The sequence below is a fragment of the Equus quagga genome, chromosome 11 (genome assembly GCF_021613505.1).
Source record: "Equus quagga isolate Etosha38 chromosome 11, UCLA_HA_Equagga_1.0, whole genome shotgun sequence".
NCBI classification, from domain to species: Eukaryota; Metazoa; Chordata; class Mammalia; order Perissodactyla; family Equidae; genus Equus; species Equus quagga.
In genome coordinates this window covers 111992950-112125349 of record NC_060277.1, presented here as the reverse complement: position 1 = coordinate 112125349, position 132400 = coordinate 111992950, and the positions used below count along the sequence as shown (strand labels likewise).

The following is a 132400-nucleotide window of genomic DNA, read 5'->3' as shown; positions in this document are numbered from 1 at the left end:
CTCCATCCATTCATCCAGCTACCCATTTATCCATCACCCATCCATCCATCCATCCATCCATCCTTCCATTCACCCATCCACCCAAGGATATTTCCTCCCTTCCTTCCATCTACCTACACGTTAATCTATCCACCCATCCACCCCACAAACATTTGCTGTGCTTGGCTCAGAGCAGGAAGGTAAATGAGCATATTCCCTGTCCTTGAGGAGCTTGCTATCTAGGGGAGAAGAGAGACCAATGAGGAGGCCAGGAAGATCCAGGAGTTATGGAGCATTGCAGGAGTCAGGCTGGCTTCTCAGGGGAAGTGGCACTTGCCCCAGAGGGGGAGATTAAATAAAAGTGGGCAGGGAAGGAACAGAGGAAGGTGTTTTGGTTATCAGAAGAGGCAGTGCAAAGGCCCTGAGGTGAGCCAGTATCTTCTCCACCCAAGTCTGGGTAGGAGGCAGCCAGCTATGTCAGTGGGGCGTGGAGCCTGACCCCTCTTCCAGCCACTCATAGCTGGTGGGCACTGTATTGGACAGGGCTGATCAGGAGTGGCCGGCGGTCCACACCAGGAGGCGGGCAGGGGCCGTGGTGGGAGGCCCATCTAGTGCTGGGAGGGCTCCTCCGTGTGGGTGGTGGGCTTTGGCTGCAGGGAGTGTCCCGTCTGTCTTCTCCCCGGCCTCTGCGCCCCTCGTCACCCGCTGCCTGGCTCTGCTCCTCCCAGCATGTCCCGCTCTTTTGGGGAGAGCTACCGGGTGGGCAGCACCTCGGGGGTCCACGCCATCACCGTTTTCTGCTCCTGGGACTACAAGGTGACTCAGAAATGGCCCTCGCGTCTGCAGCAGGACAACATCCGAACCCAGCTGAAGGTGAGCTGCGTGGGGACCTGTGGCCCTGCCACCCGCCCCGTGTCCCTGGGACACCAGCCCCAGGCTGCACACTTCCCGCAGGTGGGGCCGCCTCTCGCCTGCAAGCAAGTGTAAGCGCCCACGGCCCTGGACCCCGTGGGAGCCCACGGGAACGGAAGCCTCCGCTCACAGCGGGTTTGGGTGGGTGTGCGTGCTCTGGGCGGGCTTTGATGTCGGCCTGTCCTCCATCCTGAGGGGACTCTGGTGTCTGTCCACCCTTACCCCAGGCTGGAGGACCGGGGGCTGACGCTGTGGTGGGAGAGGGTTAGCTTTGCTCTCAGGGCCTCTCCGGGAGTCCCTGTGTCCTCTGGTCCCCAGCAGGCAGAGGGCGGTGGGGCTGTAGCTGGCACACGCTCCCGGCTCCCCACAGTAGCTACAAGTGAGGAGACTGAGGCACAGCAGTTCAGTCTTTTGCCCAAGGCCACAGGGCTCGAGGGTTGCTGACCTGGGCCATTTGGAAAGTTCTCTGCGTTTCTGGGGTTTCATGCTGCAGGATTTGCGTTGGGGAGCTCATGGCTTTGACCTGGCTAATGGGCCTTCATTGCCCTCAGGAAGCTCCCTGGGTTGACGGGGAGGCGAGGTGCTCTTTGCACCTTGAGGCTCCTGGTCAGTTGGGGGGTACCCACCTGCACTGCAGGCAGGATGGCTCAGGAGGCAGGGCTGGTGGGGGAGGGAGGAGGGGGCGGGTGGGAGAGGTGGGGGCTGGCCTTGGGAGGCAACAGGAGCCCGGGTGGGAGCGGGTGGACACAGCAGGGGGCCGGTGGGCATCAGGGGCGGGGCACAGCCTTGACGCCACGTTTTGTGTTCTCTCTGTGCTTGGAGACAGGGCCTTAGTGGAGGGAGGGACGGGTGGGGGAGTTGGGGGTGAGCAAGTGGTGACCTCTCGGTCCCTCCAAGCCTGCCTGGGTGTGCACTCCGTGTCCCTGTGTGCGTCGTGCGTGTGTCTGCACTTCTCTCTATGTGTGTCTACGCCGTGGACTGAGTGATGGGCTCGCTGTCGCCGCAGGAGCTGCTGGCTGAGTGGCAGCTGCAGCAGGGCCCACGGAGCGTGTGGGGGCGGCTGCGGCAGGTGGCTATCCTGGGGTTCGTGTGGCTGCTGTGCCTGGGGACCACGCTGGGCTGCACTTTGGCCGTCTACGCCTTCTCTGAGCTCATGATCAAGGTGCGGGGAGGGAGTGGGCAGCCCCTGGGGGCTCTGGCTGGGACTGGGAGCCCGCCCAGGGCCCTGTGTGACCTGTGGGATGTCCTGCCTGTCCCCCCATCTGTCTCGCGCTCTCCCCTCCTCGCCTTTTATTTTCTCGTTTTCTTTGGGTTTCTCTTTTCTTTTTCCGACCTGTGCCCCCTCTTCCTGTGTGGTTTGAACATGAGGCCCGGGGTGGAGGGTATCTTGGGGGAGGGAGGTGCTGCCCGCCAGTTCCCACCCCCTCCTTCCGCCCTGTGCACCCCGCCCCGGGGGGAGCCCATCAGTGGACCTGGCCCCATTGATGGGGCGTCTGTGGTGACCACTGCCCCTCCCCCTGCCCTCGCAGAACCCAGTGTCTGCTGAGCGGGAGTGGGAGCTGCTGGCCCTGCCCCTGGTGGTCTGCCTCCTCAACCTGGGGGCCCCCTACCTGTACCGTGGCCTGGCCGCCCTGGAGCGGCACGACTCCCCCATACTGGAGGTATACGTGGCCATCTGCAGGTGTGTGACCCGGTGGGGCAGGTGGGCCTTCCTGGGCCAAGGCCTCTGTCTCCCAGGTACCCCTCCCTCAACCTTCATACCTCTCGTCCTCCGCAGGAACCTCATCCTAAAGATGGTCATCCTAGGGATTCTTTGCTACCATTGGCTGGGCCGCAGGGTGGGCGCCCTGAAGGGCCAGGTGAGGGTGGGCCCGGGCGGTGCGGGGGGAGGCGTCTGGGCCCCTCAGGAGGGGCTGCCCTGGTCCCAGGGGCAGGGGTGGAGGAAGCAGCCCCTCACAGCAGCCCTGCACGCCAGCCCTCACCTGGCTTTATCTGGGCTGGTGGAGAAGCAGATTGGAGGCTCCCAGGTGGGCTGGGGGGAGCAGGGGGGTGGGGGCAGCGGGGACTAAGGCCCCGTCTGTCTCAGTGCTGGGAGAACTTCGTCGGCCAGGAGCTGTACCGGCTCATGGTGATGGACTTCGTCTTCACGCTGCTGGACACGCTTTTCGGGGAGCTGGTGTGGAGGTGAGGCCCCCCTCCCCCCACCCCTCCGTGAGCATGGGTCCCTGCCCTCGTCACCTGGGCTCCCATCCTCGGAAGGGCTCAGAGCATCCTCACCTGCATGCTGGGAGGGGTCACCTGGGAGGTCCTCAGGCCCCTGAAGTGCAGGACCTGACCTCCCAGATGGGGGTCAGAAATCTCCACCCACAGTGGGCTGGGGCTCTTTTGCAAAAGATGGTTAAACTGAGAAAAACACCTGCGAGACAGGATGTAGCCTATTTTTAGGTCGGAAAGGAAAACAGCTTTCAAAATGATGTGTATAGCCGTAGTCTTGGTCTTGTGCAGAGAAAAGAGGGTCGGAATGGAGAGGTAGAAAGTGGGGGGACATTTTCAAAACGCCACGGCAGCCACTGTGGGGGCCAGCGCTGTGGGGGGTTTTATCTCCTTCTTTTTGTGTTTTGTTCGAGAACATACAAATTTATGATAAAAAAATAAGATTTTCAAAAAGCAGTGAAACGTTTGATGCCGACTGTGTCTACACCTGGCTGTGTCTGTAGGTGCTCAGAATAAGGACCCAGATGAAGTCTAGAACCCCCCCAGGGTGGGGACCCCGGGCTGCTGTCCCCCCAGCCTTGCTGAGGGGCGGGCAGGGACGCCAGCTCCTCGTGCCGGTGCCCCAGCTGGGTGCCTGTCTTCCGGGGGCACTGGGGTTGGTCTTGGGGGGGGCCCTCCTGTGTGACCGTCAGGGCTTCCTCTGCCCCAGGTTCATCTCTGAGAAGCAGCGTAAGAAGCGGGGGAAGCCAGAGTTCGACATTGCCCGCAATGTTCTAGAACTGATTTACGGGCAGACGCTGACCTGGTGAGCGTCTTCCACTTGCCTCACGCTTTCCCCGGCCCGGCGAGGGCTGATCCCCTTTCCCCCTCGGCCCTTGGCAAGGCCCAACCCTGCGATCCTGGAGTGGCCCGGGCCCTGAGTGCTCGCCTCCCAGGAGACTCGGTCTGCGCCCGCCACTCTGCCTGTGCCCTCCCCAGGGTCCTGAACCCAGCCTGGCCCAGAGGCCTTTTAGCCGAGGGAGCAGCCCAGGGGTCGTGACTCCACCCTCTGGACTGCAGCCCCTCCTCTCGCCCCTCCCCAGGCTGGGGGTCCTCTTCTCGCCCCTCCTCCCGGCCATGCAGATCGTCAAGCTGCTGGTCCTCTTCTATGTCAAGAAGGTAAAGGTGGCGCTGGGACCCCCGGGGGCGTCGGGGCCTTGCGAGCGAGCGCGCGCAGCCATGGGGCTGTTGGGCTGGCAGACATGAGCTGGGACTTGGGACCTCTCCCCTGACCCAAGTGGTACAGGCCTGGCAGCCCGGGGCCACCCTCTGGGGTCAGTCCCACGTCCCCAGGGGACCAGCTGACCCCCTTCCCCTGGCATCACTGTCCTTGAGGTGATGCCCGGCCTGTCTGGGGCCGTGGTTGTTAGCCGGTGCCCGTGTGTGCTGGGCTGGGGCTGAGGGCTGGGAGGCTGGGAGGCGCGCTGAGCCTCAGGTCCTCCTGGCCGTGGGAAGGACCCTGGCCCTCGGTCCTCGGGTGGGGGCGAGGGGGAGCGAGCTCCGTGGTTAAGAGTCGGGTTCCCCTCCTCGCTGGCCCTCTGTTTCCTCATCTGTGCAATGGGGACAGTGCTCCTGGGGGCAGGCTCAGACGATGTTTATAAAGCACGGGGTGTGGTGTCTGGCCCGGCAGAGACCTCAGTCACTGGAGGTGGCACTGTCAGTGCCGCCCGGCCCACAGGAGCCTGGAGGTTGGCTTTCGGGCTCTTTCCAGCCCGGTGCTCAGGGTCCCAGAGTGTCCATCTCTCTGCGGGGCTGCCGTGGCTGTGGCGGGGGTGGGAGCGAGCCTTGCTGTGTCCTGGGGTCTTGGCTTGGCCGCCTGGATGCACGGCCCCCTCCCATCCCCCCGGGAGGCCCCGAGGGCCTGGGGGGCGGCAGGGCGGTGGCAGAGCGCAGCCTTTGTCCTCAGACGAGCCTGATGGCCAACTGCCGGGCGCCCCGCAGGCCCTGGCTGGCTTCCCACATGAGCACCGTCTTCGTGTCGCTGCTCTGCTTCCCCTCCTTCCTGGGCGCCGCCATCTTCCTCTGCTACGCCATCTGGCAGTGAGTGGTGCCCGCCTTTGGGGCGCGGGGGCTGGAGTCGCCCTAGGACTTGGGGAGGTGCTGTGTGGAGGAGCCTGGGGGCTGTGGTTGGGGGCCGTGGCTCAGGGTGATGTGGAGGTCACCTTTGTCCGGGCTGAGGGTTCAAGCTGCCCTCCTCCCCCAGGGTGAGGCCCTCGAGCATCTGCGGCCCCTTCCGGACCCTGGACACCATGTATGAGGCGGGCAAGGTGTGGGTGCGCCACCTGGAGAAGGCGGGCCCCAGGGTCTCCTGGCTGCCCTGGATCCACCGGTACCTGGTGGAGAACACCTTCCCCATCTACCTGGTGTCGGCTCTGCTGCTGTGAGTGGGGGACGGGGGGCGTCAGAGGACCGGCCCGGCGCACGCCCCTCCCCGCCCCTGGCTGCCGCGGGGTCGAGCCTGACCGCCGTCTCGTCTCCGCAGGGCTGTGATCTACCTCAACATCCAGGTGGTGAAGGGCCAGCGCAAGGTCATCTGCCTCCTCAAGGAGCAGATCAGCAACGTGAGTCCCCCTCCCACCTCCACCCCTTGGGGGGCCACCCGCTAGCTCCCCCGCCGCACCCCCCATGGACCTGGGCTGTTGAAAGCGTTCGTTTGCCAAACCCGTCGTCTTGATCGCTGTGCGTAGTTTGTATTAAGCGGAGATGCAGACCCGAGGCAGCTGGGGGTCCCGTCTGCAAAGCCCCGGCGGGGACGAGGGCTCCGGCGGATCTGACTGCGGCCACAGTTGAGAACAGGCGTTTTAGGGTGTGCGGCCCTGCGTGGGCGCAGACGGTCTCTGTGGGGGTCTTTGAGAAGCTGGAAATGGCTGCTGGATGTCCTGGGGGACCCGTGTTGGTGCATGGACCCTGTTCAGTGCCCTCATTTTGCAAACAAGCGGAATCGGGTTGAAAGCGGCTGGGACTGAAGCGTGTCTGTCAAGCACGTGGCGGTCTGTGGGGACCAAGCCGGGGTGATGGGGGCCTGCAGGCCCAGGGTGCTCCTGCCACCCCGGCTGCTGAGCCCAGCCTGAGAGGAGCCCGGCCTGGCCCCAGACTGTCCCTCCTTCGGGACTCGGTTACTGGGCCTCCCATCACGTTGAAAACCAGATCCTGCTCTGTCGAGCCTGGCTCACCTGGCCTGGCGTTTTCCCCTTCACCCGGTCGCGTGCTGCCCGGGGCTGGGCTGGCTGCGCAGGGGGACCTGCCACTGCAGTGCGTGGTGGGCTCTGAGCACGCCCCTGGGGCCTGCCATCATTCTCCCACCGCCATTTTCTTCTTGTTTTTTCTGGTTTCCTTTTCCTCCTGCGTTCTTCACTTGTGCACTTAATGCTTGAGCCCACTTTGGGGCCGGTGGGTGCCTGTGTCCCCAGGCGTTCACTGCAGGGCTGGGCGGCGGCTCCTCTGCGGCACTGTGCTGATGCTGTGTTACAAAGGACTCGGGGCTCGGGCGCGGGGTGTGGGCAGGCGGGCCCTGCTGCTGGCCACCTGGGGCAGGGCCGCTCCGGCTTTTACGGGGTTATCGATAACGCGGTGCAGCTGACCCAGCTGCCCTGGCTCACACGGTGCGTCTTGCAGAGCTCACAGCGGCCGGAGCTCAGGGCCGGGCGTTCTGGCAGAGCTGGCGGCCTGGCCACAGCTGGTGGAGGCGGCTTTCTGCCAGCGGCCCTCCTGGGTGGGCTGGGGTCTGGGGCACCGGGAATGCATCCTGACGAGACTGCTCTTTTCTCTTTGCGAGGACTCCCGGGGGGGGGGCTGGGCGGGGGGGGGGGGCGGGGGGGGGGAGGGAGGGGTGCTGGTGGCTGCTGAGATCCGTGCTGCGGAGGGGCCCCAGGGCCCAGGCTCAAAGCGTGGTGTGCTTTCGCATTCAGTTGTCGAAAGAGCCCTGAGTTGGCCAGTCCTGGCTCCAGACGTCAGCGTCCTAATCTCAGAACTGAACGTGCCACGTTACGTGGCACAAGGGGATAAGGGTTGCAGATGGCATTTTTGCTCATCAGCTGACCTTGAGACCGGGTGGTGATCTTGGACTGTCCAGGTGGGCACAGTGTAATCACAAGGTCCTTAGAAGTGGAAGAGAGGGGTGGGAGAGTCAGCGTCAGAGAAAGATGTGAGAAAGCCCCAACCGGCCACTGCAGGCTTTGCAGATGGGAGATGGCCCTGAGCCAAGGGACGCGGGTGAACTCCAGAGCGCGAAAAGGCAGGAAAGATTCTCCAGAAGGAACCAGCCATGCTGACACCTTGATTTTAGCCACGAGACCCATTTTGGACTTTAGACCTCCAGAACTGAAAGGTGATGAATTTGTGTTGTTTTAAGCTGCTAAGTTTGTGGTACTTGGTTAGAGCAACAATAGAAAACCCCGTGACAGACATTCTGATCCTCCTTTTATAGGTGGTGACTCTGAGGTCAGAGAGGAGGTAATTTGCCCAAGGCAGAGTTAGTGAGTGGCAGGGCCAGTTGTAAATCGAGTCAGGCTGGCTCTGTGGTCCACGCTGTGCAGCTCATCACATTTCCCTTTTTACCTTGGCCGCTAGGATGCTTCGATCTCTCTCGTGCTCTCTCTCTCTCTATGCCCCCTCCTTGGCTCTTGGTTTTTCCTCGTCCTTATTTTGGTGCCTCTTTCCCCCTTCTTTAAACTTTTTGTGCTTGTGATGTTGAATACTCCTTGTGAGCTCCCTCAAGGGCAGTCTGGAACAGATGGACGGACAACTTCGGTTCTCTCACCTTTTGCGTTCTGGCCTTTTTAGGAAGGGGAAGACAAAATCTTCTTAATCAACAAGCTTCACTCTGTCTACGAGGGGAAGGAGAGGAGCAGGTGAGGGGCCTTGGAGGGGTCGGGGCCACTCTGCGCAGGAGTGTGGAGGGGAGAGGGACCAGGCACTGGACAGGGAGGGACATGGTGTGGAGCTGGGGGGTGGGGAGGGAAGTGGCTGCGGGCTCCCTGGGTGGCCCTCCCGGAGTCCCTGGGAGCCTCTCGTGACCCCCTGCCTGCTCGCCCCTGCCTTCCTCCTCAGGTGTGTGGGGCTTTTGGGGGAGGAGGCAACCTGTTCAGTTTGGTGAGAGGAACACGGCAATGAGAGCCTGTGGGTGGGGAGGTCGAGTGGGGTCCTCATGCCCTTCCCTCCTCTTCTCTCTGCCTCTCCCATTTCTTTACAAGTCGGGGGTGCCTGCCACAAAGGTGGGGGGAACACCCCCAAATGCTGTGTCTCGGCCTTGGGTGGCCATGGGTGGGGCCGGGGTTGCTGCTGCGGCCCCACGTCTCACCCTTCATTTGTTACCTGTGGTTCAGCCCAGGGAAAGGGAGATGAGTTCAGACAGCTTCCTGCTGCCTGGACAGACAGACACACGGGAATACACAGCCCCCCCAACACTCCCCCCGGCCAGGTGGGCAGGCTGAGGTCTGCAGAGACCCCCCGCAGGCAGGAGCCCCCTTAAACAAATGCATCAGAGGGGATCCGAGCCTTTGCCCAGCCCCTCCCACTTCTCTCTAGAGCCTTCTTTACCCTCTGAGGCCGAATGCAGCCCCTGAAGAAGGCTGCTGGGTGTCTGGCCCACCAGGTTGGAGGGACCGCAGCCACCCCTGGCTGACTTCCCTTTGTGGCAGGGTTGGGAGAGCCCAGGAGGCCGAGGTGCCCCCAACATTGCCTGCAGATGAGCGGGACGCCCGGTAGGACAGCGATGTGTCTGGCAGCCCTGTGTCTGCTCACAGCTCGGCCTGCACCCTGTGTCACCCTCCGTCCCCACGGCCCTTCAGGCAGAGATGCTGGCCCGAGACTGCACTGGTCCCTCTGGCTGACCCCGCTTGGACACAGGAGGGTGACAGGACTCTGTGGCCATCTGAGGCTGGGGCTGGAGGGTGGGTGAATGGGACCCTGCCCTGCCCAGACTCTATTTATTCTGATTAAACATGTTTTGCAAAATGGGTTTGTCTCTTGGGAGCCTGGGCCTGCCCAGGTGTGCGCAGGGCCTTGCCCCTGGGCCCACAGCCTGCCTCCCGCTGCCCCGTGGGTGACCTCCCGGCCGAGGTCGTGGGAACCTCAGCCTCCTGCACAGGCAGCTCCTTCAGTTCCTCCTTCTGGCTCTTGAAGGCACCTCCCTGGAGACCACACCAGGGCCCGCAGCCTTCCTCTCAGTAGTCACAGATGCACTTTTGGATGGACGAACGTGAACTGACCACTTCCTGCGGTCACGAGAAGCCCGGGAGACGCCTCGGTGGGGCGCCCCCAGGCCCGGGCTGTTTCAGCACAGATGAAACACGCAGTGGGGCTGCGGTGCCGAGCACAGGGCGCCCTCTGCTGGCCGAGCCCCAGGTGGCAGGGAGGGACCGCGCCGCAGCCTGAGCCCAGCAGGCCAGCGCTAGGGGCGTGTCCCCGGTGCCGGTCAGCGGCGGTGAGCCTTTAGTGGTTAGTGGGGTCGGGGGGCAGGAGGGCAAATTTAGGGAGGGACCTGGGGGGGGATGACATTTCAGTTGTGACTGAGCCAATGGGAGAGGAGCCTGCCAGGCAGAGCGGGAGGGGGTCTGGTTGCTTGTGGCTGTAGGGGTGGCCCCAGGTCCCGCCAGGCTGTTTGAGGAGCCTGTGGGGTGAGGGAGCAGGGTGCAGGGAGGAGGGGACTAGGCTGTCACAGCCCCAGTGTCTCATGTCCGCAGGAGCTGGGCACAGGGCCCTGGGTGGGGAAACGAGATCAGAGAACAACGGGCCCCAGCACTCCTCATCCCAGAGGGGAGCCCGGAAGAGCGGAGCTCTGGCCTGGCTGAGGCAGTGGGCAGAGCCAGATGAGACCCACAGTGGGGATGCCACTGCCAGTAGCGGTGCCCCCAGCTGGGCCCACGCTCACCCCAAACTGTCCCTTTCCAAGGACAGTCCCTCAGTGGTGCTCCTGTGTTTGGCAGAGGTCCAGGGGCAGGTGCCCTCTGTTGACTCAGCTGCAGAGGCTCACCTGGCGCCAGCCAGACTTCTGTGGGTGGGGTATGGCGCCCTCGATGCCCCTGACAGATCAGGGTTCCTGGGCTTGTGGTGGCCGATACCAGCCAGCTGTGCTTAGGGACCTCAGCCAGTAGCTGGCGCTGATCCTGGGTGGCAACTCTTGGCTTTTATCTCTGGGCATGAGCGCCGCTGGATGAATTTGCACGCGCAGTCCAAGAAGTGCACAACTGACCTGGGGTCTCTGGGCCAAACTCACCTAGCCACTGTAGTCTAAGTTATCACGGATGCCCTTCCTGGGGGATGAGTGTAAACGTACCTCTTCCAGTTTGACCTGGTGTTACCATCAGTTCTCATTTACTACCTCACTGCCTCGCAACAACTAAAAGTCAGGACGAGCTACTCAGGAAAACAAGTGGAAGGCTGGCCCAGGGTGCGTGCACAGCATTACCGTGTGCGATGGTCAGCTCTGTGTTATTTACTGGAGCACTAAAGGTGCTGCTGCGAAGGTACTGCGTGGATGTGTCTAACACCTGCAGTCAGTTGCCTTTAAGATTATCCCCAAGGGTGCATTTGGGCCTCATCCAATCAGTTGAAAGACCTTAAGAGCAAAACAGCTTTCCCAGAGAAGAGCTCCCGCCCCCAGGCTGCAGCAGCGGCTCCGGCTCTGGCTCCGGCTCTGGCCTGCCGCAGACTCCAGACTCGCCAGCCCTGCTTTGTGCGGGCCGTTCTCTTTCCGTCCACGTCCATCTCCTGTCGGTGCTATTTCTCATACACGTGTGGCCTCAGACCCTCCAGGGGAACGTTCTGCCACGCTCCTCCGTGACGGAGCCCTTGTAAGGGCGGACTGAGCGACAGCGGTGGAGTCAGATGGGCCTGGATCCTGACCCTTACTAGCTGGTGGCCTTGGGCATGTTCTGTACCTGTCCCAGCCCCAGCTCCTCACTTCAAGGGGCTGTGGGAGCAAAGGGCATGGCTCCTCTACAGTGCTTAGCACCATGCTCGGCACATAGGAGTTTGGCTGAAAAAGAAAAGAAACAGCAACAAGCTAGCTGGAATTGCCCAATGAGACCAACTGACAAGAGTTCAAGAGAACTTGCTATTCCAGTGGACGGGAGGCTGACGGTGCTGCTTCAGCCTGATGAGAAGGCTCCTCTTGGAGGCTGGCCCCATGGTGCAGCACTTAAGTTCGCACGTTCGCCGGTTCGGCTCCCGGGTGCGGACATGGCACTGCTTGTCAAGCCACGCTGTGGCAGGCGTCCCACGTATAAAGCAGGGGAAGATGGGCACGGATCTTAGCTCAGGGCCAGTCTTCCTCAGCAAAAAGAGGAGGATTGGCAGTAGTTAGCTCAGGGCTAATCTTCCTCTAAAACAAAAACAACAAGATTCCTCTAAGCCACTGCTGCTCCACGTTGGCTGTTCAGTGGAACCACTGGGGAACTGAGTGTCTGCGGTGCCCGGGCCACCCCAGAGACTCTGGTTGAGTTGGTTTGGGATATGCCCTGGCACTGGGAGTTCTACAAATTCCGGATAATTCCCACACGGAGCCAGGGTTGGAAACCACTGCTCTGTGCTGGATCCAGCATCTGCAATGTCACTTAAGCCTGAGGCAGTGCTGCCCACTAAGGGGGCATCGTGGAAATGTGCTTCTGATTTTCACAACCACTGGGGGGCCAGGCCTGCTACAGGTGCTGCCGTTCAGGTAGCGGTCCCACACAAGCAGAGCTCGTCAACCGCGCCGCCGCTGCGAAACCCTGTTTCCATCACGATTCCTACGTAGGTTTTTCTTGATCCATCCCAGATGTATGATTCCCACTTCTTGAGACGTCTTCCTATCTCCATGTTCCCGGTTTCCAGTGCCCGTGTGCTCAGCTCCTCAGCATCTCCGAACTCGTCTTTCCTATCTCTAGGATCAGAGCTGGCTGCGACACCTCTCTTCTCTAACAGCCCTTTCTCTGCACGTTGCGCTATCACCCGCTGAGCACCCGCCTTCTCTCTTTGCCGTTGTCCCATGGTGTGGCCAGATCAATCCAAAAAAAAGTGCAGCTCTGAACTGTTTTCAGATGCCAGACAGCGGTGGGTCACAGGACCCCCAGCCTCACTCCAGCGGTGGGAGGCCGACACTCTGCATCTCTACTTGTGCTGTGTTCCCCACCTGTCCCTCACTTTCCCCAGTCTGTCAAAATTCGATCCAGCCACCAGGCCCAGGGCCAATGCCGCCTCCTCCATGAAGCCTGCTGCATCCTTTGAACATCCGGAGGCCCTGACCTTGTTCTCCCAGGAGCCGGCGCTGCTGCTTTGCTCCCTGCAGGAACTGGACACGGCCGGCGCCAAGTGGACACTCGCTGCAGACTTGGCTCGCAGCGCTGGCGAGAGGCTGCCTCCGGGCTCGGGCTAGTTTAGAGCGTCAGCTGCGTTTGCACTGCTCACTCCCTGAGTTTCGTTCTTCATCTCGTCTTTCATTTCCTTCTCCTGATTATAACCCATTCAGTGCTTTCCTTCCCAACTTTCAGAAGAGGTCACTAAGAGCCAGGAGCTCACCGCCTTGTCCGAGGGGCCAGCTGGGTCCGATCTTCTTGATGAAATGTGGAATTGACTCACAGGAGTGGAGACAGAAAGAGACACTCATTCTGCAAGTCGCCGAGCAAAGGGTCACAGAGGACATGCTGGCTTGTCTTCTAGAGGCTATCTTTAGAATCCTGATGGAAGAGCAGCACTGACGCTGAACTCACTTAACGTCATGGTAAGGGTTCCAGGGGTTGGTTTGAGAAAACAAAGCGAAGCGTTGCGATTTCTCACTGCCTCCTGCAGCACGGCGAGTTCCGCTGCTCGCACGGAGCGCTCCGTCAGCTAGCTGAGGCTCTCCTACACACACACATGAGCAAAACGTCAGAAACTCAGAGGACCTTCCCTCCTCCCTTCTCTCCAAATATTTCTGCGGCCCAAACTGGCTCACAGGGGAGAGTGATCAGCGGTCCTCGCCAGGACTCCAAGCAGACAGACCCTGGCCAGGTCCCACTGCTGTCCGAGAGAATCCTGCTTCTCCGATGTGGCAGATGCAGGCGGGCGGCTGGTGCTGGAGAGCTCAGAAGCTCCACTGCATCTCTCGATGATCATTGGTAAGATTTCAGTGTTAACTGTCAAACCACAGAACAAGTGATAAAACTACAAGTCAAACAATCGAAATTCGAAGTTTGTCTGATTATAGACGTAAACTCTAGGATATCATAAAAAGAGACAGGGAATTTGTTACACACAGCAGGACAATTCTCTCTCCTAAAACATAAAGTGAACATTCAAGATATCTGTCTTTGGAAAATAAAAACCACATTTATTTGAACAGCCAAGAAAAAAATTGCAATTTATTAAGATTCAACAAAGCGCTGTACTTTTGAAAGCAACTTTCGGTGCATGTTCTTCAACAATCACATTCTATGAGGAAAAACATTAAAAGCCACAAACTTGTTTTTTAATCTCAGAGTTACAGACATCTTTAATTCAAAATAAAAGGTCAAAAAAAACCCTCAACAAAACCCAAAAACAAACAGATTCTTGACTTCCATCCCCAATTTTAAAATATCAGGAGTTTTTCTACAACTCGATGCTAAATGGCAGCACGGGAAGCTGTATGTCTGGACGCACACACACACGCACGCACGCACGCACATATATTTGATATACATATGCAGGTATACATACATCAAATATATAGACTGCATGTAATGGCAATGAGATGCAATTACTCTGAGGAGGGTTTCTTTAGCTAAATACACTACTGAACTTGAGGAGAAAGGTCTTGAACCCAGTTTGTGCATAGTTCATGATCCTCTATAAAACCAGCTTTCGTTGATCTGCAATTTTGCAGGACCTTCTTTTTTTCTGTTTTTTTGTTTTTTGTCGTTTTTTTTTTTTTGTTTTTTTGTTTTGATAAAACCATTAAAAAGCTAATTAAAAAAAATGTAATGCACAAGTTTCCTGATCAAGCAGGCAGGGAGCACAATGTTCATATATTTTTTAAACATACTTGAGGGTATGTTACTCCATTGTCTTTCTTTCTTGCAAAACAATCAAAACATTGATCATTTTTAAAACATAAAGCAATTTTTAATATATAAAGCACTCTTCAAACATCTATTTCTTTTGAGTCCATTATTTGGTAAATATGTAACTGCTACACATTAGAGATTAGGTATTTTTTCTTCTTTGTGTTTTTTTCCTCTTTTTTCTTTTTTTCTTTATTTTTTGTTTGTTTTTTAATAACATCTTCAGTGCTAGGAGTTGGTTACAAAATACATGAAATGGGGTGGAGCTGCCCCTCGGGAACCCTGCTTCCTGAGAGCGCTTCCGCATGTGCAAGACAGTGACCACGACGCCTGTCACCTTGACGAGGGGGACGATCGACAGAGTCCACGACGATGGCCGGAGGGAACAACAACACTGTCCAATCCCAGAGCTCTGAAGTAGCGGTCTGCATTCTGAAAATAGGTTTCTTCACGACGCAAGTCTTTTTTTTTCTTTTTTTTTTAATTCCTTTTTAAAATTTTTTTACTTTAAAGTCTGAAGGAGAAAAAAAAGTCTGTAAACAGGTGGGAGCCCTAACCCAGGCTCCTCCGAAAGCAGTCACAACCCACGTCCAAGTGCTCGTTTCTGTTCCTCCCGCGGAACCATCCATTCTCTGCAAGTATCTATGGCCACAGTTCGACAACAGTCTTTTTCTCTTTAACTTTATATTCCAAATGGAAAAATGGTGCAATACTCTGGTAATAATTTTCTTGCATTAGTCCACAATAAAAAGCTGCTAAAGGTAGGTATACATATTATTTCTCCAGAGATATACACTGTAATTTTTAAACGCAATAACAGAGTCCTTGAGTAAACATTTACACATGAATTGTCGCCGGCCCTGTCCTGTGAATTCTCTTTAATGGATAGGATTAGCTAAAGGAAGGGCAGGGACACTCAGTGCAAAGTTAGAAGCTAATAACAATAATAACAAACGTTTGACCAATGCGCCAAAAAAAAAGCATATACTGAATAAAAGGGAAAACCCACAGTTAAATCCCTCACACACTTAACACACGAACACAGAAAGTGCACACGCACACACACACGCTTCTTTCAACACACACACACATAGGCTGTGAACTTAGAAATTTTTCCTAGAGCCTGTTTCTGCGTACTGACGTCAACCTGGAGGTGTAGAATTAGAAAGTGTTCACATTTCACTATTGGCCTGCTGGATTCAAGTATTTGCATGTTTGATATGTCTTTTTTTTTAACTTTTAAAAAATATTTTTTGGGATAAAAAAAATGACATGAAAAAGTAATGAAACAAGGTAATGTGCATAGGCGGCCCCATGGGGACAGAGAGCAGACGGCAGGCCAGTCCTCCCGCTCAGCACGCTGCTCTGGGCCGCCAGGGCCACCGTGCGGAGTCCCAGCGATGAACACGCCAGCCCCCTGATTACGGGTCGCCTCTGGTAATGTGCATAATCGTCACAGGCTCGTTTTCAATAGGCTTTCTCGTCTCCCTCCCTCCCCCCTTGATAAAATAACCCTTTCCAGCCCACAATCTGAAAAGTGCCCTTCATGATAGAACTATTCTAAGCAGCTTTTATACTTAAAAAATCAAAATGACAACACACCATACAAACATAAGACAACACAAAATAAAAAGCTATGAGAAACATCCTGTCATTAGCATGTGACACTGACCAAGCGCAGCCCGTACTGTCTTGGGAACAGTTCGCAAGGACTGCGGCGAAGGTTTGTCTTCAGTTCTGGACAGAGGTACTCGAAAGGGCTGCCGGGCTGCTTGGGGCAAGTGGGGTCCTCAGCAATGCCCGGACTGGAAAGGGTCAGCTTTTTCTTCCTAGTGCTGATGATTGTGGCGCCTACCGTCCTCTCGGTCCTAGATGGACTCGCCACTGAGAAGGTCGCCGGGAAGCAGAGTGTTCAGCGGGGTGGGGCTTCCTATCACCCTGCCGTCGTCGCTGCTGGGTGGGCCCCACAGGCTGCTTGAGTACTGTGGAACCCCACCCCACAGCAGGTCACTGCTCCCTTTGCCTGCCAGGCACGGGGCGTTCCAGTGGCCAGCGTCGCTCCGCACCAGGCCATGGGAGCTGCCCGAGGCGCCCAGCCGTGTCTGGCTGGTGCCAGTGCTGGACTGCCAGCTGGAGGTGGGCGGCAGCGCTTGGCCTTGGGCTAAGAAACGATTCACTTCTTCTTCGCCAGCGAACTCGGCCAAGATGGTAGTGTTTCCCAGAACACACCTAAAAGAGGAGCACAGCAACAAAACTAAGAGCTGGTTTTTTAAAAAGATAAATAGGGGGTACTGACTATGGCCGAGTGGTTAAGTTTGCGTGCTCCACTACGGCAGCCCAGGGTTTTGCTGGTTCGGATCCTGGGCGCAGACATGGCACCTCTCATCAAGCCATGCTGAGGCGGTGTCCCACATGCCACGACTAGAAGGACGTACAACTAAAAATATGCAACTATGTACCAGGGGGCATTGGGGAGAAAAAGGAAAAATAAAAATAAAATGTTAAAATAAAAAAGATAAACAAAATTGACAAACCTTTACCTAGATTAGCTAAGAAAAAAGAGAGAAGACTCAAATAAATAAAATCATAAATGAAAGAGGAGACATCACAACTGACACCACAGAAGTACACAGGATCGTAAGAGCCTGCTACAAACAGCTATATGCCAGGATACTGGATAACCTAGAAGAAACGGACAAATTCCTAGAAAAATGACTTACCAAGACTGAATCAGAAGAAAGAGAAAACCTGCACAGAGCAATAATGAGTCAGGAGGCTGAATCAGTAATCAAAACCTCCCAACACAGAAAAGCCCAGGACCAGATGGCGTCCCTGGTGAGTTCCACCAAACATTCAAAGAAGAACTAACACCAGCCCTTCTCACACTCTTCCCAAAAAAACTGAAGAGGAGGGAACACTCCCAAACTCATTTTCTGAGGCCAGTATTATCCTGATACCAAAGCCAGATAAGGACATACAGGAAAACCACACAACAATATCCCTGATGAATACAGATGCAAGAATCCTCAACAAAATATTAGCAAACTGAATCAAGAGCACATTAAAATGACCACACACCATGATTACGTGGGACTCATCCCGTGACGCAGGGATGGTTCCACATACGGAAATCAATCAATGTGATGCACCACATTGAGAGAGTGACAGATCGAAATCAAAGAGCACCTCAATAGATGCAGGAATAGCATCTGACCAAACACAACAACCTTTCATGATAAAGACCCTCAATGAATAGTGTACAGAAGGAACAGGTCTCAACATAATAAAGGCCATATTTGACAAACACAGCTAACATGATCACCAATGGTGAGAGGTTGAAAGCCTTTCCTCTGAGATCAGGAATAAGACAAGGGTGCCCACTCTTGTCATTTCTATTCAACATATGACTGGAAGTCTTAGCCAGAATGATCAGGCAAGATAAAGAAACAAAAGGCATCCAAATCAGAACGGAAGAAGTAAAACTGTCATTATCTATAGATGACATGATCTTATACAGAGAAAATCCTAAAGGCTCCGCCAAAAACTGGTGGAACTAATCAATAACTTCAGTAAAGTTGCACGATCGAAAATCAACATGCAGAAAACAGGTGTGTTTCTATACAATGATAATGAAATATCTAAAAAGAAATAAATAAAAAATCCCATTCACAGTGGCATAAAAAACAATAAAATACTCAGAAACAAATTTAACCAAGGAAGTGAAAGATCTGTATGATGAAAACCATAAAACTTTGATGAAAGAAATTGAAAATACAAATGGAAAGATACCTGTGTTCATGGATTGGAAGAATTAATATTGTTAAAATGTCCATAAAACCCAAAGCTATCTATAGATTCAATGTAATCCCTATCAACATTCCAATGGTATTCTTCACAGAAATAGTAAAAACAATCCTAAAATTTGTATGGCACCAGAAGACTCTGAACAGCCAATGCAATCCTGAGGAAGAAGAACAAAGCTGGAGGCATCACACTTCCTGATTTCAAACTACATTACAAAGCTACAGTAATTAAAGCAGTATGGTGCTGGCATAAAGACAGACACATAGACCAGTGGAACAGAATAGAGAGCCCAGAAACAGATCCCCCCACATACAAAGGCCACTATTTCACAAGGGGCCAAGAACACTCAGTGAGGAAAGGATAGCTTCTTCAATAAGTGGTACTGGGAAAACTGGATATTCACAGGCAGAAAAATGAAAGTAGACCCCTATTTCATACCACTCACAAAAAATAACTTAAAATGGATTAAAGACAAACACAAGACCTGAAACTGTAAAACTTCTAGAAGAAAACACAGGGAAAAAGCTCCTTGACCTTGGCTTTTGCAATGAACTTTTGGATACAACACCACAAGCAACAAGAGCAAAAATCAATAAGTGGGACTACATCAAACTAGAAAGCTTCTGCACAGCAAAGGAAACCATCAACAAAATGAAAACGCAACCTATGGAATATGAAAAACATTTGTAAATCATCTATCCGATAAGGGGTTAGTATCCAAAATATAGAGAGAACTCATATAAACTCAATAATGAAAAACCAAACAATCTGATTACAAAATGGGCACAAGAGCTGAATAGACATTCTTCCAAAGAAGACATACAGATGGCCAACAGGTCCATGAAAATGCTCAGTGTCACTAATTATCAGGGAAATGCAAATCAAAACCACAATGTGGTATCACCTCACACCTGTTAGAATGGCTGTCACCGAGAAGACAAGAGATGGGCCAGCGGTGGTGATGATGTGGAGAAAGGGAACCCTCGTGCACTGTGGGTGGGCCTGTAAATTAGTTCAGCCACTATGGAAAACAGTGTGGAGGTTCCTCAAAAAGTTAAAAATAGAACTACCATATGGTCCAGCAAGCCTACTTCTGGGTATTTATTCAAAGGAAATGAAAATAGGATCTCAAAAAGATGGCTGCACTCCCGTGTGTACTGCAGCATTATTCACGATAGCCAAGAGACAGAAACAACCCAAGGGTCTGTTAACAGCTGACTGTAAATAAAGAAAACGTGATGTATATATATGGAGAGAGAGGAGGGGGGATGGACACACACACACACACACACACACAGAGGAATACTTTCAGCCATGAGAGAGAAGGATCTCCTGCCATTTGTGGCGAGATGGATAAATCTTGAGGGCCTCCGGCTAAGTGAGATAAGTCAAACCGAGCAAGATAAACACTGTGTGACCTCACTTATATGTGGAACCTAAAAGCCAAGCTTGTAGAGACAGAGTAGAATGGTGGTTTCCAGGGACTTGGGGGGGAGATGGGGAGATGGCTGGCAAAGGGCACACAAACTTCTGGTGCTAAGACGAGTAAGTTGTGGGGAGCTAACGTGCACCGTGGTGACTAGAGTTAACAACACTGCATTAAATATTTCAAAGTTGCTAAGAGGAGACCTTAAATGTTTTCACCACAAAAAAGAAATGATAATTCCGTGCCCTGATGGAGGAGTTAGCTAATGCTGTGGTGGTAATCACGCTGCAATATATAAATGTATTAAATCAACATGTACACCTTAAACTGACCCAATGTTGTATGTCAATTACATCTCCAAAAAAAACCCCCTCAAAACAAACAAGAGAGCAGGACAGGGGTCATGTGAGTGGAGCAGACTGGCGTTTTCCTGTGTTGGCCTCACTAGCTCTCTGTTTTAATGGGCAAAGCGCAGCCGAAGGTTCATGCCCGGGCCACCCGGGAATAACCCTGTGGTTCTGGTTTTGCCACTGCCACATCTGAGTCTAGATGATGAACTTTTTTCTCATTTTAGATTCTAGCAGCCACACTGTGTAGGTGGAGACAGGACATTCTTAAGGAAGCGTGTGAATGCACCATTTAACTTGGGTATCATTTAGGATCACTGTAATTTACATCCTGGACTAAAACCAGGAATAACTAATTTCTAGGTCCCACATCCCAAGTGATGTCGCTGAGTAGGTCTACTCACACATCTTCTCAAAAGCATCCTTTAATCAGGGGGAAGAGCGCCTAGAAGGACCCCTGCTAGGCCCAGCAGTGGCATGAACAGGTCACATGCCCGGTGTTACCTCGTGGAGGGTCTTCTTTCCATCCCTGGGCTCTACGTGTACTCTCTTGGGGGGCCTCTCCCTGCTGGAGGGCATGGCCATGGCAACTCAGCAGCAGAAGAAACCAATGTGTCACAAGACACTTGTTATGGGGTGAACTGTGTCCCCCCCAAATCCCTATGTTGAAGCCCTAGCCCCCAATAGCTCACTTGTGCCCATGTTTGGAGAGGGACTTTAAAGACGTAACTGAGTTAAAAGGAGGTCATATGGGTGGCCCTAAGCCACTGTGACTGGTGTCCTTATGAGAAGAGGACGTTAGGACACACACACGCTTAGACTGAGAGATGACCATGTGAGGACACAGGGAGAGGGCAGCTGTCTGCAAGCCAAGGAGAGAAGCCTTGGAAGGCACCAACCCTGCTGACACCTTGGTCTCAGACTTGCAGCCTCCAGAATTGTGAGACAGTCAACGTCTGTGCCTGCAGTGCTTTGTCGCAGTAGCCCCAGGACACTCCTACAACACCCAAACCCAGCGCCGCCACAGCGCAGCCACAGGCAGCCCACCGGCAGAGAGGAGACGTACATGTGCAGGGACTTCTGGGCCTTGGCGGCTTCCTCCTTGGAGCTGTACCGGACCACAGCGTTGCCTTGAGTCAGGTTCAGGTGGAACGTGATGAGAGGGCCGTGCTGCAAACACAGCGTCCGCAGCGTCGAGCCATCGATCTGATTGAGGAAGCAGAGGGGGCGGTAACGCGCTTCCTGGGACTTCTTCCACTACGTTCTTCAAAGAAAACATCTATGAAATCCAGGCGCACCAAACACTGGGAAAACGCCCTCGAGAGGGCTTAATGCATACGACTTCATGATAGTAACTGTTCATAGCTCGTAATTTACCATGTACGTTTTAATCTTGGACACCTCTATTGTATCTCATGAATTAAGCTCCTCAGAAGGAGAACACCCCTTTTCTCTGACCCCCTCTCACCACGGCATGTCACGCAGAGCCTGTGGGTCCCGCAGCCTCGCGGCCCCTGAGCCTGGGAAAGGCAAGCACAGGCCAGACCACTCACGAGTGGCAACAGTTACAGATGAGCAGTTCTGTTTACAAAGGTCTACTTTTAAGCCTCAAAAGAGGGAAAAGTCAACAATTCACCAGGAACACAGTTAAAGGAGCCCTGGCGCTGGCTCGAGGCTGCCTGCCTTCCCTTTGGGCCCTGACTGAGGGCACCCGGCAGGGAGACCAGCGTGCACCGCGCGCGGGTGGCTGGCCCTCTGGGTCGCTGACGAGGCCCTCGAGCTCAGGGACTCTCGGGCTGTGCTGCTGCCTGTACCTGGGGCGTGAGGTTGCGGAGAACGAGCCAGCTGCTTGTTCTTCCTGAGGTGTCAGTGCTCCAAGCAGAACCTGCACGGGCCCGGGAAGAACTCAGTCAGCAAGGCCGCGCACAGCAGACAGCTAGCTCTCTTCCCACAGCTTCGCATCCGGCAGCGCAGCCAGCGGTGTGCACCGTCACCGTGCGCTCCGAGCCTTTCTCCACCTCTGAAAACCCATTTGCTCTTTTTGGTTGGATAACCCAAAACCTCACAATCCCCGCAGAGCCACTGCCAGAAGTTCTGGTCTCCTCCTCTTCCATCCCCCGACCCTGCCCCATTTAGAATCAACGCTCTAAAATTCTACTTGTTAATAAAACAAAGCAGACCCAGAGGGCTGCTATTAAAAGGCTGAAACAGCTATTTTCAAGCCACCTGCAGCTGGTTTCAGTGGCACTTTCTTAAATTCCTGGTGTGCTTCTTTCCTCCCTACAGTTCAGGACAGGGCAGTGACAGAAGCCCATGCGCTGCAGCATCACGGCGGCAGTGCTCTCAAGTGTGTGGGTTTGTTTTCTTTGGGCCTGGAAAGCCCTATGCTCCAGCAAAATGTTCTGGAGAAGCAAACAGCAAAGTAGAAATGGAGACTCTCGTGCTGACTGAATGGGCCTTCTCCAAGGACCCAGCATGGCCCCTCAATGGGGGCTGGGAGCATTGGGGACCTCCTGGCCCAAGCAAAACTGCTGTGTGCCTCATCACCTGGGGCTGATGCTGAGAACACTGGCAGCTGGAGTGCTGGGCAGCCAACGCCCTGAGACGCTAGGGCGCCTTGGCCCCCTTCTAAGCTCTCCTAGGGTCCAGGGGTCCTTACAAAGGAGCTTCAGGACAAAACGATAGGCATATTCCCTACAGGTAAGCAGAGCTGGCAGGAAGCCCCACCCCCGCCAACCCACCCCATCTGAACACGAGAACCGGTGCGTACCCGAGGAGTAAGAGCTGGTCCAGCCAAGGGGACTGGCTCCCCAGGTGGAGGAAGGCTTGGGGGTGGTTAACCCTGGAGGTGGCCTTGTGGGTGCAGCAGTGTTTCTGGGCACCTTCCACAGTTCATGAGACAGAGAGGCTTGCGTGTGGGAGGCAGGGCCAGAGGACCACGTTGATTTAATGTCCGAAAGTTTACCTGGGAAGGAAGAGAAATGGAGCACAGGCGTTCTTGAGACAAAGAAGAAAAGTCAGTGCAGTGTGGGGAACCATGCAAAGTGCTCTCGGGCTCCAGGAGACTGCATGATGAAAAGAAACACCAGGCAAAGCGCCCCCTACTGGAACCACGGGCAAGCGCCCTCTTGAATTTCTGCCCAGAGACAGTCTGACTGGGGCCAGCATACACCTTGCCAGTATTTCTGATACTTAATCAATTTGCTAAATGTGCCAGACACAAGTTTGCCACCAAGAAAACAGCATTTCTATAGTTCAACATTAAGCTAACTTATGAACATATTCTACTGGGACACATCTTACAACAAATTAATCAAGGTCAAAAGCCTAATGTGTATACGTCTTTGATGCTATTTCTTTAGGTATCGGTCCCTTTTCAAAGCAATGCCCCTTCAGACACAGCCCGCCCAGACCCATGGCTACCACCGTTCTCCTGCGCAGCTCTGAGGCCTGCCCTCCGAGCACACTCTAGACGCTGTGTGGCCCTGCCGCCCTGAGGGCTGAGTGGCTTGGCACCTGGGCACCTTGGCGCAGTGGTTGAGGGGAGCTTGTTTTAAGGCTCTTTGAGAGAAAAAACAAAACTGGTAATGACCAGCAGCCCCACGCCATCCTGTGCCCAGGGCTCGGCTTGGATGTGCAGACACCTGGAGCCAGCCATGCCCCCTCCCTGGACAGCACCACAGTGACCAGGCCAACCCAAACCCCGCCACCAAGTCCCCCTCCAGCCCTGGCCACCAGAGCCCACTATGCCTTCACAACAAACAAACGCTCGTCTGAGCCAAGGTGTCACTGATCAGAAAAACAAAAATGCCCTGAAAACTGCCTTCGATGCAGGAAAGACAATGGTGTTTTGCCCCTTCTCTTTAGCTCAATGAGTATGGAAGCATTAAAGGTCTAATTATCCCCTCTGTAAACATCAGAAAGAATAAAAATACTGCAGACGCACTCTCTCTTTTTAATAAGATGCTAAATTACATCAAAACTACTTTCTTCCCTATGTACTGGTATTCAAAGAATTCCTATAGCATTCTTACACTGGTTTAAAAAAGTCTGGATGAGAAGGTTTGATGGAATACAGGAATACATTTGAAGAAATTTGTAAACAATAAACTCTCCTTATTTAAGTTCTCTATTTACAAACCTGCTACCCATTTTGTTTGCGTTGTGTCCACATCTCTTTATATCCTTGTCTTAAAATTTTTAGATTCAAATTCCTCCGAAGTTTTTATGACAAAGAATTCTCAATTCTCCTCTAAGCCTAAAGGAAATTTCTTTTTTTTTTTTTGGAGGAAGTTTAGCCCTGAGCTAACATCTTCTGTCACTCCTCCTCTTTTTGCTGAGGAAGACTGGCCCTGAGCTAACATCCGTGCCCATCTTCCTCTACTTTATATGTGGGACGCCTGCCACAGCATGGCGTGCCAAGCAGTGCCATGTCCGTGCCCTTGATCTGAACTGGTGAACCCCAGGCTGCCAAAGCAGAATGTGTGCACTTAACTGCTGTGCCACTGGGCGGGCCCCTAAAAGAAATTTCTTACTCAAGAGAGTCACAATGTCTACGGCAATAGAGAAATAATCCAGGCACAGCATTTATCTGCGTAATGGAACGCAGTCACACGCTGGGTGCTGGGAGTTAGTTACGGGGCCTGCTGCGGTCCCCTTCATCCCTGACGGTGAACTCAAGTAGCAGCAAACTCCAAGCAGCTGCCACCTCCAGGGTTTAAGCCCTTGTATACCCTTGTCTTGTAGCCACGGCGGGAAGGGAGGAGAGAGGAAAGCAGATCCATTTAGGCAGAGCTACGTCATGTCCTGCGCCGGGCAGTTACATAATCACGTGATCTTCAGGACAACCCCACGGAAGGACAGCATTCCCACTTCACACGGGAGGAGGCAGCTGTGCCTTACGTCCTGAAGCGGTTCCGGCAGAGCTCAGGCCCACTCTCCATCAAACCCCATGGCCTCCCGATTCAGGGAGAGAACAGAGAGACCATCAAGAAAAGCCGGGCCTGTCAGTTTTGTTCGGGGAAAGAAAGAAAAGGCTACCTGCACGTCGAGAGGCCAGTTGCATACCTGCAACACTAGGAGCGGGCGCAATGCTGCTGAAAGAGCGACTGAAGCCAGAGGCACTGAGCGGCCAGGCACTCGAGGAAGGCAGTGTGGCATTCTGAGATGATGGTGGGGAGGACCCTGCAGAACCAAACAGGCACTAAGAAGGTGGGCGCGGGCGCACTGGGGCAGCCATCTAACTAGGGTGGGAGGCTTCTAACAACCAAGGACAAATCTCCTCCCACACTGCCGTGTCTGGAGCTGGCTGAAAAGGAAGGTGTGACATGATCAAGAGCACAGCGAAGGAGGGAAGAGACACGCAGCCCTCCTCCCCTGGGGAGCCACGCCACCTGGAGAGGCCTGAGGCCGAGAAGCAGAGATGAGGACATGGCATCAACTTCTCTGGGACAGGGGCTCAAGGCACGAGAGAAGAGAATCACCACCAGGATGTTCAAAACGCCACGCCAGAGTTTGAAAAGATCACAGTGAATTCCCCTTCCAAATGAGATGAAAATAAAAATACAGGGCAATCTCCATCTTTTCACACTTCAAATAATACCCACAAAATTGAAAATACAAAACAAAACGCTAAGCTTTTTGTTATAAATTTTACCATAAAAATATCCGCACTTTTTTCTGACTCACAATGTCTCAGGTATCCCATTACCTCCCGCACGCATTTCTCTCCTGCAGTGCAGGAAGGATGACAGGATCTGCCTAACAACTGTGTGAATGTGACTTCCTCCATCTCCAGAACTGCAGCTTCTGACTTTGAAAATGCCTCGGTTCCTGCACCCAGGAGGGAGGCGGAGGGAGGCGGAGGGTGTGTGGCCATCCTTAAGGCTCCCCCGCTCCTCCAGAAAGCTCAGCTCCAGCTAACTGGTGTGTTTTCGCGTCTCTCTCCCTCACAACTCTCTGAGGAAAGCAAGAGCCCGCGGAAGGAGATGATGAAGCAGTGGCGACAGTTCGGGTGAAAGCAGGATGGAATCAGAGCTCTGTGACTTGGAAAATGACTCTGCCAGGGTGTAGAAGCTGGCTGGGGGAGAGGACACAACACCTAACACTGGCTGTCAAGTTCACCACCATAAACAGAATCTCCAAAGACATGGGACCCAGCCCACATAAGGCCCCACCTGGTGAGGTGCACTGAACAACCTCAGGGGCATCCTTCACCGGGACTACCAGGTGTGTGCACCTCCCAGACTTGCGCAGTATACAACCTGCACAGCTGTTTGCAGTGCCCTGAGGACACCAGAGTTGATGAACATGAAAATTTATTTGTAATCTGGTCTTCAATTTTAAAAGCTACGAACATCTTAAGCTTTCTTCCTAAACCCTCTTCTTTCATTTACCAACAAAATGCTATCAACCTAGGATCCCAAGGCTACAGACTATTTAACTCTATGTGGATTTCTTTCATAATTAACAATAGGGTACTTAGATTTTAACAGTGTTCTAAGTTTTGGAAGTTTCAGTTTTAATACTGGAATTTATCCCCTAAAATCACGGTTGGCTTTCCTTTCCAGAGGAAGTGTTAGCATCACTAGGGATGAAAGGGCATGACTGCACTCCCCATTCTGGTTAATACTCACTTAACAAGGGTTAAAGCTATAAATAACATCAAACAAACACTGGGCTAAGGCAAATCTTTAATATCAATCAGAACTGAATACCAAAGGCAATAAATAAAAAACAAAAATGTAAATTAAAAAAACAACACCTAGTATACTCAACAAAAGAGAAAATTCCATCATGAAAATCTATAAAATATATAAGCCCAGAGGGCTACTTCTGTTTTCCTTCCAGGACACATTTTCGTAATTTTTCTCTCTCTGTATTTTAGATCAGCCTGGTCACTCAAAACGTTGAGGGCAAGCCCGGTAATGTACTGGTTACGATCGCACGCTCTGCTTTGGCGGCCCAGGGTTCATGGGTTCAGATCCCGGGTACAGGACCATACACTGCTCTTCAAGCCATGCTATGGCAGCATCTCACAGACAAAAAGCAGAGAAAGACTGGCAGAGATGTTAGCTCAGGGCCAATCTCCCTCACCAAAAAAACAAAACCCAAATCCAAACAAAACAAACAAAAAACTATGAGAGCCTTTTGTGGCTTGGTCCCTGAGGCAGGTTGACCTCCTGGGCAGGGAACAGCACAGCTCACTCTGGAGAGAGGCTCTGGCCTCTGCGGTTTACTTCTACTGCAATGTTGTAGGGTGTTTCTTTGTAAACACTTTTTACGTAAAGCCATGCTTATTATGCTCCCCCTTCTCTCAAATAACAAGCCGCACACGAGGGGCGCCAGAGTGGAGGAGCGAGGGTTTTCCCGGGGATGGGATGGAGGAGGAGCCTGGTGTGAGCAGCCTGACCTGCCCAAGACTCTCAGCGTCTACATGCCCCTCAACGCCAAGTCCCTAGATGGTATATGACGCCACGTAAAGCTTCGAGTTGCCCAGGATGGACGGCTGTTTGATTCCTTCATCCTAGAGCTGGAGCGCCCGTCTGTCTTGTCTCGTCTCGACGGCCTCCCACGCTCAGATTCTCTTGTGCCTCTAAGTCTGTCTCCTCTGCCGAGCACTCTGGCACTGGAGGACAGCCGCTTAGCTCTGCCCTGAGGACTCACCTCCTCCCCCAGCCCGCCTTTGTCACACTGGCACACTCGTGCAAGTGCAGAGGCTGCCCACAATGCCCCAGGTGCCACCCGGAGGCCAAGGGATCACTGGATAAGTCCTTGGGCACCATCAGGAAGCTCAGCTCTACAAGCAACCTGGGTTCTTCCCAATGACTTTAATACCTGGATGAGCACAGCTTATTCACACTTCTCCACAATCCTCAAAATTCACTGACTAAAGTTCCCTGCTCTGGTACAACCCTGCTGCCACACTCAAGGTGACGAGCAGCGAGCGCGGAGTCCTTCTTCTTGCTTCTGCCTCCCTGTCCCCTTGCCATCTCATAGGGGCTCCATTTCCCACAGCTTTGAGGCCCCTGTACCACTCATCTGCCCAACAGCGGGGCCACCCGCAACGCCCCCGTTCTAAGAACCATCTGCATGGAAGCACAAGGAATGCACAGCATTCAACAGGAAGGGTGATCTGCAATTACAGGGGCTTTCTACTCAAACCACAGACACACTTAGAATCCTATCACTTGAAAGAACCATTAAAAAGAAATGCATCTTTCCCACAGGTCTTATTTTAAGTAGGTAACCTAAATTAACATTTTGGGAACTACTCAAGTGACTTTATTAGTGATAAGCATCTACGGCAACCTAGCTATTCTTTCACATTATTAGAACGGTGATGATCAAACTTCATCAGTGGCAGCACTTAGAGAACTTCTTCATTTGCATAACTTAATGGGGAGCGAGTCCCCGCCCTTCTCCATATCGCATTTGAACTCTGTGCTTTCTGTAAGCTCACAGCTCAGCTTACCACTTCCTCTTACTGCGTCCTGAAGTCTGACATATGGTGTGCCAAAATTTAGCATCATGAGTTTGTGCCAGGAAAAAAGTCCTGGGGACTGATTTCAGTCTTTTTTACCAGACTTTTTGCGGAAAGGCAAAACAGACTGAGATGGATGAGTAAAGCATCAATCCATTCTTAAAGAGATTTCAAGTAGAAACTTTTTCATTAAAAAGCTTAATGGTTAATACTGAGATTTTATAACACAATGCTTATAAAAAATGATGCGTTAATAAATCCAGCAAAAAGACTTACAAATCAATCTCTGTTTTCACCATAAGCACTGCTGGACCTTTTCTTACGCTGCTCCAGATGGCTAGAGACAGCACCCTGAGTGTGTCTGACACCACACCCGCCTCACAGCCAGACTGGCACCCTGATGCCTCTGGCTGCGTGTAGAGACCTTCCACACAAACGCAGGAGGAGTGGCTCCCCTCCTCACCTCCACTCTTGAGGAGGTAGCGGTTGACATCCTGTATGGTAGTATTGATGGTAGGCCCGGTGGGGACACTTCCAGGAGTGACGTCAGGGTCATTCTCAGGATCTATATTCTGAAGTCCTTTCCACGGAACTCCAGGGTGGAATTCTGGAAAATTCCAAACAAGATGAAAATTAAAACATGAGTATTAAGAGTACCTTCACATTGCTTCATGATAATTTATGGAAATTTTTATAATCTAATTAAATTAAGAGACACATTTTAGACTTTCTTTCAGTAAATCATCAATCTTTTGGAACAAACCAGAACCAGGTGTTCCAGCTGCCACATTAAGACCATGTTCAGACAGCATGGTGAAGCCTAGAAACTACCTGCCTGGATGGCAAGAGTGCCCGCCCCCCACTCTCTTGCACTTCTTCCACTGAACAAGGCACTACAGAGAAGCGCCTGATGCCGACCTCACCCAAAACTGACCCGACAAACGGACCTCAACGAAGAAACCAAAGCTACGGGGGATGCTTCCAGGATCCCTAGCTCAGGCCCTGCTTTCTCTCGGGCCTAAGCACTCTCCTCGGGCCTGGAGCATGTTCTGATCTGCTGCTGCACAGGAGTGGTTCACGCTCTTACCTGGGGGCCAGTTGATGCTGGAGCCATTTGAGATTTTATCACTGTCAGATTTGGCACGCGACCAGCTATGGGGAACAGCTACAGGAGGACTGGCTGGTGACTCACTGTTCTGGATTAAATCGTACCGCCCATAGGAGTCGTCAATGGAGGACTTAGCTGGAGGCCCAATGCCTAGACCTCCAGGGATAGCACCTGCAGGACAGCAGGAAACAAAGAGCGAGTGAATGGGGGCACCATGAGCCCTGACTGCCAGGTGCCAGGTCTTGCCCTTTTCAAAAGAGGTGCACAAACTGTCACACCCAGTTTGTCCAGCATTCTCCAAGGTAAGTGTCTATTTCAGTTAGCCCAAACTTTATACTTGAGAGACAAACTCTTTAAGAACCATTTTGGTTTGTCAAGTTGGAAATCTTGATCAAATACATACCCATCCCACAGGAAGCTGGCACAGCGAGCCTTTCTGGGGCCAACTTAGGAGTCTGTGTGATTAGTGATGGAATTTGCTGTTGCCTGTGTCCCATCCTCCCTCTAGTCTATGAAAGGACAAACTGGGTGTGTGCACTCAGAGGCCTTAACTTCATACAGACTAACCCAACTAGCCATAGGCTACTGAGCTCTCTCCTGCCTAGGAAAGTGCCCAGAGAGCATGTGGTGATTTTCTTGCAGAATTAACCATTAGGAAGAATTGTCTTTTTCTTTTTAGAATACTTTGTATCACGAGACAATCAAATGCTCTATTAAATTTCCTTTGCAGTTTATGCTACGAGGAAATTTAGAGCTAAATTTAATGCTTAACAGTGAGATCTCCCCCTATAGTTACTAGCATTTTTGCTTCTTCTTCCTTTCTGGGAATTTGATTTTCTATTATGTTTTATCATTTTATTGAAAAAACTTCTTTTCGGTAGACTCAAATTTTTGTTGAAGAATACAGATACAATAAAAAGTATGCAGGCTATGACTGATATTCTTTCCTACTCTGTGGCATTTTCAATTGAATCTGGGTTTGCAGCTAAGATCTGGTAGTTGAGGTTTCCAGAAGTTTGATCCTGACTAGCTGGGATCTCATGTACTCTCTAATGGAATGAACTTTTTATTCAGCTTTCAGTGCTGAATTTTGAGAAAAGAAATGCAGTATGAGTGACAAATGAGCATGCTATGCAACTGGGTGAGCAGCGAGCAGACACAGCATGCTGGCGGGTGTACCATGCTTGCTGGGGTTCTGATCCAGGAGAGGAGAAGCAGCACCGGGTACGCTGTCCATCGGGCTGGGGTGTGTCCACTGAGGGAGGCGCGACTGGGACTGGGACGGGTCCTTCACTGACAAACCACCAGTCATGTCCATGCTGTTGACATTCATGTTTGGGTTCAGTCCAGCTAAAAATGAAAATACTATTAGGACATGCCTGCTCTTCCTCTAAATTACTGCTTTTCAGAGCTCTCGTAGAGAATCGATCTAAGTCTTAATTCACAGCCAAGTACTTGAACTTTTAATGCTGGTGCAAGAAAAAAACTTTCTGTCTTCTTAACAATACATATTTTAGGAATATTATTTCTGAATTAAGGTGAAAATGGTTAACAAAGTCTTTGATTAACTAAGACTAATGACTCTGCTTTATTTTACTTGTTTCAATTGCTAAACATGGTCCTGTGGCTTCTCAGATCCCACAGAATAGAACAAGTCCAAACAATTAGGAAAATCTTTTCCGATCTTAGGGTAAAACTCACCAGATGAAAACAATCCTTTCAGAGTTCTAAACAGTGTTCTCAAGTATTCCCCATAGAACGAGCTGGTGGGACAATTCAGTACTATGTTGAGTGCTGCCATTTCGCCCCAGCCAGAATGGGGCGCTGATCCTGAGGTTATTTCTTACAGCTAAGAGCAGGTCCTGGGGTATCTGACAAGAACCATTGCTGTGCCAGTTTAATGAAGAGAGGTATGGGGACGATGGAAAGACTTCCTCATGGGGACACCAGTTAGGAGCTGGACAGACTGCTTGAGTGGAGAGCAGAATCAATGAGAGTGCAACCTGATATTGACAGATCATGTTCTAACAGTGCAGTTCCCACACCACATATCCTGGTACACAAGCAAGAGGAAATCTCTACCCTTAAGTAAGGTATTGAACATCTGTGTTCTTAACTTTAAATTGGGGGCTGCAAACTTAAATGCTTGTATGGGTCAAGCGAGCGATGTAAAGAAGGTGAAGTGGGCCTGGTGGGGATTGTAGCAAACGGGACAGTGCTTGCCCTGTGTAAACAAGCAGGTGCTACTGGTGCCAGCCAATGACTGCTGTATGGAACGTAGAGTCAACGCAGCCATTTTTAAGAGAAGCCAGACGCCACCTTTATTTGAACATTTCCAGTTTTTAAATGTTGGCAATTAACACACACACACACTTTGCAGACCTCACAAAATACCCCTGCAAGTCAGATACCGTCAAGGGGCTGCCTGTTTGCTTTCACGGCCATCTTCATTCCACCTGCACAGATCTAGTCAGGCGAGTGGACAACGAGGTCGGGCCGCAGCCCGGCCTTCAAAGCACTCCAAATCCCACCCCTGGGCCTCAACCATCTCTCCCCACTTCACTGTCTGGTTTCTGTACTCCCTCCACAGGTGAGCTGGACTGGTGGGGCCCCCGTCAACAGGACTGCCCCTGCAACCTGCCCTTTCTTCTGTGCAAGCCTTCCCCCTTATTTACTGAAATCCGACTCCTTTGAGGTCCAAGCTTAGACCCTGCTCTGATGTTTCTTTCACCACTGGAGGTGAATATGAACTCTCCCTTCTCTATAGCTCTGTAATCACACTGCATCACACTGGTTATGAAGGTTATTTTTTTGTTTTTATAAGCATGATCTTCCTGTAGAGACGACCAATTCCAGAAGACAAGGAAAGACTGTGTGAGAAGGAAGGTGGATGGAGTTACAGCTGCTGAAGAAATGCTGAGAACCAACCAGGCAGGCAAATTTAGAGGTGAAGTTTCTGATACTTTATTAGCTATTTATTTTGAATAGATCTATCTTATAATTTTAGTGTGAAGGTTATAAAATTTTATCAAAATTATTTTTCATCCAATTTTGAAGATTCACTGCACTAATTCTTTCATTTGTATTAAGAAAATGAATTTTTGTTTTGGCAGGGAAAGATTCGCCCTGAGCTAACATCAATTGCCAAGCTTGCTCCTTTTGTGCTCCTCCTCCACAAAGCCCCAGCGCATGGTTGTGGACCCTACTTGGAAGTCCTTCCAGTTCTTCCATGTGAGATGCTGCCACAGCATGGCAACTGACAGATCAGTGGTGTGGTTCTGTGACAGGGAAGCGAACCCAGGCCGCCGAAGCAGTGAGGGTGCCAAACTTTAACCACTAGACCATTAAGGCTGGCTCAAGAAAACTAACCTTTAAGAGTAAAGATTAGTGTATTTTACTCTCCCACAACAGATTAAGAGGACAGATGGACATGAGGAAGCCAAAGCTACAGCACTTTAGAACAGGAGATGGAACTGAATTTGTTTCTACAACAACTATTCCTAAGAAAGAAGTGCTTACATAAATAGCTATCATTTTACAAAGTGTCTGTATGCTAGACACTGTCCTAAGAACTTCGCATATTAACTCACTTAATCTTTAAAAGAACCTATAAAGTAAGTATTCCCACCTTCAGATGGGGAAAATGGAGTCAAAGAACAGTTCGGCAAGTTGTGCAAGTAAGCAATGAACGAGTCGGTGGTGGAGTTGAGACTAACGTAGGCAGTCTAATTTCCAAGTCAGGTCTTAACTACTAGCCTATGCCACTTCTTAAACACAAAGGGCAGTAACGGGTGGGACAATAATAAAGGGACGGAATAATCATAGTTTAGCACATAGACATACTACTGCCACAACTAGAAGGACCCACAACTAAAATATACAACTATGCACTGGCGGGATTTGGGGAGAAAAAGGAAAACAAAAAGATTGGCAACAGTTGTTAGCTCAGGTGCCAATCTTAAAAATAAATAAGTAAATAAATAAATAAATACCGACATATCACATTGGTAGCATGTCAAATAGAAAGTGCTCCGATGATCAGAATATGCCACACTTTTCAGAGACATATGGTAGTGTTGTAGACAGAGCCATCACTCACCTGGCCTTTGCCCCTCTGGATATGTATTTCCGGGTTACTGATTCCCTTTGTCCTGTAGCTTCAGACTCTAACAGCCAACTGACAGACAAGACTGAAGAACTTGTGCTTGTCTGGATTCTTACAGCAAATTATTCTGCACAACCACTGACATGCCATGCTCCCCCTCTGACGCTCCTGCTCTGCTGTCTCCAGTTCTCCCTCCCGGCTACCCTGGAGGACCTCGCCAGTGGCTCCGTGTCTTCCACCGACCTGCGGGTTTAAGTGCTGACCGTGCTCCCTCCAGGTTAGGGGCCAGTACATGCGTGTTGATGTGGTTGATTATACAAACCACATTCTATACTACAAGAGTTGTATGGACAACGATTGCTTTTTAAGAAGTGCCTGATTTATATAAATCTGAATACCTTTACTGGCAAAACCATTACGAATTCTTCCCTGCAGTTCAGGCTGGTGGACAGTGGCTGCTAAAGAGCAGTAAGGAATAAACCAGGAATGGAACAGACTGCAGACTTAACCATGGAAAGGAGAGAATTTGGGAGCATTCACTCGCTATTTCAAAAAATTTTCTACTGAAAATATTTACGGCTGCAGCAAAACTCTGGGTCTGGAGGAGACAGCTACTGTTGCTCCCTTACTAAGAAGCCCGGGGATAGCTGCTGTCTGAGTTTGTCTGGAGCATTTCTGACATGCTGCCTCAGCACCGGCCAGTCATTCCGACCACGGCAGTGCAGCCCCGGCTGTAGCCCGTGGACCCCAGGCAGCCCCCCCAGCTGGTGTGGTCACTCAGCCCAGAGGCTCACCGAGAGGGTGCGGAGCAAAGGTGCTGGGCGAAGGCTGCTGCTCTTTGGTCTGCAGGTCAGGCAGGCCAGGGGCCTGGGGGTGGGGGGGGAAGCTGTCCACGGCCGATTTGCCTGCAGAAGGGTGCAGAGACAGGTGTGGCGGGGGCGGCGGCGGCTTCACGAGCAGGGCCTGGGCCAGCTGGCGCTGGTGCTGCTGGATCTGCTGCTGCAGGTTAGTGATTGTGCGCGCAACCTGGCGGTGGAGACACACACTTCAGCAGGTAGAAGTGACACCCATCACTTGTCTGCAGACGAAGTGCATTCAGTCTCCACTATTTTCACCCCTGGGCCACCAGTGGTTGGGCCAACCTTTTCCCAAACCTAGGTGACCCCAAGACTGTTAAAAGGGGAGGGTGGGTGAGAGGAAAATCAAGGACATCAGAGTTCATCGATCAGCATCTCTTAGATCAGGGAAGATTGTAGCTAATGAATCCAGCTAAAAACCCAACTGGGTGACACCTACTTGCTGCTCCTGTTGTCTCATGGGTCCGGAAACATTACGCTGGGCCTGTAACATCTGCTGCTGGATTTGTAAACGTTGGTATGCCTAATGACAGAAGGAAAACAATTGAAATATTACAAGAAAGCCATCAACAAATGGTTCAACTTCTGAACATTAGTTAAAAAGTAAAAAGAGAAAATGGCAAGACTCTTGGTACCCTTACCATACTGTGGTTTCAGCATACTGTGAGGCAAGAAGCATTTTTAAAAAGAGAAATGTCTTTCCCAAACCCTTCTAGTGCATAGATTTTTACAAGTAACTCAGTCAGTACCCCTGTTTAGTACTGGTAATGAGTTTTGTCAGCAAATATTTTTCAAAATTCTTCTGCTCGATTCATACAAACTAAAAATAAAAAGAAATGAGGGTAAAATGAAAAAAAATTATTCTTAAAATGATATAGATGAAAGTTGTCTAGAATGGCTCAAGAAGGTGGCAGAAAAGTGGTGATCGGCTGCCCCAGATGATCACAGAACCATACATATTAAAGGCTCATAAGCACCAGGAGCCACGTGCTCATCCCAGTCAACATGGAGCCTCACATCCAGCTTGTGGCACTATTGTCACACAGACCCCCGTCTACGAAGCCAGCTAAAAGGATCGTGAGTCTTCAGCACATAGATGCAGAAGGTTTGGTCATCTGATTGTTTCAAAATGTTGATTGAATATTCTAAATTGTTTTCTTACAACATGGATTCTCTGGGACATCTTTGGCAAGAGGATATATTCAAATAGAATCCAAATAAAGGTAGAAATTATACTATTAGAAATGCCTCATTAGGGAAACAATAGAAAGAATAAACAAATGGGACTTCATCAGACTAAATAGCTTCTTCAAGGCAAGGGAAAACAGGAATGAAACAAAAAAACAACCCACTAGTTGGGAAAAAATATTTACAAGTTATTTATCCGACAAAGGGTTAATCTCCATAATATATAAAGAACTCACATAGCTCAACAAAAAAAATCAAACAATCCGATTAAAAAATGGGCAGGGGACATGAACAGACATTTCTCTAAAGAAGATATACGGATGGCCAATAGACACATGAAAAGATGCTCATCGTCACTAATCATCAGGGAAATGCAAATCAAGACTACACTAAGATATCACCTTACACCTATTAGAATGGCAAAAACAACCAAAACAAAAAGTGACAAATGTTGGAGAGGTTGTGGAGAAAAAGGAACCCTCATACACTGTTGGTGGGAATGCAAAGTGGTGCAGCCACTATGGAAAACAGTATGGAGATGTCTCAAAAAATTAAAAATAGAAATACCTTATGACCCAGCCATCCCACTACTGGGTATCTATCCAAAGAACTTGAAATCAGCAATTCCAAAAGTCCCACGCACCCCTATGTTCATCGCAGCATTATTTACAACAGCCAAGACATGGAAGCAACCTAAGTGTCCATCAACTGATGATTGGATAAAGAAGATATGGTATACATATAGAATGGAATACTACTCAGCCATAAAAAAGGATAAAATCGTCCCATTCACAACAACATGGATGGACCTTGAGGGTATTATGTTAAGCCAAATTAGCCAGACAGAGAAAGACGAACTCTGTATGACTCCACCCATATGAGGAATTTAAACATGTAGACAGAGAGAACTGATTAGTGGTTACCAGGGGAAAGGAGGGGTGGGGGGAGGGCACTAAGGGTGAAGGGGTTCACCTACAACACGACTGACAATAACGTACACACAAGGTTGGAAATTTCACAACGTTTTAAACGATCATAATCTTAATAAAAAGTAAAAAGAAATGCCTCATTAATCTGTTAATTCTGAAGGAGCACAGTACTTCACTTAAGTGAGTCCTCATAGGTCCGAAAACATAACGTTAGGATGCATCAAAACTTTATCAATATTTCTGGAAAAAAATGTAAAAACAGTATACCTCGTTTTTAAAATAGAACATATTAAACATAATTTAACATTTTCTTGGTGTCTTTCACACCAAGAAAGGGGTCAGTAAAAAAATTACTGTATGAATAAAAGATTCTGGAACATCAGTATGATAATCAGCTTTGTATCATGTCAGAATACAGCAATGTCCTTACCATGCTTAAGGGGGAGAAAGCTATTGTCCTCTATAAAAAGAGTGCTACATAATACGCTTTAAGGTTGTTTCCTCTCCATCTGAGACCAGCGGTCTTTGTTGGTGCTGTCGGTAGTGAGAGCAACAGTACTGTACACTTGCACCACCCCCGCAGGCCGTCAGGTCTCAGGCAGCCTTACCGCCGCACTACGAGGCGCCCCGTCTCCCTTTGCTGGGGGAAGAAACAGCCTCGAGAGTCTCGTCATGGCCCTGAGCCCACGTCCAGAGCTCATGCACTTCATTAGCACTATTACTTGTCTCCAGGCTACTTTCCTCCTCCCATCCTACCCTGCTACTTACTGGGAAACCAGACACTCAAACTGGTTCGATGAGTGCCTAACAACAGCAAAGGGGCAGGACTGAGAGTGCCCAGGACTCTCCTGGAAGGCAAGATTTGACACCAATGGTTTTGTCTATCGGAGGCCTTTTTTTCCTTCCTTCATGATTCCTGCTCATTTTCCAGGAGATGAAGCTGTTGCACGAGACTTCTAAATCAACTGTCAACACATTACAGACAGAAACAGTACACTTGGTCCTTAAGTGCACATAAATCCAGTAGGTATCCAGGGATACAACAACATGGCATTTTGGGATAAAAGCAACCAGACTGTTGAAAATTAAAAATTCAAGATACATTAAATTATAAAACTTTCAAGAATTACTAGGCTATATTAGCCTTTCTCAACAGGGATTCTGATAGAGATTTAAGTCCTAATCTCTAAGGCATCTACTGCATGTAATGAAGTAACTTTTCTCTCATGCTTCAGGAATGGTATTTGTGTATACTATCCTTGGAAGAATTTAGAAAATAGTTACTCAAATGATTTTTTGTCTTCTGTGGTTCTGCCGAGAAACTCCGGATGCAAAAGGCTGGTGGAGAGCTCAGGCTAAAAGACATGCCTGATCATAGGATCTGGAGACTTTGAACATGAAGGGGCCAAAGAATTTACAAAGCTTATGAAAAACACCCTTAAGTGAAACACTTCCTAATTCTTTTAATAGTGTAAAAACTTCATGAGAGTCTCAATGACATCCGCTGTCAGGAGGAAAAGTGTCATGTAAGCACTTTTATCAGTCAGCGTGCATGAGTGGGCCATCTAGGTGACCGGCGGGTGGGCACTGCTCCTTTGTCCCGGAAGGCGACAGATCCAAGCACTCACCAGCTGCAGCTGATAGAGCTGGTTCAACAGCGTCATATGCTGAGGATTAATTGGCGAGGTTAATAGTGCAGGGTTGAGACCAATGTTTTTTGCTGCAAACTGCAAAAGCTGTGCTTGAACCTGTTCAAGACAAACATAGACCATCAGGCACCGGATCTCGATTAAAAATATTTACTTGTCCGTGTAGTTTTGAGATGCAAAACTGATTAAATGACAATTATATGTTTCATGAGTGAACTTCAAAAGCCATTCAAACATTTGTGGACACTTTTACATTAGTAGTTAACATGCTTTTGTGAAGAATAAGGAAGGAAGGAAAGGGAAAGGAAGAAATTTCTTCCTACAAAGATTTTAGTTATGAATGAACTTTCTAGTTATGAATTAACTTAGTTATGAATTAACTCTGCAATTTCTTTTCTAGGAGTGACCTTGGGTCACTCCTGTCAGTAACTGATTCACGCTCTGTCACAGTGAAAATAAGTGGGCATAATTTCAGGACAGGGAACAGTGAAGGGGCCACAGGGAAGAAGTTATCCTCACTCGGCTCAAGCCTTCAAGGGGGCGGGTGCGTGCTCTTATGGAGGCTGCTCAGACCAGTCCTCATGGGAGCTCTGGGACAGCACCACAGCCCCCACCAGACGGTCTGGTCCCAGGGCGAGCAGTAGCTCCTCAAGCTGACATGCTTGGGAAGAGGTCACCCCTGCCCGTGGGAGCAGACGTTCCTCTTGGTGGCACGACTGCCCAGGCACCTGCAGCACAGGCACTGGCAGGGCTCTGCCAGCCCTGACCTGGACTGTCAATCCCCGTTCAGGGGTACCTCTTCAAAGGGGACCCACTGCTCTGGGCCAGCCAGCGGCCTGCCCCAGGCCTGGCTTGTTCAAGGTTTCCACTGTGTACTATGTACGTTTATCTCAGCATTTATGGAAGATGATTTCAGGTAGCACATGGATGAGCATTTTGTACTTTAACAGTTGTCTAATGTGTAATAGAAAAATGTTGATTTTTCTATTTATGGTGTATATGAAAAGTTTTCTTGAAGAATAATTTATTTACATTAAGAAGGCAAGTCAACTGAAAGAACACCTATCATGGAATGGTACAGAGAACGTGAGGGACGCACAGACGACTGGCCTTCTGGACATGCTGTTTTGCTGCGTGTGGGGAAGACTGCTGCCCGTCCCCCGGGCCCCATCTCTCCTTCTGCCCCTCAGGCTGGGGCGGCCGTGTCCCTGGGTGTGGGCAGTGGGACGTGAGGGGAAGTGGTCTGTGCAATCCCCCGGCTGCGGCAGAAGGGTTGCTGGCCAGACTCCCGCCGGCCTCTGTGTCTTTGGGAACCGGCTGTGGCAGAGCTGCGCTCTCTGCACTGTCACCCCAGAGAGGAGATGTCTGTTGTGTCTGAGTCACCGGATCTGGGGTCTCTTCGTTAAGAGCTGTCTACTCTGTATCCTAACTAATGGATTTAACTCTTAATTCACCCAGGTTTCAGCCATCTCAACTCAGTGCACAAATCTGGGTTCAAACAATTACACAGTGATAATTACTTCAAGCTAATTCTATAATTTATCATTAAAATCGATTATTGAATATTCTTTATAAGGGGTAAGGACTATAACATTGTAATTAAAAATTCAGTCCAAAGTCTAAAATTACGGCGTGTTCTAAAAGTAAACAATACTAACATGAAAAAACTGATATGCTTTAGAGCTTTCTATAGCAACAATATCCTTTTCCTTAATTTTACTTGATCTTTTTTTAAACAATCTATGGGCAAAAATAATCTAATACTAAATAATAAACTTAACTATAAAGTCTATAATATATATACTGTGACACATGATCACATTTAGTTTGACACTAAAGCATTCTTCAATCCTTCGTCACTTCTAAGCGGTTTCTGGTACACCCCAAGCAATACTTCAGCTTGTCACTTTCCTCTCCCGCCCATCTAGGACAATTCATTGGGCTCATCTGAAGATTTTCTCAAGACCAGGACAAAAATCACATCAATGGTAGTGTGTATGGTACATCTAACACTCTACCCATATAGCACACTACCCAATAGTGCTTCTGGCAGGTGGCAGCCGAGCCCTAGCTCGCTGGCTGAGGCACCCCAAGGAGCACTGAGGACACGCCCCCCCGGAGCAGGAGAGTCAGACGGACAGATTAACGCGGAGAGGCCTCCTGGTGGGTGCAGGGTAATTTGCTCTCACTTTAAAACAGTCACGTGGCTGCGGCACAAGATACCACAGAATGCCTGCCTCTGTGTCGCCTCACTCAGTGACGCGTGGACGCGGGTCTGACCTGAGGGGATAGAAACTGAGGCACTTGAGCACGGAGACTGGGCTGGGAGGAGTTCAGAGGCTGCACGGGCGGCTGCGGCGGCTGTTGCATGGTCCTGGCTTGTGCTGCTCCGCTGCTGCCAAATACACCCAGATTGCCACTCGGTATCTGAGGGTGATGGAAAGGGGACAGAGTAGTTAAGTCGGGAGCTACAGGAACACTGGAGGTAGGGGGCAATGCTATGTTTTCCTAAACATGAATGCAAGATGGTTTCTACTTCCTGTCAACTTTTACCAAAGTGAATTTTTAATATGTGCTGTTTATACTGTTTATAGATAATGGAAAATCAGCCAAGACACGCATAGCTATTTGAATAATATACATTTCTAAAAGGACATCTGTGATGAGTTAGAGAATAACAATGAGTGGGGATTACTAATCTGAGAGAATGACCAAATTTTCAAATAGGAGATACAAATATTATTTCAACAACAAAACCTGAATTGAATAAACTGACAAATTCAGGTAATTAACTTGGTGTGAAATATAATAAATGTATTTTATTTATTTATTTTTTTGAGGAAGATTAGCCTTGAGCTAACAAATGCTGCCAATCCTCCTCTTTTTGCTGAGGAAGACTGGCCCTGAGCTAAGATCCGTGCCCATCTTCCTCTACTTATATGTGGGACGCCTGCCACAGCATGGCATGCCAAGAGGGTGTCCACACCCGGGATCCCAACCGGCAAACCCCAGGCCACTAAAGCGGTGCGTGTGGATGTAACTGCTGCGCCCCTGGGCCGGCCCCTAATAAAGGTATTGTAGGTGTGCTTTCTGCTCAGCTAGATGACCTGTCTGGCAGGCAGGGTGAGTGACAGCACTGAGCAGAAACCCCTGCTGCGGGGCTCGCTCCCAGCGCTGCCTGCTGCATTAGTGGCTTTCAGAAGGCAGAACGTCTGAAATGCAGACGCTCCACTGAACTGCCACCAGCGTTAGCAATGCCACATCCCCTGGGTCATGCAGCCTAGGATGGTGCAGAGAGCGGAACAGGGGCTGCTGACAGTTCCTCCAGCACAGCAGGCACACAAGGGACTGTTGGGGCCACCCCAAATATCACAGCAAATATCGTAGCAAAGCTGTGTGTGTGTCAGCCTCATCTTTGAGAAAATCAGTGAGAAGAGAAGTTCTACAGACGGGAAAAGAGTGATTTGCTTGCATTTCATTCTACAGAATTCACAGGAGAGAAGTGACACAAAGCAGTGATCAATCAAAACTCTCAGGTCATCCCTTTAGTGATGTCTGCCAGTGACGTTCTCCTTTCCCAAGAGTGTCAGAGGCAGGGAAAGGCCAACGTGACTATGGAAACCAGTGAGAACCTTATGAGAGCTGTCACCTCTACGTCTGGGAAAAAGGGGAGGATGTGGTGTTTCATGCAGATCAGTGTATTTAAGGTTTCGATGGCCAGGACAAAGAGGCCAGCACCAACTAGACCTACGAATGGATTTGGCAACTGAAGACTACTCTGCAACATGTGTCATCTACACCAGCTATAAGGCGGCACCAAGGATGGTGAGCTCAAACATGTTTTAGCGATGTGTAAAAATCAATATAATTTTGAAGCATTTCCTACAACACGGTTAAATCTCAAGAACTAGATTCCACTCTTGACATCAGGAAATCCTTATAGTATTTCAACTACCTTCACATATTCAATCATATTTTAAAATACAGCCATGAATTAAAAACAAGAACGTTTATGTCTCAAACATATTTCTTAAAGGCAAATAAAACAGAGGCCCTGTCGGCGCTCTCCCAACAGCCTTACCTGTCTAGAGGAATTCAAGTTTTGCATGCCCAGCCCTGAGGCAATCCCACCCAGGGCCTGATTAGGGAGTGCACTGTTTGAAAGGGGGAGCTTCAGGCTTGGTGAAGGCAAAAATGGTGAAGTCGTGGGCTCTTCCACTAGGCCGCCATCCTGATTGGAGAAAGAAAGGGTGAGCTGTGTGCGGTGTCCATCCACAGACAAAGCACAAAGCAGTTTCCCAAGGTCATATCAAGGGAGATGAATGAAGAAAGAATTAAAAGATCAAAAAAGCATGGATAATAAGAGAATGGAGAACATGGGCAAAAGGAAGAGGGGGAAAAGAAAAAAGAGAAACAGGATTAAGATGCTGTTTTCATTTTAACAATTATTTTACAAACATATATATTAGCTTATAACATTCTCATCCACTATTGATCCTGCCTAGGGGTACAAGTCAGGAGAAAGAGACAGAAACATTGGCAAAAGTCTTATCTGGAAAACATTTTATGACCATTTTCAAATAAACAGGTTCCTTTCGAGAAGTTATTACAAGGCTAGAGGTATATATTAGGCTGAATTCTGCTGACATTCAACTGTTTTTGACCTACAAACATAGCAATTTCATATGGTTTAACCTAATAATAGGGTAAGTTATAAAACAGAGAGAATCCTATTAAATCTTTTTACATTTATTGAGGTCACACTATGTGCCAGGCCTTTTGCAAGTTTATCTCATCTAACTTCATAATAAGCCTGTAGCATTACCCCACATTTTAAAAATTAGAAAAGAAGTCAGGGTTCCACACTTAGCAAATAAAAATACCGGATGCGGAGCTAAACTGGAATTTCAGACGAACGACAAATAATATTTTGGAATAAGTTATTCGTAGTTATTCACGGGGCATCCTGAATCCAAAGCCTGCCCACACTGGTGCAGGGCGGGACAAGGGCGTGAGCCCCGCTCCGGGCTCCACAGCTACAGCTTCTTGCAGAGGAGCATGTTGGGGAGGACCCTGTTTATTTGAGAACAGAGATGAAAACTCATCTCTTCTCCTGTGAGATTTTCCTTTTTTTTTAACTTGTCCTTTCTTCCTTTAATTTTATTTTCAAGGTTCAACATTTGGATTGAATTTAATTCAATGCCATTTTCCCCCATGAGTTCTACCCATCTGGAGAGGGGACAGTAATACACGACAATACTCAAAGGATTGAACTGGTGATGGGACTTGTTAAACATCCAAGGGGATGTCCCCACAGACACCTGCACGTTCTCTGAAGTGGCTGATCCAAGCAAGGGCCAGCAAGACACAGGTGCCAATGCCCAACCACCTGTAATGCCTTTTTCTGAGATTAAACATATAACACATCATTTCCAATCAGAAGAACCGTGTATATAAAATGAGACAGTAATGCAGAGATTTGATGACCCTCGTCTATTGGACAAATTGAAGCAGATAACCCAGCCAAGTTCATCCAATAAAACGAAAATCAGTTTTCAATTTCAGTATATTTTACTCCTAGTCACATCATAAGAAATACAACACTACCTCTTTTATGTTAAACATTTACATATACTAGAAAAAAATGGGTAGAAGTCATTTCAGTATTACAGTCCAGCAAGTTTTAATCCGGCTTGCGCTAAGGACACAGTTAAAATGAAAAACATCTCTTATTAAACAAACAAAAAACCACCCAAATCCATACCTTGTCAAGAAAGGTGGGGCGGTCCACGGAAGACTCTTTGGAGATTGGTGGGCGGCAGCCAAGGGGTTTGGTGACCATTCCATTGTAGTCAGGCACTCCCAGTCCACGCTTGTCCATGTCCACCTTCTTTTCCAGCAGAGCGCCTGGAACACAACCACAGAAGGCACACTTAAAACGCCCGAGGAACCAGTGATGCTGCTGAGCACATGACGGGCGCCAGCTGAAGCCTCTAAGGAAGGATCCAAGACCCTCAACCCTCCAGAAAACAGGGAGGCTCTTGGTTCGGTTCTGGCTGAGCCTGGACAGATCCGGTCGCTGCTCAGGCCTCCCTCCATTCCTGCTCCTCTCTACCTGCTTCGTCCACTCCAGCCACACTGGCCACCTCTGCCCCTCAGGGGCTCGGCCATCCTGTCCCCGGGAGGCAGCCCCCTTCTTCACACAGGCCTCAGTGGTCACTTTCTCAGATGGGCCTTCCCTGATTAGTTGTCTAAAACAGCTCCTCTGTCCCACCTCCCAGCCACTGATTTCCACTTACTGAGTCCTTATTAGTTGCAAGGACTCTTCTAGACGGTGGAGATACAATACAATGCAAGGCAGACATAGCTTTTGTCCTCATGGTCTTTCAGTCTAGTGACTAGAATCTGTTTAGCTCACTTCAACTTTGTACTATTTCACAATTCTAAGAAGTCAGAATGAACTTCAACTCACAGTGACATTTTTCTCTGTCTTGGCAGCTTATACCATACATTTTGGCACGTGCACATGATTATAAAGTTGATCCTCATTACTGGCAGATTCTGTACTTGTGAATTCATCTACTAGCTAAAATTTATTTGCAGTCCCCAAAATCAATAATTGTGGCACTTTTGTGGTCATTTGTGGATGTCCACAGGGCAGTGAAAAATTCAACTCGCCCGACACGCACATGCGTAGTGCAGCTCAAACCAGATGACGCTCTGCTTCTTACTCCAGCTCTCCCAGGGCACACAAGTGTCCTTCTTGTGATCTAGTCTGTGCCATGTTTTTTGCATTTTTGTGCTTTTTATTGGTGATTACAGTGTTTAAAATGGTCCCCAAGCATGGTGCTGAAGTGCTATCTAGTGTGTTTCTGAGTGCAGGAAGGCTGGGATGTGCCCCACAGAGAGAACACACAGATAAGCTTTGTTCAGGCGCAAGTTATGGTGGTACTGGCTACGAGTTCAGTGTTAATGAATCAATAATATGGCACATCCAGAAAAAGGAAGAGAAAAGTCATTGATCTGTACGTAAGGATCCTCGCAAAGAGTAAAGTAACATCTACAGTGTGTGATGAAGTTATGGAAAAGATGGAAAAGTGGTAAATTTGTGGATTTGAGAGATGACATTAAAAAAAAAAAGGCACAGCTGACAGCATTGGTGTGAGTCTAAAAGCCAAAGAAATTTATGGTCACATTACCCCCAGTCAGGAAAATGTTAAACCCTTCTTAGCTAAAGTTTTATTACAAAGAAATATGGTACGATTATTTGCGAGAAACATTTATTAAATAAGGTGTCTTTAAACAAAAACATGCATAAAGCAAGGTTACATATTGCCTGGTTGACAAAAATGCTGTGGCCAGAGACTCACAGGAACCCCACCCGATGCCCCCGAGAGCCACGGCTCAGTGTTTGCTATCCAGTGTGTGCAGTGACCTCACAGAACCTAAGTACCACGAACAATGAGTCAGCTGTCTTTTACACGGACATATTTAATATCACTATTATTAGGAAAGCAGCTCCAGCTTGTTCTGACAGTAAATCTCATCTCTCAACGAGAGTAAAAGCTCAGCCAGTGTGTGATGCTTCTGGTGGCCCCTGAACGAGCCCATTCTAGGGCAAGGCATGAGAAACGTGCCTGGTCAGTATTGAACGAAGTCTGGCCTGTGGTCTCAGTGCCTTTCTCCAAGAGTGTCATTATCACCTCCCCTTAAAACAGATGGAAAAAATGCATCTATTTGTTGAAGTACTGGAAGAAAATGGAAAAAGCAAACATGCTTCCCTGTGGCATTTGGCTGTTTGTCCCCAGAGCCCCAGCCCCAAGAGACTCGCTACGTGGTTAGTGCACGTAGTGTGGCTCCTCCTGCTTGCGGCCTCCTGACTCCCCAGCACGTGTCCCACCATTCATCTGTGACTATGATGAAACGCTTCTGGAAATAAAAACTCCACAAACTGGTACCTTTAGAAAAAGTGTACTTCAAGTGTGTCATCTTACTTACTCATGGCCTGGTCAAGGTTCATATTATTACTCTTCAAGGCCTCTTCAGCTGGCTCTCTCTGTGTGAGGAAACAGTGTTCATTAGGATTGCATGCTAAAAAGAAAACCTTGTAAAGAGTCTTATCACTATCAACTTAGGGAAGTGATTATTATCAACCTAATATTTTTAGGTTTTGGAACTGGAAATACTTTTCTTCATTGTTGAGGTTAGAGATAAATGTCTTGTAATAAGAAAAGTATTGAATTGATTTTTAGAGTAAAGAACTTGTATTTAACATTTCAAAAAGAAAACATACAATGCCAGTAGAATCCTGTAATTGTTTCTGTACCACATTGAACAGCAATGGTTCAGCAAGGATGAAATCTCTGCCAGGAGAGCAGAGCCACAGACATGGACACATGCAGACAGTAAGGCAGGACAGACTCCTGTGCTAATGAGCCACCTCTCTGTGCGGCTCTCTCACGCCAGCAGCCGCAGCAAAGTCACTGGAAGAGTCAGAGCGCAGAGCTGCATTCTCTACTTCACGGGCTCTAAGCTCCGCTGCCAACCACTTTTCATTAAGAAATGTAAAAACAAAACAAAACATAACAAGTAGATTCCTTTTGATAATTATCCCTATGATTGGAACAGACTGATCTCATCAGAACACTGAAACCAAGCAGAGGCACCGTGTTTCAGTACCACAGTGTAACTCTGGACTCCCGGACGGGCCTCCACGTTTCCTGCCATCATTTCACACATGAAGAGGTTGGCCCACCCAGGCCAGGCGCCCTGCCCAGTGTCAGAGGACCTGCGCCCAATGGGAAATATGGTGTTCCCTCCTCTAGACTGGCAACATTTTGGACTCACTCTTTAGGGACATCCACAGTAATCAAAAGGTAAATACTCATTTGAATAAGGATTTGGAAAGAAGACATTTGAAGGGAATACATGGCAGATATAGGCAATATCCCTCACTATCGGACCTCTTGCCATTCCTTCTTAGGAACTGGACAGATGGTGATAAATTTTCAGAGGAATACCCTGTGATTTCAAACTCTCCCTAACAGATCTGATTGAAACTCAGCAAAGTTTAGCTCAGGATCTTTCTCTGGACACGAAGCTTTAGTACTTTATACCAATTTTTCTCTTGCAATCTTTGTTAATCTACTGCATAAACTAAGGAAAACTTACTTCTAATTACGAATTAAAAGAAAATATAAAACTGTATAAAACAAAGAAAATTAAAAATCACACAGCATTTTTTATTCTAGGAAAAGGCTCTCACATCTTTCCCAATAGAAATGATGTGGGTCTTTGCTGTAGTTCAAAGCAATGGTCCCTACACAGAAGTGCCCAGGTGAAAGGGGAATTTACGAGTTAGGTTATGTCAACAGTCTCATCCCTCAAAAGTCTTCCTTCCTCGTTACACATGATAACGTGGACAGGACACAACGGGGCCATGCACAGCAGGACACACGGTGGGTAGCAGTAAAACAGGACAGCAGTCACCGGGAAGCCCATGTCTGTGAGTTGTCTGATGAGCCGGTTCATGATCCAGGCCTCGTCCTGCTTGCCAGACGTTTTCACGCCCTAGAGTGAAGTGTGGGCAGGGGAAAGTCCATGAGTCACATTTTAATGCATTTCTTCTAGAAATGCGAGAGGCTTAGAATTCATGGTGACTTATAGGTCACAGAACCTTTCTGTATTAATGTGGAATAGTGCTGGACTCCAGCAAGTCCTTGACAGGGCTTGGTGCCTAGTACTACGGAACGCTTCAGGGGACATCTGTAGGTTGGCATATGCGTGTAATTTATGGACTTGAAAAAGCAAGATAATTACTTCCCTTCCCCAGAGGATGAATTTAGTTCATCACAGTATGTACTACACTTCCATTATCAAATAATCGTAGTAAGAGCTCCCTTGAACATGGTCCTATGCTAATAAGTTTGTGAAGTTTACTAAAAATTACATGGTTTTTGCCCTTTTATAAGCTTTATTCTAAAAAAATGAAAAAATACAGGGGTTCATTCCAACAGAATGAAAAGGCAACAAGAAGAAAGGAACAAAAAATCTGTTAATTTCTTAAGTATTTGTTGCTTACAGCCCTTTGGGTGAGAAAAAGTAACTGGGAAAGTGCCAGTGAGGGAGAAAGGAGAGGTCAGCTTCAGAAAGAAAGCAGCAGAGCAGAGGAGGGAGGCGGGAGTGCGGCAGCAGGGCTGGGGCAAGACGGGAGCCCTGCTCTCAGCGTTCCCTCCCGTTCTACAATTACAAAGACTAACGCTGCATTAATACAATGTAAAAACCCTCCTCTAAAAATATTCCTTATAGTGCTTTTCGAAATCGAGCCTGCCATAACGACAGAACAGAGCCTACGGGCCAATATTAAACTAACGGGCCTTCTCTCCTTGAGGAAGCAGCTCATTTGGGGACCATGTTCATCATCACTCTGCTACCAGAGCCAGATTTGCCAAGAAGATACAATATTTTACCAATTTGGTATTTCTTGTCCCATCATTAACCGGGTTATTTGCCAGCCCAATTGTAAAAAGACTTCTTTTTGAGGTCTGTAATCACTCCTACTCCTTACGAAGAGAGCCCTGGTTTTTGCTTCTGGGTTCTGCTTACCGCTATTTGAATAATTTTTTAAACTAAATATTTTTGAACAGATAATACATTCATACGATCGGAATGCAGAAAAAAGGCATACACAAAAGCATCTTCTTCCCACCATCCCCTATCCACTTAGTTCTTGTGTTTTCTAAGAGGAAAACTCTTTGGAGTTTCTTGTTTATCCTTCCCAAGAATCTTTTAACTCTACAGAAGCCATTAGGAATGACGCATTTTTTTCTTCTGTTCCCCCTGCCCCTCCAAAGTGGTGGTGTACTACACATATTTTTCTGTACCTTGCCTGTTCATTCAATCATATATTTTGGTGATCCCGTCATACAATATGTATAGAACTTCTTTTAAAAAATCTGTTTAGCTTTCCATAATACGAATGTGCCATAATTTAACTAGTTACTCCATGAATGCACATAGAAGTGATTCTCATTTTTTTACTACAAAAATGCTAAAATAGAAAACTGTGTACAAATGCCGTTTGCTATACCCATGACAAGTGGCAATGCTGTGTCACAGTGTGGATGCAGCTGTAATTTTGATAGATAACGTCACACTGCCGTTTGGTTATCCTAATTTATAGTCCTACCAGCAACGTATGAGAGTGTTGGTTTTCTCACAGCTTTGCGAACAGAGCGTGCTTATTAAACTTAATGGATTTCTGTTGCTCTGAGAGATGAAAAACGGCATCTCTTGGTATTGTTTTAAATTGAATTGTCTTTCCATAAGTCAAGTTGAATATCCTTTCATAGGTTTATGAGCTATTTGTATTCCTTTTCTATGGATCATTTTTTTGCTCATTTTTCTATTGTGTTATTGGTTAATTTTTTAAAAATACCAGTTTCTAGGACTTTTTTTAATGTATCAGGGAGATCAGCCCTCTCTATGGCACGAGTTACAAATACTTCTTCCAGTTTGTTATTTGTCTTTTGACTTTGATTATGATATTTTCTGTCATGTGTAGTTTTTATGCTTATCTACTCAAGTTTATAAGTCTTTCATTTTATGGCTTTTAGATTTTGGTCATAGTTAGAAAGCCCTCTCCCACTCCAAGATTGTTTTAAAAATTAACATTTTTATATTTTTATTTTTCACATTTAAATTTATGATCTACTTGGAGTTTGTCTTGGTGCACATGAGTTATGGATCTCGCTTAATTTTTTCCAGACGGCTGCCCATTTGTTTCAAGACTACTTAATGGTCTACCTCAGGAGTTCTCAGACTTTTTGGTCTCAGGCCCCCATTACTCTCTTTTAAAGACTGAGGATCCCAAAAAACTTTTGTTTATATTGGTTCTATCTATTGATATTTACTGTACTAGAAATTAAAACTGAGAAATTAAGAAACATTTATTAATTTCTTTGCAAATAACAATAACAAATCCATTATATGTTAACATAAATAACATTTTTTTAATGGAAAATAATTATATTTTCTTTTTTTTAAGATTGGCACCTGAGCTAACAACTATTGCCAATCTTTTTTTTTTCTTGCTTTTTTCTCCCCAAATCCCCCCAGTATATAGTTGTGTATTTTTTTTCAGTTGTGGGTCCTTCTAGTTGTGGCATGTGGGATGCTGCCTTGATGTGGCCTGACAAGTGGTGCCATGTCTGAGCCCAGGGTCCGAACCGGTGGAACCCTGGGCTGCCGAAGCAGAGCACGAGAACTTAACCACTCGGCCACGGGGCTGGCCCCTATATTTTCTAAAACAAAAATTTTTAGCAAGAGTGGCACTGTTATGCATGCTTGCAAAACTCTTTACCATCTGGCTTCACAGAAGCAGCTGATTCTCGCGTCTGTCTCTGTATTCGTTTGCTATGACATTGATTCGCGTATTCTCTGGTAAACTCTGCCTTACGCTTAGGAGAGAGCCCCCTCTGCAAGGATCCTTGGAGCACTCTGAGAACCTTGGTCTCTCACCATTACTCGGAGACACCACCGTTCAACTGGCTGGGTTTTAAGCACCAGTGACTCTTAGAGCTGCTTTTCTTTGGCATCACACACACCTTTTGGAGTCCTTTTTTGGAGGCGTTCCCCCAGGAACTGCAGGAGGAGGTGCTTTCTTGGGAAGCAGCATTGTTCCACATGCTCCCTTCTTCCTCTTCCCACTGACCAGTACCGAGGTTCATGTCATCCCCACCACTGCCCCAGCCTTCTTGCATAGATTTTGAAGCTAGAAAGAGAGTGAACATGAACCTATCAAATTCACCATTCGTAAAGTAGACAACGCTGCACTACCATGTCATTTAGGGGGAGGGAGGACAAAAGGGGTGTACTGTAATCTACCTTTCTACTACTTCATTTTCTCTCAGATCTAAGAATTGAATTTCTCCCACTAGACACATAATTATGTATGTATGTATTTTTTCTTGAAACTCCAGCTATTTGTTATAGTCGGCGCTGTTCTAAACTTCCTTAACTAACTATAGATCATTCTGAAGCATGGATATTCTAAAAATAAATCCTGGGGGCTACAGCAGAAGGTGGCACTCTCTACATGGTATGAAATGGCCAGTAAGATGCAGAGTCCTGAAAAACATCACTGTCCCCCACGTGGTTTTTAATCACCACTTGATCCCAACCTGCCACAATAAGCCATGGGGACCAGCGCTCTTCCAGCATGCCCTGGGGATCCCGAGAAACGCGGCAGGTCTGCAGTTGGGCCCAAGAGTCTGTGTTTCTGACAAGCTCCTAGGAGAGGCTCCCAGAATAACAGGATAGAGACACCTGAGGCCTTAGGCAGACAGAGCTACAAGCTGAATACTGAGTTTCAATTTCAGGATATTATTTTTTCTCCTTTCTTAAAATATAAGGTGATTTTTGGTGTAAAATTTACCCCAAATTTTCACTCCCTGGGAGAACTTGAAGAAGGCCAAAGATTAGGTGATAGTACAGTTAGCAGGAGTCTCTAAGACGATGAAGGTATGTTGCTTACAAGGTGGACAGCCATATAATTGGGCCTCCAAGGACAAATTACAAAAACAAATATATCACCTCAAAATGGCAAGTGAATCTAAATACCCAGAAGCTCCCTTATCCTTTAGATTTGTAACAAAAAGTAGTATGAATGGAATAAGTAATCCAGTAGAATGGTGGATATACAGAGCATACCATCCAGTGCTAGCAAAGTAACAAAATACAAAACCAATAAAGTTGCATTTTCAGATCTAAGACATTTAATGATGTCCAAAGAATATACGAAACTTCTGCAGCTACGTGAACGATTAACTTTAACATCAGACTAAATCAGCAACCTTACACTCACACTAAGGTCTTAAGCATCATACTGCAAAACACCCACAAATGACAGAATTCTACTTGCTAAACATGATCTGGACATTTATGAGAATATATACCTTATATGTGTACGTATTAAACTTTCAGATAATGGGAGGAAAATGCAGCACAATTTTTCTTTCATTTTTTCAAAAGAAAGAAAAAGAAAAAAACCTGGAGTATTCAAAGCAGAATTTTGTTTACAAGATGAAAGCAAGGCAAGAAGTGTCAGACGGCTGTGAAGTAATATGTTTTCAAAACCTAATCTCGAGAAGGAAAAATAGCATGCTGTATCCAGCTTGCTCCGTGAGACAGCAAGTTCAGACTGCTTCAAGTGGCAGGTAGGAGAATACTGCTGAACAAGTGGATGCTACTAATAGTGTGAAGCCGATATGCTAGATTGTTCAGGTTCTTGTATTAATTTTTTTCAAAAAAGGAGAGCATGAATTTCTATTAAAATCTCCTTTGTGTTCATGTGTCAGACATGGCAAATATTTCTTTATAGTCTTGGTTTAATGTTAGTCTTAAAGTGAAAATAAAATGAGGAAAGTGTTCTAAAAAATTAATTCTTAAAATTCAGTGAAAAGTATCCTTCTAAATAAAATACTGACACTTCTAAACTGCCAATACAGGGCACGCAGAATGCTGGCTCACCTGGTTTGCACAGGGCTGGGGCGGCAGCGGGAGCCCCGGCTCTTCCGAATGTCACCGCTGGCTCAGCAGGCTGATCCCCCCAACCGCTGCCACTGCTCGGCGGCTTGCCCCACGCTGCCGTGCCGTTGTCAACCAGGGTGGAAGGGGAGGAGGGCTCTCCCCAAGAGCTCTCAGGCTTGGAATGAACATTAGGCATTTCTCCCCAGCCTGAGGACACTGAAAAGGGTACCAAGGGAGAGACAACATCGTAAAAGCGAAACAGAGAAAGTAAAAATGGTAATTTCAAGTTCAAAATAATTTTGAGATAATGTATCTTCAGCAGGGCTTTTAGTAGAAAGTGAAAAGGAGACAACATTAAATCCAATTTGTTTAGTTTTTTTTTCCCTTCTTCTTCTCCCCAAAGCCACCCAGTACATAGTTGTATATTCTAGTTGTGAGTGCCTCTGGTTGTGGCATGTGGGACGCCATCTCATCATGGCCTGATGAGCGGTGCCATGTCCTCGCCCAGGATCCGAACCAGCAAAACCCTGGGGCACTGAAGCAGAGTGTGCGAACTTAATCGCTCAGCCACGGGGCCAGCCCGTTCAGCTTTTTAAAGTTGTAATTTTCTCATTCCTGACCCTTACTCACTTAAAACTGAAAGTCCGTTAAAGATGATTAAATTCACAGTATTTGCAACATATTAGGGTTTAAAAGATGAGTTTAAAACTAACGTTTAAGAAGTAGCTTTTTTACTTCTGGTATTACATGTAACGACCTAAAGAAATTTTATGGCACATTATTCTCTTACGAGAAAAATTTACAAGTTGCAAATATATACTGAAAAATTATTCTTATCTTTGACCAACCATCAAAGGCACAAATCTGGGCAAAGAAATGAGAAGATGGCAGATTAAACAGGTACAGATAAAGTAATAACTAGAGAACTCAGACATTTCCCAGGTACCATCTCATGAGCTGAGAAAGAGGCGAGGCATTTGCCTTAAAAGATGGGAACAGGGCTGGCCTGGTGGCGTAGTGGGTGGGTTCGTGCACTCTGCTTCGGCGGCCTGGGGTTTGAGGATTCGGATCCTGGGCATGGACCCGTGCACTGCTTATGGAGCCATGCCGTGGCAGATGTCTCACATATAAAATAGAGGAAGATGGGCATGGATGTTAGCTCAGGGCCAATCTTTCTCAGCAAAAGGAGGAGGATTGGCAACAGATGTTAGCTCAGAGCTAATCTTCCCAGAAACAAAACAAAACAGAAAAAAGCAAGGGTGGCTCCCACAGGCACACTGACTGCAAGGGTTTTTCAAAAATTCTTCCTTCTTCCTCTGCCCAGTCCTGTTGCCATAGCATCCTGATCGGGAACTGGCACCTGATAAGGGTACAAATGAAACTAAATAAGGGTACCTAATGAATCCAGAAGGTTATGGCATCCATACCTAGAAGCACAGAAGTTGTCATGGGACCATGCAACAATAAGGATCTCCCCACTCTCTTGTAAGAAAAACACTTTATGTTACATATGTAAACTTCATTTTTCCCAATCAGCCACATTCTGACCATTTTTGGTGAGAAAGACTGCGCCTAAGCTAACATCTGTTGCCAATCTTCCCTTCTTATTTTCCCCTCTCTCCCCAAAGCCCCAGTATATAGTTGTATATCCTAGTTGCAAGTCATTCTAGTTCATCTATGTGGGATGCTGCCACAGCATGGCTTGATGAGTGGTGAATAGGTCTGCACCCAGGATCCAAACTGGTGAACCCTGGGCTGCTGAAGTGGAGTGCACAAACTTAACCACTACGCCACTGGGCCAGCCCTCCACATTCCGATCATTTTGCTTCTGCCTATAAGCTCACTTGACACTTGATAGTCATATTGCTAACTCGTATCAGTTGTAATGTTCATATATATACAGTTTCTCACAGATAGAAATGAGAATGTTTTAAATACTGAAGAACAGAAGGCATAAAATGAAAATAACCATAGATTTTAAATTATTTGGTTGCAATACAGATATTATGATCTCAATTATAAAATTTATTTTCTGACTAAAAATAACATGAAATAAGTTCTTTGATGCTCTCTATTCTAACAAGATGCAATAATACTGAGGTGACAAAAGGACATGCAACTTATGAATTACTTAAATTACAAGTTCTATGCTGAGCCATCTATTATGTAAATCACAACAGGGAAGTTAGCTCCAACCAGTTATTGTCGACAACTCCTAACTGTAATATTACCTAAAATTACACAGAAAACAATAATGTATACTGGGAGAAGTACTTTCACAAACTGAAGGTATGAAATTAAATCTGGAACATTAACATAGCTGATAAAAATAATGAATGTTTTTGGAAGATAAAACAACTTGGGTGTTACCAAAGGCCCATCAGCTGTAAAAACACTGACTGATTGCAGGTAATTAAGTAATGAATTCACCTGAAATTTGTCATCCTTATATTTCCATCTCTCTGAAAGGCAATACTATAAATTATTTAACTAAGTCAAAACTAAGAATAAATATTAAGACTTTGGTAATTATAATTAATTGATTTTTATAAAGAGTTTTTAATTCCTGTTAAAGCAGCAGAAACATCTACAGAGTATTTTTATATAGAAGGCAAATGATTTGTAAGGAGCATGTTTCAAAATCTTAGAAATAAATGGACGAATAATTGCTTACTCAAAAATCAAGAAAACAATATTTCCATTTTAAGTTGATCTCTGGCAAGAAAATAATTTACTTACAATGCCGAACTAACATATACATCAGAATGTGTGTACTGCTGGACACACGGAAGGCTCTATGAGAGATGCTGAAACTCAGGCAGACTAGACATTTTTGATGCAAAGCAAATACTTTCAGTAGCCAGAAAATAATTTTAAATACATACTACTAAAATCAATAATCCTCCGTGTTTAGTGCTTATTGCTGGAGTGAATCTGGTATTGTTTTTGTAAATAATTTTATAGAGGTTCCCTTAAAGTTGGGCTTAAAGAGGCAGAACAAATTTCTGCCTTACATTTAAAACATTGATATTAAAATTCCAAAAGCAGTCCTTCAAATACTACCGCTTTTGGGAAAATCTTTCTGCACCGTGGGGTTCAGGAATCGTCATCTCCCTTCTTCAATTGAACAAATACAGTGTTGGGAATAAAACAATAATAGTAATGAAATGCCACCAGAACATGTAGTTTTCATTCAATTTTAAATATACATTCTTCATCACTCTATCAGAATGAAGAAAACAAAGTGTCTACTGGTGTACACCCAGAAGACTGGATAAAAATGAACACGAAGCAGATAGAAGGCCAGGAAACACAACCGCGGGCAGGAGAATCTTCACCCGCCGTAAGGATTCTCATCTTAAGCACCCCCGAGAGTCAAGCTGGGAGCTGGCATTGGTCCTTCCGGGAAGCAAGAAGTCAGGGCTAGCCTGTTCCACGGCTGCTACTTGGACAGTGGCCTAAGCATGACAGGCAGTTCATTTCGGGGGGGGGAAGAAAGGTTCAGTTAAAAAGTGGCCAACTATAATCAAGTGAAGGAAAGAGAAAGAGAAAGGACTAAAAATTCAGTTGACTAAGGATTTGAGTGCTTGCCATGTGTTCTGCAGTTTTAGGTACTGACTTAAATATTAATGTGATGGGACTTTGCTCACCTCAATGGCCTTTAAACATAATGTTAATTTATTATAATGCCTTCTTGGCCACTAGCTCAGAGAGGGACAGCATAATTGGTCCATAATTGGACAGCTGCAGCAACAATTAATTTTTCATATTTGAAATCAAGACAGGTACTTATAAAGTGAAGCTTATAAAGAAGAGTTTGCTCACCCAAACGGCAAAGTATCCTATCTTTCAGAATGCCTTGTCTTGTAGCATTTATTTCACACTTTGTTACAAATTCAGGGGACTCTATTTGAGGCTTACAGACAGGGGTTCTTTTCAAAAACGGGCCAGGTGACCTTGAGCTGCACGGCGACCTCTTAGAGGAATTTCTTTTTTTTTTTTTTTTAAAGATTTTATTTTTTTCCTTTTTCTCCCCAAAGCCCCCCGGTACATAGTTGTATATTCTTCGTTGTGGGTCCTTCTAGTTGTGGCATGTGGGACGCTGCCTCAGCGTGGTTTGATGAGCAGTGCCATGTCCGTGCCCAAGATTCGAACCAACGAAACACTGGACCGCCTGCAGCGGAGCGCGCGAACTTAACCACTCCGCCACGGGGCCAGCCCCTAAAGGAGCTTCTTTTGCCTGCTTTACTGGGACATTACAGAGGGCAGGTATTACAAACAGAAAAAAAAATCTTATTTAGCTTTTATTTTACTGCATTAAAACAGATTTTAAATGTGCTCTTTTTTATTGATATGTAGGGGGCCAAACCGTACTTTTACCTGTCTTATTCAGCTTGAATTGAAGGCACCTGAAGTGAAAATGTTCATGTGTGCACCCATGACTTACACTGACAGGGATCGCCTCCTCCCTCTTTAGCAGGACTTCTGATTCCCTGCTCCTCCTCCAACTCCAGACCCACTTACCAAGCCCCTCAAAACATAGGAAAGGAAAAACACCATAACCAAACCCAAACTCAAGAAAAATCCTATGTCCACAAAAAGCACAGATTGCTCAGATCGGTCCTCTCTTAGCAACTACTGCGGGCTGCTTAAATCAGACTCAGGCTGGCTGGAGAGGCCGGTGAGACTCATTTCGGAAGCAGCAGCGTGAAGAGCTGAGCTCTCACAGCGGCTTGCCGATTCACTTCATCCGCAGGTGACTCTACTTTTTGGTAATATTTTGACACGAACGGACGACAAAGGAGGAGGTGAGCTTCCAGGACAGTGAGTCCTGCAGGAAGGACCACATTCTCCAGCTTCTGCTCTTGAGGAGACTTAGGGAAACGACATACATGTTTTATCCACCTAGGCAGAGGATTCCTAATCCCAATTTTTTCCAAGTTTTAGTTCAGTGAATGGATGACATGCCACTTCCACGATTAGCGTAAGGATCTCGGCCTTTGTTATAATATTTGTGCCAGAAAACTACGACATAAATATAATGTCACTAGATTAAATGCCCAAACGCAAAGTAAAGCTTGCCTCTGGCTGAAGCCTTCTCTCCCTTGCATGAGACAACTACAGTGATTATCGGACAGCTGAAGTGCTTGGAGATGGCTAGACATTCCTGAGGAGCTGAGGAGGACAGGTAGTAAAATGGATTAAAAAAACTCTGGAATAAGGGGCTGGCACCGTGGCCGAGTGGTTGAGTTCGCGCGCTCCGCTGCAGGCGGTCCAGTGTTTCGTTGGTTCGAATCCTGGGCACGGACATGGCACTGCTCATCAAACCACGCTGAGGCAGCGTCCCACATGCCACAACTAGAAGGACCCACAACGAAGAATATACAACTATGTACTGGGGGCTTTGGGGAGAAAAAGGAAAAAAATAAAATCTTAAAAAAAAAGCAACTCTGGAATAAGATCCACATTAGTAGTATACTTCTGGTTTTCTGACTGGCAGATGGTACTATTATTTCACTTTCACCCCCTGTTGGAAGACACAACCCCAGGGAAGACTTCACGAACCCGCTACGTCACTGGTTTAGCTTGGACCAAGTCCATGGCCTTCATATCTGACTCCAAATTAACTGTACAGTGACCTCTCTGCCCCCACCCTCATCCCCTTCAAATCATCTGAACGTTTTGGTGAAACCTGACAGAGTTGGGAGATGAAAGAAGCCACCTCTGGAGGTTCTCCCTCAATCTCATCGTCAGATTCCGAGTCTACTGTGAGGCTCTGTTATTCATCTAAAGTTTTAATTAATATTCAATGTTCTCCTGTGTCCGCAAACTGATTTCTAAGTGTCCCAGAATATTCATTTCTAAGTGCACTAGATAATCAGGCTGCTAAGTATTTTTAGGATCTGCTTTTATTCACTCACAAACGTAAGTCAATGCTTTGCTTGCACTTTCTCACTTTTGGCCACATCTCCACTAGTTGTCAAAAAAACAGACTGGTTCTTCAGTGACTTAGTAGCACCTTGCTACAGCAAGGGACAGGCTAGCAGGTCTTGCACATTTGGCTCAATTCACACTAGGTCACCGGGGCAACGTCAAAGAGGAGGGACTGCCCGGGCCAGCCTACACAACTCAGCCCTCTCCGTTAACTACAACCTCATGAGTCCTTCTCAGGCAGCTTACCGTCTCTAATCAACAGACAGGCAGCTCTAGATTATCACTATGTTCCACCTCCAGAATGGGTTTGAACCAGATCCAAATAATCCAGTTTATGAAACTACACTGCATTTCCTAAATTAATATCAGTTTTCCTCAGGCTCATCAGAAAACTAATTAATATCAATACAACTAGGATGACACAAACATGATTGTCCCTTAGCTTTTACTTCTATAAAACTGGACACATGAGGGCCAGGCCGGTGGTGCAGTGGTTAGTTTGCAAGTTCTGCTTTGATGGCCCGGGGTTCGCTGGTTTGGATCCTGGGTGCAGGCATGGCACCGCTTGGCAAGCCATGCTGTGGCAGGCGTCCCACATATAAAGTAGAGGAAGATGGGCACAGATGTTAGCTCAGGGCTAATCTTCCTCAAAAACACAAACAAACAAAAAAAAACCTGGACACATGAAAAAACATGTAGTTGAGAAACCATATTTTGTAACAGAGATCAATACCCTTAAATGGTAATGATCCACAACTTAAAAAACAACTTAAAACCCAAACTCTGAGATAAGTGAAAATCTTGTAAAATCAGCATAGGTGAATAGCAAAATTGCAGAATGCTTGTAAAAGACCAACTGTGTAAATAGCAGGAACTTCAGATACTCACCAGGTGTACCACTCGGTTTGGAGCAGAGAATTCCTTTCTATTTATGAAAACCAGTCTGGGTAAGTATTCAAGCTACTAGCTCACTCACAGCCCAGCGGGTGCTGTTACTACTGCTCCCATCACTGATCAGGGCTGCCCAGCTAGCACAACGCCCACAAGGAGGGCCAAGGGCTGACATTTGTGATAACGAATGCAGAGGACCAAACGGAACCAGTGCGTTGTGACTGCTACGAAGGGAACCGGTGTGAAGGCCTGACTGTCCCTTCCACCGGCTCAAAGACTCGCTTGCGCTAAGAAGCTGGGCAAGCGATAGGCATAGAGCACCTGGGATCACTGAGGGTGATGAACTCTGCTCTCACTGCACAAGGACGCTTGGCTCAGGCCTGAGATTTGAATATCACACGTAATGTAGGGCAGGGATAATGCCTCAGTGCAGCTACTTTGTGTCATGAGAGAAAAAGAGACTAATAATGAAAAAATCACTCAGTAACCCCATCATACGTTGTGCAATACACTCGACCTAGTTTCTGCATAGGGGCTTAGTGCACAGAAAAAATCTGTCTAACTTCTTGTTTGTCTCTGTTCAGTGGTAAAACAAAATCCACCACTGCTTCTCCACTACCAGACGACTACAGAGACCACACACGTGCCTAAGGCCCAGGGGCTGGAGGGAAGAAGAGGACATGGTAACGCAGGTGATGGAGCACAGTGTCCTTCCTCTACGTTAGGTGATAACAAGTGCAATTTGCTAAAGAAAAAGTTATCTATAATATTCATATAAAAAAGAACGACGTGGGCCCTTCTAACTAAACAGGAACGCGCTTATCCAGGGACAAGTCCCAGTAAGAGCAGATTCTAAGGATAACATATCAAAGAGGAAAAAAATCACAAATGCAACGTGGTGCCAATCTCTGTGGGGTGTCATGGATGTAATATTTTAGAAACAGTACCAGGCAAGCTACACATCACTCATCTGAGACCGTGCCACCTCGTCACCACATGCGTGCCCTCAGTAAGCTACTTCATCTCCCAGGTTTCACCTGTAAAATGAGGCCCGAGGGCGAAGGATTACAGAAGACGCGTGACGAGAGGCTGCACGTGCTCACCCAGCACTGTCAGCCCACACTTAGTGCCAGGACCCCACGCAAGCAAAAGGGTACACTTTCCCAGAAGATGAGCAGGAGAAGGAGGGGACTCCAGCTGTGACCCATGAGGACAGTCGTGGGTGGGTGGCACCTGATAGCTACTTGTAACTATTAACTCTTCTCAGAGAACTTTGTGCATACGGTTACTACAATGCTAATCACACCACTAAATTTTATATTACTGGCCTCTCCCACTGGACCATACCATGTCTTATTGTCTATATCCCTTCATTTTTGGCATTAATTACCTCTTTCTTCTTGCTTCCTCTCTTTCCCTCAAGTACTTTACAAAATTTAAGTGCCTAGAAATGTCAGTCATATATTAGTAAAAAAGCAGGAATCACAAATTCAAATACCTCAGGGAACCAGCCAGTTAACGTACACAGGCCTGTAAACATGGAAGAAGAGCGAGAACACAGGCTTGGTGATCAATGGCTACTGCTCAAAAGCCTCAATGCTGGGACACAACATGGGGTGGTGGGGAGTGTGGCAAACTGGAAAGCAAAGGCCCTATCGAGGTAGCCACTCGAGTTGATTGCTGCCATGCGAATGCAATGTGTCAGACCATCCAGGTTTCCAAAAGAAGCTAGAAATCTAGAACTTTATATAAAACATTTTCATTACAAAACATTTATTCACATGAAAAATGTGGGCCAAAAGGCACATCTGTGGGACCAGGTACAGCCCAAGGACCATCAGGTTTTTACCTTTGGTTTGGTGACAGTGAAGTGTATGTAGAGGCTGAAATAGTCTTGAGCTCCTTAAAGGATTTCTGACGTGGTGGCTCTGAGATAAACGCGAACTGCTGAGGACTCTGAGAGGAGGCTGGAGGGCTGTGGGGGCTCTGGAGGGCAGCGGCGTTTGAACTGAGCGCAGCCCTCCTTGCCCCCAGCTGCTGGGCGCTCACAGTGAAAATCAGACAGCCGCCGACACGCCCAGGCTGTCCTGTGCAAGATGACAACCCCTGCACTCGCCCATGGCACTCCTGACTCCCCTCCCCGCTTCCACTCTCCACAGCACCCTCACCACTGGACACACTGCCTGCATATGTGCCAACACATGCAGCCTGGGCTCCCTTGCTGGACTGCTTGCCCCAGCAGGGCAGGGATTCTGTTTTGTTCCCTGCTGTATTTCCCAAAACCAGAGTGCTGCTGGGCACACAGCAGGCCCCAATAAACACACACCGAATAAACCAATGTATCTCCACCGTGGGACTGTGCATTCCACCTAGCAATCCTTCAGGAGCCCCTGGTCAGCTCTCTGTTCCATCTTCTACATGGACTAATGCAACTTCGCCTCTGCTCACACCTTGGCCCCTCCCCTCCCCCTCTCCACTCTAGGCTGGTGTCCTGAATGCTCTCAGAGGAAACAGAATACCAGAAGGTACCCCTTACCCTCTGACTGCAGACAGCCTGGGCCACTCTACAAGACAGATGAAGTGCCCTCTCTCTGACTGGACAAAGAGATTGCCTCCCTTTGCATCCATTCTCCCTCTCTAGATGCTTTTTTTCTATCAGCTTTTAAACATGCTCAAAACTCTACCATCTTAAACTTTCTGCTCTTGACCTTGCCCCTCTACTCATCACCACTCTCCCATGGCTGTACCTTCAGCCTTATCTCTGGCTGAGACCCAGACTTCCATACCCACCCTCTGTTGTCATCTCCATGGAACATGTGCTTCCTGCTGTCTTCCCAGATGAGGCAGTGAATGACACAGTTATCAGCCCACTTGTCCAAGCTCTGAACTCTCTTCGCTCATCTTTCTTCTTTGCTCACACATCCAAACAGTTTCCAAGTCTCGCTGCCATCTCCATCTCCAACCCCCTGCCACTATTCCAATCCAGGCTGCTACCATCACCACCAAAACATTGGCTGAGCTCAGATCCTCTTCTCCAGTTTTGCTTCCCACTGATCCATTCTTAATTTTATAGCTGGAATGACTCTATGAATAACTCTGGTCATTTACTCTGCTTAAATCTTCTCCCTGGCTTCCCAGACTTTTGGATACAATCCAGCTCCTTCATATGGCCTAAAAGACCTTGTGTGATCTTGCCCTGGCCCCTCTCTAGCTTCTTCTCTCTGTAAGGCCTTCTCGTCACTCCCACCACTCACCCCAAGTGCCAACCACTCTGCACTTCATTTTGTTCCTCAAATATGCTACCTCTTCTCCTTGCCTCTAGGCCTTACATGCTAGTCTCTCTATCTGAAACATTCTTCTGTACTGTTATCCAACATCTGTTTACCCTGACCCCTCATGATCAAAATCTTGGTTAGGTGCCACCCTATATGCCGTCCCTTCCTGGTCACAACTGGCTGGCACCATCCTCTAACTGTCTGGGTGCTTGTCTTTCTGTCCAGGTGGTGGTTCAAGGAGGGCAGAGCTCCTGTCTTCTACACTGTCATGTCCTGAGCACCTGCCTGCTATGCCCAGCACACATTCAACAACGTATTTCGAATGAGCGTATGCCAAATAAAAAGATCCAGGTACCAGTCCTAGAAGCATTACCGTAGATGGGGGTGAGACTACGAGAAACCTTACAAACTAGAGCTTTGTCGGTGATCATAAATGATGCGATTGAGGACGCTCAGAGGTGGAAGCTGGATCAGAGGCAGAAGAATGGAAGTAACCAGCCTCAATTTGGTTTCCGATGGAGTTCTGGTACAAGGTAGTGGGGGTGCACAATAGATTCTCTACTCATATCTGTTTCAACGATGTTTGATAGTGAGAATTTTTTTTTTGGGGGTGAGGAATTTTGGCTCTCACCTAACATCTGTTAACACTCCTCTTCTTTTTGTTTGAGGAAGATTGTCACTGAGCTAACATTTGTGCCAATCCTCCTCTGGGCTACGTGGGATGCTGCCAGAGCGTGGTTGGATGAGTGGTGCTGGGTCTGTGCCTGGGATCCGAATCTGCGAACCCTGGGCCGCCCAGGTCGAGTGCGTAAACTTAACCTAGGCACTTTTTTTTAACAAATCCCTGCACACAACAGAATCAACAGGCACTTGGCATCCATTCCACTGCCTTCTGTGAGCCTTCCTGTATTACACAGGCCCAAAGTTAAAAAGCTGCACTTTTCAGACTCCCTTGTAGATTGGGTTCTGGATGCAGATTCGGTTCCATATATAGATGACTGAGTGAGTGACCATGGAGAAAGGACTCTATCCTTAGTCTTGTCTTTATTGCATGTTTATAAAATTTAGGGAAGGCATAAAACTGAAAGGAATAATTAATACGCTGATTATAGAATCAGGGTTCAAAAGATCTCAACAGTCTGGGGCACTAAGTTCACAGGGAGAAAGTTCTACACTTGGGACCAAGCAGCCAATGCACCAGAATAGTCCTGAGTGACGAGGGCTTCACAGTGGTCTTAACAAAAAGACTTCAGATTTTAAGCTCAACTGAAGAAAAATAGTGTGACAAGGCTCAAGAAGGCTAAATGAAACTTAGAACGTGTTACTAGGAGTACGATTTTAGGAGTGAGGGAGGTTATAATCTCAACTAATTCTGCACTGGGTAAACCATACTTATAGTAATGACATCAGTTCTGGGCACAAGGACCCTCACAAGCTATAACTTTTCCAGATGACAACAAAAAGGATTTAAAACTATGAGGAATAGCTGTAGGAGCTAGGAATGTTTCCTGGAGAGTGGGTAGACGGGACATAATAACTATATGCACTTGGTTGAAAAACTGCAGTATGAGAAGAGAAATTAAGCCTTGCTTTGTACTGTCCCAAAATGTTATGAGCAATTAAAGAAACTGGAGGGATGCTGACTGATGCTCAGTCTAAGAAGGACATAATAGCCAGAGGCGCCAGGAAAGACGGTGCCCTGGGCAGGAGGTGGGGGGCTTCCCCGGCACTGTGTGTGTGCCTTTATGCAGAGGCTTCTAGTTGCCTGAGTATGTAGAAGAGAGAAGGCCTCTCTCTGGTCCCTTCCACACCTGGGAGCTCTGCGATTTGGTGAACCCAGCTCTCACTTGTCGCTTAGGCAGATTCCGTGTCTGGAGCCCAGTGATGCCCTGTTCCACGGACCAGCATTTTAGTTAGAAATGTGGGGCTATGGTTAGTTCTCCAGTTACAACACCCAGCCAGATTTCATCTGCATCTCTCATGGGCCATGCTGCATGTTCATTTTCTCTGTCACAACCCCCATTCCCTATGGGCAGGCTCTGGTCTGGATCATCTTACCACCTTCTTTCCCACCAGTATCTAACAGAGTGCCTTGCACACAGCAGGAACTCAAAACATGAGTTTTAGTCTAACGTCAGGAATTTTCTTTCAATGGAAATCAAAAGATGACTTGTATAATGCCGTTCACATTTTACAAAAACGGTTTTATTTCAGTGTTAGCTGCCCATCAGAAACACCTGTGAAGCTTTAAAAAACACTTCCCTCCACACCGCCAACACTAGAAATCTCTGAGTTTGACATCCCCCAGCCCCAACAGCTCCCAGGTCATTCTAACGAAAGCCGGGATTGAGAACCACTGGTTTACCTCATAAAGAAACCAAGACTTCGTAGTACACGCAAACTACCCTAACGGTTCCCTATCTTTCCTGAAGAGGATGGATTTGTTCTTTCGTCTCCTTTCTACTGAAAAGTGCTTAATATATTCTTTTCTTGGATAGAAAGCTATCAGAGAATCCTACTTTATTTATTCTCTTTGGATAATAGTTAAATACAATATTACAAGGTAAAAGGCACTTAATGTCATTCGCTATAAAAATACTAGTCAGAGTATGTATGGATATGCAATGAGGATAAAGTATTTTTCTTACTTTTAAAGTCACATAAAGTCCCTCTCATACCTGGGCCAAGCAGTGGCGATCGATTCAGCGGGGCGCTGGCCTGGTGTGAGGGCGGTGTCTCGCCCACGTTCGTGCTGTTACTCGTGGTGGTGGTGGTGGTGGTGCTGTTGGCTGTGGTACTGTTCTGGAGGCCTGGGTTGTTTCTATCCCACATGTTTACAGTTTTGTTGGTGTAACTGCTCGGGTCGCCCCAAGCTGAGGTACCATCATCAATTTCCATTTTGCGTCGAATGGATGGAGGAGAAGGTTCTTCCCAGCCCGTGGCCTCACCATTGTCCTTCTGTTTGACAGGGACCGGCCCCCCGATCCACCCTGCTCCTGTCTGTTTAACGGAAGCGGCTCCGCCCCAGTTACCCATGTTGTTGTCTTGGGGCTTGCTGGCCCAGTTCTGTTGGGGGCCAGGTTTTAAAGACTCTCCCCAGTTTGTACCTGGATTTACCTTTGCGTTTGTGCCATTGCCCCAGCCACTGGTCCCAGACCTTGCAGCATCATTCCAACCAGACCCTGACCGATTACTGTCGGCATCCCATGCAGAGCCAGCTTTTTTCCCATCCCCCAAGTGTCCAAGGACAGAAGATGAATCTGCCCAGTCTCCCGCTCCTGCACTCCAGGCTGGATTAGCTTTCTGTCCATCTCCCCAGTTCTGAGATTTGGATTTTTGAGGCTCACCCCAGGTGGGTGACTTGTCCTCCTGATTTATGGTCCCACTCCAAGCGTGGCCACTCTTGGCAGCAGCAGCATTATTAACAGCAGTAGAGCTTATCGAGTCCCCCCAAACCCCTGGGCCATTTGGCGCTTTGTTGCTGCTGTCTCCCCAACCTGTGTTTGCTGGCACAGCAGCAGGTGGTGAGCTGACCCACCCAGATACTGAAGAGGTATTTGTACTGTTCATGATGGACCCATCGTTCTTCCCCCCTGAGTTTGAAGGCTGAGTAGCTGCACAACCCCAGGCCTCTGTCCCATTGTCATTTTTTCTCTCAGACCTAGGGGATTCTTCAAATTCCCAGGCAGTGTTTTGCTTTACTGGAGTCTGTCCCCAACCAGTATTAGACAGAACTCTTGGGTCAAGATCGTTCCTTGGCAATTGGATGTGCCCTTGGTCTACAATCCCTTTATCTCGCCTTCGGCCTTCTGCTCCTTCCCTCCCAGTGCTTCCTTCATTGTGACTGCCAGAACCATCACTACTTCCTTCACTTGCTGTAGTTCCAGAAGATGCAGCTTTGGCCCAAGAGTTCACGTGCTCACTGCCGGGCTGCACGGCAGGATTCTGGCTGCTAGCACTAGGACTATCCCACCCTGCTGATCCTTTCCCATTGATGTCACTATTGGAATGCTGGTTTGGGGGCTTTCCCCACTCTCCATTCACACTGGTAGAGGTGCTTCGGCTGGGGTGGCCCCAAGCTCCCGAATGGATATTACCTACGGCATTGTTGCCACTGCCCCTTCCCCAAGCGAGGATTCCAGGACCAGCAGGAGGTCCCGAATCCCAAGCGTTTCCTCCATTCCCTTCCTTTTGCACAGCACTGCTGGATCCATTTTGTTTAGCACTTAATGCTGAGTTCACAGTGTCTCCATTCCCCTGATTGAACCCAGAATTGCTATTTCCTGTGGCAGGGTTAGCTGGGGATAGTCCCCACACAGAACTGCCAATTCCTTCACCACCGCCCCCACTGACTTGAGAAGCTGATGATCCATTAGCACCAGGAAGGCCTTGCAGGTGGGGTGGGATGATGGCGCCCATACCAACAGCCATGCCCCAGTTTGGCAGTCCATTTGCCTGCATTGCATTGCTAGGGTTTGGTGGAGGGTTCATGGGCTTAGTGTTATTTGGTCCATCAGTGTTAAGGTTCTGAGGTTGTACGCTGAAAGACACATTCTGAGAAGTGGACGTTTGTGGCTCTGTGCTCTCTTGTGGCAGCAAGTTTCCCCAAGCACCCAAAGTGCCTGCTGGGTTCCCATTGTGGTTGCCCATATTTTGGCCTACGGCACTGACTGGACTGCAAATACTGGAAGAGTTGCCTGTCGCCACAGCTCCTTCATGTCCAAGCACAGGCCAGGCAGCTGGGTTGGCATTAGGATTAAGGTTAAGATTAATGCCAGCATTGGAGTTGGAAGCACCCCAGCAATTCTGACTTCTCCCATCTCCGATCATGTTGTCCATTTTCCCATCCCCACCACTGAGAGAGCAGTGAGGCAGGCCGGAGCTGGAGCCTGCAGCTACGCCCCACACCCTGGCTGCACTTCCATTACCGTTTGCTCCCCCTGCTCCAAGGGCACTCTGATTCGAAGGGCTTTGGACGAGTGCGCCATTGGTGCCATTATTGCCATTGGTCTTCTTAGTATGTCCAGTGAAGTTGCCCTGGGCACTCCCTGTAGCCATGCTACTGTTCTCTGAGCCACAGTTGGAGGCAGAGTCAGTGTCTGTAGTACATTCTGAGGCAGATTCAGTCTCTGTTCCTGTGATGGAAGGCCACGCCTCCTTATCAGTCCTGTCTATTGTCACTTTATCCCAGCTGCGGGTGGCTTCGCTTCTGTAAGTGGGCTGCTGTCCCCAGTGGGAAGTTTCATAATGATCTGCCAATCCACTGTGACTGAGATCTGAAAAAGATGAAGCAAATTCAAAATTAGATTTTCTTTCTATTTGTCAATGAATCAGCTGTTAACTAGTCTTTGGGGGAAGCTCTTTATTTCAAATTTTCAATTCTGAATGACTAATGCTAAAAAATGACTCAAAGAAAAAAACTTTTTGTCTTCTTAATAGCTCCCATTTAAAAAAGAGTTAATGTTTCTAAAATTATATTAATTCTTACTACTACACCACCTTATTACCCCTCTTAAGAAGATTCACAATGCACATTATTAGCACACGAGCATCTCTGAAAGCATTTATAGTAAAGAAAGCTGCTGAATTGGAATGTAGCAGCTTGGAAATTTATGCGACACCTATAAATACTCAGTCTCTTTGGGAAACACTGGCAACAACAGAAAGTTCACTAGGATTCTTGAATACAATTTGCAGTTCTCTTCAAAACTTCTAACTAGAGTTAACAGCATTATATAGAGGCTACACAGCTCATTCTGTAGAAAGGAACTGTAAACGCATTGCAGAATCATATAACAGAACGATATCTTGGGGGTGGGGGATGGAGGGAGAGAGAGAGAGGAGAGTTATTAGGAAATGCTATCTTATGTCATCAAGGTACAAAGGATTAGAAATGTTTAATTACATTTATACTACCTTATCTGTTATTGCCAGCAATTCTGGTTTATCACTGTTTCCTGTGCACTAAGAAAGACTATCCTCAGTCCCACATCTGCTCTTGGATCTCTATGCATTTCTTCTACACTCACTTTCTATTTCCTTAAATTAGAGTCTTTTCTTTAGAGACCTCCCAGAAGAACTTTACATGTTCTCTTCCTATAGTATTTACATAAGTTCACTGATGGTCCTTTTAAAGAATCCAGTATTTGGTAGCTGCATTTTGTTGCCTATGGTTTCCTAATTATTTGAGTATCTCTAATGTTGCAACCAAACTCCTATTTAAATAAATTTTCCAACAGACTTTATTAAAAGTATGTATCACTCAAAAACAAGTAAAAGTAATATAAAAAAATTAACTTATACATACAACAAACTCAAACAATTTAGAAATTCCTGACAGAGTTTCTTTAAGTAGTATGATATACAGATAACCGCGATAAAATATTTTTTCTCTTTTAGAAACTTTTCATCAGTATGTTCTTTTCAAATTTATTTTAACAAGAAAAATCGTACTCGTAGACAGTAAAACTGGGTTTCCCAAAGAAAATTCCTTTTAAAGTTTGATGGAGCTAAAAGAAAAAAAGTGAAAGTTTGTAAAGAATTATCACTATCACTAGGAAGAACATACTAAAGGTAACTCCAACCTTAAAAAAACAAAGACAGGATTTTTGTTGCCTGACTTAAAAGGAATACAATGAATCCAGACTTATGCTCTAGGTGATTCTAACCTAAGTAGGTAATTCCAGGTGAATAGTACAAATGAAAAATGAAGATAGGCATCAGAAAACTTTAAGTATCTAAATTACTATAAAACAACCAAGTTTTTTAACCCCAAATATTAGGGGTTGGCTCTGCAACCATGGTTTAGTACCATTTCCCCTGTTGGTTTTGAATATACTATAAAAATTAGCTTATATAGTAACTAATTTAAAGAGATAAATGAGCCATTCATTATTTAACATGGAAAATAAGACCAAGTGAAAAAACAGAGATTATTGATTGTTATCAGCACGTCTACAATGTTCACCTTCTCAGCTGTCTGGCTTCTCCTGGGGACAGGGTGACCATGAGGCAGGCCACTCACCTCTTGACTAGGACAGCACTCACTGCAACCCACGCCCAGAAGGCAGGAGGTTAAAACCTGGCTTACCAATGCACTCCTTTCCAGGCGTGGGGTATCTTTTGAATACATATTATCTTTTCCATTCCATAATAGCTCACACTGTAAAAGGATCAGCTCCTTGTTAATGGTCTATTTTGAGGGTTTCTGTGAAATGCTTTTTGACTCTTGCTCAGCCCCCAACTGGATGGACTCACACTCAGTTATATGTCAGGTTTGAAAGACGTGTCTCTATCCTTGATGGATAAGAAGGATAGCATTACAAGCTGGTGGAGAAGGGAAGGACTAGCTAATAAACGCTGCTGGACAACTGGCTAGCCATGTGGAAAAAGTCAAAGGAGAGTCCTACCTCATATCACACACAAAAATAAATTCTAGACAGATTAAAGACCTAATTATGAAAAGCAAAACTTTTTAAAGCTTAATAAGGAAATACAGGAGACTGTCTCTATGACCTGGGACATTTATCTTCTTACAGAAGACACAAAAAGTTGATAAATTTGACTATGTTAATACTAAAAACAACTGCATGACAAAAGACATATAAAGGAAGCCACAGACAGGAAGAAGATAGGACAAAGATGGTGATCAGAAAAAGAATTCCTGGGGCCAGCCGGTAGGGCAGTGGTTAGGTGCGCATGTCCTGCTTTGGGGGTCTGTGGTTCGCCAGTTCGGATCCCAGGTGGGGACATGGCACTACTTGGCAAGCCATGCTGTGGTAGGCGTCCCACATATAAAGTAGAGGAAGATGGGCATGGATGTTAGCTCAGGGCCAGTCTTCCTCAGCAAAAAGAGGAGGATTGGTGGCAGATGTTAGCTCAGGGCTAATCTTCCTCAAAAAAAAAAAAAAAAGAAAAGAAAAGAAAAAAGAATTCCTACTAATCAATAAGAAAAAGACCAAAAACCCAACAAACATGGGAGAAGGATAGGAACAGGCAGTTTAGAGAAGAGGAAACCCAAACTGCCACTAACACATGAAACAATAATCACTCTCATCCATATGCAAGAAATGCATGTTAAAACAATGAGACATCGTTTCATACTTTGGGTGGTTATTTTCACAGTAAAACTTGAGGATGTGGTTCCTTTTGGGGAAGATGAGAATGGGATTGGGGGTGGTATCTATGACATTTCTAAAACAGAGATCTGAAGCAAATATGGCAAAATATTATGCTAAATCTGTATTGTGAATATAGTTTTATTATTATCCGTACACTTTCTTCTATTTTAAAAATATTTCAAAAAAATTAAAAAATGAAATGTGATCTCAAATGAAGTGACACAGATGGAATCCCAAAAGGTGCCTAAGGTAAGTATCCAGTGCTCTTAGATAGTAGGAATGCAATTAAAAGAAAAGAGCAAATCTTTACTGTGAGAAAAATGTGATAACTTTATGACAGCCAAGAGATTTAGTGCGATTAAAAAAGCCATCTGACCACTGAATTAGGTCCAATTTCTGAAGGTGAGTTCCTCGAGGGCACGGACAGTGTCTTTCCAGTTTTATATCCGTCATGCTTACCACATTTGGGCCACCAATAAATGTTCCCTGGACACAGAGAAGAATAACCATATAGAACCAAACCTAACAAGTTCTAGGTAAAGCCGCCGCACAACCTGGAGTCACTTCTCAACTCTCAGAAGATAACGCTCAACGACAGAGCCCTCAAATGTATGATTTCTAGAGCTCATGTATTCTACACATTAACATGAGAACCACACACAAAAAACGCCAATCTATATTTTTGGCATAGTCAATCTCAATTACAATATTTAAGCAAAGATTTTTTTTTTATTGTGGTAAAACACACAAGATATAAATTTTCCACTTTAACCCTTTTTGTGTATGAAATTCAGGGCTTTAAGTGCATTCATACTGTGCAACCATCACCCGAACTGGCGCTCTGCACCCATGAAACAGTACCTCCCCGTTTCCCTCCTCCCCCAGACTCTGGTAACCACCATCTTATTTCCTTTCTCTATGACTCTGACTATTCCATGTACCTCCTATAAATGGAATCACGCAACATTTGTCCTGTGTGACTGGCTTATTTCGCTCAGCATAATGTCTTCAAGGTTCATCCATGTTGTAGCACGTGTCAGAATTTCCTTCCTTTTTAAGGCTGAATATGTTCTATTGTATGGATAGAATACATTGTGTGTATTCATTCATCTATCCATGGACAATTCGGGTTGCTGCCATCTTTAGCTATTGTGAGTAATGCCACTATGAACACGGGTGTACAAATTTCTGTTCCAGTCCCTGCTTTCAATTCGTTTGGTATATACCCAGCAGTGGAATTGCGGGATCACACGGTAAACCTATGTTTAATTTTTTGAGGAACTGCCGTACTGTCTTCCACAGTGGCCATAGCATCTTAAACATGCCTACCAGCAATACACAAGGGTTCCACTTCTCCATATCCTTGCCAACACTTATTTTCTGTTTTTTGATTAATAGCCAATCTAATGGGTGTGAAGTGGAATTTCATTGTGGTTTTGATTTGCATTTCCTTAATGATTTGTAATGTTGAGCTTTTTTCCACATGTAAAGCAAAGATATTTTTATAATCAAACTTAATTATCCCATTTAAAATGAACAGAATCGAAGAGAAATAACTACATCGTATGGAGATAAAAAAACATAAAGCCCAAAGAGTTTTCAATCAATATTGTAAAATAATTCCAACACATGCCATTGTCCTACTCAGACGACTTTGTTTGGAATCTCCTACAAATACTTATAATCAAAACATAAAACCAGAAATAATACATATGAATACAAAAATGAACCGAAACATTTAATTTTCAACACTATGAGATAGTAAAATGTAGGGGCAAAGTCGTTGCTTATGAGAAAAATAAACAAACCTGGGTCTTTACATTTTGAGTTACATCTCCTAATATTCTACAAGAAACAGTAATTTATAAACTTCTCTATGAGGTGCTAAGAGGCTAAGGCAAGTAACAAATTTAATATAGAAACTAAACCTGAAAAGGGTAGACAGAAAATGAGGAGAAGGAAATGAGGTGGAAAATCCTGAATCAATAATGCTGATAAATGCTTCATGGATAGTCCTCTGCCCTTAGAGCTTTACAACAAAGGGCCAAGGACCAAAAGCTAACATTGGAATTAAGCGGATAACCCTGTGAGAAAAAGAATTTATTTTCATTCACATAAATTAAAAAATCTCAAATTTCAAGAAAAATGTGTCACTAGGATAAAAAAAAAATCATTGTACCAAGGTGTAGGCAGGGGACCTAGAGGTGCCCATGCAGCCTGGGCTGTTCCTAACAAGCAGGTCCATCTTTTGAAGGAATGATCACCACAATGATGAAGTCACTACCACGTCCATGCCTTCTCAGGGCATGTGATAAAGGGCTCAAGATCAGCACCCACAGGGCAGTACTGCAGGAAGAAAGCAAAGTCACTCTACACACATGCCCATATCTGAGACAACAGGGTCGGATGAAGTCATGCCTGTGCATTTACATACTGGAGATCTCTAGAACTCTTCTACTTACAAGGAGAACACTACCTCCCTTTGCCACCACCCTAGTCCAAGGTCCCTGCATTTTCTGACTGGATTATTCTAACAGCTTTCTAACAGTCTCCTCCATACCCACTGCTGTTCCTCTCCAGCGTGTTCTCAATAATGCACCAAGCGTTCTTCCCAAACGGACAGCCAACAGATCGCGAATGCCTGTTTAAGCACTTCAAAGGGTTCTCAACATGAAGACCAAAGTCTTGCAGCAGGTACAAGGCTCGGTTCTCTTTTGGAATCGCATTTCACATCATTCTTTCTCTTGCTCTGTGTTCTGGCCAATTCCTCAAGGCACCATCTGTATCTTCCCACTTCCATGACAGGGCCTTAGAAGAAGGTGTCCCCTACCTGGACTCAAAGTCTATTCATTTTTCCTACCTCAATTCAATGGACATCTCATTTAAGAAGCTTTATTTCCCCAGTTAGGACCCTTGGACACATTCATTATAATGGTCTTCTTTTCCTTTTAATTCATTTAGACCAGGAATTGGCAAACATTTTCTGTAAAGGGCCAGACAGTAAATATTTTAGGCTTCATGGGCCATATGGTCTGTGTCACAACTACTCAATTCTGTCACGGTGCAAAAGCTGCCATAGATAATACGTGAATGAACGAGTGTGGCTGTGGACCAACAAAACTTTATTTACAAAAGCAGGTGTCAGGCTAGATTTGATTAGACAGTCACTATTACAGAGTGCCTCCTATGTGCAGGCATCATGCTGGGGACACAGTGATGAACAAGATGGACAAATTTCTTCTCTCAGGGAGCACACATCCTAGTCTGAATTATCAGTGCGACTGTTTGTCTCTCCCTTGAGGTTGTAAGCTCCACAAAGGCAAGGACTGTCTGGTTTTGCCTGATTTTTTCTCCAGTGCTCAGCAGAGCATCTGACACAAAATACGTAGCGAATAAGTATCTAGTTAATGAACAAATGAATTAATAATGCTTATAAATACATGAAAACAGTCTGCCAGTAACATAAGATAATGTTGCTTAAATTTTCAGTCAATTTTGAAGGTAATATTAAGCTTCAGGTGCTATGTTGGCTAGCAACCAACTTAACTGAAATTATTTGCAAAAATATTGGGTTATCTATTCAGACAAAGTAGTAGAAAAAGAACTAATAATTCAAGATCTTTTTTATTCAGAAAAAATTACAACTGCCACTACAAATCTGCAACTAAAACACAGTCTCCTTCAAAGATAAGTCATAGAACCACAGACGTCAATTTGGAGCAACGACATTTTACTTAAAACAAAGCAAGCCAGCGAGCAGTTGTACTGTCTCTTTTCTTCCACCTGCACTGTCTTCTCAGGGGGCCTGGATAAGCTGCAGCCTCTGCGCAACCTTGTGGTCTGGCACATCCCCTGTCATGGGAACAGAGCAGGGAGAGAGGGCAACAGCCCTCCCCATGTGGTTTCAGACTACAGCTGCTGACATTTAATGTTTGGCCAGCCCTTACGAGACACACTGCTATTCTCTTTTCCTTCTTTCTTCTATTTCAGTTGTTCTTTTGTTTCTTATTTCCTGGCTCTTCAATGCCACCACAATGAACTAGGTTGGGGCCGGCCCGGTGGCGCAGCGGTTAAGTGTGCACGTACCCCCCCTTCTTGGGAGCCCGGGGTTCGCCAGTTCAGATCCCGGGTGCAGACATGGCACTGCTTGGCACGCCATGCTGTGGTAGGCATCCTACATATAAAGTAAAGGGAGATAGGTATGGATGTTAGATCAGGGCCAGGCTTCCTCAGCAAAGAGAGGACTGGTAGTAGTTAGCTCAGGGATAATCTTCCTCAAAAAAAAAAAAAAAAAAGAACTAGGTCTCCAAAAAATTGATTTTACTGAAAATTCAGTGGCAGTATATGGAGACAAAAAGTACATAAAAAGTAAATGAAGAAGTCCCCTCCATGTGGACTAATGCATCTCTGCAGGTGCTCTATCTAGCTCCCTAAAGGCCATTACTGCCGCTCTTTCTCTTCTTCACTCCACTCTATTAACCTCTTCAAGAGGCCGATCAAGTGGTGGCTGGATCAAACAAGCACCGAGTGATTGAGGTACTGTCATCCACTGAACAGTACCCTTTTTCTCCAAAGCAAGAACATGGTGCGAGAGAAAAATATTTTTAGTGTCTTAGATAGTAATAACACATAGATAAATGTATAGCAAATTAACTCGTTAGCCTCATTGTAAGCCCCTCCAGAGAGTTCCATGTATAAGGGTTGCCAGCCTTTTCAGGGTTGAGGAGGAAAGTCCTCATTTCCAGGTGGACTTGGGCATTTCGTGCCTGGGTGAGAACTGAGCCTCTCCTTTCGCCTCCTTTGGTAGCAGTGAAGCCTTACTCCTTGGTGTTCCCAGATCCAACACATTCTCAGTGCCCCAGGAGCTTTCTTTACAAATGTATCTCTTCTTACGGTTTGGAGTCCCATACTGTGTCTATCCCTACGCGACTGTAGTCATAGTGTCCTCAACTGCAAGTCCCTAAGCCACCCACATTCAGCTGAACGTGCATGGCGAACAGTCCTACCTGACGGGCTCACAGAGACCTCAGACCTGAACACGACCTGCCTCTCCTCAGAGAACGTGCCAGGCCATGGCAGGGACAGGCAGGAGACACGAAGACTCCACTCCTTGCTTTAGTTTTTCCTTATTTTCCTTCTTTCACTTTTATCTTGTTTTATCATTTTTTCTTTCTCAAGAAGTTTTAAAGTGGGTATCAACTGTGTCCTATGTACTTTAATATTTAAAAAAAATAATGGTTTAAACAAAAAAATGTATTTGAAAGCTGGAAAGGTCTTGAAAACTAGAGAGCAAAAAGTTATGACTTTAGTACAGTATTTATGGTCTTAAAATACAGACTCAAGTTGATTTCAAAATGCCACTCACCACTGTCAGAATGCAGTGGTACAAACAAAGCAAGCATCAGAACACCAAGAGCAGAACGGCTGTCTCCAGCACAGGAAGGAGGCAACCACTTTGGAGACACGCAGCTCTACCCCCTCCCTGCTGTCTCTTCCCCACTTAGACTCCTTTAAAGTCTTCCACGGGCCCCTGAGGAGCCCAGCCTGAACAGCTCTGCGCCTGGGAATCCCCACACGTGTCTCCTCACCCTCGCCACCATCACCATCATCTTCATCACCACCACCACCACATATTTTGACACTAGAATGTTTCCCCAAAATGAAAACGTAAAAAGACTATTATTCTCTGTGTTTAAAGCACACTATTCTTAGGAGAACTTTATGACTTCAACAACATTTGAATAGCATGCTTTTCATAAACCAAATTCTCTTCACTGTGCTATTAATTCACAAACCTATCTTTTAGTAGTAATCTAAAAGAACTATGTGAAATGACTGACTTCCAGGAGGAGGTATTGTGAAATGAATGAGCTCTGAAATAAACCAAGACTGAATTCTCTTGTCAGTATTCTAGCCTTTCCTGGACAGCCCAGGAGCTTTAGAAGGCTAAAATCTACCTGCGTCTGACATGCAGCAAGTCGGAGAGTTTATAAGTAAGAGTCTTCATATCCATAGGACATCACCCACTTCACAGCACTTTGAAGTTCCGAGTATTTCCATACATCTCGACTTAACTGAGCCTTGCAAGTTATGTCCACTTCCAGATGGGGAAACAGTGGCTCAGAGAGGTCAAATTAGAAAAGGCGCTGTAATTAACAAGCAGCAAGGACTGAACTAAAACCTGCATTTTCATAATAAAATTTAGTGCTCCTTCCACTATACCATTCTATTATCAAAATAATATCTCCCCCAAAAAGCCTTAAAAAGAAAAAAATAATGAAGTTTGTGTATAATGTTAAATTCTCTTTTCTTCTGCTGTTTAAATGATTTACACATTCTAAAAATAGGTGTCTATAAAAACCTACGTAACATGACTGTCTTAAGTGATTACATTAAAAGGAATAACACGATAGCCTGGTTTAAAGAGAAAAGCTGTTTTTTGTTTTTAAATTCTAAAATGTTACCACATAAAGATACATTTTTCAGGGAAAAGTATTTAACAAAGAGCTTCCAAAAGCCACAGTAAGCAAAACTGTAATTAGGTATCAAATCAATCAGATAGGGAAGTGTGCAGAATGCTTAATTAGTACTAACAAACAGCTCATCATTTTGATCACCACAGCCCTTTTAACTGGAATTACAAAATCATAAACTATACCTTAAAAACATAACTCCAAGTGCCTTCCATAGTGGAAAATGTACGTTGACTCGTGTTTGCTGATGGCACAAATCCTCGCCCCTTGGCGGTCCGGGGCGGCATAACCGTACAAGCGTGCCACCTTTGGGAACCCGGGAGCCCCCTCCCAGAGCCGCCGCCAGCGCCCCCTCGCCCGGAGCCCGCCCCTGAAGCCGGCGCCGGCGCGTCTACACACCGGGGAGCGGGCCGCGCGGGGCGGAGGAGATGGCTCGCCGGAACGACGCGGACCGCGTCCCGGCCCAGCTTCCCGCGCTGGGCTGTCCTCCACACAAGGCCGCGCGGCGCCATCTTCCCGCGGGGCGCCCCCGGCCGAGCGCGCGGTCGTGCTCGGAGCGGCCGCGGGCAGCAAAGCCCCGGGGAAGGGGCCGCCCGCCCGGGGACGCTACCTGGCCCGCCGGCGCCCGCGGCGCTCCGGACCCTCAGCTCCGCCGCGGCGCCGCGCGGCCAGGAGACTCCGGGGCCGGCCCGCGCCCAGGCGACCTGCAGGCCGGGCCGCCGGCGGGCCGGGGCTGCGATGCCCTCCACCCCGCAGGCTCCGAGTCATCCCCTTGGAGCAGGGCGCGCAGCCACCCAGAGGAGTTGGAAGCCTTGCTATCGAACTGCAGCTGACACTAAACCGATCTTCCTTCCTCTTTAAATTCTTTCAATTGGCACAAACATTTTCACTGCAGGACCCAGTTACAGTGAGCACCAGAGCCACTTTTCTTCTGTTTTTCTGAAAGTCAGCCAAAAGAATAACAGCATATTGCCTATTGGCTGCATGCAAACACACTGCCCCTCTTTGCGGCGGCCTTTGTTTTCCGTTCTTCTTCTTTCCCGCTTTCCCTAAACAGCCGCTAACCAGTTGGCATGCCACCACTAGCTATAACATTCTCAGCAGCCCCATATGTAAACGGGCAAGTGTCCAACTTCTTAATTACTTTCCTGCCTCTATCTCAAAAAGATCTAAGCAGCGAACAGCACCATGTATTAATCAAAGCCTCTGTTTATAAATGTACAAAGCAGTCACCAAAACAATCCATTGTTCTGCCTTTAGCACAATGAAAAACAGTTTTTTTAAAAGATGAAAGCTCTCAAGTGTTTCAAGCTGGAGTTACGCTGTAGACTTGCAAGAACATACTCTGAATAGAAAACAACATGATAAAATGATGTCTTCCAGGAACCTTCATAGTGTGAATCATTATATTTATATACTAACACATCTTCCCAGTTAAAATTTTTTGCCAATGGGCTAAATGAGCTACCCTCAAAATCAATACATGAATTCAAAAATCTATTTTGCCCCGTATTACTTTATTAGAAGGCCACTGTTTTATTTCAGGACCAGCTGTTCTTATTTAAAGACAGAACCTGGACCCGGAGCTGAAGAAACCCTGGCCTCTCCATGCAGGCGCCCTTCTGCCAGGGGTGACTCGTCACGTCTCTCGGTGCTGCCAGGAGTGAGGAAGGAGTCAAGGTTCTCCCAAGGGCTGAAACCAGCACCCAGCTCAGTACTATTACTCGCCCAGTTCTGCCCTGCCCTTGGGGGCGGCGGCCTCCGGGACTGAGCCGGCCTTGCTACAACTGAAATGCTCACACACCTCTTCCTCCCAACGCTCTTCTTCGGGCTCCCCTCAGTTCCTTTCCAGTCCGGACAGGACTTTTCTAGGCCTGTGCCACCGTGGCTGCTCTGGGCACACCATGTTTTTCCATGAGGGATATCACCCACAGGAGATATGTAAAGTGCAGTCACAGTATCAACTACTAAGGGGCACTCTCATCTTGATGCTGGAAAACATCCTTATTTTGAATAGGTAGCCCTCTATAACAATCTATTTTTGCTTTAAACTCATTGAGTTTCACTTCAACATCAGCATTATTGAACCTTAAAGGTAGCCAGGACTTATTTTTGCATGTTAGTCTTGGAAGTCTGGGTTAGGGTAGAAAATGTGATAAATGTTGACTTAAATAATGCTACAAAACCAGTGACACCTCTCAACAACACCCAGGGTTAATGTGGAGTTAATGTGGCACTAAGCCAACACAGAGAGGGACGATGGAACCTGAAATCCTGTAGAAAATGAGAGGAAGAGTTTAAATTGCTGTTCCTAGCAAAAGTTCAGCTGGTCCTCAAACACAGTGTACTCTTTATGACCAGGTGACAGGGCACAATGATGGTGGTCACTGGAAGGTTAACGTTACCTACACTTCTAATGGTTCCAAAGAGGCAGCAGTCACCTCCATTTCTGTCCCCATTGCCTCTTGACAGTCTCAACTCCCCTATCATTAGCTCATGCCATAGCGTAGAGAATAAAAGCCGAGCCTTAGGCTGGCAATAGAGAGCTGTGATGTCAGGGGTCTCTAGGATATACTCCTAGAGTTGGAACACCTGAGTCAGGAAGACAGGATCACCTAAAATTTTTATAAATTCTGGCAAACTACCCTCCATAGAGGTTGTACCAATTTACATTCCTATCTGAGCAAATAAGAGCTGTCCTTTCCCACACTCTCATGGCCAGGCGTGGTTGTTCTGGAGTCTTATTGTGAAGACTCACAAGTTAATATGTGTAAAGCAGTTGCATCTAGCAAAGTGTAAGCATTCAATTAATAGTACTGTTGTTATTATAATAGATTTTAAAGTTTTGGCAATTTGGTAAGTGAAAAGTGGTATATCAGTGTTGTTTTCATTTTCACTTATTTTTTCCTGATCACAAATATTATCTTTCAATATGTTTAGTACTAATTTATAGTAGTTTTATGATCTGCCTGTTCAAACTCTGCCCATTTTTCTATTGACTGTTTTTTTCCCTTGTTGATTTGTAGGAATCCTTGGTATTTCTTCTCAGGTTTTATTTATGGGCTTGTACAAAAGTCTGTAACTTTTATACACTCAAATTTGTCAGCCTTTCTTTTCATGGCTTCCTGCTTAAGAAAAAACTGCATCTCAAGATTTGGAAGTCTTCTCTTGCGTCATCTTCTAGTAGTTCTCACGTTTGTTTTGCACGTGGCTTTCGAAGCACTGTATTGATTTGAGCCACTGTTTTCCGTGATCTGGAAAGCCACCTTCCTGCTAACCTCAATCTCCACGCATCCGTGCTTTCCTCCCTGGTCCATTTTGCTCCGTCAACCTGTTTGTTTACTCCTGCCCCAGTGACGCAGTTGTCATTACTAGAGGGGCAGAGCTCCTTCTCATAACTCATTATTCTTTTTCAAAATTTTCTTGGCTGTTCTATTTATGCAACTTTACTCTCCTAGATGAGCTTTAGAATCAGCCTGTCAAGTTCCAAGAGCAGTTTGTTGAACAGTTTGAAGATGAATTTAATTTGACTTGATCATCACAAATGGTTTTGTGCCAGTTTACTGCTACTACTTAGTGATACTAATAGCCAACCTTACTAGCTCTATTTCCTGTCGCTGCCCCCTTGCACTCTGTCCCCTAGCCACCCTGAACCACCTTTGTTACCCAAAGAGGCCCTGTAAGTGTGGGTCTACGCCTTTGGGCATGCAGGTTGCTCTGTCACTTGCTTTTCACAGCTCATCTAAACTCAGCTCACATCGCCTCCATCAGAAAGCCTGCCTTGGCAGACCCCCATAATTGGTCTGGGTCAGTTGCCCCTTCTATGTGTGCACATGGCACCCTACAGTTATCTCTATCACAGCCCCTGTAAATTGCCTATTTACCTAATGGTCATTCCAACACACTTTAGCCATGAATTGTGTATCCCCTACATTTAGCACACATTCAATAAATGTTTTGCTCAATGAATTAGTGAAGATACGCTTAAAGAAACTAAAGTTTTGAAAGGTTAGCATCTTCTCGCCCCTTCTCAGAGGTGTGCAAGGTCAGTGTGGCACTGCTGCCTAAACATTCTGATGGAGTAACAAAAGGAAAGAAATGGTGAAAAAGTATTAAGCTAGCGTACCGGTTTGTCAAAAAACGGCAAAACTTAGGGTTGCAATATTTCTATATGAACAAATTTGACAGATCAATGTCAATCATAAGGTGAATCATAACAAAACTTTATAAGAGCCAGACTGACCTACTGACTTACATCCTTTTAGGAAACACATGGTACATAAAGAAAAAGAATGATGACAGCAATCCTTGTCAGGCCAGTCCTCTCTCTACATCCACCAGCTGTCTTATATAACAGTATATACAATTTACCCATACATGCAAAGCTAAAAATACTAGCAATTCAGTTTTCAATTCTTTTAAAACTTTCCCATTTCTACACCTATACCATTTAATTTTATCTGCACGTCCTTTCTCTGTTTGCTGGCATGGACACGTGGGCTTTCCATTACTACGGGAAGGGCTGCGACAACCTCCCCCCATGGAAGAGGCACACAGTCAGATGCTCAGCCATGGGGAAACCAGGATGTCTGCTTCTTTGATCAGCTTTGTTACATACTGCAAGGATAAAGGCGTTCAGACTCCACAGCTCCTTCCAGGGATCTCTGCCCTTCTTTACTCTCTGCCAAGCACACTAAAACTTGGAGAGCGGAGTCCCACATATCGATACACTTGGGAATAACACAGGAATTAACGTGCTAGGCTGAAGTAACTCCCAATTTCATGTTTCTTGTCACTGGAAGCAGTCTGCCGTTAAATTCTTAAGGATTAGGCACTCACCTGCCCCTGCTGGAGTCATTCTATCTCAGTTCTGCTGACCCAGCATTCATACTCTTTAATTTAACCTTACAGTTAGAGGAATGGAATTATGAATGAAACTCTATTTTTCATTTGAATGTAGGAATGGCTACAGGAGTGAAAACCTGCTTACACAGATACAAATACAATGAAAATCTATGTATTACTTAAAACAAAGTTATAAGAGCTTTTACTTCAAGCAGTATCTAGAAAAGTTTCAATGCAGCAAGAAAATGTGGTTACTGTTCTAGAACATACTAATAAAATTTCACTTGGATATGAATTAAGAAACTTGCACCATGAAAACGAAAAGTTGACAGAATACTTCCACTCTAGGAAGGACAACTGAAATTTCAAAATATACACAGGTCATAGAGCAATGAGAAAGCTTTACTGCACTGCTGTTGAATTCAGTCATTTAAAGATTTTGTTAGTTAAAAAAAAAAAATTCCTGCTCCATAATAGTGTTTCAAAGATGGGTACATATATGTTGCATATTTTATAAGTCTCAAAAGTCCCACAGTAACAGCTATTCATCTGCATTTAGTGAGCACTTAACGATATTCAAGGCCCTGTGCTAAGTATGAAACAAATACCTCATTTATAAAATCCTCTAAAACAGGAATCTTCTCATTTTACAGACGAGTCTAAGGTGCAAGAAATAAGGATGAATTGGCGAAGGTCTCACAGGAATCACGTGTCTGGAAACTGAATCAGACCTCTGTCCCCCAGGCCTGTCTCTTGACCACTCTGCCATACCGCCTCCATGCATGCTGATGCTCACTTGCAATCCCTGTGCTGATTCCAGAACAACATGGGATGGTGTTCCTGCAATGCCTTCCACTGACAACATCAAACAAGCTCTCTGGAACAGCGTATAGGTCAGAAATCAAAGGGAAGGGACTTTGGAGACTAGAGATCATGACCTCGCATTTTGGATGAGAAATGGAAGTACTAGCTGGTGGCATAAGCAGTGCCAGCTGCTCGGTCTTCTACGGCTCAGAGGTCTTTGCACCTGCTAAGCTAGTCGTACAGTAGGAAGTTCAGACACTTTCCCTATAGGATACTTGAGTAGCCAACAGTAGAGGTTACACAGTATACAGTGAGTGTGAAGTTCTAAGTTGCAGACTGAGTACCTTACAGCTTCAGGAGGAGCAGTGAGGATGGATATACATAAGGGGGTTCATGGAGGGTGAGGTGATGATTTGGAGAGAAAGAAACAGGAAGGGCAATCAAAGGGGTGCATGTACTGGGAAAGACAACACTGAGCAGGGAAAGGAAACAATTCCAATTAGAAGAGAAAGTAGGTCATGGAGAAGAGAAGGAAAAATGTTGACTAGACAAGGCTGAAGGGCCTTGACAGCCAGGCAGAGAAACTGAACCTTTGTGGATTAGGAATGAGGAACCAGGACAGGTTTCTGAGAGGACTTCTGATGCAACGAAAGGTGACGAGTTAGAAAGAGTCACGTGGCTATGATACCAGAGACTGTTAAGGAAGAGATGAAATTGGTGTCAAAGATTTTTGCTAGGGAGTCAAAGTCAATCATCTCTTATTTTATTAATATTAATATTGTATAGATTACTTCCATTTTCTGAGCTGTTGTTATATATAACTTAGTCTTCATGATTAAATTGATGATTTAGTCTTCTCTATACATATTTTAAAAGTAGAATGAACTAGGAATAGCTTTCTGGAGAAGGGTATAATATTTACAGACAAATATTTTATTAAAGAAAATTATTTTCATACCAAAATTTTACTGAATCAATTCCTTGATTATTTACCGCTTATCTAAGGTACCAGTGACATCTCGCACTAGTAGCATTTGATGAGAACACTGATGCCATATTGCCAACTAATCAAACAACGAGACAAATCCAGAAAAAAGCAGGAGCCAAGGAAAAAACCAAGAAAAAACAAATCCAAGAAAAAACATTTCTTTTTCAGTTTTTCAAAACAAGCATCTTAAATTAATACATCAAGCTGTTTAGGTATGACTACACAATCTTTGTCTCTACTGAGACCTTCCTGAGGGCCGATTTCAGTGTACAAAGTAACTGTATGATTGATTACAAACTGCGTGCAGCTGAGTAGATGGGACTCTGTCTTCAGTCAGTGAATATATTTGATCCTTCTTCTCTTCCTTGCTTCTTGGTGACAAGCACTGACCTACAGCCCCTCCACCAGGACTCTGGCAGGTGAGAGTCAACACTACTATTTAAAGAGACATGGTGAAGTTGCCTAAAAACATTGGTTCTAAATCCACCACGGTTTTGAGAACTACTGCTAGAAATACTTTCAGGTCATGCAGGAATTATTCCCTGTGTTAAAAGGCGGCACATGAAAGAAAACAAATACTAACACGACTGTGACATTTCTTTTAAACTCCAGTCTAATATGCAAAACACCCCTGCTTCTCTAATTACAGACCTAACTTCACTACCATCAGCAAATGTGGTTTCCATGCTGGAACCAGTGCCAGTTGTTAGTTAAATTACTTGACACAGAAAGATTTAAGAAAATAACAGAGAAACATGGCAGCTGAGTACACGTTCTTTGATCTCTTCCAAAAATTTCTATAAAACTTCTGTAAAGAAATTTTTGAAAGTATAAATCCGTAAGTCAAGAAGACGGGAATAGGAGACATAGGAGATGAGAGACGTTAACATTCTGGAAGCTGGAAAGCAAATAAGCAAGTGGTCATTTCTCCTGGGAGCAAAGACAAAGCCACATCTCACAGCATGCAAAGAGGCCAACAAGAAGCAGGTGGATCAGAACCCGGACCCCCTTGGGGGCTGAGTGCAAGGAGGTATCAGGCGGGTTTGGCTCAAAGTGTTTGAGTAAATTACAGTTAGAAATACCCATTCCCCATCAAATGCCACGACCTCCCTGCAAAGCATGTGTATGTGCAGCCACGAAACAGATTTCTTAGTAAATTGAGAGGAAAGAGTTTTATTTAAAAGTGCTCACTGCAGGGTTCTAAAGCATTTGCCTTGACAGATTTTTATGTACTGATGGAGTTTCTGGTGAGAAACAAACTTAGCTGAAGTAGCTAATGCCATCTGAAAATATGGGAGAAATAATAGAAATAAGTAGGGGAAAACAGAAGCAAACTTTAAAATCCACTTGAAATCTATCTATCTACCAATCATCTAGCTAGTTAGCCCGCTCTGTTATATGTATATAGTGAATATGGACGACACTGTGCATTATTACTCGGCCGCAAGGCTGAAAACAGCACACCGGTCCCAGATAAAAAGAAGTCCTCATTCTATGTGGTTTTACCTGGCTGGAGCTTGCTGGGATGCTGCTGTGCTCCGGCTCCAGGGATGGGAGGAGGGCTTACCCCCGCGGGCCCGGCACTCTGGCTCGGGCTCACACTGGTCAGAGCCCCTGTAGGCAGCGGCTGACCTCTCTTTAACAGCTGCTTCTGTTCTTGCTGGCGGAAGCGTGGAGGCACCTCTCGAGGCAGGTAACGGGAGGCAGCTGGCTGCTGGCTGCTGGCAGGTGCACGTTTGCCATTGCTGCTGTTGGAGAGAGTGCTGGTGGAAGTACTGGCACTGGGACCGGCAGGTTGGGGCTGGCTTGAACAGGTCTTAGTAGGTTCTGGCACTGTAAGGAACAAAATGAAAAGAACCCAAAACTTTAGTAACATCTTCTTAAAACCCAACCCAAACCAAAGAAAACAAAGCAAAAACTACGGAAGAAATGACAGTGTTGTGCTTTGGAAACAGAACTGGACTAAAATCTAGTGTTCCAGGTTTGAGATCCAGTTTTCCTATAAATCAACTGCGATCTTGAGCAATACCTCTTGGGCCATAGTTCCTCATCCGTAAAATGGGTGCTTAGGTCAAGTTAGAGCAGCAGGTCTTGGGGCCGGCCCGGTGGCGCAGCGGTTAAGTTCACACATTCCGCTTCAGTGGCCCGGGGTTCACCAGTTCGGATGCCGGGTGTGGACCTACGCACAGCTTGTCGAGCCATGCTGTGGCAGGCATCCCACACATAAAGTAGAAGGAGATGGGCACGGATGTCGGCTCAGGGCCAGTCTTCCTCAGCAAAAAGAGGAGGATTGGTGGCAGATGTTAACTCAGGGCTAATCTTCCTCAAAAAAAAAAAAAAAAATAGAGCAGCAGTTCTCACACCTCAGCTTGCATCAGACTCAACTTGAGGACTGATTAAAGCCCCAATTCCTGGACCGCACCCAGGGAACTCAGTAGGTTGGAGGGAGAGGGGCTACTGTGAATTCGCATTTCTGACAAGTTCCCAGGCGATGCTGATGCTGCTGGTCTCTGGACCACACTTTCAGAACCACTGCTCTCAGTCAGTGTTTCTTAAAATTAATGAATTTTCAGATGTCCATGAATTTATATACATTTTTAATTCTGACGACAATCTAAAAACATATATATTGAGGCATTCTGGGTTATCTGAGTAACTAAAGATTTGTGGTGATGGTATCTATAACAGTACTACACTCTAGTTACAGATTTATTGGAAAAGAACACAGGTGGGCTAATTTGCAAATGATGCATTTGCGTTAAGAGAAAGCCAAAATGCTGTCAGACCACAGTGCATAAACAACGGTTTCACAATAATTCCAAAAGAGAAGAGAAGCAGAAGGCTGAGGGATAACCCTGAGGGTTACACTAATGAGCATGCCAAATGCAGAAGGTAATCTGAGCATAACCCTGCATGCAGAAGGGAGTGCAGACACGTCAAGTGCAAAAGAATCTGACCCTCAACAGTGTTCCCATCTTGAACCTGAAATGTCACTATCTAGGATACTATGTTTATCTTGCTATTTGAATAAAGTTTTTCTTTCAACTTAATCTGTAAATCTCTTTGGTTTCATAGTTGAGTAAAACAAGTTTACACCTAGCTCCGTATATCTCATACATATAAGCAACATTATAAAAATATTTCCAGTCAACAGTTGGGGGAACATGAGACGTTACTGTTTGCCTTTAACTACCATTCCAGTCAGCCTGCATTTCTTGTCTCCCAACACGGGGTCTGCCGTTTACCCCTGTCACCCCACACTGCACAGACAGTATCCACAAGGCCTCTGCCCACTCTCTTTCTGGTACACTGCCCAGCAAACTCTCAATCCTGGATGAAGCCACTGTCTGCTTTTTCAAGAAATCACAGCCATGCAGTTTGGCACCACTCTAAGTTCATGGTTCCTAACCTCAGGACACCCTCAGTACTTCCCGACCATCCTACAATTTCCTGGGTCTGCCTGGTCCCACTGCTGTCAATGACTCATTCAAAGACCGTCCACTCTCGAGCCACTAATGCCTTTATCTCCCCATCCCGAAACTTCGTGTGTTTATTTTTTTATTGAGGTTAATAGTGGTTTGTAACATCATATAAATTCAGATGCATATCATTCTATTTCCATTTCTGTGTAGAGTACATCATGTTCACAACCCAAAGACTAATTACCATCTATTACCGCACACGTGTCCTTTTACCCCTTTCGCCCCCTCCTCCCACCTCCTCCTCTGGTAACCACCAATCTAATCTCTGTGTTTGTTGTTGTTGTTGCTTTTATCTTCTACTTATGAGTGAAATCACACAGCATTCGACTTTCTCAGTCTGACTTATTTTGCTTAGTCTAATACCCTCAAGGTCCACCCACGATGTTGCAAATGGCAAGATTTCATCTTTTTTTCATAGCTGAGTAGTATTCCACTGTGTATATAAACTATATCTTCTTTATCCATTCGTCCCTTGAAGGGCACTTGGGTTGTTTCCAAGTCTGGGCTACTGTGAATAATGCTGCAATGAATGTAGGGGTGCATCTATCTTTATGCATTCATGTTTTTGTGTTCTTTGGATAAATACCCAGCAGGGGAATAGCTAGATTGTATGGTAGTTCTAGTCTTACTTTTTAAAGGAATCTCCATATTGTTTTCCATAGTGGCTGCAACAACTTACATTCCCACCAGCAGTGTATGAGAGTTCCCTTTTCTCCACATCCTCTCCAACCCTTGTTATTTCTTGTTTTGTTAATTACAGCCATTCTGACGGGTGTGAGGTGATATCTCACTGTAGTTTTGATTTGCATTTTCTTAATAATTAGCAATGTTGAACATCTTTTCATGTGCCTACGGCCAACTGTCTATCTTCCTTGGAAAAATGTCAATTCAGATCCTCTGCCCATTTTTTTTCCTTCTTCTTCTTCTCTGCAAAGTCCTCCAGTGCATAGCTGTATATTCTAGTTGTAGCTCCTTCTAGTTGTGGCATGTGGGACACCACCTTAGCATGGCCTGAAGAGCAGTGCCATGGCCACACCCAGGATCCGAACCGGTGAAATCCTAGGCCGTGGAAGCAGAGCACGCAAACTTAACCACTTGGTGATGGGGCTGGCCCCTCATCTGCCCATTTTTTAACTGAGTTGTTTTTTTGTTGTTGAGGTGTATGAGTTCTTTATATATTTTGGATATTAACCACTTATCAGATAGATGGTTTGCAAATATCTCCTCCCAGTTGTAAGGTTGTCTTTTTGTTTTGCTGATGGTTTTCTTTGCTGTGCAGAAGCTTTTTAGTTTGATGTCGTCAGATTTGTTTATTTTTTCTATTGCTTCCCTTGCCTGGTGAGACATGATGTTGAAGAGCATAGAGCCTATGTTTTCTTCTAGCAGTTTTATGGTTTCAGGTCTTACCTTCAAGTCTTTAATCCATTTTGAGTTAGTTTTTGTGTATGGTGTAAGATAATGGTCTACTTTCATTCTTTTGCCTGTGGCTGTCCAGTTTTCTAAATACCATTTATTGAAGAGGCTTTCCTTTCTCCATTGTTATGTTCTTGGCTCCTTTGTTGAAAATTAGCTGTCCACAGATGTGTAGGTTTATTTCTGGGCTCTTGATCCTGTTCCACAGATCTGGGTGTCTGTTTTTGTCCCAGTACCATGCTGTTTTGATTACTATAGCTTTGTAGTATATTTTGAAATCAGGGAGTGTGATATCTCCAGCTTTGTTCTTTTTGCTCAGGATTCCCGTGGCTCTTCGGGGTCTTTCGTTGTTCCATCCCAGACACACGAATGTCACACCGTTCTTTGTCCAACACTGCTATTACTCCTATTTAAGGCTAATACTGTATTTCATCAAGTCTAAGAATCACATTTCTTCTACATTAACATCACTCACATCGGGACGTGTCTTACCATCAATGACACATCAGTTAATTGGCAGCATTTTTCCTTTCCAAGTAGTACATGAAATACCTGCCTATATATCTCATAATCAATGTGTCAGAAAGGCAAGGCAAGGCAAGGTGCCCTCCACAGCTCTGGATCCCATCTCAGGGAGTTTGTGTACTTGAGTCCTCAACCCATGACACTCTCCAGAGCAGACACAAAGGCCCAAAGCATAAGAGTGGATCTTAGAGATTAATTCTTTGTTTTATAAATATTCACATACTTTCTAGCAAAAGGCTTAATATGATGGACATCACCAAGTGCACAAGAGAAGAGAATCCAGCCACTGTGTTTGTGTGGAGAGTGGAGGAAGACACATTTCCAACTTCTAACTTGCCTAGAGATTGTGTGGCCACCCTGCAACTAGCTCCTTCTCATCAGTATTTAAACATGCACAAATTGCTACTATCTTCAAAGACAGCATCCCTGCTCTCCTTGACCCCAAATTCCTCTCCAGCTACCTTCCAATTTCGGTCCTCGCCTCCAGTCAAAAGTCTTGAAGAGTTTGTTTACGCTGTCTCTCTCTGCTTCCTCACCTAACATTTGCCCCTTAGCCAGCTTCTCTTACCCTCCTCTTTGTGCTAACTGATGACAATGACTTCCCTGATACTAAAATCCAAGGCCATGTTCTCAGCTTTATCTTCTTGAACTCCCAGCTGTCTTTATCCGCAGTGGCCCCTTCAGCCATCTTGACACTCTCTTCCTCGGCCTCCCTGGTGGTGGAGTCCTTTCCTGGGCTTCCGGCTTCTCTGGCCACGCTTTCCTGCTCCCCGGCAGCCTTCCTCTTCTGCCCTTCTTTAAGGTTTTCTTGCAGACGCTCTTTGTTCATACACTCATCCTGCTCAACCAACCTACTCCCAGAGCTTCATTTATCAACCCTGTGGTCATGATCCGAGCCCCAGATGGCTTCTAGATTTCTACATTTGGATGTCTTACAAGCACCACAAAATCAACCTGTCCCAAATACTCAGCAGCTTTCTGCCTCAATCCTCTTCGGAGTCGATCTATCACTCTCCCGGTACACAGCACCAGGTCAGAAACCTGGGCTCCATCCATGATTTTTCCCTTTATTTTTCCCACCTATACCCCACAACCACCGAACCTTGGCATCTCTAGCTCCTATATGTTTCCCCTAAATATCCCTCAAACTCAACCATCTGCTTCTATTCCTCTTGTAACGACCAGAGCCTGGGCACCATTCTCTCTCGTCTGGAGCACAAGGGCCTGGCTGTTCTTCTAACTCATCCTCCACACTGCAGCCAGTGTGCTCCTTCTGAAATGCAGCTCTCCTCCCAAGTTTAGAGCCTTGGGAGCTTCCTATGGCCTTAGTTTAAGTCCACAGGGTCCTGAGCAGAAAGCTGTCCCCAATGCCCAGTTTTCCAGGCCCACCCTCTAACTTTACCATGCTCAACTTCCCGCCTCTGGGCCCTTGTTCTTCCCTCTTCCATCTAACCACGGTGTATCATCAAGTCTGAGACACATTTCTGCACACTTTAACATTTCTTTTTTTCCCCCAAGGAAGACCAGCCTTGAGGTAACATCTGCTGCCAATTCTCCTCTTTTTGCTGAGGGAGACTGGTCCTGAGCGAACATCTGTGCCCATCTTCCTCTACTTTATATGTGGGACACCTGCCACAGCATGGCTTGACAAGCGGTGAGTAGGTCCATGCCAGGGATCCGAATTGGCGAACCCTGAGCCACCGAAGCGGAACATGCGAACTTAACTTCTGTGCCACCAGGAAAGCCCTATATTTTAACATTTCTAAAATCAGAATGCATCTTATAATTGATGATGCAAATATCAATTTAACTGGTGATGTTTTCTTTCTCTAAGTGGTACATAAAATAAGGCATAATACAATTGATAATATCTCAGAGTCAACAAAAAATGGCAATTCTTCATCATTCTTTAAATATCAGAGTAAATGTCACTTCCTCTTAGAACCTGCCCTGACTCTCGTAGGCCAGTTTGGGTGCTTCTCAAACACCCACAGTGTCCCCCCCTGTATTTAGCAGAGCACAAACACAGCACATTGCTTTTAAACATCTGTCTCCCCCTCTAGACTGTAAATGTCGGCAGGGTGCCTGCCACACAGTAAGTGCTCAATAAATGGTAAAGGCATTGACCATTTCTCTCAAACACACACTCTCCAGTTAAAAAGAAGTGCAGAAATAGCAGCATAGTAGAAAGAAAGAAATTGGTATAATAGAAAAAATCCTAGACCAGGAATTTGAAAACCTGGATTTCAGAGCAGCTTCACTAATAGTGTGTGTGGTCTTGGTCAGTCAATAATCTGATACCCCTGGAGCTCAGCTTCCTTCCCTGGAAGGTGCAGGGCTTAGACTGGCTGACACTCTAAAGTGCCTTCCAATCCTGCAGGCCTAGGATTTTGTAAGTGAAGAAGAGAGAATGTGACACGCGGTTTTCATTCTGGAATGGCTATCCTATCAGAGTCCAGTGCAGCTCTCTCTTACCTGCCTCCCCCATTCCTATTTCCCTGGCCTTGCTATGGACATGAAATATTTTTAGTAATTACTCTAGATGTGAAGGTTCTCTATCTTTAACTCAAAGGCATATGAGATAAAAAACCAAAACCTATTATAGGTTGATTTTTAAATGTATAAGGACCTTCAAATATGCTTTTTCCTGACATTGGCCTTTAGCTAATTAAATAACAGAAGTTCCTAAGTATTTAGCCAAATGAGTTGAAAATTTATGTCCCCACCGGAATGCTTATAGCAGCTTAATTCATAATTGCCAAAAATTAAAAGCAACCAAGATGTTCTTCTATAGGTGAATGGATAAAGAAACTGTGGTACATTCATACAATGGAATATGAACGTTAAAAAGAAATGAGCTATCAAGGCATGAAAAGAAAAGGAGGAAACTTATGCATATTGTCAAGAAAAAGCCAGACCAAGAAGACTAGATACCATGTGATTTCCACTATAAGATTCTGGAAAAGGCAAAACTATGGAGACAATAAAAAAAAAAAAAATCAGTGGTTGCGGGGGTGGGGGGGGAGGGATAGGTGGAGCACATGGGCCTTTAGGGCAGTGAAACTGTGTGATATTGTAACAGTGGAAACAAGACATTATGCATTTGTCAAACCCATCAGAACCATACAGCACAAAGAGTAAACTAAAATGTAAACCATGGACTTGAGTTAATAAAAACGTGTCAATACCGGTTCATCAATTGTAGCAAATGCACCCCACTAATGCAAGATGTTAATCAGAGGGGAAACTGGGGAGACGAAATATATGGGAACTCTTTACATTTTCTGTAAATCTAAAATTGTTCTAAAAAATAAAGTCTATTAATTTAAAAGACAAAAACAGAGAAGCAAACTTGCCCCATCTCTCACAACAGCAACCTTCCACTGGAACTTAGTAAATGAAACTGAGAGCAGGGTAGAAGTACATTTGTCTAGGAAACATAAAATCACTAAATCTACTTTAAAATATGTACTTAGAATGATATCAATTCACTTTATTCCACATTTTACTGTATCTGGCCCGAAGGTTTTATTGTAGACGGAGCACTTGCAATTGCTTCTTAGGAAACTAGGAATAAGAATGCAATTGGTTCTTTCCTTTTACTACAAAATTCAAAAGCAGCAGCAGCAGAAGAAAAGGAGGAAGAGGGGGAGAGGGAGGACGGAAGAAAGGAAGGACAGAACACAGAGAGAATATTAGCAAGCTGCACAGAGCTCCGCCCGGCCTGGTTAGGAAAGCCCTGTCTCTTTTGTAATCAGTGACACTGGAGGCTGGCTACCACCAAAGTCAAGGCACTGCCACCTGTGGTCCTGCCTCTTCCAAGACTGGAAATGAAGAAAACCTGGCCGAGCCCAAACCTGAAGGAAACCACTGGCAAGGACTCAAAGCAAAGAATCCCAGCTGACAGGAGCCTAAGGATCACCCCGTCCCCGCCCATCCGCAGAGACCCCCAGGGCCCAGGAGCGCTAACAAGACGACACAGCTGCTGCTGGGATGACAATTCTCTGCCACCCCGCCGCTGCTCTTCCTCTACACTGCTGCTGTATTTACAGAAAGATCAAAGGACAAACTCAGGGCTACTTTTCCTTACAATCTTTAAAGAAAAAGAAATTCATGCTACAGAAATGATGAAGTATGCACATAAGGCATGTTATCAGTCACTAGTTTTGAATCTAAACCACCAATTCTAAGATCCTTGAACACAGATTATTCAGTTTTCCTTGTGTGACCTGCCGATGCATTCACTATGTGCAGTCAGTTTTAGATCTCAGACAGCTGCATTTTAGGAGTCAACGTGTTCAAAACCAGCCTTCCCTTTCCCCTTTGAGAAACTGTGGTCTGAGGAGGACTGGAGCCGGCAGTGAACTAAGAATGCATCTGCCATTTTTAAAAGGTGGGGAAAAAAGAATGAAAAATATGTGTGAGAGACTGCATTTGGCCTGCAAAGTCTGAAATATTTATTATCCAGCCCTTCATAGGAAAAGTTCGCCAGCTCCTGGTGGAGGGACTAGAAGCTTCTTGTAACATTAGACTGAGCATCAGACACATAAATCTTGAAGGGAAAAAAAATCCCAGTAACGTATCTTAAAGTCTTGGGTAGGTGTGTTTTATTTTAAGAAGTAAATAAAAATAGCTACAAAAATTTTAACAGTTAATTAAATAATTGTTCCATGTCTCCTCTCCAATTGTGGGGATCATCTTCTTTATGATTACTGACTGGAAAGGTAATGTGATGCTATCACTCAGGAAAACAAAGGGAACATACTAAGTTTAGGGATTATTAGATTTCTCTCTCAGAAACCCGGTGCTTTTAATGTACCGTAGCACTGAGCTACAAGTAAAACAAAAGCCACTATGTTAGACCTGTCAACGAAAGATTGGATGAACTGCCCAGCTCCTTCCTATTCCTTCAGAGACTCCTCTGCCTTCTGACGGCCCTCTAACCACACACGGACTTTAGCCTTTCGACTCATCCCTCTGCCCTGGACTCTCTGGAGAGGTCAGACAGTTTCATGAGTCTGACAGTCCTGTCCATGCCACTGAAACCGAAGTACTGTCTCACGTTGCCCTAACTCAAAGTCTGCTCTCACTCTCCAGTTGCCTACTGGATAGTGCTGCTTGGCAGCTGGTACCCTTCAAACAGAACGCATCCATAGGTCAAACAAGAATTTCCCAAGTCTGAGCCCAAGATGGTGCTGATTGCTGTAGGAAGGCACTGATGCGTAAGACAGGGTTTCTCACCTAAGTGAACCAAAAATCAATTGAGGGAATTAAAATTACAAGTTACAGAAACACGTGGATTTTCTGAAAGTCAGTCATTTAGAGAAGAAAGACGACCATGTGCTGCCCAATAAGGTAGCCACTAACCATGGGTGGCTACTGAGCACTGAACATTCAAATTGAGATGTGCCATAAGTATATACACACTGGAGTTCAAAAGGTTAGTACAAAAGAAAGAATACAAAATATCGCATTAACAATATTTATATTGATTTCATGTTGAAATAACATTTTGGATCTACAGTTGTCTCTCTGCATCCAGAGGGATTGGTTTCAGGACCTCCCACGGACACCAAAATCCGTGAATGCTCAAGTCCCTTAGTCAGCCCTCCATTATCTGTGCATGTGGAAACCCCAGATACAGAGGGCCAACTGTATTAAGTAATCTCACCTGTTGCTTTTTAGTTTTAAAACTCTGCTACTAGACTATTTAAAATTACTAATGTGGTCACAATATGGCTTGCATTATATTTCTATTGAATAGCGCTGCTTTAGAAATTGCACTATCGTCTTGAAAGAGATCAAAATTTGAGCTGGTTTCTCAGAAATATGTTAAATTTAAATAATTATCTGTTTTCACAAAGGACCATTAGTTGTGGTAGATCACAAGCTTTTCAGATGAGAGATTGTCCCTTACCACTCTACTAGCTTAAGTAGTAGCACTTTATCTCACAAATGGAAAAATGTCACTAAGTATTTGTTAAATTAAGGAAGAGACCAAGACCCCAGAACACAGAGCAAGCAAAGTACTCTCAGGTCACCCACATGCTCATTCTCATGTTAATATTTCCAGCTGCCTGAAATGCTAACGCCATGGCTGGCGGTCTAGGGGTCACCCGGGACCCTTAGGAAAGGAAAGAGAAGTCTCTCTCAGCAGAGCCAAGAGGTAGAAGGAAGTAAGAATTTGGACCCTGTCCAGCTGCACCTCTGGCCTCTTTTATATGAGATAGTGATAAACCTTCTCTGGTGTAAGCCAGTATTTTTCACACCTTTGAAACTAGCAGTCAACTAACATAATCTCAACTGGTAAATGGAGAATCTTGAAATTCAATCTATTCTTACAATACAGATAAACCAAATGGGCCGTTTCTCACTAGCCATATACTCTCTCCAGATCCAAATTTCTCAATCTATTACTACCCAAAGAAACAGGGAAGGGTATAAAGGCAATCTTGACATTGCTCTTCTCAAACAGACCCGAATCTAAGGCCATACCTCAACGAGAGAGGCTCACAAACGAGTCTATCCCACACATCACTGTTTTCACACAGCAGCAGAACGCAGTAGGGCAATGGGAATTTTAGTTTGATTTTATTTATGGATCAACAAATCATTTGATTTAGAAAAAATTAAGATAGCAACCAGTTAATAACTTCATAGCTAATAAAAAAACTTTCAGTGACCTGGAAATTTCGGCTATTCTCCTTTGCCTAGTAAGCTTTTACTTTCTTCTTTTAAATGAGGGCGACATCTGCTGGGGAAAAGATAGATGTTAAATCATTATATAAGGAAGCAAACCTTTTAAAACTATTTTCTTTCCAAGCAACAATTTTCTGCTCTCAGTTAAAGATTTTCTGAGGGCACTGTCACAATAGGGTCCAAATGATTTCTAAATTCCTACTATTGCTTTCCCAAAGCACCAGGGCAGGGGGTTCCGCCGCTCCTGCAGGGCTCTGGAGGAGTGTATTTGGGAGCTCCTTTCAAGTTCTCCTACTACGCCTTGTCATCCCTAGGAGACCGAGAGGAGGAGCTTCCCCTGAGACTTAGCCTCGACTTTTCTCCCACCCTGCTCAGCATTCCGTTCCCTTCTGCCTCCCTAGCCATTGTACATTGCCTGAGCTTCCACTGCGTCATCGCAAGTCCCTGGGCCCTGGCCTTCCTCTCATTGTGCTATCCATACTGCTGTACCGTCCCAACCTTCAGTCTGGCTTCCAGGCTGCCTGACACTGCCACATGCAGGCTCTTCTCAGTCCCCATGCTGCTAAAGACTCCTCTTATAATCTGATGTGGTCAGCCAAAATTCCCTTACTGTAACTGTCTACAACTTCTCCTACACTCTCTGAAATCCTGCTACCACCCAGCCCCCCTCTCAATCCATGCCTTCAACTTCCAGGTTACTGAGACAAATGCTACTCGAACATTGACAAGTACTAAGCCTTTCTACAGCCCAGCCACTCTTCTAGGCACTGGAGATATACCAGTGAACAAAAAGGCAGATGCCAGCCCCCGCTGGAGCTCACAGCTTAGCAGGGGAAGACAACGGAAACGATGCGGAGTAAGTTAAGTGCTGTGAAAAATGAGGAAAGCAGGGAAGGTTAAGTAAGGGTTCAAACTCACTGTTTTCTCATGTTCGCTGCCTACCATTCTTTTCACTTCCACAAAATGTGTCACTGTCCTCACTTAACCTCCCCTTATTTACTTATTTAGGAGATATTTAATGAGTGCCTATTTTGTGCCAGGCACTGGGTACACTGAGGAAAATAAACAGATATGGTTCCTATCCTTGGAGTTGCTAACGGAGCAAGAGATAGACACTATCTTTAGAAGGATTCCACAAATACATACTTACAAGCTGTGGTAAGCATGATCAAAGTAACACTGGGACAGAATAATCTATTTTAGGTTAGGGACTCAGAGAAAGCTCCTTTGATGAAGTAACAATTAAGCTGATCCTGAAGAAGTGTTAGCCAGATGAAGAGTGTGTGCGCGCGTGCGTGTGCCTGCCCACTTGCATGCGTGTGCTGTACCTGCGAGCTCACTCCCACTAGCTGGACAGTGCATGGGAAAGTCCTGAAATGGGAAAGAGCCTCGTGCTTTCAAGGACCGAAGCAAGGCTGGTGAGGCTGGAGCTCAGTGCCTGAGGGTAGGGCCGTTGGAGGTGAGGCTGGAAAGGCCGCCACGGACTTGGTGAGGATGTTGGATTCCATCACTTGGCCAACGGCTGGGAGAGTGCTGGGGGCCGCCTGGTGGAAGGCTGCTCCATGTGGTCCTGTCCTGATTGCAGCACGTGGAGGGGTCTGAACCCTCCGGTTTCAGGGAGAAGTTCTCTGGGGACAGACGCCTCAGATTAAAAACTCATGGAGAGTCAAACTGCTGCAACCATCACTGGCTGTTTAAACTCAACAAGCGGGTGACCTTGATCAAGAACCTGCCGGTGCAGGCTCTAGAGCCAGGTGACCCTGTCTGACACCACCTTCACGGTTAAGGGAAACAACAGGGGAGCCACGGCCCACAGCAGCAGCTCCCACCTTGTTCTGTTCTACAAGTGACGCAGGCACACACTTGGGAGGAGGAGTTGCACCTTACATTCCTCACCAGGGACTTAAGAGGGCAGGGGAGCACGGGGTGCCCAAGCACTGAGGCGTTTCCATCTTATTTCATTACCCAAGTCATACTACCAAGACATTCTTCTCTTTAAAAATTTACTTGGAAATATTTAACATGTATCAAAAGGCATAAAGAGCAAATAGTCAACAACCCCCCATGAACCCAATCCCCAGCTTAAGAAATAAATGTCACCAATTCCACCAAAGCCCTGCCTCCCCTTCCCTGACTGTACACTCCAGCTTCGCCCAGAGATACTCGCCACGCACAGTTTGGGTTTATTGTCATTCCCACACACTCCTCTTGAGACGCAGTGTAGTGGCTACGAGGATGGACTCGAGGTTTAAACCTCAGCTCTGCCAGTTACTGGCTGGTGACCCTGGGTAAGTCACTTAACCTCTCCGTCCCTCAGGGGGATAAAATGAGGGTAACAATACCTTACTGCAAGGGCTCTCTGAGGAATGCACGTTAATATATGCAAAGAATGGTTCAGAACAGTGCGTGGCACACAGTAAGTGCAATGTGTTCATATTATGTTAGAGAGAAAATCCACGGACGCTTGTGAAAGATGGTAAGGTAGATCCGATTCAGGACCACAGTGACGGGTATAAGGACACTGTGATGGGGCCTGCAGTGGGGGAGAGAGATTGGGCCCAACTCTGAATATAGTGTGGGCAAGTGTGAATTCACAGCCAAGGAGCAGGGTGGGGGCAGTGGATGGAAAACTACAACGAGGAAACCTCAGGGATGAGGGAGAGTCCTGCTGCCTACAGGCCAGGGCGGCCAGACACCGCCTCAGGGAGGTGGAGGACGAGGACCCTGAGCAGATACCGAGGGAGGTGAGACAGCAGGGTGGGGTGGGGTAGTGCTGGTTCCACTGACGTAGTAAGTTCTTCCTAAAACTGGATTTTACAAGGTAGTGCACAGAAAGGCCCAGGAAAAGGTCCAGGAGCCTGACTCAAGTTTGGTCAACCAAAGAATCTTTGTTAGTTATAATCCTCCTCCTCTCAGAAGCAAAGGGAAATATTTTAGGCTGATTTAAAAGAAAGAAGTCACATGAAATGAACGGTAGATAAGGAAATAAAGAAGGGAAGAAGGTAGGCAGAGACGTGAAGAAGTCACCGTGAGAACTTAGGAGAGAGGAGGACAACTGTACTCAGGATTGGAGGGTTAGCTCTCTAGGTCTGGCCCTAAACCACCCCCCTTAATTTGGGTCTCACCTTTCCACTGTTTGGAAAGTGCTAAGCACTATATAAATGTGAATGAACAGCCATCCCATCATTTTTAAAAATGTTACAGAGCAGGAGTCAACCTTGTCTCCCCTCCCCCAACATGCACATCAGCGCAGGACTGGCAGCGCCTGGGTCGTAGCTATGGCTCAGGCCCCCAGCAGAGGCACACGCGTGCAGTCTGGCAGGCAGTGACCTGGCCGCTCTCTGTCTACTACACCAGCTCCAAGTGTAAGCAGAACCCTGGAGATGGTGGAAGTTTCTGCTCAAGGTCCCAGTGCACAATCACTGCCTTGGTGGCGATGAGAGACATCACTGGTGGCAACTTCTTGAGTCACTGCTGGGCTGCAGCAGTGACACTGTGCTCTTGAAGTCAACAGTGCCAGTGGAGCCTCCAACTCTCTCCCAGGGAGCAGCTCTTGGGGAGGATGTCTTAGGGAATCATTTCTGGAGGCCCAGCCTAGTGCACGCTCCCTTCCCCTGGCCTCACAATGATTTTATAAGCACTCAATTCCCTGTACTTAAACTCATTTCTGCTTAAAACAGCTAGAGTCGTTTCTGTACTCTTCAACTGAACTCTGGTTAAGAGCACAAATTTTTTTAGCAAGTAGTACACTTGAATCTTGCATCCACTCGGCAACATCACAGTATATGGTATGAGCTAGATACTCATCAACTTTCCTTTCAATGGTATTTACTCTAATGGGACTTATTTATATTCACTCTCAATTAAAATCTCTTGGGCTATGACCATTAGCCTAAAGAATACTGACAAGTAGGCATGCAACAGATTGGAGAGATAGATTTTAAAAGTAACTTTTTATAGGTAAATGCTAACCTAGAGGGACATTTTGTTTTTAAGATTTTATTTTTTTCCTTTTTCTCCCCAAAGCCCCCAGTACATAGTTGTATATTCTTCGTTGTGGGTCCTTCTAGTTGTGGCATGTGGGACGCTGCCTCAGCGTGGTTTGAAGAGCAGTGCCACGTCCGCGCCCAGGATTTGAACCAACGAAACACTGGGCCGCCTGCAGCGGAGCGCGCGAACTTAACCACTCGGCCACGGCGCCAGCCCCTAGAGGGACATTTTAACACATCTTATTTCTGAAATTGGGAAGAATCTTACAATTGGTGTATAAATTTAATATGGTTTCCTCATTCACTCTCCAATGCCATCAATAAGACATTATTAAATCAATACTATGTCTTATAACTGATGGCATCTTAGAACTTAAAAAAAAGTTTTCGTATGATAAAGCATACAATTTCTCTTATGCATAGATACTACACAATGACAAAAAAGGGGAAAATATTCAAATATCATCCATTAATTCTAGGTATTTCAGAATATATACTCAAAGACAGAGTTTCTTAAAATTTTAAATTCACCCAAATATATGACTGTTTGCAAATGTGACTTTGAAAGAGAAGTATTCTCCCATGCTAAAATAATCAGTGATTTCAAATAATATTTTCATTATTACAATTTCTTCTGCAACCTATACAGCAACAAACACTGTAGTGAGAGGGTCCCTTAGAATAATGAGATGCAAGGAGAAGGCAGCTTTGAGCATCGAGGGTCCATCTGCTGTGTTTATCGGCAGTCCCAGTTGGGTACAACGTGATGGCCTTCTGTTTGTTCTGCTGACGGTTTCTGGCTGATCTGTCACCATGGCAACTTTTGGAGCCCAACTCAAAATGAGCACAAACTCATTAACTACTAACTATATTAACTTAGTGTCTGTTGCTAATGAGAAATGCTGTTTAGAGATATTTTCTTTTCTAACATACTACAGTTACTTCTCTAAAAGGTATTAAACTAAATGCCACTCAATATATCAGACTGGATAATATAAACGTTAAAGTAAAATTACTTTAATAATAACTACTAATAATACGAATAATTTCATTAAAAGGTTACTTTGTGGGGCTGGCCCCGTGGCCGAGTGGTTGAGTTCGCACGCTCCCCTGCAGGTGGCCCAGTGTTTCGTTGGTTCGAATCCTGGGCATGGACATGGCACTGCTCATCAAACCATGCTGAGGTAGCGTCCCACATGCCACAACTAGAAGGACCCGCAACAAAGAATATACAACTATGTACCGGGGGGCTTTGGGGAGAAAAAGGAAAAAATAAAATCTTTTTTAAAAAAAAAAGGTTACTTTGTTTTGGTCCTTTGATTCTTCTACTTTAAGAAAATATACTATTTACCTTACAGGCAAATGTTTCTAAGCTCTTTTAAACAATAGCTGGCTGATTTAGAAGATTAAAATAGAGGGGCTGGCCCCGTGGTCGAGTGGTTAAGTTCACGCACTCTGCTTCGGCAACCGGGGGTCTGCAGGTTTGGATTCTGGGGGCAGACTGACATACCACTCATTAGGCCATGCCGTGGTGGCATCCCACATAGAACTAGAATGACCTACAACTAGAATACACAACTATGTACTGGGGCTTTGGGAAGGGAAAAAAAAACGAGGAAGATCGGCAATAAATGTTAGCTCAAGACCAATCTTCCTTACCAAGAAAAAAAAGAAGAAAAAAATAGTTTAAAAAAGGGGGAAAAATTTGATAAGAGCATATGTTAAAGCCAAGTAATGAATACAGCATTAATATATATCGGCTTTTTTATAACCTTTTCAATATGTAACATCAGCTGAAATACTCCTCAAAAGAGGCAACACACACTGGAGAGACATGAGGGTAAAGGAAGTCCACCGAGTCCACTGCTTTCAGCTCCCTCACCTCCATCCTGACCGCGTCCCTTTCCCGGCTGAATCATGCTGAACTGAACAAGCTCTCGAGAAAGAGCAAACCCTAACCTCATGAAACACAGACGGCTTCAGTGCAAGTGTGCCCACAGGTCTCCTCTCAGGACATGCGCACTGCCTTCTGCACCAGGACTCTGTGTGAGTTTTCTTTAATAAGTTAATAAAGTGTGGAAGAGCAATAATCCTGGGATGTTTTTCCCCAAAAAGTGCAGAATCCTTCAACCTGCCAGGAGAGGGAGGCCGAGTTAAAGCACTGCGACATTTAGTCAGAGAAGGCGGCGGGGGGGGGGGAGGAAAAATGGCCATGCGGCAAACTGATTCTGAAAAGCCTTATTGCTCGAGGAAAAGAACATTCCTCCTCTATGATGCCTGCCCCCATCCACCTTTAGCCTCATCTCACACCACTGTCCTCTCTGCTGACTACTCATCTGCTAAGCCAACGTCCTGTTTGTTTAGGTTCTGGAAAACAGCTAGCCAGCCTTTGCAAATGCTGTTCCCTCTGTATGTGGGAGCCCTTAGCCCTCTCTCTACTTTCCTGGGCCTAGTTACATTCTCTTCATCCTTCAAATCTCAATTCAAGCATCACTCAGGATGCCTTCCCTAAGCCAGCCTCATTCAGGTTCCTCTGCTCTATGCTCTCATTAAATGATGTTCCTTTCCTTCAGAGCAGCCATCTCAGTTAGTAATGACACATAGTGCACTCTGATGGCTGTTTATGTCCATTCCCCATAAGACTCTAAGCTCCACAAGAGTGAGAAGCATATCTATTTTTCAAATCTTTTTCTCCCCATAGCAAACAGCACAGTGCCAGGAAAATGGGAGGTGTTCAACAAATATCTTTGGGATCAAGTGGTCAGCCCTGGTAGACTATCTACCAGCATGACCCCTTCCTCTCCGTCCTCACTACTCACCTCAGTCTCTGGAGCCTGAACTGTGCAGTGGCAGTGGTCTAACTGTACCCACTGCCCCCAGCTCTCCCTCTCGCCAACTGTTTAATTCATCTTCAATGTGGCACGTTCAGTGATCTTTCTAAAACATAAATCTCATGATGTCACTCTCCCACTTAAAACTCTCCAATGGCTCCCTCTGGTCTAAAAGATCAAATCTAACATCCTTCAGATGGACTCGATATATGAGCTAGTCACCCTGCCCTCCAGCTTTCTGGCTTCAACTCCTTTTTTTGGTAGGACAGACTGTCAAGAGTGCTCAGTTCTAATGGCCTAAGGGATGGCTCTGGGATGACTGGGATAGGTGTCCCTCCTTGTCCTTGTTCTCCTGGCTACCTTAGGGGCCAGCTGGAAGCTCTAGAATGCACTTATCTCATTCTTAATCAGTATGTTCCTTTGCCCCACTTTTCTCACTTATTTTTAAAAACAGGTTATCGTTTCCTATAAACATACAAATATTGGATGAAAAGACGACCAAATGAAGGTAACTTAAATGCTTTCAGATAGAAGACGTTGGATAAATCACAGCATCCACAACATTTTATTGCATTCATCTGCTTATGTATCCATTTACTTATATATCTAACTATTCCTATTAACATATCTTTTTGAGAACAGGGAACGTATCTCTGCTGTCAGGTAGGTATTTATTGTTTATTAAACTAATTAGTGAACTACCTTGACAACTCTAGGTAGAAAAATGTGACTACCATTTAGTTCATTTATTAACACATTATTTGGTAGGTGTGCTAAAAGCTAGATAAAATGTGATCACAATTGAAAGTACATATTTTCTGAAATTACTATATTACAAGAAACTGCACGCATAAAAGGAAAGGGAAATGACTGAGGCATGCAGAAAACTAAGCAGCGATGAGACTTTCTGCCCAACTGTAGAGGCCAATTTAATATTAGAAACCAATCTGGAATAAGAAAGCAGATAACTGGGGCCGGCCTGGTGGCGCAGCAGTCAAGTGCACACGTTCCTCTTTGGTGGTCTAGGGTTCACCGATTCGGATCCCGGGTGCGGACACGGCACCGCTTGGCAAGCATGCTGTGGTAGGCGTCCCACATATAAAGTAGAGGAAGATGGGCACGGATGTTAGCTCAGGGCCAGTCTTCCTCAGCAAAAAGAGGAGGACTGGCAGCAGTTAGCTCAGGGCTAATCTTCCTCAAAAAAAAAGCCAGCAGATAACTCAATAAAAAGTGGGAAAATATTTGAATAGATATTCACGAAAGAAGATACATAGCAGAAAAGCACATCAAAATAATGTTCAATCAGTAGCCATTAGGGAAATACAAACCAAAACCACAACGAAACACCATCACACACTGTTGGAATGGCTAAAACGACGCAGGCTGACTTTCCAAGTGCTAGTGAGGATGCAGAACTGAAATGGTACACCACTTCGGAAAAGTTTTGCAGTTTCTTGAAAAGTTAAACATACATCTATCATGAGATCCAGCCACTCTACTCCTCCACGTTCACCAAAGAAAAATGAAAGTATATATCCATATAGAGACTTGTATATGAATGTTTGTAGAAGCTTTATTCATGAGAGCTAAAAACTCAAGTGTCCATGAACAGCTGAAGGGGAAAACGAACTGTGATAAATCCAAAGAAACGCCGCTCTGCAACAAAAGGAATGAACTACGGACACATGCGACAGCAGGAAGGAATCTCCAAAGTGTGAGGCTGACTGGAAGGAGCCGAGAGCATATACTGTGTGATTCCGTTTATCAAACAGTCTAGAAGAGAGAGACTTCTGTCCAGACAGAAAGCAATCAGCGCCTGCCTACAGGGCGCTGGGGGTGGGCGGGCAGGAGAGACGGGTGGAGAGGGGCCCAGGGACACCTTCAGGGACGACGATGTCACCTTGATTGCAGGGATGCTTTCACAGGTGTGCACATGCCAAAACTCACTAAAGTGTTCTTTTCAGATACGTGTGGTTTGCTGTATGTCAACTATAACTCAAGAAAGCTGTTAAATAAAACAAAGAAAAGAAAGCAACCTGGGTAAATAAGTCATTTCTCAGAAAGCAGACTGGCAGCTTCCTTTAGAGCTAGAAACTGTCACTTTCTCTAAACTTGGAAACCGCTTTCACGTTTAATGTTTTAGTGAAAAGTTATGTTAACTGGAGATGTAGATTTCCTTCCCTTCATCTGAGCATTACTGGAAGGGCCCTCAAGAGGATGCTGTGAAAGGGGCTTGTGACCAAGAAGCAGTGCCCTGCTGCCCTGTTATCACTGGGTTTATCTCCTTTCTTCTAAAATGTGATCAAGAGCTTCTCTCTCTATATGTACCTACTTCCCTCCACCCCATTAAGTTTTCATCCTTTTAAATTGCCTATATACTAGGGGGAAAATACCACTTCTTAATACTCTTTCCTTTGTTCCCATGAAAAAAAAATATTAATGCATTTATTATATCTTCGTTCCCCTAGGGATTTAACAGTAAAATTAAATAATTACTTTAAATAAAGAGCAACATGGCCAAAGAAAGACACATCTAATATTTAAAATCCTGTAAGATACCATCCCATAAAGATCCCTCATGTAATAAATCTCTTAGGAATTTCTTTCATCCTTATTTGAAAAGACCGTAAGTTACTTCATAAAATGAATGGTTATACTGATAATAGATACATAATATCTATGTCTCCTTCATATGATAGCAGAAAAAAATACATAATTGGCAACCAGAAGATAAGGGTTCTAGTTCTTGTTCAGCCAAACGAGCTGTCAAAACTTATACAATTCACTTAATCTCTTTGAATCTCATTTCCTATCCAACGTAGGAATTGGATAAACTCTAAGGATCCTTCAAGCTCTAAGATTTTATTAATTTTGTAGACAGGCAAATAAATTGAGACATTTTATAAAATATATTGTGCTGAGGGGCTGGCCCCGTGGCCGAGTGGTTAAGTTCGCGTGCTCCGCTGCAGGCGGCCCAGTGTTTCGTTGGTTCGAATCCTGGGTGCGGACATGGCACTGCTCATTAAACCACGCTGAGGCAGCGTCCCACATGCCACAAATAGAAGGACCCACAACAAAGAATATACAACTATGTACTGGGGGGCTTTGGGGAGAAAAAGCAAAAAATAAAATCTTTAAAAAAAAAAAATATTGTGCTGAGCATACTGGTTAGACTCTTACCCACTGCTTTTAAGAGCAACACGCACTGAATATAATATTTGCTTTGGTTATGTGGATATGAACACGAACACTCATACATTTAAGGAATCTGGCCAATTTTATTACACAAGGTAACTCAAGAAACCACAGATCTGATGCTTCACAAAGACTAACTGTTGATTCCTGTGTTGAGACCCCCGAAAGACTGAATGAACAGCAATCAGCTGCCTCAGCTGAACAGAAGTGCCACGGAGCCAGAGAAGTGCAGCACTGCGGGTTCCCATTCTGTCTGTTTTACCTCTCTCTGACTCTGACATGGGGAGGGTATGCTTTCAAACTCAATTCTCACTACTTCTCATTCATGCTGAGAAAACGCTTTGTAACTCTATGTTTAGAATGAGCCTTAATGACAGTATGGCACAGTGTATATAATTTGTGATCCCCAAACCCTTATCACTCAATGTAAGGCTACTGAAAGAACATGCTTTCAATTTATTTACATTAACAAAAGCACATAAAGGTTTTCTTAAAATTAACAATTACAAACTGAATGCAAGGCAAAGCTGAATATCTGACTGCAAAACTTATAATCCTTTCAGGCAAGATTAGGAGACTAATTAAAATGTATGAATTTATAAAAGTATATCATTCAAAACCACAAATCATCAATCATATGGAGTTTGAGCCACATTGGGTCATCAAGATATTTGCTTTCATATATGATATAATTAACTTTGAGTCTTTTGTATGAAAACGTATCTTCCTATTTTATGAACTTTAGAAAAATCTGGCTAAAACCAGTGAATTAAATTCACTTCACATTAATGAATATTATTAATAGTTCATCTTAAAAAAATCCATTAAATCCATGAAAAAACTCAGAAGACAATACAGAGAATTTAGGCTCATAAAGCCATCACATCACATAGAAAGCTATTATTATCTGTGCCCAAATTAAGGGCAGCGCCCAAAATAAAGAACAGAGATTACTGCTTACCGAAGTAGAACCCCTGGTAAAGCGTCTGGCACTTAGACACTAGTTACTGTACTGCAGGGAGACGACACACAAGGTAATGGTGTTCCATAGCAGGATCGTGGCTGACTCCCCTCCCCCACTATGAGAGCATCCAGGGTCTCTTGAAGGCATCACAGGTAACTGTGTTCAGTTGGCTCTTCATCATCAAGGCAAAGACAATGTTCAGCAGAATTTACAAAGTATTATTTTGTTTGAAAATAGGCTCATAGAGAGGTTTTCAAATTGCTTAGTGCAGCTCCTCAAGGGGCAGCCAACGGGGGAGTACTCACTGGGGAAGCAGCAGAGAGGCCATATAAAATATACATTTATGTGTATATACTCATAAAGAGATGCAGTCAAGGATGGCCAACAAAATGTTTACTGGTGATACCTCAGAACGGAGAGATTTCACGTGAATTTAACTTTTCTTTAGACAATGCTCAAACTATTTTCAATAAGAACATATTATATTTTTTCATTGTAAGAGGAAAAATAAGGAAGAGGTGACTGTGACAACAACTACCCAAGACCAGAAGGCAGTGAAGGAGAAGGATTCCAGGCATATGCCCATGTTCAGACTCCGGCAGAGGAAGAGCTCAAGCCCATTGCAGGATCCGCATGGTCGGGGGGCAGGAAGAGGAGGAAACTGGTGAAAGGCAAGAACGAGTCCACTACTTGAGTGGAAACCTCCAGAGCTGAACCAGAGTGTCTCTCCTGGCTGCAGAGAAAGCATGGTCCCCACCTGACACCAGGGCAGGGCATAAATGTCGGCAGCACAGTGTTTCAAGAAAGCTTAGTCACTTGGCCTGTATCTTAAAACAAGAAGAAAATGACCTCAACCAATAAATCACAAGTCAGGATTTTAAAAAACAGTCAGAAACAAAATTTTATTTTATTTGTAAATTTTGTAAAGCAGACTTTCTAGAAACCTAGTTTTCAGATGGGGTAGGAGGAGAGGAGAAGCATGCCATATATTAGACTAAGCTCATCAAAAAAGACAAATTTCTAGCGAGATTCAGTTCTGCATTAGTCTTTTAAATGAAGATTCATAGTTCAACAGCTATAGCCAGCTATAAAAAACTTTTTAAGCATAATTAATGCTATAATGAAGACTGACCTACCAAGAATGGATTAGGCTACTCTCTGGGAGAAAGCAGAAAGGTATAATATATATATGTATATGCAGTATATTCTAAAGAGTTCTCTGAAAATGTTAAACGTAAATCAAAATTTAAAGAGGCTAAGTTTCAGGTACTGAGATTAAGTCAAATATAATGTTAAATAATGGAGGCACTGCTTTACTAATGCTACCACTATTGAGCAGTGTATAATACTGCAGAGCAAGTATATTACTCATTGATTTGGTCTAGTTTGAGCTAATTATCAAAATAAAATCAATTCAAACTTCTTTCTACCATGTTAATTGACTCAGTGATATTATATAATCTAATTTATGACTGTAGCCTCTCTCATGAGAGTATTCAACTCTTGACTCACTCAAATTGCTAAACTCTTTCCTAGAGAGCAGGGTTCTCCGGCTCCTGTTGATTGTGGAGTGGGTTGTCACATCTGGCCAGGAAGCATGACCCGGCTCTGGAGTCAGAGGCAAGGTTGAACCAAGTTCTGCCACTCTCACTAGCTCTGTGACCTTGTCTAAGTTACCATACCTCTCTGAAAACCCCTGTCCTGATACAGGATTGTTCTGAAACATGGTAGGTACTGAGACACAGCGATGCTTGATAAAGGTCTACTGTGTGACTTTCCTGACGCTGTAAGTGCAGAAAGGTTCTGAGCACATCAGCCTGCTATTCCCCAGCTGTGTAGCCTTGGGGGCACTCAACAAACTTTCACAGCTTCAGCTTACTCGTGTGTACACTGGAGACAACGGCACCAACAATTAGAAGTAATAGATGCACAGGCTGAGGCCAGGGTCTGGCAGGAAAGCAGTCTCTAAGTGAGGGCGCTGACTCAGGCTCCGACCCTGCACACAGGGCTGGGAGCGGGGGCTGTACGGGTGAGCAAGGCCAAGGGAGCCCCTAGCAGACTAGGGCAGGGCACATCATTAAAACACAGAGCGTTGGAAAAGTAAATCTATGTTACGTGTGAGCACTAATGCTGCTCCTACAATATATCTCACACGTTCAGGCCAGCCTGTGTTACGTAAAACACGTGTCCACCCAGAAATGGAGAACCACCGTCTTGCAGGCAGTTAATTTTGATTTAACCAGTAATAATAGAGAGTCTGAGAAAAATTTAAACCTTGATGCTGCTAATATTCACTAATGAATTATCTAGCAACACTGTGAGATTCTAATCCAGAAAGCATTTTTTTGTTTAGAGGACATTAACAGTCATCATTATGATCTGTTCTGAGGCTAGTTATAGTCAGTACAGTCACTGACAAATTGTACCCAAAGGAGTAGGATTTTAGAGAAGATAAAAGAAGATAAAAACCCAGGAGAGTTTGGAGTCAGAAATGAAAATACTCATCAGAAGAGTAACAGAAAATAGTAACTCCGCGTAAGGTGTCAGGACAATGTAATTCATGATCTCTATAGAGTCATAAGAAATTTGCTACTATTTGAAGAGAAAACAATTACAATGACAACAGAATATACCTGGTATTGAATCAGGTTGTAAAAGCTCCTCAAAATGTTAAATGAAAAAGGAAATAGAGGAGTCAGAACAATAATTCTGTACTTTTGAAGGACAATTATAAGGAACCATTGTTTCTTATTCAAGGTCATAAATTCAAATACAACTACGACCACAACCTTTTGAACCCTTCTGGAAGGTTTGATGTAAACGCACACTGCTTCTGAGAGAGTAAGAGGGAAGAATGTCCTTTCTGAAAACTATGCTGCCTTTTAATATTCATTTTATACAAAATTCATCCCTTCATGTGACTCTGGTGTAGTGGCTCTGAGGCCTACTGCACGGGGGTCAGGAGCCCGGGCTCCCTCAAGTCCCACCCTTACCACTAACTGCTAGACCGAGAGCGAGCCACCCAGCTCATATGACCGGCTTCAGTTTCTTCACTGTAAACTAACACCTGCCCTGCTCAGTTATGAAGTTCAAAGGAGACAACACACAGAAACTTTACTTTGAAAACTATAAAATGTCAAGTAAGAGTATTAGTCGTGGTGCTGCCTGAGACAGCACTCTCACGGAAATCTTTACATTGCATGCATCTGCATGTACAATTTGTGTACATGTGATGGTCCAACAGAAATAAAAACTTAAAAATAATAACAATTAATTATAGGCAACGTCTACTGAGCACCAAGGCACTGAGCCCTTTTCATGCATGATCTCGCTGAGTCTTCACAACAGCTCACGAGGTGGGAACCATTCATTCATTCCCTCCCTCATTTTAAATACGAGATACTTGAGGCCTAAAGAAGTGAAGTAACTTGCCCCAAATCAAAGAGAGCTGGTGTACGCGACTCCTGAGTGTGTGCTCTTCACCACCGAACAGCCCCAACCATGTAAGCATAAAATGAAGAGGCTCGGAGTGCTGCTTCCATTTTGTTCATTCGCCAGCAAATCAAAGGCATGCCTAAGTTACCGTGAGAGCTACATGTGTTTCCACCAACACCCATTAAGTCAATAATAAGCAAATTCTGGACTTGGAGAATAAAAAAGAAATCTCTTACACGTTAAAAAGCAAAGAGGGAATACAGAAAGAATATACTTCTTTTTATTATAAATAGTTGGCAAAGACAATTGGAAGTTTTTAAAAAATTCAGTATCTTTTGGTTGTTCTTATTAATTGGATCAACTTCATCGGTTTAATCCTTGTTTAGTGGAAATCAAACCAAAGGAAAATTATAAAGTATCGTTTAGAAAGCTAATATAACATTCTTTAGGCATTTCAGACTAAGCAAAGTGTCAATGAGATGCAGATGTAAAACCAGTGATAAATGAAGAATTTCACACTGAATAATAAAAAGTAAATTCCAAGGCGGGTTGGATTCTTTGTTTTTAACATTAATTTTTTAAAAAGTCATCTTCATCATAAAAAGTTTGGTACTGCCATAAAATGTACCCCCCCCATAAAATAAACTTACCTTTGGTTTTTTGATCAGCAGCCTGAAAAAAAAAATCAGAAACTCTTTAGGAATAATAATGTGTAGAATGTACACATCTATGAAAGTTTATAAGCAGACTTTTAATATTGAAAATTTTAAAAATAAATTTTTGCCCAGTTACTTTATTAAAATTCATTACCGGGAAAAATGTACAACTGTCTACATGCTATCGATTATATGACATTATTGATCTAAAGGCAAAAAAATCTATGTGGAAGTTCATTTAAGCTCTCTATTTTATTATAGTCTAAAAGGTATTAGAGTTTAAACTACAAGATATATTAAACTAGGCAAGAACAAAAACAAATGGCATAAGTTGGTACATTAAATGCCATCAAGTCCAAGCATGACTATAAGACTTACAGTAGGACTTAACGTTTTCATATTTACCGACAGGATTTATAAAAGAAAATTTGCCAAAGCTGCAAAAATTATTTCCAGCTTTTCTAATAAAATCAGTTAAGTGGTCCTTTCCTCACTTCTTACACATGGTTGTTCTGAACAATTCATTTTAAGTAGAACAGCATGGACATTCTTTACCACCACCAACTAAAATCAAACTTCTTTAAAACACGGCTCTAACATTTCCAGTTCCTTGAGAAAGACATCTTGTGGCTGTCACCCTGTATTTATTTCACCAGTACAATATCTATTTTTTGCTGATTATAGATTTAGCATATTGATTTTTAAAAGCAATAAAACAAAACTTTGTAATGTAATGGCTATGATGATGCAAACGAGACACATAATGATTATAAAGACAATGACATAGTAACTCTAGCCAAACCTTTTTCTGAGCACCTTCCTTCTTTTTCTTTTCTTCCTGCTTTTTCTTTTTCTTTTCTTCCATCAAACGTTCCTCTTTTTGTGTTTCTTGTTCTTTCTCCCTATTAAATATAAAGAAAAGTAGTATTAGTATAATGTCCATTTTAAATCAAAAAATGAAAGAGCATTAGCTGCAGAAAATTTTAAGTCAAAGTCTCACACAGGCACAAAGAAGGACCCTTCAGAACAGAGGTGTCAGGACAGACATTCGCCCACCACGGGCCACATCTCTCCAGGACCACAGCAAGCTGCCCCGATTTCTTTAGGTTCAGCTGGACCTTTGTTCGGTCCACACGTGCTGAGCACCAACCTTCTATTAGACGATGTGTTAGGAGATAAGAGTAGAAAACAGAGTGAGATGCAGTTCCCTCAGTCCAGCCCCAGAGCAGCACTTCTCAGTGTTGCCACAGGGACCACAATCATCAGAATCACTGGGGGTGCCTATCAAAAATATAGATTCCTGGGTTCCACCCACACCCAACCAAATTAGAATCTTTGGAGGTGATTCTTATGCACACTATAATTACGTGATTGTTTGAAAAACCAATAGCTTTTAAACAGAGATTCCTACAGAGCGTGGTGCGCTACTCTAAGGCCAGACTGGAACACAGCACAGAGCAGCTCCACTTGGAAGAGTCGGGCAGCCTCTGAGTCAGGCGGAACTGCTGCAAAAGTGTTGGCTGGCACGGGGTGGCATGTCAGTTATCAACCCATTGCCTGTCAGCTTCAAATTCACTCTTTAACACCTGCTCTACAATAACGTACAGACCTCCTTCAAGCATTTCTCTTTTCCAGTGAGCACGATGCAGAGCTTTCTCAGTAAAGGGTCCTAGAGGGACACGGTAGCAGAAAGGCACTCTCCCACTATTTATGGCTGCTGTGGGGTGGGGTCAACATGTGGCTGTGAGGACATCAGTGAGGACCTCAGTCACGGGCCCAGAAAGGGCGGCCCCTCAGCAACACTGCAGCTCTGGCAAGGTCTAGTGTCATCACCTATGACCCTTTCAACACAGACACTGTGCTCCAGGCCTGCCTCTTGCCCCCACTTCGCACTAGTCTCTCATGGTTCTCCCAATGACACGGCCCTCCTGACCGGGACGCTGTGTGCTCCACGCTACTGCACTGATAGCCCCACTTCTCTGCACACTTGCACGCCTGGCCATCAGCTGCAGCTTGCCACCAGGAGGGCTGCCACCAGGGCTCCACCTTCTGTGTGCCCACGTGACTGGCTACTGGCTGCGGCTTTCCTGGGCTGGGCCATGCTCTGGAGGAGTCTTCCTGCTGCCTAGCAACTGCAGACCAGCTGACCTGGGCAAACCAGGGAGTTGTTCTGCCATCCAGTGGGCTGCAACAACACTTTCTTCACTGAGTCTGAACCCCAACCTTGAGGAGAGGAGCCCTCTTCCAGTCAGTCCTTCCTCGGGTACTCTCTCTCAGCCTAGGTACCATACGGTTTTCTACAGATACTCTTTTATCAGAATTTAATTAGTGTTTATAATAAACTTTCCCTGTTTATATCACCATGTGGTTTCTATCTTCTGATTGGGCCCAGACTGATACAAGTGGGATGGAGGATTTAACAGACTAAGCAGAAGGAACAACAGGCAGAAAAGCCTCACCAAAACATCACCATCCATCCAGTAATGCTGTTTTTGAATTAGTAATTTCGGAGTTTGATTTTAATTTGTAAATATGTTTTATATATAACTGCATGCAAAAGGAATTTCACGCTATGGTCAGTTTGTACATATTTAAATACTACCATTATAAAAATTAATGTTTTTTTTTTTTGAGGAACATTAGCCCTGAGCTAACTGCTGCCAATCCTCCTCTTTTGGCTGAGGAAGACTGGCCCTGAGCTAACATCTGTGCCCATCTTCCTCTACTTTATATATGGGATGCCCACCACAGCATGGCTTTTGCCAAGCAGTGCCATATCTGCACCCGGGATCTGAACTGGCAAACCCCAGGCAGCCGAGAAGCAGAACATGCAAATGCAACCACTGCGCCACCGGGCCGGCCCCCCAGCATAAAAATAATTTAAATCAACACGGTGTCATGGGGTACGTAGAGAATATTCTTCCTTTAAAACAGTAGTTCTCAATCTTGGCTGCTTATCAGAATTACCTGGGACACTTTAAAAACTGCCAGCGCCAAGGCTGCAATCCTTTTCAGTGAAATCTCTGGAAACTCAGACATCAGAAGTTTTTAAAGCTTCCAGATGACTCCAATGTTCAGCCAAAGTTGAGAACCTGGTTTTAAAGAAGGTCAGTACATTTATAAAGTTTGGGAAATGGCTATTTTTCATTATCTTAGATGATGCTTTCCAGGAATATTTTTATGTTGAAAGGTGCATAGACACTGGGAAATCTGCATTTAAAGATTCTGACAAGGTGCAGACGAGCCCTGTGGCTGACAAGCTGGTGCCACAATCACCATGCTGCTGGCACACATCCTCGGCAGAAGTACACAAATACACCAGGAACACAGTGGTGGCCCCCTACTGTTAGACGTTCTTGATCAATAGCACAACGAAAGCCTTACATTATCTTCAGATAGTACACTTAAGAAAGTCAGCAAGTATGTCTGCATTTTTAAAAGGCACTCAATAGAAGATGCAATAAAAATGATTTTTGCTTAATTCTATTACTCTGAGAATTAAATTACTTACAGCCAGCTATTTGCCTAGCAGTACAGTTCAGGCTTTATTGTAACAGTAAAATAAAATGTTGTAAATAAAGCACCCATATAGCCACGAGATATCTTACACTTTCCTGTCTGATCGTGTTTATATGACAAAGCACAATTCAAATGTATGCTCTTTAATAAAATTTTATCTAACTTTTCCGTAACAGCAATTTCTTCTACCACTAACTCTCAGTGTACAATTTCTGCCATTCTTCTTTTTAAAAATCAACACTGAACCACATTTTCACTTTATATAGTAACACATGCTCATGGAAAAAAACATAAACAGTACAAAAGATACATAACAAAAAGTAAGATGACTTTTTTTCCAGTGCCCACAAGCCCTCTCCTTGGAGGTAACACGTTAAGTTTCTTGGATATCTTTTCTTTTTTCGCTGAGGAAGAGTCACTCTGAGCTAACATCTGTTGTCAATCTTCTTTTTGTATGTGAGCCACTGCCACAGCATGGCCACTGACAGACAAGTGTGTAGGTCTGCACTCAGGCTGCTGAAGCGGAGCATGCTGAACTTAACCACTAGGCCACCAGGGCTGGCCCTCTTAGACGTCTTTAAGAACATTCTCTATGTGACTCTACACTTATCTTTTTTTAAAAAAGTAACAAAGCATACTATTCACTCTCTTCTACAGTATTCTCTTTTCACTTAATTATATACTCTAATATATATATGGGGAGGAGAAGTACCTCCACATCTCTAAATAATATGCTTGGATTGCTATTTCCTGACTTATCAATTTGAGATATTAAAATTTTTTAATTTTTTACACATTGCCTAAAGAATAATATTTATTAGAATATTTGGTAGCTCAAGTAAAACATACTTGGGGGAATTTCCAGAAGGCTCATTATTAAACTTTTTTTTTTTTATTGCAGTAACATTGGTTTATAACATTATATAAATTTCAGCTGTACATGGTAATATATTTTGAATTCTGTATAGATTACATCATGCTCACCACCCAAAGACTAATTACAATCCATCACCACACACATGCACCTCATCATCCCTTTTGCCCTCCTCCCTTCTCCGCTTCCCCTCTGGTAACCACTAATTCAATCTTTGTTGCTATGCGTTTGTTTGTCGTTGTTTTTATCTTCTACTTACGAGTGAGATCATATGGTATTTGACTTTCTCCCTGCCTTATTTCACTTAGCATAATACCCTCAAGATCCACCCATGTTGTCACAAATGGCCGGATTTCATCATTTCTTATGACTGAGTAGTACTGCATTGTGTATACAGACCACATCTTTATCCATTCGTCCTTTGATGGGCACCTCGGTTCTTCCAAGTCTTGGCTACTGTGAATAATGCTGCAATGAACATAGGGATGCAAGTATCTTTATGCATTTGTGTTTTCAAGTTCTTTGGATAAACACTCAGCAGTGGAACAGCTGGATCATATGGTAGATCTATTCTTAATTTTCTGAGGAAACTCCATACTGTTTTCCATAGTGGCTGCACCAGTTTGCACTCCCACCAGCAGTATATGAGTTCCCTTCTCTCCACATCCTCTCCAAAACATATTGTTTCCTGTCTTGTTAATTATAGCCATCCTGACGGGAGTGAGGTGATCTTTCATGATAGTTTTGATTTGCATTTCCCTAATAGTTAATGATGTCAAACATCTTTTCATGTGCCTGTTGGCCATGAGATATTAACAATTTAATTCTTACAGGGATAGATATGAATTTGGTTCTTACAGTACCTCTATATTCCATCCTATCACTACTTTTAGTTCAATTGATAAATGGCATTTGCTTTATAAAGAATATGTAAACATTTGCTGCAGAGCTAAGTAGTAAACTGTGATTATATTGTACTTTTCATCTAATTCTTTTTCCTAAAGCCCTAGCTGTTTGTCTTTTCTTCTTGCACTATTTTCCTACAAAAATTTTTTTTTTTTTTTTTTATATTCCCCACCTCCCCCAGTTGAAAACACGAGCCCTCTCTCCTGTTGCATTCTCAAATCTCCTTCCAGAGCTCTCAGGCTAGCTCACTCTGGGCTGGGAGCTCTCTCTGCTAGAGTTTTCTAATATCTTCTAGTTATTTTATTTAAAAAAATTTTCAGTTTTGGTAAAATATACATCAAGTTTACCATCATAACCATTTTTATGTGTACAGTTCACAGTAATATTACATTCACATTGTTGTATAAGCAATCTCCAGAATTCTTCATCTTGCAAAACTGAAGCTCTGTCCCATTAAACAACTCCCCATCACCCCCTCTCCCCAGGCCCTGGCAACCACCATTCTATTTTCTGTTTCTATTAATCTGACTACTCTAAGTACCACATGGTGGTTTTGATTTGCATTTCCCTAATGATCAATGATATTGAGCATCTTTTCATGTGCTTGTTGGACATCTGTATATCTTTTTGAAGCCTATTATTCTTTATATTAAACTTCTGTCTGTATCACTGAGTCATTTCTATCAACCCAGACTAACACAGTGGAAAGGAGAAACTAACGGACTAAGCAGAAAGAACACCACATGCAAACTCAGCCAAACACTATCACCCATCCATTAATGTTGATCTGAATGTATTAACTCAGGCATCCTGTGCTTCCTCGTCTTCCTCCTTGAATTATGCCCTCAATTTGCTGGAAAACTTCCTCAAAAGTACCTTTTCAAGAAAGGGTGCAAGGAAGGGTAGTTTCTGGAGACCATGCGTGTCTAAAAATAGTTTTAGGCTCCCTCTTTGTTTCACTGATGACCTGGATGAGCATAGAATTCTAGGTTGAAAATCAACTTTGAAGGCACTGCGCCACTGTATTCTAGCATCCAGTACCTACTCAAGAGAAGTCTGATGTCATTTTGATTTTCAGTCCCTTTTAGGTTATTAAAGCCTCTCTTTATCCCTAGATTCTTAATCCTAGGGACTCTCAATCCCTGGGAATCTGAAATTCCATGGTGATGTACCTTGGTGTCTTTATTATTTGTGTTTAGCATTTGGCTGATGCTTTCAATAGAGACATTTCTTTTAGCTCTCTATTCCATCTTTTTGTTTGTTTGGTTTGCTGAGGAAGATTTGCCCTGAACTAACATCTGTTGCCAATCTTCCCCTTTTTGTATGTGGGTCACCACCACAGCACGGCCGCTGACAGACAAGTGGTGTAGGTCCACACTCATGAACCAAACCCAGACTGCCGAAGCAGAGTGCACCAAACTTAACCACTAGGCCATCAGGGCTGGCCCCCTTCCATTTTCTAAACCACAACATACTGAACCTCTCGGATTAATCAGCTATAATTTATCTTTTATATTTTCTACTCTGTCATTTTCGTTGTTATTGTTCTCAATTTTTTGGGTGCTTGGCTTTACCTGGTCTTCCAATCCTTCTACTGAGTTTCTTATTCCATGATACTTACAATTTTTAATAACTTCCTCATTCTCCAGTTGCTCTTTTTCCATTACATTCTTATTTCATGGATGTAAAACCCTCTCTATTTTAGCTGAGGATGTTAATTAAGGTTTTCTCAAGTTCTTCTAGACTTTCTGCATTCTCTTTGTCTCCTCCCTGGATGCTTCTTCCCTTAGACTCTCTTTGATGTGAGAGTCTTTCCTCAAGTGCCTCGTAACCTCTGGCTGCCCATTCAGGCTTCAAAGTGAGGCACTGAAAAACCACTCAGCTTTGTGTGCACGGTCTGCACTTGTTTCATGATGGGCTGTGCTTGAGGGAAATCAGGTAGGGAGCTGACTCTTTTGCTAGAGCAGCTTCAAATGTCAAAACATGCAGCTTCTTCCCTCATTACCAGGGTGCTCCAGCCACAGTATCAGCTACGAGACTTCATCTCCCAGAACTGCTCCACTGCTGAAATTTTAGATGTTACTGTTCTGTGTTCTGACCATAACCTCCTATCCGCACTCCTATTTCATTGTACCTGTTCTTTATCTTCACTGAAACCTCCTATTTCTCGACTTCCATTTTCTTGCAAGCTATTTTCATCAGTTCCTTTCCAGAGAGCCTAAACCTTAAGACCACCTCACATGTTCACTAATTCAATCATTCAGGAACTATACAACTAACATATGCTATTTACTGTGACTAGCACCAGGGACAAAAAGAGGGATTGATTCATTTAACAACCATTTTCTGTACAATGGCATTATAAGTGCTCTGGGATTATAGCAGTGAACAAGGCAGAGTCCGTATGCTTTCAAGGATACTCACAAAAAATGAGGTAAACAAATGACCACTATTACAACAGCTATGTACAAAACGCAGGAAGAGCAGGAAGGATGAGGACCCAAGTCTACCTGAGTGACGCCCTCCCGCTCATGTTATCTTTCTGTTATGGTTAGGGGACCATATGTCCTGGTTTGTTTTTTTTTTTTTGAGGAAGATTAGCCCTGAGCTAACTACTGCCAGTCCTCCTCTTTTTGCTGAGGAAGCTTGGCCCTGAGCTAACATCGTGCCCATCTTCCTCTACTTTATATGTGGGATGCCTAGCACAGCATGGCGTGCCAAGCAGTGCCACGTCCACACCCGGGATCCGAACCGGCAAACCCCGGGCCGCCGAGAAGCGGAACGTGTGAACTTAACCGCTGCGCCACCGGGCTGGTCCCCATATGTCCTGGTTTTAATGAACACTATATGCTTCCTTCTGTCCTCTGGGCTCTAAGGACCTTGGCGGCAGGACTGTCTTCTGCCTTTGTGGCCCCAAGAAAAGCCTGTCAAAACATTTCCGGTACTAATTTCTGGTCCATAATCTCAGCTAAGATTTATAGCGGAGAAAATCTTTGGTAAGTATACTTTCTTTCCAAAGGAAATTTTATTTTCTGAAATGATCAAGTAATATTTAAGTTTCTATTTACCTTTGAGGGCTAGTAAGAAGATTTATAAACGTAGGTTTGCAAAGTTTCTTGACCCACTGGAAGAGGAAAAAACTAATAGGTATTGACTGTACAGAGCCAGCAGTGTTTTTTCTACAGGAAGAAGTTGTGTGACGGACTTACAAGTCAAGCAGCAAAGAGAATAAAGAAAAGGGATGGCCAGGTTGGGAAAATTCCATTTTTTAATTTTACTTTCAACTTTTTCTTTTTAAAATTATATTTAAATACACATGATTTTAGAATACTTGTGGAAATGTAATTTTTTTTCCAGTAAAACCTTTGCTTTTCTTGTTTCTCATTGGCTTGGAATCCCCTTACTCATTCTTTCTCCTCCCTCCAGATCCCTATCAAAGGTCCACTCTCCTCCACCTCCCTTCCAGATAATCTATGTTAACCACCCAGTTCATGTCCTTCCATGTCTTTCTCCACGCTCATGTAATAATACAGAAACATACATACCTGTATAGTTTTACAAAGGATTTTATTTGATAATTGTTTTGTAAAACTGGGATCATCTTAAACTTTTTTGCACCTTGCTTTTCTCATTCACTGCGCATGTGTGGGAGGGAATCTCTCTCCTCATCTCTTCCCCCAAATGAGAGATCTAATCTATTATTGCTAATGGCTACATAACACATCATGGTATGAATGTTATCATATTCCATTTAATCATTTCTCTATTCAAACACATTCACTTCATTTCCAGTTTACTACCATTACAAATAACTCCAGCTTTCCTATCCAGCTTCTGCTAAAGAAAACAGCATTGCTCTGATTGGCGGTATAGCTCCTATTTCAGTAGTAGTGGAAACTAGGTAAGGAGAAAATCAGATACGCGGCTCAACTTCAGATCAAGTCCAAAGGGCCAAACTGGACACAAATTACCTATACTTTTTATGGCAAGGCATACTCTAATGGGTCCCTACCGTAATGACTTCTATTAGAAAGAAAATATTTTTAACAATCTGAGTTTTCAATATGTATGTTTCTTTTATTCTCAGATAGTTTAGCAATCACTGGATCAGGACGCTTTGGGTGGAGAAAGAAGCAATGCTCATATTTTAGAGGCAGCTAGAAGAAGGAAGGGTTGGGAAGTAGGAGACTCCCCATAAGTGGAGCCTCTACAGGCATCATCTCCGTGTTCCTAGTTAGACTATACATTTCCCCAGAGAAACAATGATTTTAAAGGCAAAATTATGTTGGCAGACTGGGACTAGAATCACCCCATGCAAAACTATTCCAGGTAGAAAATCTTCCAAGTTTCAAGACTTTTTGTTAGTTGATTACTCCCCATATCTGCAAAAGAACAGGATTCAATAAAAGAAGGTGGGCCTGTTTCTGCCTTTGAGGTTTAGTTACCAGAAACTATAAACATTTCTCATCCTAACTTGGTTTCACCTATAAGACACTGCATAGCCTATATTCTGAAATTACACTGGTTAGACTCCAATGCCATATCATTAAAATATTTACTAATTCATTGTGTGTGTGTGTGTGTGTTTTATGCCACAACTTAAAAAGTGTGGCTAATTCAATTAGAATTTCCTGGCAGTGTTTAGGTTAGGAAGGGCTGGTACAGTGTTATCAGACAAAATTAAAAAGGGGAGTGGAAAGAAGTGGCATCCTGTTCAGTTGTCACAGAAATATTTAAGGTTCTTAATTTTTCAACATGTCTTTGAAACTTGCTACATGCTGGAAATACTCACTAGATCCTTGTGAGCAGTAGGAGAAGGATGAGACATAAAACAGTCTTAGACCTCAAGGTCCATAGAATCTAAAAGGGAAGAGAAGGTAAGGTTTGAATTATCCTTAATACTGACAGGCTATGGAAATAAACAGAATAATGTCGTGGAGTCACAAGGACTGGGTTCTAAAGTAAAGGTCACCGTCACAGAGGAGGTCAGGAAGCTGTAGGCCTGAGCAGTGGACGGACTGCCCATGAGAACCATCATTAAGTCATTCAGCATGACACCAGGACTTGGGCTGGAAAACGGAACCACAGCTCTGATGACCAGAGCAGAGGGTGAAAGGATCAAAGGATCGTGTAGTTGATGGAGACTCTAAGGTCCCCAGATGTTCACACCTTTGTACAATCCCTCCCCTTGAGAGTAGGAGGGGCCCACGACTGGCTTCTCACCATTAGAATGCAGCCAAGGCAACGGGATGACTGCCATTGACTACACTGTAAAAGACTCCATCCTTCTAGTACATTGGCTTTAGGCTCCCTCTCGTGCTGGCTTTGAAGAAACAGCTGCCATGAATCCTACTGCTTCAAGGAAATGTATTCAGCCAACAGCCTGAGTGAGCTTGGAAGCTCACCCTTCCCCAGTCAAACTCCCAGATGAAAACCCAGCCCTGGCCTTGACTGTATCCTGCAGCGGATCCAGCTAAGCCATGCCCACACTCCTGACCCACAGAAATTGTGAAATAATAGATGCGTATTGCTTTAGGCCACTAAGTTTGCGGTAATTTGTTGTACAGCACAGAAAACTAATGCAAGTAGTGATTTGAGACTTCTGGTGCTGGCCAAGATGAAGTAAGCCCACTATAGCCTCTCTCTGCCCTGATTACAACAAAAAAACTGATGAAGTACAGTATAAATACAAACATACAATTAATGAAAAGTACACAAAAGCAGGTGGGCTGAGGAGAGCAATCAAAACTGAGGAGGTGACTTGTACAGGGGTAAGTTTCTCGTTTTCCCCTTGTGCAGCTTGTCCGTTGATATTTTGACCAGGGGTGGGCCTAATAACAGAACTGTGCTATGGCAGTGGTGGCAAAGGCAGCTAAAACAGAGAGAACGCCATCTTTCTGAACAGAGGATTAGGGAAAGGAGCTGCCGTGAGGCAGACAGTGCCAGGGGAATCCCCAGAGAGCAATCAGCTGGGGGAGACCCCCAAATTCTGTGTATGAACTTTCACAGTTCCGGGCTCACTCTTGAGTCATGCATGCATGGGGCAGACCCAAAACAGCAGTGCAAACGCTTTGAGAACTAAACTATGATTTCAACTACCCCTCTCCTCCCCAAGTCTCAGACTAACCCCTGCATGGCACACGTGTGGGCCAGTCCCAAAGCAGCAGAGCAAAGGTCTGGGAAATTGAACCTACTTTGGGACCACTGCCCAGAGAAGGTGAGACAGACTTTGTGGTCTGAACCCAACTGAGTTGACTGCCTGATAAAACAAAAATGAAACCAACATGCTCTGGGGGAGATTAATGGGACTCAAAGTGTACACAACATATTCAAAATGTCCAGGATAAAATCTAAAATTACTCCTCATACAAAGAACCAGGAAAATGTGGCCAACTGTCAAGACAAAAGACAAGAGACACCAACTTCCAGATGTCCCAGGTGTTGCGATTATCAGACAGACTTTAAAGCAATTATCATAAGTATGCTCCAGGAAGCAAATAAAGGTAAACATACTTATAACAAATGGTAATATAGAATTTCACAGTAAAGAAACAGAAACTATAAAAACAGAACTAAATGGAAATTTTAGAATTGAAAAATAAAATATCTGAATCAAAACCTTCACTGGATGGGTTCAACAGAAGAATGGAGGATGGAGGAAAGAGCGTGCAAACTTGACAGAGCAACAGAAATCATCCACTCGGAAGAACAGACAGAAAAATGACCGGAGAAAAATGAACAGACACTCAGAGATCTATCAGATAATAATAAAAGCTCTAACATTCATGTCATTGGAATTCCAGAGGTAGAGGAGAAAGTGATGGTGAAGAAAAAAAATCTGAAGAAATAATGGTGGAAAACCTCCCAAATTTGGTGACATATATAAATTTACAGATTCAAAAAGCTCTAGGAACTCCAAACAGGATAAACTCAAAGAAAACCACACTCAGACATATCATATACTACATACGAGCAGCCAGATTCAAAAGGATATGTGTTGGGGCTGGCCCCGTGGCAGAGTGGTTAAGTTCGCGCACTCCGCTGCAGGCGGCCCAGTGTTTCGTTGGTTCCAATCCTGGGCGCGGACATGGCACCGCTCATCAGACCACGCTTAGGTGGCGTCCCACATGCCACAACTAGAAGGACCCACAACGAAGAATATACAACTATGTACTGGGGGCTTTGGGGAGAAAAAGGAAAAAAATAAAATCTTAAAAAAAAAACCAAAAAAACAAAAGGATTTGTGTTGTATGGTTCCATTTATATGACACTCTGGACAACGAAAAATTATAGGAACAGAAAACACACCAGTGACTGCCTGGGGCCAGGGGTGGAGGAGGGTATTGACTATAAAGGGGCAGTAAAACGGAATTCTTTTGGAGGGCAGTGGAGCTGTTCTGAACCTTAATTGTAATGGTAGCTGTATGCTTGTGTATATTACCTATATACTGTATGCACTTTTTTTGAAACTTACATAACTGTACACCAGAGAGTGAACTGTACTGTATACAAACTTTAAAAAAGTGAATTAAAAAAAATAAAAACAACAAAAATAAAAAACAAAAGCAAAAACACAATGATTTTTAAATGGTCATGAGGGAGTTCTGAAGAATGCTGAATCCGTCCCTCATGCCCCACCTCCCCCCTCCATTCCTGGTCTGATGAGAGGTGAGATTTCAATTAATGGAGGGGCAATCTGGGAGCAGGGCACAGGGCTAAAGATAAAAGGTTCTTGTTTACCATGTGACCAGTGTACACCACAAGGTGCAGAGGCAAGATTTGGAGAAAAGAAGGAAGAAACTCAAGAGTAGCAATGGGATGTGATTATTGATTAAGAATAGATGCCTGCAAGGACCTTTATTTTGGAAGGATGGAGAAGACTCATAGAAATCTGAGGAGAAACAAAATCAGCTGGCCTTTAAGGTATTTCAAAGGAACTCTGACATTATTTTCACTTTAGTGCTAATACAGACTTCAGCCCCAGGATTTAGTTCTCAAGACTTACCATTGTGGGTAAAACATCAAACCAGAACAAGCGCCAGCAGCACTCTCAGTAGGAGCTGCTGCAGTGACTGACCAGACTTCTTAAGAAACAGTATCTCTTGCTTCCCACCTGATAAACATTTTATGGTGCTTGTTAGCTAACCACTGACACAGGTATATCCATTCCCTGTTTCACCAATGTTTTTCTACATTCGGTTATCTTCTTCCACTGGCTTTTTATCACAGAACCAATGATGCTCCTCATTTTGGTTGGCTTTTCTCTGGACAGTAAAGCTGATTGCCTCCATCTGTTATTTTTGCACTCAGCTTCCTTTACTCCTTCCATTGGGTTAACTGTATCCCGATTTCCCCTAGAGTACCAGTCCCTCTCTCACTAGAACTCCACAGACTTTCAGGGCAGTGGCTCCAGGGATGAACTATGTGCCGGGCAATCAAAGAGCACTGCAATCCCTGGGCCAAGGTGCTGTGACTCAGGGACGACTCTGGATGTGAACCTAACAGCATCAGAAGAAAGGAAGCTGCTGTAGCCATGTCTTAACCACAGAGGGCTGAAAATCAAGCCAATGCCAAGAAAGAGAAGCTAAGACATGGAGTGAGAACTAAGTCCCTGTGACAAATGTCCTTTGAGCCAGGAATAAGTCGTTTCTGTGGCCTGCTATCTCAGTGCCTTACTTTCACCTGGTCATACTAGGCCAGTGAAGACATTCCTTGCAAAGTGAATCCTGAACTGAGGGGCAAAGAGCTGGAACAGACTCATCTCACTGACTGCATCCTACAAAATCTGTCCACTAGCACTTGCTACCTAGATTCTGCAGGCTGCTGCGCCCGGCTTTTCAGCTTTTCCTTCATTGACGTCAGCTACCTCATATTATTCCAAAAGTCCCTCTTCCTCTCTCCTACTTAAAATATACAGAGGCATTTTCTGTTGCTTGTAACCATAGAATCCTGATAAATACAGTTTCTCAATCATCTATTTAATTTGGGCTTACACAGGATGAGTAGGTGCTGACTAGATTCAGTACTATTAAATTATGATTTGTCTCAAAACTAAGCAGGCTCAACAAACATTTTTAACCACTATGAAAACTGCTTTAGTAATACTATGTTAACATGTCAATTACAAGTATAGGAGTAATAAGCACCATTTTATGAAAACCTTTTATTTCATTTCTGAGCTTAAAGTAGCCTCAAATTATGCCAGAAAGTGATGCCATAATGTTTAATGTCACTCCATTTTCATAGTCAATTCATACACTGACACCTGAATATGTGTCCTTTAAATATGCTTAAAATAAAAGAGGCAAATCTCTAAGATCCAGTAGTCCTTGCTGGCATGTCCTGGTGTGCAAGTTACTGAGTCGTTATAATAATGATCAGCATTTCATTGTTTGCTAGAAAATTTAAAAATATGTACTGTGTAAGCAACGATAAACATGCTTTCCCCAAAGTCTCTACTTCCAACTACTGAGCGGGGAACTGTGCTGGCTATTGACTTACTGCCTCTCAGCGCCACACTCTGCTGTTTGCCCACTCTGTGAAACCAGCCCTGGGATCTTTAAACATCTTCCTTGGCCAGCTGGCACGATGCTAAGCTTTCTCAGTAGAGGGCGCTGGAGAGACACGGCGGGAGGAGAGTGTTTTGCTTGCGACAGGCTCCTGCAGCCCATCCCCCATCCCAGCAGCTCCCCAGCAGCTTTCCCTGTCAGCCCCAGCTCAGCGCCTTCGCTGCCATCCTGTGAGCCACAGCTGTGACCTATCCAATGAGGTGTGCTCCTCAGCCCGGGGGGCTCTCACTGGGCGCCCCATCCCAGCCCTGGGGGCAGTGGTTACTCCTTATACCTGCTACTCCTACATCCTTTAAAGCTTTCTTTCCTTCTGACTAGCCAATCGCCCATTACTTCAATCCCTTGTTACAGTTAGCAATCCTTTACATTAAACTTCCCCTGTTCACATTACTGTATGGTTTCTCTCTCCTCGCTGACTGAAGAACCCTTAAGTTACAGCCTATTTCAATCCTGTCAATAACCTGGAGACTTTTTAACACTGTCACACCAACAGATAAATAAAATTAACAGATGTGCCTAAATGACAAATAAATGACTTCAAATCACAAAACTACAAGTTAAATTTAATTAATAACACATAGACCTGAAATATCAAACCTGACAGGTGAGGAAAAGGACTCTATTAGCCTGAATTTGGTTAATAGCACTTGCCGAGTATTTCTTTTTTAACTCTATAATATTTCTATGCTCCAAAACTTGTGGTATAGTTGGGCAAATTCAGAAAAGGCTCTCCTTCATGATTATGAAAAAGAAAGGACAGAGTCTCTGCAGCGATGAAACAGACGCCTGGAGCAGGTATCAATGAGAGAGAGGACTGCAGATGACCTCCAGGGTAACTTTCTATTAAAAGATTCTGCAATTCTGTGAACAAAAAGGACTGTGAACTGTGGATTCAGTTTCAGGAGCCATTTAACTCGTGCTCTAAGCTGGATTCTAATTTGGGAGAGCAGGCGGGTGCGCAAGACCTAGGCAGAAACAGCTTTCTGGCGATCTGCGTGAGGGAAAAGCCAATGCAAAAAGAGGTGAGGCCACTATCCACCCAGACCCTAATTCGGAAACATCTGTGAAGTACAGGGTTTGTATGTAAGGAGAGAAGGTTTCAAGAGTATATGCTGGGGTCACAAGCTGATAAAGGTCTCAAATGCCTGCCTACCTTTTCTTTTCTTTTTTTTTTTGAGGAAGATTAGCCCTGAGCTAACTGCTGCCAATCCTCCTCTTTTTGCTGAGGAAGGCTGGCCCTGAGCTAACATCCGTGCCCATCTTCCTCTACTTTATACGTGGGATGCCTACCACAGCATGGCGTGCCAAGCGGTGCCATGTCTGCACCCGGGATCCGATCCAGCGAACCCGGGGCTGCCGAATCAGAACGGGCGCATTTAACCGCTGCACCACCGGGCCGGCACCTGAACAGTTTCTATAATGAAATCTAAGGTAGAAAGAAATTATGTGACCAATTACATTTGTGCAGGAAAAAACCCACAGGTACTAAAAAAGATCGTTAATATTTCACATTAAAAACAGGAAATGTAAAAACTCGTATTTCAGAAATGATTAGGAAGAAAACCTACCTGAAAAAATATTATAGGAAAAAATTTTAATTTTCTATTTTGTATTTAAACACACAACAGGTTCATATGGCCAAATCTATCTATCTATCTATATATCTACACAGAACTTCTAGGAGAACTACCTAATTAAGAAAAAAGTGTTCTATAATTTGCTGTACTGTTCTTATATAATCAGGTTTAGCTTTTAGTCATTCACTCAACAAACACAAAGCAGTGAACTATTTACAGGACCAGTCTGAGACCCTGACCTGCTTAGTCCCATACTTCATATACTAACAAGTATTTACTAGTCACACATAGTTGTTTCTGCACCTTAAACTACTGCCTGGGAATTACTGTCTGAAATCAACAACTCTAACACCCAAAGTATGTAAATTTGTATGAACTGTGTATCTAATATTATGTTCATATATCAATTTAAAAAAGCAAAAGTTTCCTATTACTCTCAAAGTCAACTTAGCGCTAGTCATCATCTGGCTTTCTGATTTCTTTAAAAAAGAAAAAAAAGGTCTAGAGTTTACCTTCTTAAAGGACTTTAATGGAACCACATCTAATAATGGATAAATATAGGTACTCAGAGCTATCCTACAATTTGCCCTATAGTGAAAGCGATGAACAATTTACCAAATTATGTTACTATTTATGATTTAATTCCTCTCTCTGTCCTTTACGGCTCCTCATTACCATGCGAACACACACCAGTTCTATAAAGGAAGAAAAAGTTTCCCTAGCACTCAGGTCCAAAACTCAGTTTCCAGGGGATACCTCACACAGGTGACAGAGTCAAGTACTGGACAGCTTCTTTCATGGCCTGGAGCACGTGCAAGGGTAGGCTGTATAAACCATCTCCTGCAGCCTCCTCACAGCCAAAAGCACGATGGGAAAGCTCAGAGAATTCTCAAAAACTCAGGGGACTCAAGGCAACATGGTTCAAATATGAAGGTTTCTGATGGTTTTGCTTAACCCAAACATAAAACCTAGAAAAGCAAACAGTTTTCCAGAGATATCAAGTCCAACTGAGAAAATACTAGGGCAGCAGAGAGTGTGAGGCTGCAGTCTTAGGAAAATCTAATGATAGCAATAGCTGTCATTTACTAAGCACTAGGCTAGGAGGCCTTTTAAACAGATGATCTCATCCACTCCTCAAAACAATCTAGTTGAAAAGGATATCACCTGCACCTTAAAGGAGAGGCATCTGAAACTCAGAGGATCTCAGTGAGTAGCCCAATGTGGCAGACAGTAAGCGGCAGAGCTGTCAATCAAGCTGAGGTCTGACTATCTCTCAAGCATATGCTGCATCTCTAAAGAGCACATATTCCTTATTGTAGTCCAAGAGCGAGAGCCATACGCTTCAGACTTAAGACGAGCTGATGGTAAGGCTGACCTCATTTTCTGGAAATTGAAGAGCCCAATCAAGACAAACTCTTAGGTGATACAGGCGAAGCTGCTATAACAAAGAGACCCCAAAGTACAACGTCCTCAAGATGTTTCTCCTCCCAGCCCAGAGGCTGGCCAGGCATCTTTGTTCCATGAGGTCACCTAGGGACCTACGTTCTTTTCACTCACTAGACAAGGGAAAAGAGGAATTGGAGAGCATATCATTTCCTTTTTGGTTCATGCCCTAGAAGTTCACATACTATTTCTGCTCACATCCAATTAACCAGAACTTATTTAGATGCTCATTTATCTAGCTACAGGAAGGCTGGGGAAAATGTCTCTAGATGTGCCCATCTAAAATTTCTTCCAAAAGACAGAAGGGGAGAACACATTCAAGGGGGATAACTGACAGTCTCTGTGACCCGTGGGTGGCCTGCCCACCTCTACATGGAGATAAAAAATAGAAAACTTTTCCAAAATAAGACAGATACACATACACAGACACAAATTTGAGTTTGTGGGTTACTTGAACAAATGATATATAAATCAAGTCTCCAACATTCAACTCTATAGAATATGACCAAAATGAGTTTAGGCAGAAACTTCTTCAAGGGATCAAGACGTCATCAGCTACCTGCCACAGCCACAGAAAACTCTTAGTAATGCTTCTACAGAATGATTGAACATCACATGGTTCCCAGTAAATCTTCCAGAATGAGTTTGCTATAAGATACCAAATTTTATCTGATCTAAGATGCCTTCAAATACAAGATGCACCATTATTTCATGCACCACTAAGAGAAATGCTGCCAATTACACCATGATATGCCATTGCCTATAAGACACATACCAATTTCAGAGATGTTAAAAGTGGGAAAAATGCGTTTCTTAGAACAAATGAAATACAGTATGCCCCTGAAATAATAAATCAAACTGTGGTCAATGAAATTACTGGATAAAAACCAATTAAATCTTAGAAGACAAATTATTATAGTTGCTATCAGGCCATTCTTTATGACAATAACATAAATAAATATATCGAGGCCATACCTACACTTCATGAATTAAAAAAATCCAACTCACTTCTATGGGAAAGACAATTACCTTCAGAATACATTAATTACAATTTGCTAAGAAGTATAGGGTGCTAGAGAGCACATGAGGGGGGAAGGTTCTGGCCTAGCAGGAGAGCACGGAAGGTTCCCTGTGGAAGTGAGCTAAGTTCTGAAGGATAACTAGCTGAAATGGCAGGGGGAACGACATGGACAAAAGCTCGATGGTGGGAAGGACTAGGGCACATTTGAGAAGCAGCAAGATGATGAGTGGGCCTAACCCATGGGGCCATGAAGAAATGGCCAGGGTCAGACTCGGGGCGTAGACTGAGGTGAAAGTTCTGGGTCCTTACCCTCAGAGCAACGAGGAGCCACTGATGAATTTTAAGCAAGAGAATAACAATCATATTTGTGTTTTTACGAGATCATTCTGGCTGCTATGTGGAGAACAGAGTACAAGAGGATAAGAGTGGACAAGTGGAAACCAATGAGTAGGCTACTACACTCAGTCTAAGAGAGTTTAGACTCGGGATTAGACTTGGTAGTTTAGATTTGTGGAGCATTAGAGGATTTGAGGATAGAAAGCAGGGTTTGAAAATTATTTACGAGATAAAATGAACAGGACTGAGTGATTAACTGGATATAGGCATATGGGAGAGGGAGGCATCAAGATCCACTCCTAGGCTTCTTGCCAGCGTGACTCAGTGTATGATGGCGTTGTTCAAGACAAGCACTGGAGAAGGACATACTGAGTTTGAGAGGCTTGAGCATTCAACTGGGAAGGAAGTTGGCAGCTGGATACATTTCTGGATTCAGAGGAAAGACTGAGCTGGAGAAAAATCTTGGGAGATGTCAACGTAGAGCTATAAATCAAAGCCCTGGCCATAGCTGAGATCAGACAGGGAAGGGGTTAAACAGAAAAGAGGGCCAGGAGAGACACTTGACAAACATCAGTATTTAAAGGCCAGGCTCAGAGGGATGACACAGCCATTCACACAGCCATCCACTATTTAGGTATCAATTACTTATTAATAACTGGCCACAATGTGCCAGACTCTGTTGTAGGCATAAGGACATCCAGTGAACAAGACACATAAGATCCTTATTATTAAGGAGCTTACAGTTTAATCGGTAAGCAAATAAAAAACACAAGTAAATAAAGAAGGTAATTTCAATTTGTGATAAGTGCTACGAAGAAAACAAAATTGGCGTTGTGACTCAAAATTCCATGAATGGCACTGACATCAGAGAGGAGATTTCTAAAATGATGAGTAAATACTGAGAAAGTTCCAGACAAAGTACAGTCTTCCCTCAACTTACACGAGAGTTGCTTTCCTGAGAAATTCAGTATATATTACAATAGCATAAAAAACTGTGTAGTATACATGTAAAAGAGGTTCTGTGCAAAAATAAACAAGTTTTTCACCTAACTAAATATCGAGGGATATCCAAAAATTACGAAGGATGCAATATCGGTCTTTATTATACGGGACTGGTCCAGGCACTACAGAACATCTAGGATCCCTGGCTCCTACCCACTAAGTGCCATCATGCCTGACCCCAATCACACGACAGTCCTCAACACATCTCCAGACATCAAAATGCCCCCAAAGGGGGTGGTACCCTCCCTGTTGAAAACTGCTGCTTTAAGGCAACCAAGTGCACGCTGTGCTAAATGACACAAATTCCAAGAAATGGAGATGCACTGAGGTCTCCATACTAACAAATTCCAGGTGTAGACATTTCCACGAAGTGGCAGTTCACCCTTCCATTTGATACATGCTTCCTGAGAGTGTACTGTGTGCCAGACAACGTTTTGGCCCCTGCCCTCAGGGAGTTTACATTTTAGGAAACACAACTAACTTGAAATAAAGATGATCCAGAATATGGTTCTTACATTTTAAATCTATACACCCTTGCATCTCTCCTTAAAAGTATAAAAAGTTTCCTTGAAAACTAACGTTATTTTCCCCATTAACTGTTATTCATTTGTAGGCGCATGTAGCACAAAAGAGATTTAAACATTCAGCAGCCAGTGCATGATGTGCAAGACTGAAAAAGCAACTGCGTACTTTCAAATCCCACCGAAGAAGTTTTTACAGCCTGAAATATAGACAGTGGAACCTAGTGGAAAAGACGCTAATCATAACCGATCCCTTCCAGACTCAACATGCTCAGACAGAGAGAAGAGCAAAGGGGAGCTGTGCGTTTTCCACCAGGAATCACTGAAGCACAGGACCCATCTCCCGGGAGAACAGACTCCAATGGGCAGGTGCAGAGAGGAAATCCTGAGGTTGGGGAGAATCAAGAGCTGGTGGCCGAGCGGTTAAGTTCACGCGCTCCGCTTTGGTGGCCCAGGGTTTCACTGGTTTGGATCCTGGGCGCGGACACGGCACCGCTCATCAGGCCACGCTGAGGTGGAGTCCCACATGCCACAACTAGAAGGAC

General features: G+C 45.1%; 2 protein-coding genes across 15 annotated transcripts in view; one reads left to right on the top strand and one right to left on the bottom strand.

Moving 5' to 3' along the window:
* The window catches only part of TMC6 (transmembrane channel like 6), an 18382-nt gene extending 8967 nt beyond the window's left edge, over window positions 1–9415 (top strand). For 5 of the 11 annotated variants that reach the window (XM_046676659.1, XM_046676658.1, XM_046676657.1 and 2 more), the window contains 12 exons: window positions 708–852; window positions 1898–2053; window positions 2421–2572; window positions 2669–2750; window positions 2978–3075; window positions 3815–3910; window positions 4188–4263; window positions 5051–5184; window positions 5348–5524; window positions 5627–5705; window positions 7927–7994; window positions 8784–9390. In XM_046676659.1, coding sequence (XP_046532615.1) covers window positions 708–852; window positions 1898–2053; window positions 2421–2572; window positions 2669–2750; window positions 2978–3075; window positions 3815–3910; window positions 4188–4263; window positions 5051–5184; window positions 5348–5524; window positions 5627–5705; window positions 7927–7994; window positions 8784–8850 — 1330 coding nt within the window. In that variant the 3' untranslated portion in view covers window positions 8851–9390. Of the gene's footprint in view, window positions 1–707; window positions 853–1897; window positions 2054–2420; window positions 2573–2668; window positions 2751–2977; window positions 3076–3814; window positions 3911–4187; window positions 4264–5050; window positions 5185–5347; window positions 5525–5626; window positions 5706–7926; window positions 7995–8193 lie in introns of those variants that run through there. The other 6 variants (XM_046676660.1, XM_046676661.1, XM_046676664.1 and 3 more) reach the window with 5 other exon arrangements.
* A 4020-nt stretch (window positions 9416–13435) lies between these two features.
* On the bottom strand, window positions 13436–111923 carry TNRC6C (trinucleotide repeat containing adaptor 6C). Of its 4 annotated transcripts, none has more exons than XM_046674873.1 (21): window positions 111890–111923; window positions 111082–111103; window positions 85405–85731; window positions 65347–67944; window positions 52569–52784; window positions 50645–50811; window positions 47529–47609; window positions 46038–46095; window positions 43804–43946; window positions 42121–42294; window positions 40320–40466; window positions 38019–38138; window positions 34713–34796; window positions 34211–34442; window positions 30491–30661; window positions 29291–29482; window positions 28667–28810; window positions 22492–22686; window positions 21536–21606; window positions 20788–20927; window positions 13436–16373 (listed from the first exon to the last, which is right to left on the bottom strand). In XM_046674873.1, the coding sequence occupies exons 4-21, from the start codon at window positions 67724–67726 to the stop codon at window positions 16013–16015; spliced, it is 5076 nt and encodes a 1691-aa protein (XP_046530829.1). In that variant the 5' UTR covers window positions 67727–67944; window positions 85405–85731; window positions 111082–111103; window positions 111890–111923; the 3' UTR covers window positions 13436–16012. The 4 variants fall into 4 exon arrangements, with proteins under 4 accessions (XP_046530829.1, XP_046530831.1, XP_046530833.1 ...); XM_046674875.1 differs by having other exon boundaries at window positions 42121–42270; XM_046674876.1 differs by having other exon boundaries at window positions 16005–16373; window positions 20788–20985.
* Between the last annotated feature and the right edge of the window lie 20477 nt (window positions 111924–132400).

What these genes read in the sequence shown, in the direction of transcription:
- TNRC6C (XM_046674873.1), bottom strand. Translation starts at nt 67,726, where the DNA reads ATGGCTACAGGGAGTGCCCAGGGCAACTTCACTGGACATACTAAGAAG. An exon ending in CTCAGTTTCTATCCCCTCAG is followed by an intron (nt 38,139 to 40,319) that starts GTCAGACCCGCG and finishes TGTCTTGAACAG; the next exon opens with GTTCAAGCACAGCTTTTGCA. An exon ending in TGAGACAACAGGAGCAGCAA is followed by an intron (nt 34,443 to 34,712) that starts GTAGGTGTCACC and finishes CTCCACCGCCAG; the next exon opens with GTTGCGCGCACAATCACTAA.